General features: G+C 45.6%; 6 protein-coding genes across 23 annotated transcripts; 4 read left to right on the top strand and 2 right to left on the bottom strand.

Moving 5' to 3' along the window:
• Positions 1–2,340: 2,340 nt before the first annotated feature.
• On the bottom strand, positions 2,341–7,803 carry mibp (muscle-specific beta 1 integrin binding protein). 2 transcript variants are annotated; one of them, XM_088907827.1, is made up of 9 exons: positions 7,606–7,803; positions 6,083–6,173; positions 4,981–5,029; positions 4,615–4,789; positions 3,720–3,791; positions 3,441–3,547; positions 3,163–3,248; positions 3,044–3,079; positions 2,341–2,503 (listed from the first exon to the last, which is right to left on the bottom strand). In XM_088907827.1, the coding sequence occupies exons 1-7, from the start codon at positions 7,629–7,631 to the stop codon at positions 3,163–3,165; spliced, it is 606 nt and encodes a 201-aa protein (XP_088763953.1). In that variant the 5' UTR covers positions 7,632–7,803; the 3' UTR covers positions 2,341–2,503; positions 3,044–3,079. The 2 variants fall into 2 exon arrangements, with proteins under 2 accessions (XP_088763953.1, XP_088763954.1); XM_088907828.1 differs by lacking the exons at positions 2,341–2,503; positions 4,981–5,029; positions 7,606–7,803 and having other exon boundaries at positions 2,677–3,079; positions 6,083–6,174.
• A 7,293-nt stretch (positions 7,804–15,096) lies between these two features.
• atcaya (ATCAY kinesin light chain interacting caytaxin a) lies at positions 15,097–29,864 on the bottom strand. 4 transcript variants are annotated; one of them, XM_088907515.1, is made up of 13 exons: positions 29,194–29,864; positions 26,972–27,091; positions 22,911–22,969; positions 21,815–22,054; positions 21,175–21,354; positions 20,424–20,526; positions 19,449–19,580; positions 18,835–18,921; positions 18,231–18,329; positions 17,829–17,864; positions 17,286–17,354; positions 17,131–17,207; positions 15,097–16,562 (listed from the first exon to the last, which is right to left on the bottom strand). In XM_088907515.1, exons 2-12 carry the CDS (start codon positions 27,046–27,048, stop codon positions 17,171–17,173), a joined length of 1,119 nt encoding a protein of 372 aa, XP_088763641.1. In that variant the 5' UTR covers positions 27,049–27,091; positions 29,194–29,864; the 3' UTR covers positions 15,097–16,562; positions 17,131–17,170. The 4 variants fall into 4 exon arrangements, with proteins under 4 accessions (XP_088763641.1, XP_088763644.1, XP_088763643.1 ...); XM_088907516.1 differs by having other exon boundaries at positions 16,520–16,562; positions 17,142–17,207; positions 29,194–29,763; XM_088907518.1 differs by lacking the exons at positions 26,972–27,091; positions 29,194–29,864 and adding an exon at positions 24,018–24,109 and having other exon boundaries at positions 17,142–17,207.
• Positions 29,865–32,032: 2,168 nt separating this feature from the next.
• Positions 32,033–57,837, top strand: zfr2 (zinc finger RNA binding protein 2). 10 transcript variants are annotated; one of them, XM_088907829.1, is made up of 19 exons: positions 32,033–32,127; positions 35,872–36,124; positions 37,474–37,588; positions 37,932–38,153; positions 39,366–39,700; positions 40,431–40,613; positions 40,975–41,194; positions 42,019–42,218; positions 43,319–43,438; positions 45,183–45,316; positions 45,577–45,691; positions 46,315–46,520; positions 46,806–46,977; positions 50,109–50,283; positions 52,273–52,367; positions 53,299–53,394; positions 53,883–53,994; positions 54,429–54,526; positions 55,765–57,837. In XM_088907829.1, exons 1-19 carry the CDS (start codon positions 32,075–32,077, stop codon positions 55,948–55,950), a joined length of 3,090 nt encoding a protein of 1,029 aa, XP_088763955.1. In that variant the 5' UTR covers positions 32,033–32,074; the 3' UTR covers positions 55,951–57,837. The 10 variants fall into 10 exon arrangements, with proteins under 10 accessions (XP_088763955.1, XP_088763957.1, XP_088763964.1 ...); XM_088907831.1 differs by having other exon boundaries at positions 46,330–46,520; XM_088907838.1 differs by having other exon boundaries at positions 46,402–46,520.
• Positions 57,838–59,718: 1,881 nt separating this feature from the next.
• matk (megakaryocyte-associated tyrosine kinase) lies at positions 59,719–77,091 on the top strand. Of its 5 annotated transcripts, XM_088907722.1 has the most exons (14): positions 59,737–59,945; positions 60,102–60,193; positions 60,296–60,352; positions 62,387–62,500; positions 62,730–62,845; positions 64,064–64,283; positions 67,935–68,028; positions 68,978–69,043; positions 70,029–70,128; positions 70,474–70,558; positions 71,375–71,448; positions 72,894–73,089; positions 73,623–73,712; positions 75,889–77,091. In XM_088907722.1, exons 3-14 carry the CDS (start codon positions 60,344–60,346, stop codon positions 76,078–76,080), a joined length of 1,356 nt encoding a protein of 451 aa, XP_088763848.1. In that variant the 5' UTR covers positions 59,737–59,945; positions 60,102–60,193; positions 60,296–60,343; the 3' UTR covers positions 76,081–77,091. The 5 variants fall into 5 exon arrangements, with proteins under 5 accessions (XP_088763847.1, XP_088763850.1, XP_088763848.1 ...); XM_088907721.1 differs by lacking the exon at positions 60,102–60,193 and having other exon boundaries at positions 59,719–59,945; XM_088907724.1 differs by lacking the exon at positions 60,102–60,193 and having other exon boundaries at positions 59,719–59,945; positions 73,626–73,712.
• Positions 77,092–81,272: 4,181 nt separating this feature from the next.
• cplx4c (complexin 4c) lies at positions 81,273–85,209 on the top strand. The gene is made up of 3 exons (XM_088907751.1): positions 81,273–81,448; positions 84,362–84,449; positions 84,985–85,209. Exons 1-3 carry the CDS (start codon positions 81,273–81,275, stop codon positions 85,207–85,209), a joined length of 489 nt encoding a protein of 162 aa, XP_088763877.1.
• Positions 85,210–102,672: 17,463 nt separating this feature from the next.
• rx1 (retinal homeobox gene 1) lies at positions 102,673–109,005 on the top strand. Its single transcript, XM_088907712.1, has 3 exons — positions 102,673–102,964; positions 107,606–107,859; positions 108,482–109,005. The coding sequence occupies exons 1-3, from the start codon at positions 102,673–102,675 to the stop codon at positions 108,923–108,925; spliced, it is 990 nt and encodes a 329-aa protein (XP_088763838.1). The 3' UTR covers positions 108,926–109,005.
• Positions 109,006–122,238: the final 13,233 nt, after the last annotated feature.

A 122,238-nucleotide genomic window follows, 5' to 3' on the forward strand; every position in this document is an offset into this window, starting at 1 on the left:
TGGAGACAACAAAGCTGTTAAGGTCCGGGCATCCCAGATGAAAGGCAGGCTCACCGCTGACACTTATCGGGGGCGCGTCGCCCTCACAAGAAAGGAAAAGATCTCCGCAAAAGGGACGCAACATTTTGGATGTGGAGCCTTCTTCAGGTGTTCAATAGGAAATAGGAAAAACATGAGGGTGTCTCTAACGCCTATTTGTCCCTGTGTGAGCTGTGTCCTGTACTTCACCCGCTGGAGTTAAACATTTCTGCTGCACTGAATGATACTTATGCCCATGAAGGCAGAGAAGGGGATATTCTAGCAGCTAAGCAAGCCTTGCTCAGGTTTCAGCTATGGTGGCACAGCCCCCTGACCCCGTCTTGGCTCAGGTGCTCGTCTGTGGCCTGTGTTCCTGTGAAGGCATTTGCACCTCCCCGGCCTGAGCAGACGTTCACACGCGCCAAAGCGTGTGTGGAAATCACATCAGCGCTCTGGCTTTGCTGGTGTGCAATCCTGGCCCGTCAGAGATGCCAATTAATTTTCCATTCGATCAGCCCTTGGGGTTAGAAAATAAACCTCAAGGTGCACGAAGATCCCGAAGGAAATCGTAGGTGGGGATGGCATACAAAAGTGCACATAGAAGTATTGAGTGGTTTAATGCTGACTGGAAAACTCATGGAAGCAGATGTGAAACAAAACAACAGAATACATGGTCTTATTTTCAAGCAAACGCATCTTGTGTTATTTCAGTCCAGCTACACTGAGCATTTATGTTCTCTGTTGTTTTCACCTTTATGCATCTCATCCACATCGCCACTAAAGTGACAACTCTCTCTGCTCAAAGCACTTGTTTCCATTCAGGTGCGTGCACCTTAGCCAATTTAGACTAATTCTCTCCTATGCAGGTGGACAGGGTCTGGCGAGGAACTCTGGCCGGTGAGGTATAAGCTTTGCATTCAACATGAATTACAAAACAAGCGCAGATTGAAATAATGTGCAAGAAAGCTGGCAGGCACAATGCACCTCACTGCCTGCAACACCACACACACAAACCTTGGGTTGCTCTGAGCCCAGTAACACAGAGAACAGCTTCTTGCTCCAAATGCTACCCGAGTAAATATTTATACCCTGGAGTGAAATTAATCTGCACTGAAGAACACATTTGTGGAGGGGAATCCACAACTGTAGGTCAGGCTGCTTGATCTATTTGCAATACCAGCAGGGACCTCAGCCTTAAAACCAAAGCTGGAAAATGGACCAAGCCCAAGTATAATGCAGTTGTGTCATGGTATCCAAAAAATAAATTCAATCTGGCTTTTTTTTTTAATTTATGAGCTTTTAAAAACAGTAAATTGAACTCTTCCAATCCTCCCCCCTTAAACAAACAACCCCACCCTCAGATACACTGTCTGTGGGACTCATGGTCAGCGGACACCACAACATGTGCTTTGGGGGTGATTTCACCCAATCAGTAAGGGAGAGACTGGATCCCCATAGTCCAGCTTCTGGGAGAGAACACAGTGCTGACCTCCCAGTCTAATGGTGGTGGTGGGGTCATTAACCAGAGTGGACAAAAGGACAGTAACTATCTGGCTACTGGTTCTTTACCAGGAGGGACTTGGGAACAAATTCCCTTATCCTACACAACATGGAGGAAGATAAAACACTGCAGGCCTGAGTGATGAAGAGACCCCTGCAGGGGGGGGGGGGGGGGTCTCTGTGAGGGAGATATGGAAAGAACTGCAAGCCTCCATAAAAGACTGAAGACTTGTGACAACAAACCATCCTGCCTGGAACAGCTCCTGTGAACAATCGCACTTTAAGCAGCAAATAGGCACAACAGGGCGTAAAGGTCTCCCACTCTATGTACTGTTATGGAAATAATGAATGTAAATAGTGAAGGACTTGTGAGGGCAGAGAGGAGGGGTTTTACACCCTCACTGGCCAGAGGCTATTGCTAGAGAATCGAAACCATTGTACTGCCTGCAATGAACAGTGTATGAACTACAAAGCAATTTTAAAACAAAATTGCCAACCTACATTTCCTTTTACAGTACAGCAAGATTGAATTGCATTGTAACCTCAAAGACACCTGGAATAGGAGGCTTTTCCCCTCCATCTAGAAGGCAATTAGACTATTGTATACACCAGCTTGAACTGATAATGGTTAGTAGCCTCTCTTTAGAAGTTGGCATTTACTTTTCTTGGGATACAAGTTATATGCTCCAAAGACCAACTGTTTGAAATATGAGTATCCTTAGTCTCTTTGCCAACATAAGCATTTGGCTAAAGAACAGGACTCCAAGCCAACAGTCCTAGTATTATAGCAACAAACAAAGTGCCATTTAAAACACAAAAGGAACAAGTAACAGGTTTATTCTATGCTGAAAAGAGAAGAAAAAAAACAACGTTTCAGCTGTGGAGCCTTCTTCAGGTGAGAGTTGCCATTTAAGATTATCCAAGCTGACTTTGCAGTGTTAAGGTCACAATTTGGCAAGATGCCACTGCAAGACCCTTTCAGATCCTAAAGGAAAAAAAATAACCTATTATGGAAGATGGTTTTATTTGAGGGTGAAGCATCACTATTTTACTTTAAGGAGACCACTTATAAAAGGTGGTGTTAAGGTGCTTAACCACTCAGATGTGCATTTAGCTATTGGTGACCATGTGTATTAAAATTCAAGACCAGGACACAAATCTGGTTATGAAAGTTTTTAAATGTACTGACAAACCCGTTTAAACAGAGGATGGCTCACATCGCAGGACCTATAGATCAATACATTAGCCAGGTTCTGAAGAAAACATTTTGCACCTCAGCTGGGCTGCATGTTACCTTGGCACACATCTTATGGCAAGAAATGTAAGCAACAGGTTTTTAAAATGGATTCGATCACTACCTTATACAGAACAGTATAAAATACCAAAAATAAAATTGCCATCAACTTCTTAAAATAAGTTAAAGTTCCTTCATCCTATTTACAAAATCTTCCACAGGTAATCAAAAAAAAACTTAAAAAAGGATTAACAGCCTGAATACTATTCTAATGATGATGATTCTATTTACAATTCTGTACATGGGTCTTCAGAGCTGCAGTCTCCGCTGAAAAGAGAAAAGGAAAGCGTCAATGACTCAATCACATTTCACAGGATCTTAAAATAAGCTAAAAGGTTACAGCTCCTTACCTATAAACGATTTAGCAGCGTGTTCTGGATGTCTTCATACACCTGGTTATAGATCTCATCTTTGGACTTCAAACCATCAAGATATGCTGTAATAAAAAGATGACTGAATACCCGAAATGTTCCAAAAGTTTATCTGTACTAATTGCACAGTGAATGCATAAGGCCTAGGATTCATCATTTGGTCTATGCCAAGATTTGTAGGCAAGCAATTATGCTGAAAGTTCCTCAATTGGTTTTACTGCACACCCACCCAAGTCCAATGTAAAGTCGCCACCTACCAACATCCACGTTTTTAGCCTCCATTTCTTTCCTGTGCTTCAAGTACATGGGCCATACGTGGCCATCAAACAGACCAGGGGGGTCGGGAACAGTGTATTTCCGTGTGCTGAAAAATAAAGAGAAGCCCTTAATCCTCTTGCTAGCTCTTGAAACACTCAAAACGGTGTTCCTTTGACTCAAAGGAAACTAAAGATTCCACAGGGCAGAAATACAGTAGCCAGAAGGGCAAACAGCAGTTTATTTTAAGAGGTGAATATAGGCATAGAAGCACAGCCTACCTTCTCCTCCTCTTGCACTCTTCATATGGAATGGCAATGTAGTAACGCTTGTCATATACATCAAGCAAAGGCCTGCAGGGGAAAAAAAAAAAAGTCATTCCAAGACATCTACACAGAATCACAATATTGCAATATTTCAAAATTGCACATTCGGACTTGCCTAATTTAGGAAGAGGGATTAATGGAGTAATGTACAACCTTAAGCAGTTTTCTCTCAACTCAAAAAAAAAATCTCCACCTCTTTGGTTCCCCTGTTGAATACGTAGAGCTCAGAATATTACATCAGAGAAGCAGTGGGATCTTTCACCATCTGCCACGGTGACAAACAGAGCCCAGATAAGACAGCTGGAGAACATCATGGTAACCTTCTGTGACCCCAGTCAGGTCAAAGCAAACCAGCACAACCTCTAGTGGCAACACCCTGCTTATCTCAAGCCCTGTGCATCACTGCTCGGGGGTCCCCACACTTCAGTCTACTCACAGCTTAGACCTTGCTTACCTTAGCCATTCACTATTGGCATCTCTTGTGATTCCTTAAGTAACTACCTGCCAATGTAGAAGGATCACAATCTCATTTTAACTAGGATAAGACGATTCCCCTACAACATCAGTGTATCTCTATAGCTATACTTGGAGACAGAGGCTCTCCAAACCCCACACTTTGTGTAGGATGGGAACAAGCCACCCAGCCATACTGATGCCAATACCTTCAAGAAAGGGCAGTAGGAAAACCTTCGATCAATAAGATACTTATTGCCAAATGGGAGGACGCCATTCAGGCCTATCTAGCCTGTTGGCCACGTTTTGAGAAATGGGCCACTCTGACAGCACAACAAAGGAGCTCCAGCTTCCCCACAACGCAGATCCCGGTGGCATAACCTGTGCACGAGCTCACCTGTAGTTGTAGAGAAGGAAGCCTTCCACGATCAGGATGTGGACCTCCTTGTCAGGATCCGACTCCTCCGCCACAGGGGTCACACTCACCCCATGAGAGCGGGCGAACTTCACCGGGTTCTCGCTCCACGCCTTGACGGTGCTCGTCATGGCCTCCATGTCAAGGGCTGTGATCACTACGGACAAAGGGGACAGAGGGGGGGGGGGAATACAGAGAAGAATGTTACTCAAGGGAAACAAACCAATTTAAGAAATATGAAGATCAGATTCTACCATTAAAATGTACAATGTAATTTGGTTTACTTTAAAAAAGTTAAATTTCTATATAAAAGCTTTATTGGTTTCCTACAGCAAAAACCAATCTTACCATCCCACTGTCTAAAGCCGTCCTCCCCGACTTCTATCTGATCTTGTGGCTGAAATAACAGTGACCAATAAAACAATGCTGCAAACTCAGGGTGAGCCATCGGGCAGATCTGATTACATCCTGAACTCTAGAAGCCAGACGCACACAGAAGGCAACTATAGGGACTACGCAGTCACAGGAGTACAAGGGGGAGAGATTACTATGTAGGCACCCGGGGGTTCTGTATAGACAGTCCAAGAATCACACAGGATCTTTGCAAGATGGAAGCAGCAGCACTGCATTCACAGGCAATCATCCAACTGGAAGCAAAATTACCCCCCCCCCCCCCCCCCCCACTGAGGCACTTAAGACTGCAGGAAAAAAAGCTTGCATGAATACAACATGTACCCACTAAATTGTGCACAGGCAGGTTTATGGCTTAGCTGCTAAGCCTATACTCAAACCCCCAGGTGCTTCAGTCTGAAAATCTTCAGGTTCTACAGGAGCCTGAAACAGTTTTACGTGAAGTGGCACATTCACATGCAAGGAAGAGTTTAGTCCACAGAGCTTTTAATGTTATTGGCCGAGGTTAGAAATGCTATAGATTAGCAAGAGAAGTGCACATGTTCATTGATATGAATGCTTTTTAAAAAAAGGATTGGTTGTGGAAACGCTATACCATGACCACCAGTGCGATGGCTGAAAACTAATCCGCACTTCTTTTGCAATCGCTAGCTCACAATGCGTCATTCAGCCATAGAATACCGAGCTCATATCAGATGTACAAGCGATTCTGACCCAAGCATGCAAAAGAAATGCCAAGTTATTTGCTACAAGTGCATGATTTTTTTGCGTGACTTGTAAACATCTTCATTTAGAAGACAGTTAAACATGGTGGCAGTAACTTTGCTTCAGGATACTACCAAATTCACCTAGAAAAGCAACTGAATGTTCCCCCTTCCATTCCAGCAAACAGACCCCATACTCTTAAACAGCCTTTTAAAGTTACACAATTCACAAAAAAAACAGACGTTGCTGCATAAGTTAAAAAACATGACATTTGACAAATTTTCATATCGTCAACCTGAACACTTGTTTTTAAAATCTGTAACTGAATACTTACCTTGAAAAAGTCATCTTGATGTACCACGCAACAGTTTGGCAGTGCTTTGATAAGCTTATTCGTCAAAGTGGTTTTCCCACCATTGGTCACGCTAAATAGGAATTTTAAGCACATAGCAGAAGAGAATTAGTACAGGGTTGCACACAGCACAAAGAAAGCGACCCGTAGTTCTTACAAGCGGCTGGAAAAGCCGAGTTTATACCATCTGTAGCAAGAAGGCAATGGGGGAGGGGGCAGTTTTGGCGCAATTCCCTAGACAGCCTGTCGTTGGGGAAAGTGTTTTATCGCACCATTACAACTCAACATAAAACTGAACTTATATAGTATTTGTAGAATTAGTCATGATCATATATTGCATACGCATCGGTATTCTGTAGCGTATTACCATATTGAAACTTCATAACGGGACTATTCATTTTAAATCTCATGATTGCGTGGCGTATAGATTGTAACGTCTCGCATTAATTAATCCTCATCTTATTATAATACCGATTGTTATATTGCCTGATGCAACACAAAAAGTCGCAAAATCGTCGTAACATTTACTAAAGATGAACTTTCATTGGGAGGACATGGCGATATCGGCACAAAGAAATTCCATATTCAGGTTTCCCGCCCTGGACACTAATACTACTCTCGAAAAACATCAAAACGCCTTAAAATGGTGGGGAATAATCCTGCGCAATCTCTAGCCATGTAAAAAAAGAAAATCTTCGCCACATCCAAGTAAATTAGATTTTTTAGCTATACTACGTCATTTTTAATGAGACCACAACCCTATTATGCACAAGAGCAAAAAAGGACAACGTTCAAATGGGGAAAAAAAAATATATATCGTAATTGATTAAACGAACATACTCCTTAACGCTGAAACGGTTTATTTTTTAAATTCTTTTCGGTTGAGCCCGGCGACTGTCGGTCTCCCTCCACTTCAGGGCGGCGGAGCGCGCGCTGCAGTTTAAATCTCCCGCTCGAACCGCTCCTGGAAGCACGCGCAGAGCCGTGTCTACGTGCCACACAGGGAGGCCACGCGCCCCGCAGCACAGGAGAGCAGCTACCAGCGTTATTATTAATTATAATAATATTATTAGAATAAATCATTATAAGAAGTTTTTTTTTGCTTTATACTCCGAGAAGTAAGAAATATTTTACCAGACCCCCTGCTCCCCACCTCTTATCTCTGAAAACTGCAGATACAATAAGTTAACTACACCTCACAAAAACGTAAACCATTAAATCTTAATTTAACATTTACTTCTTAAAAGGGTGTTTAAATTAAGGCGCCATTCCCGTCTAGGAGTCAGAAAGCTTACCGGTGTATTTTATAGTATGTTACTAGGACCGCCTTCCTCGACAGATACTCCTGTACTATACAGAGGTTTATTTAAGAAGTAAAAAGTAGAATGTTTCGCCCTGCCCTGGACAAGCCAATTAGAAAAGCTGGCCTGATCCGTATTTTTTTTTGTTTAAGGTAGCTATGTTAATAACAGTTCTCTTTCAAATGAAGAAATGGTTGTACTTACCCGCCAATGCCTATAATGTATTTCATTTCGTCGATTAACTCGATCTTGGTCTTGTTAAACAGGTCAGTGAAAATGGAAGGAAAATGAACCTCAGGATTTACAAACAGAGAACTAAGTTTTGAAGTTGTTTGCTCCCTTTTTTTTTCCCACCCCTTTTTCTCGTCTTCCAGAGTACCCTCCTCTCTTTACTATTTCATTGATGAACTGGCCCGGCCTCTTCCCATTTAAACCTTCCCAGCCCCTACGTCATCACGCCACCTCCCCTCGTGCTCTGACGCGCCGCTCTTCTCCTCCGCGTGTCCTTTTTAACCGCAGCCAATCCCGGCCCTCCGAGCGGAAGGCCGGTCCAATCAGCGCAGGCGCCGCCGGCCCTAATTTGCATGCTGGCAAGAGGCCCACAGCGCGCACACCTGTTGTCCCCCGTCTGTCAAGAGCGCGCACAGACTCAGCCAGAGCCCCCACCTGATCGATCAGAAACCCCCAAAATAGCAGTAGGATTTGGATAATAGGAAAATTTACAGAAACGTAGAAACGTCACTTGAGGGGCCCATTTTTTGGGGAGTTTTTTTTTCCGTTCTCTGTTTGAAAAAATAGACTTTTTTAGAGCTTTGTTTTTTCAAGCACTGCTTTCTGTCACTGTGAAACCTTTATGATGTAGCAGACTGTAGTGTAGGTATTGGGATATATATTACATACACAAATTGTTTTCTCCACCTAAAAGTACCTGACACTTATTTGGAATTAGAAAAAAAAAGTAGAGAACATTTTACGCTCGATCAGAAAGTTTCAGTGACGTTTAGCGCTAGATATTAGCTGCAAAGGTGTCTCAATCAGTCTAGGTGTAGCAAAGACCGAAATACACTGCAACGCAACTGAGTCAAACTAAACGTGTCACTATCTAGCAATTATCACATTATGAAGTTTTGACAATTAAACACAATTCCAAATTTAAAGCAGAAAGAAGAAACGACGTTCAAGAACACTTAAGCAGAAAAAAATCATGTCGTGATATTCTCTCACAATCTCATGATACAAGGAACACACGGTGTACACGTAGGGCATATCACAAGTGTTTTACAATTGCACAGACGTCTCGGAGATGACAAAATGTCTTTTTTTAACATTTAGTAGCGGTGTGCTTACTTCTGTAAATTGTAATCATACATCCATTTTCTAACTGCTTCTTCCAATTCAGGGCTGCGGGAGAGCCGGAGCCTTTCCCAGCAAGTAAAGGGTGCAAGGCAGGGCTCACCCACTGCAGGGTTCATCCTCAACATTCACTGCAGTGTGAATCCTCAACAGCTCACCGCAGGGTTCATCCTCAACAGCTCACTGCAGGGTTCATCCTCAACAGCTCACTGCAGTGTGAATCCTCAACAGCTCACCACAGGGTTCATCCTCAACAGCTCACTGCAGTGTGAATCCTCAACAGCTCACCGCAGGGTTCATCCTCAACAGCTCACTGCAGTGTGAATCCTCAACAGCTCACCGCAGGGTTCACCCTCAACAGCTCACTGCAGTGTGAATCCTCAACAGCTCACCGCAGGGTTCATCCTCAACAGCTCACTGCAGTGTGAATCCTCAACAGCTCACCGCAGGGTTCACCCTCAACAGCTCACTGCAGTGTGAATCCTCAACAGCTCACCGCAGGGTTCATCCTCAACAGCTCACTGCAGTGTGAATCCTCAACAGCTCACCGCAGGGTTCATCCTCAACAGCTCACTGCAGTGTGAATCCTCAACAGCTCACTGCAGGGTTCATCCTCAACAGCTCACTGCAGTGTGAATCCTCAACAGCTCACTGCAGGGTTCATCCTCAACAGCTCACTGCAGTGTGAATCCTCAACAGCTCACCGCAGGGTTCACCCTCAACAGCTCACTGCAGTGTGAATCCTCAACAGCTCACCGCAGGGTTCATCCTCAACAGCTCACTGCAGTGTGAATCCTCAACAGCTCACCGCAGGGTTCACCCTCAACAGCTCACTGCAGTGTGAATCCTCAACAGCTCACCGCAGGGTTCATCCTCAACAGCTCACTGCAGTGTGAATCCTCAACAGCTCACCGCAGGGTTCATCCTCAACAGCTCACTGCAGTGTGAATCCTCAACAGCTCACTGCAGGGTTCATCCTCAACAGCTCACTGCAGTGTGAATCCTCAACAGCTCACCGCAGGGTTCATACTCAACAGCTCACCGCAGTGCCTCAGGACTCAATGCACCACTGCACTCTACACTTTCTGTATGGACTGCCAGGGGTTTTTTTCACTGCCACATATTTATTGTTCCCTACAATGTATTTATTGTTCTGGTTGTTATTATTGAATTTGTTTGTCATGTACTGTCTACATCGTGGGCTGTTGCCTGTCCTACTGTGTCGTCTGCTGTACTGTGTATATCCTGAGGCACTGGTGCGAACAAGAATTCCAGTGTACATGTACATATGGCAATAAACTCCTCTCCTCTGCTCTACCCTACCCTGGATTGGGATGCCAGTCCATCACAGGGCACACACAAACAAACTCATACCAGGGCCACTTTTCCCAGAAGTCAATGAACCCACCAGAGTGTCGCTGGACTGTGGGAGGAAACCGGAGCACCTGGAGGAAACCCATGGAACATGGGGGGAACATGCAAACTCCACCCCAGGAGTTGCACCCAGGGCCCCAACACTGTGAGGCAGCAATTCTAACCACTGTGCCTCTGTCCCACCAATGTTAGGCAAAGGTCCTTATTTTTCTCATGGAAAAACTGGGCACACAGTACCCACTGAGCAAATGAGTCGAATGACTTAACCCCCAGTTTGTCCAGAAGGGGAAAAAAGCCCCGTTATCCCATTACCTGTCTGCACGCAGGCAAATGAACTATATTAATAGAGTCTTGTTAAAGAGGTGACACGTTACTGGTCAGGGTTGCTATTCTGCCCTTCCTCTTTATCTCCCTGTCCACCGCACTGGGACGGCTCAACACCTGGCATGTGTCATGTTGAGTGTGAAGCACGATGACAAGTTAATTTCCCCCCCCTCTCGCTGGTATAGGAGGAGGAAGGTGATCTGTGGAAACGAAGGTAGCTCTGCCTGAGGCCCTCCTCCTTCCTGAAGCTGACTTGCTCAGAGAAGCGGCTCCGTCACGCAGGAGCCCTGCTGTAGAGCTCATGCTGTTGTATGACGTGTGCCGAGGACGAGCACAGTACGGCCGCCCCTCGTCTCACCAGGTTTCCTGAATCCTATTGGGGAGCACCGCAGGGCACCTCATGTTCATCGGTAACCCTGTTTCAGCTGCAGTACCTGTAAATGGGAAGGAAAGCCATAGACTCAGTTACTAATCTTCTAATCCTCTCATTTGTTTGTTTCAACTTCACACCTCTCCTCACCTCTCTCGACTTCGCACCACCTGAGTGGCCTCTCTGCCTCCCCATGCTCCCGCCTCCTCCACTCTCCCGGCTTTATTCTCCTGTGCTGTATACTCTTTGCCATTTGCCCTGTCTTTCTCACACCCGAAGAAGGCTCCACTGCCGAAACGTTGTGTTTCCTTTCTTCTCTGTTCAGCAGGGCATGAACCTTTACTTGTTCCGACTCAGTTACTGTGCTCACCTCTGTTTCTAGTCTGTGCACTAGTGTTGGGGTCCCCTGGCCAGATCCTGAGGACACCCACATCTCTCAGCTACATCGCCAAACCCTTAATTAACCTAATAATAGCTTTGATTGTGTTCCATTCCTAAACATGTTGGGGGGGAGTTGCCTTCTAATTAGAGCTTAGTTCTCCAGGTTCTTAGTAGAAAAGAGGTTCCGATCAAGCCAGCTGCTAGTTCAATTAAGGATTCCGTTAATTACAGAGCTCAGCTAGAATGAAAACCAGCAGGTGTGGGGGGCTCACAGGATTGCCCAGAAACTGGCCGCCTCTTTCAGCCTCTTGAAAGATAATGTTGTCTGAGCTGCTTCTGTCCAGACACACGTACGTTTTGACTGATGATCGGAGTGCAAAACTTTCCCCACTTGTTGCTTTGTGTGTCTGGCCCAGAATCCAGTGGGTTAATTCGTTGGAGGGAGCCTTAGAGAATAAAATGCTTTGCTCTGATCAGCTGGACCCATGGTCTCTCTCCTGTTTTTCCCCTCCACCATCACCACTCTGACGCAGTATGCCATGTGAATTAACACAGCAGCGGCAACGTTTAGCAGCTGGTAACACTATAAAGTTCAGAGCAGAGTGTACAGTATCACCAGCTTCTCAGCTGGCTTCCTGGATCAGAAATCTCGGGATGCAGTCCACATCACCGCTGGCTTAGAACGAGGTGTGTTACATTCCTGACTTTCAGACATGATGTAAAAGAGCTGTAATAATGCCCCATGAAATAAACAGGGGAAGAGTTTTGATATAATCAGAGCGTGGTATGTGTGGCTTGTGCATGGCAACACTTCAGCTCCTCAGAGTTACAGTGTGCTTAGTTAGCTTGTAAATCAGTCGTCTCCTAGAGTCCTGTGCTTGTATGGAGAGAGAGGGGTGAAGTATGTAACACAGCTGATGTAAGAGTCAGGAGGACACTGTACAGCATAGTATGGATAGCTCACCTGACTGTGATAATGCTGCCAATTTATCACAGTGCATATTTCTGTGTCTATGTCCTTTTGAGCTCCATTCCTCTGCTGGGAATGTGCTGGGCTGTCCAGATGCTCTTTCATGTGATCAGAGAATACATGGATCTAAATACTTCATCTTTACCCTGAACATGAGCAACTTCTCTTTCCTACTCTGGGGCGGTGTGGTGGCTCTGTGGCAAAGGATCTGCGCCTGTGGCTGGAAGGTTGCTGGTTCATATCCTGCGGCTGGCAGAGGAATCCTACTCCGTTGAGCCCCTGAGCAAGGCCCTTAACCCCAACTGCTCCAGGGGCGCTGTATAAATGGCTGAGCCTGCGCTCTGACCCCAAGCTTCTCTCCCTGTCTGTGTGTCTCATGGAGAGCAAGTTGGGGTATGCAGAAAGACAAATTTCTCATACAAGAAGTAGTATATGGCCAAAAAGTGATCTTATAAGGTGATCTTACTTTGGATATTAAATACAGGTATAGTGGGACCAGAATTATTGTGTATTATATTATACTGCATAAATGTTGTCATCAAAGATTAGAGAGCCTCGTGTTCCTTAAATGTGGCCATTTATCAATCCTTTATCTTGAAAGCAAACAAAAAAACCCACACACAGTCATTCTTAGCACGCTGCACAGTGTGATCCACATCAGACTTACAGAATCCAAGGTCACCCTATCAGAATCTATGAATAGAAATGCAGAGCAGAGGAGAAGAGGAAGTCAAGTGGCCCTACAGCAGCAGGCAAAAATGTGTCACATGAGCCCTCCAACATGCTTCCACACAAAAAGACACTGTGGCAACGGAGCCCTGAAACCAGGGACTTGGCACAAAATCGGCCAAAACAATAGATTACACAATATTTTCATTTTTGTTCATCTTTTCTCCTCGCCCATATTCTTCTACAGCCTTGCTGGAAAAGCAAACCTATGAATCCAGACAACAGGCAGAGAGAGAGTTGAAGGAATGTTTATTTAAACCCCATGGACAGCACAGGCTGGCCCTTTGCAAGCGCGCTGTGACTCCCTCACCTGATTGCACGGTCTCTCTGCTTTGCTTTGATTCTGGGGGGACAGCGCGCCCAGGGCACAGTGCTATTTGTGTATCCACTTACATACGACTTCCAGAGAGCCGTAATTCTTTCCCCACGTACTTATTTCTGAAGTTAGAAGATCATCTAAGTGATGAGTTCTGAAGAAAAAAGGGGCGGATTGAATTGCCGAATATGCGGGAGGAAGGTAAATGTTGTTACACACGCCTCTTGGTGGAACATGGTCAAATCAGGCCATCAACAATTGCAACAATCTATTCCTTCCCCTGAGATATGGTCTTTCAGTTTTTTGAGAAGCTGTATTTTCTTTTTAGAATGGCACAATTTTAATTTTGAACAACAACAATGAGGCAAAAAATATATATTTACAGCAAATGCAACACAGAAGGACTAAGGCAACAGGAATATCGAGATGACGTGAATTATTTAATGGTAAAAATAAATCACCTAAAAACTCTGGAAATCAGTAGGTTTGGAACCATGATTAAGCAGTGGGGTTATTAAGGTACAGTGCAAACAAATGCTTTCAGGCTTTTTCCAAGGTCGAGAGTGCAAATCTCATTATTGGGAGTTTTAAAATTAAATTAAAATCCATTCCGTATATACTTATTGCGCATGTTGCTTTTCCCGATACAGTTTAACGTACAGTTAATCCCTGTGCTTCTCACACAAGCCTCTAACTCGGGGGCCTCCCAGTCCAGACCCACGTGTGACCGCGACTTCTGGTTGTTTCAGCTCAGGTCTTCATTATTTAATAATACCCCATCTAATAATTGATCACTTTGTAAAATGGTTAATTTTTTTGGAGTGAAGACACTTTTAATTCTTTATCTTTTCAGGAATGGAGAACACATAAACGTGCATTATTATTATTATTATTATTATTATTATTATTATTATTATTAAGGTTGGAATTCGTTAAGTAAAACCGAACAGAGGTCGCCAGGACCTGCATTAAAAAGCCTTGAGAGTCGCTCTTCTCTTTCCGAGAAAAACTGTAGTGGGGGTTGTGACCGCAATGAATTACTTTTCATTTACTTTTCATTTACACCATTACTTTCAACCTAGAAGGCGTTGCTCAAACACATGCAAGAAATCAACGCGGTTTACTTTGCAATGTCAAGCAATCTGTCAGATTGGTCATTGGAAGACGGCGCCTGTGATTTACATTCGAAGATGTAAAATCAGATTTATTTCCTTTTCCGGAGTGGCAGTGTGGTGGATGAGAGCACACCTATTTCAGAATGCGTGTGGTGAGGTGCAAAGACCGGAGCCCGTGGAGCCATCTCGAAATAAAAGTGAGACAGTTTGTTTTTCGACTCGAGATTTCTGAAGGCATGAGAGGCGCAACTGTGCGGGCCGGGAGTCACAGTTCCGACACAGAGATGGAGTTTTTTCCTCTTTTAACTTTAATGTTGACGGCGTTTGATTTAACGACGCAGCGCCCCCCTGGTGTCGATGTCGTTGCGCAGTCTCGGAGGCGTCCTTGTGTTTCGGGTTTGAGAGGAGGCACAATCGAATCGGAATGAATCGTTTCTCGAGAGCGCACCCGTGTTGTCATACGCCAGTTGGCATTTTCTTTTCGCGCTGAATAAATAAGTTATTGATTCCAGTGCGGTGGACGAGGCAGGCAGACGTGAAGAACATCAGACAGAAGCGCGACTCTGTAATCTCCCTTAAACCTTCTGAGAAAAGGCGGTGATATGGTACACATCACCGCGGACCCAGAAAACACGGCTCGCCGTCTAAGCATGCAACGTTTGTTACAAGACTTCTTTAAAGCCCATATTGAGGAAAGAGGAACACATGGTAGAAATTATAGGGTGTATGTGCAGTATACAAGGACACGAGCAGTTTGAAACCATTCATTTACCCATCTTGTATCATTTATGGAAGAAGAAAAAACAAAAAAGAATCCATCCTTTTTTCATTTTTTTTTTTGCCGTCCACTTGTATGCTCATGAACACAAGTACACGAACTACGGGTTTGGACAATTTCTTACAGAGTGCAACTCACCAGATGTGTAATTTGTACAAGTGAGATGAACAAGACTCTCCCGCGAGGTGTCGCCTTATTCCCACGGCTGTCAAAGTATTTGCTTCTGATCAGTATTTACAGAATAAGAAGGCAGAAAACTAGGGGGACAACATTTCCCATCAACACATCTAGACACTAAGAACTCACATACTGTACAAGTGGAATCCGTCAGCCACATTATCTACAGGGTAATGATCAGGATTTATTTCAATACGAGTGCGTCATTCTCAATCGTATTGATTCATACATTAGACACTACAAAAACCCCTACAGAATTATAGGAGCTATAAATATAATAGCGGACTATAAATACTAGATCGATATATCACACCAAAAACGACTGTCACTACGAACCACTTCATTCTTCGTTAAAGAACACTATATGCCACTAAAAGTAAGGTGCTTTTCGTATGCACGGAAAATTTAATCAGGACGGGTTGTCTTTGTGTATAAGATGTTGTCATGTCAAACATTTCAGGTGCAAACCCAAGGCGTAAAATCTGATTCCAGTGAGCCGCCAGCCAGGACAGCGCCGACCCACGTTGTCTTGGCAGTGCTTGACCGGGAGGGGGCGCTGTGGCCCTGGGGGGCACCGTGCGGCCTGTTTCTCATGCCGGGCAGGTTAATCTACGGTCTGCGGGAATCAGTCGAGTCTTTTGAAGAGTTGGAGAAATGGGTCAGGTTCATGTCCTTCGAAACTCCTCAGCCACGCCTTGCAAAAGCGACATCGCCACATCTGAGGAGACTAACGTCCTGCAGTAGAATGAAAAAAGGCGTCCCCCCCCCCCCCCCCCCGCCTCCCCCGCGCTGAACAGGCCATAACCTGCATTGCATTTTTTTTAAAAAAAGGTCGAAGCATTTTGTGTCGCATTTTGTGAGGATACTGATGCGGGCTGCTAGTGTGAAGGTACGTGCACGCAGGCGGGAGAGATGTCAGTTTTCCAAAGCGCTTGCAAAACAGCGACTTTCCTGCTGCCTCGGGAGTGGGAAAAGTGGAAGATATCCGTGCAAGGGCTGGTCTTCAGGCAGACCCAGCAGCCCTGTCCGGGGGCACTCCGCGGCCGCTGGCGTCACTGGAATGGCAACGCGGGTGAGACTCCCACCCGAAACAGGTCCTGCGTGGCGTCGGGACGGACAGGCGCGGAGGGGGCGTGGGAATTGGGGGCTCGCAGGTCGTGTTTTACAAGTGAAATGAAAGAAAGGACGCGTCTTGCTTTTTTTGTAGCGCCGAACATCCACTCAGCCTGTAAGCACCACCCGATCTCCGCCTGCTTCCTTCTTCTGGATCCTTTCTGTCACACAAAAGACAAAAAACAACAGTTTATTCTTATTATGTCTCTCTTTTACAATACTTATATCACTGCATATCTGAACTGTAAATGCATTTCCCCTACACAAGTACTGTTGTGTTTTATCTCCGTATTATAAATGCTAAATGAACTAACCAGGCTTCATGTAACCCTTATCATATTCTCTCACATATCAATGTAGGTAACAGCTCTTTTGATGGAAGACTTTCCTAACAGCAAGAGAACAGAAGCAGGGGTCGTCGTCAGCAGTGTTTTAACAGCTACACCCGGGGCGTCAGCCTCCACAGACTGCCCGCACTTTCTCTGCCGCACAATAAAATTCACCCTCACGTGTCAGCGTTTTTGTGTCTTTCCCTAAAACAGCATTTAAGAGATGGTTTTTCAAAGAGCTGCGCAGGTGGAGGTTACACAACGTCAACAGTGGGGCTGTACAGGAGAAATTGCCCGTGTCTCTGCTTTACGGAAGAGCCTGCCAGCGGGTGACAAGTGGGAGGACTGCCACCTGCTGGTAATAAGATTCATAACATGTACAATAATACAGCGGACTTACCCAACTCTCACCTCTCAGGTGCACGGTCGTCTGATGTTTCTCACAGTCCTCCTGGCTCTTCAGCTGTCGACGTCGGCCTGTGAAGACGGTTATTCAGTTATTTCTTCGCGCTTGAAACGCATCTGCCTGGAGAGTTAGCATGCGCCGGTTTTTACCTTTCTTTCTCTCCCTGCTGCTGTGGCGGCGGCGGCGGCGGATCCCGCTGCTGCTGTTCCTGTTCCATCCTGCAGGGGGCGGAAGAGACTGTTACCGAGTGACCGAAACAAACCCGTTGGTCTGAGAGGCTGTTTCTCTACAAGCACCACAGCGAGAGCCAGCTAAGGCCTCCGTTTAATGTCCGTTGTTAATCTAGACAAGTAAAAACCACGTCTTTCCCTAGATATTGACTGCATCTGCTTTTCGTTTGTTTCCTGATTAGACCTTACACTAAATGCTGCCAACTAAAATGCTGGTCTTCTATCAGGATCACCGCAAGCCTGGGAGCTCACTTTAAATCTGACCCATTTCTGCCATTTGCTGACAGCAAAGCCGCAGTACAGTAGCAGTAGCCGTGCTCGATGCGTTGCGGTGGACTGAGACCCTGCCTGGCCTCTGTGGGCCTCGTGCGCGTGGCCGTGACAGCCCCCTGTGTTTCTGTGGCTTCCTGCGTGTTCAGTACGTGGTTGTGGAGCAGAAGTATAAAAAAAGATCTATTTCACCTCTCTTTCCGGACCTTAATTCTCTCCTCTTCATACCTGAAATTAAAATAGAAAACAAAACCACCATTACCAGGTTATCATTGCAATACGCTGTTACAATATGAAGGTGTTGTTTGAGATCAAGACGTTGTGATCCATGTTTGCAACCACTCAGTCCAACATTTTCACTTGTAGTGGATGTTTTCCTTTTTTTCAAATGTATGCATTTTTATTTTATTTCATTTCATACTAAATGCAGTTATTGTACCAAACCCTTTCTATACACCCCAGCTGGAACACCGAACAAGCTAAATGGACCCATTGGCTTCCTCTCGCTCCGACAGCCCTGCACGCCTGCTGGCTGAGCGCCGCTGCGAGTGTGACGTGCTTGAGTGCTGCCCTCTGGCGGCAGCGCGCACTTACTGCAGCAGGCACTCCGGGATCTGCACGTGCTCCATTGGAATGATCTGCTCGAGCTCCTCCAGGCTGTGCACGTAGCGGATCTTGTTCATGAACTTCACGCTGCACGAGACACGGGGACACTGCTGTGACGCGGGCCGCCGGCTCTCAGACACCAACAGCAAACTAAGTTCGCAAAGGTAAGTATTTGTTTTCAAACACGACCCAGTTCCATCTTGCAGTACTAACACACACTGCCCTAAGTGCACCTTGTGAAGACTTTTGTGAGCTTTCTAGTGAACAAGATTTGCATTGTGTATTAAATACAGCAAGACTTCTATACTGCAGGCATGATTCCAAATGTCTAATTTGGATGCTGTAAATTCTGTGGTCTAGTTTTCAACAGTGAATCACCTCCTAACTTAAAATTAGACTGGGATTAATGTGTCTAACGATGATGATGTGCGTGCATTTATTCACTCATTTATGTGAATGAGTCATCTTAATTAGATATGAGGCCACGAAGACGTGAAAACAAACGATTAGGCGCTGCCTGGAGAATGGCATGCTCTCTGGAGTCCTGCAGCCCGTATCCCCCCTCCCAGTCGAACCCAGGGCACCCCCTCACCTGATGAAGGGCCTGGAGATGGCCAGCACAGTGCGGATGAACCAGGAAGGGTGAGCGATGATCAGAGACTTCAGGTTCTTCCTCAGCCTTCGGAGTTGCAGACACAGACACACACAAATGAAACTCAGAACCGACCGGCCCTGCATTTCACCTGCAAAGACTCAACACTGGAAGAAACAAATACTACTTCTGGGCAATTGCTCAAAATGAACCTGCCGCAGATGGGTTTTTATATCCCTAGTGACGTTCGATATCCCCTGTGTGGGGCACCCGGGAAGCTTCCAAGAAAAGTGGCCTGATCTGAACTACAGCGGGAGAGAAATCTCGAGTGTGGGTAAGTGCCGAGACCGAGATGCATGGGAAAGAGGTGGTTCTTAAATCGCAACACTGTTTTTGATTCTAATCCAAACAAACATGCATGCAGCAGGGAAATGACATTCATGAACAGAGAAAGCCCAGAACGCACCACCCCCGTGCACGACTGTTCTGTGTAGCCATCTTTGCGCTGGTGACAACGGGTGTCCGATGTGCTCGATGATGGGACCCCATAAGGAAACGTCGTTCATTCTATCACCCCTCCCGTTGCGCACACAGATCCCCGTGAAAGCCCTCACCTTCTGTCGATCATCTGGTAGCACTTCTTGAGCCAGACAATTCCAGGCATCCTCCTCCGAGGGGTGGCTCCGTTCAGGTAGATGATCATGTAATCCTCCGCCACCAAGAGCTCCAGGCTGCTGATCACGTACCTGTTGTTGGGGCCACAGGGAAAAAAGAGAGAGTGGCTCTCAGCCCCCAGCTGTCACGAACCGCACGCGAGCACCTCTCACCATAGACATCCTCGCACTAATTAATCAATTATCATTCCACACGATCTTCCCTTTTTATACCCTCTCACTCCAATCAGTCTCCGCTCACTATTAAGGTTCCCTATCTCAAACTCAACCTGCGTCCTGCCTTTTTGGAAAGACACTTTAACCTAATCGACTTTTGGCTCTCGAAACCCCAGCTATATCCCTTGACTACGGCTTCGCTTTTACGTTTTTGGACTTGGATACTTTTGGTACTGGACAGAACCTTTCCGGGAAAGATCTACCACGGGTTCTAACCAGCCGCTGACCCTGGCAGAGCTACAGGAAGAGACCTAGCTGCTGAAAGACACTGAATGCGTTTGTATGGAGACGACGTATTGCAAGAGCCTGAGCACCTTGATGTAAAGATCTAGTACGAAGAGTTCTTCATACAGCTTGACATAAAGAACAACTGTCAGATGCCATTCCTTAAAAAAAACATTGGATCCTGCTTTTTAAGACATGGGTGAAGAAACCGTTATCCAGTCAAGCAAACTGAATGTTCTGATCAGAAACCTATACTGCTCTCAAGTGGAGAATTAAAAAGAAATGCTGTTGCGCTTGAAGGCATCTCTCACTGCCCAGGGCTCTGTTTTACAGTAAAAGGATGGAGAGGGTGGAATCCATACAAAGCGCTATTCAGAGTGTTCCATGGCTGCTGCCATGCTTCAGCATCTCTTCTGACGCAGGTACCGCCTAGGTGAGTAAAGCGCAGACTCTATCCTGCAGTGGGACGCTTACAGGAAGAGGTTCTCCATGATGTAGTGGTAATCGGCGCAGTTGCTGTCTGGGAGGTAGCAGGCTGCAAACACGATGATGGCATTCAGGCCTTCTCCGTAGTAACCTGCGGGGAGAGAGGGCGGAATCTCACGGGAACGCCGGGAAGCTCAGCAAATTGCCAGAGACGACGGGGAATTTCAGATTGCCTTCGAGCGCGTCCCAGAGACTTGCAGGTATAGGTATAACTACACTGTTGTGTCCAGTAATTCAGTGTCAGTCAATGCATTGATCGTTTTATAGAAACTGTCACAGAGCACACACATGGAAGGCACTGTGAAGACTGTGTCGAGTGTATTGCAAAAACAAAGATGAAATAATGTATAATATAAAAATCCATGCATGTGCAAAATGAACTATGAATAATGGATAGGTCGAGTTTGTTTCTTGTGGATAAGGTTTCATGGTTTGCAACCTCTTGTCATAGTTCTTTTGTACTGGGACACAGAAGCACTCAGTGGAGTGGAGCCAATGTGCACTGCAGGCTGAACAAGGTCATAACTGTGTTTTAGGTTTAATGTGCAATAAGATGATTAAATGTGCTCCTTTCTGACTTTCTCTGTCCGGCAACAACTGTCAGAGTTTAAATGGCCCCTCCGTTGGGGTCATGATAGGTCTTTCAGCTATTTTGTAAATAAATAATGATAAGAGAACTTGTCAGTGCCGTGCACTGTGAGGGGCGAGCTTGAGCGGCCGATATGGTGAACGCACTCACCCCCGTGGGTGATGACGCGTAGGTAGGGCCTGATGACTTGCATGTCGATACGGTGCTCCTGCTCCCCGATGATCACTGTCCTCCACAGCCGCCCATTAGACGCTGGCCCCTCCCCTTCCTCTCCGGACAGCCCCGCCCCCTCACTGGGCGGAGCCTTGGCAGAGGCGACCGGAGTGTCATCTGAAACACCATGGAAACTGTGTTCTTATGAACCTTTTAATGGTCGTTACACTAACATTTAATGAATACATGGCTTACACTGCAGACTTCAGGACAGTCACAAACAAGACCTTTAAATCATTTGTGAGGATTTCTCATAAGCCATTAACAGTCTGATAAGTTGGTAACCAAATGATATATATATATATTATAAAGGAGCTCCTGTAGCCTTTGTGTAACAGATAGCAGATAACTGGCTACTACTTTAGGACCAGTATGTCATCACACAGTACTAAACTGACAATTTTAATGTCATATTGAATTTTCTTACTGTTTTTTTTTAATCCCCAATACCAGCTGACAAACAAGGTCAGAAAGAGCTTTTTCTCTTCTCAATTCCAGCCTACAGAAAGACACCTAGACTTTCTGTACCACAGAACCCCCGCATCCCAGTGACCCTTGACCTCTGACCCATGCTGACCTTCCCACTCCAGCTCGTTGCCGTTGGTGATGAACTCCAGGGAGTCGGTCTCGTCGGGTGTCTCTATGTCATCCACGTTGATGTCCAGGTCGTCGGGGGTGTCCAGGAAGTCGTCGGAGAGCAGAGAGCCCTCGCTCTGGTCAAGGGACAGGTTCATCTCGGGGGCCACCAAGGTTCTCCGCTTCCGATGAGCCGAACTCCCCCCTCCACCCCCACCCACGTTCAGGGAGTTGGGAGGAGCTGTGCCGAGAACCCAGAGAGAAGAGTAAAATGGTGATTAATAGTAATAGTAACGCTATATAACTTTGCAGCTCACAACTGGCAGCCCCACTGAAGCTCAGCAGGTGTGAGCCTGGTCAGTACCTGGATGGGAGACCTCCTGGGAAAAACTAAGGTTGCTGCTGGAAGAGGTGTTAGTGGGGCCAGCAGGGAGTGCTCACCCTGCGGTGTGTGTGGGTCCTAATGCCCCAGTATATTGACAGGGACACAATACTGTAAAAAAAAGGACTTGTCCTTTGGATGAGACAAAAAACTGAGGTCCTGACTCTCAGCGGTGTCTCGAAAATTTCCCCCTGGTCTTTACCAGTCATGGCCTCCTAATAATCCCCATCTATGACTTGGCTTCATCACTCTGCTCTCCTTCCCACTGATGTGTGGACAGAGTACTGGCACATAATCCAGGTGGGGCTGCACACTAGTGGTAGTGGAGGGGAGCCCCCATTCCCTGTAAAGTGCTTTGAATGGGGTGTCCAGAAAAGCGCTGTATAAGTGTAAGGAATTATTAATTATTATTTTAAATTACTGGTGAATACCACGTTTAATTGCTTTACGGTGTCATATAAATAGAAAATACTCCAAATCTGTGTTGGAAAAGGAGGCTTACATAGCACTGTTTAGTAAGAGAAGATTATAAGTGAGAAACAGAACATCTTAAAGTTCTCAGTGGTATCTCTAATTCAAAATTTAAAAAAAACCCACATAGACCAGATTTGGCTTGAATCTGCTCAGACACATGATTTTACAGCGGTTCTGACGAGCTGGTTATCTGGATGTAACACTGGATGTGGTGCCTAGGCTGGGACACGGCGGCACTCACAGTTCCTGTTGTCCGTGAGGCTGCAGGAGGACTCCATGTCTCCGTCTTCGGGGAGGGGCCTGCAACAGAGGAGGACAACATCATCACTGCACCCCCCCACAGCCGCACAGACAGGACCAGATGCTCTCCACAGCAACCAGAACCAAGCCCAGCAGTAAACAGTAAAGGAAAAAAAAACCCTATCCAAAGAAACACTTGCTGCATCCTGACTTGTGGCAGCCCTCTTTGAGGCAGTGCAGATCAGAAAGTGGGCTGGCTCAGTGCTGAGCGATTGTGTAAGTACTCATTCAAAACACTGACTGGACAGCTTGCAGTGTGGCGGTACTTCTGCCATCTGCAAAAACAAAAAGCTTGCATTCGCACAACAAGATCTAGTTTCAATGTTCAGATAGTGTGACACAGAGGTTCCCGAAACTCTGAGATCGACAGACTTGAACAGTGCATATCCCAGCTCTTTAGAATATAACTACAGATCATGCTCAGCTGAAGTCTTGTCTGCTTGTTGCGTTGGTACAGGAGGGAATGAAAAACAAGCAAAATGTTTTTGCATCAGAACCCTGTTCTGTACAGCTTCCAGAATTCCAGGGGAGGCCTGACTGACACTTCCCTGCCCTCGCCATTCCTGTGGCGAGCAGGCTGTGATTCCCAAAGCCTCCTCTCTGTTCTCTTCTGCCAAAATAGCATCCCCTGACTTTGTGGAAGACGGTGGAGACGGAAGGGGGGGAGGGGGGGGGGGGCACGGCTGGAGCAGAAAAGAAGAGGGATAGATACCACACATCTGTCACTCAAGCCTGAGCCCCCGAGACAGGATGACGGGAAGCCCTGGCGTTTCCAAACCCCATCGACAGCTGTGTCTGCACACTGTGCAGTGCAGTCATACGCAGGCTGGGTATCCCTCTGGGCAGCCTGCTGCTTCATAACACACAGCTCCGCTGCAGTGCTCCACACAGACCTTATTTTTTTCCCTACTGCGTTAAGAAAGGAAAATGCCCTGCAGGCAGGCCCCCCCCCCCAATCCATCACCCCCGTGCAGAGGCCGTAAAAGCCTCTTGATTTCTTTCAGCCTCTGAAAGAAATCAAACCAGTGCAGCCATCTCTTTCTCTTACCTATTGGTGGTACGGAGGTCTCAGGCTTCCTCCTTTTCTCCTGCAGTCTCCTGTTTTAAATGCTCTGCTCTGCACACCGAAGCACAACACAGGAGCACACGCGCGCTGTGCACACCACAGGACTTGCAGTGAAGCTGCTGCTCCTTTTTCCCCCCCTGCCTAAGCCTGTCCTGCCTCCATTTTCCTGGAGATGATGCTGTGTTGTTGACAGCCCTCGACGTCACATGACGTCGGGTTTTACCATTTAAGGCTTGGGTGGCACCTGCTCCCTTTCGTGCTTGAATGAGAGGCGGCATTGTCTCTCCCCCCCCTCCTCTCCCCCCATCGCACAGTCTCTCTGCCTCCTCGTTCTGTTTCAGGGACTGAAGCATCTCGCAGGAGGAGCTGCCTGCTCCTCAGAGGTGCTCAATTATATAAGGATTGTTGAAACGCATCGGCGTCTGCTTTGCTCCTGGCCTGCGTTACATGACGGAAATTAACCTCGATATGAAATTCACATTAAACAAAATAAGAACTATCTTCTGCGATCGGCTGTGCAGAAACAGTGTGGAGCAGCTCGGCTGCTTTCCATGTGAGACAGAAAGATTGGGTGTTTGTTGTATCAGGGATTCTGCGTGGCAGAGAATTTCCCACTCTTGATTCTTTATTGCATTTCTGTTTTTCACACAGAAAACCACTGGGTCTCGCATGTACGAATTTAGGTTGACATGGATTTGAACTCTCAGAACATGCTGCAGGATAAGCTGATCAGAAACATCTCCATCAGCTTACAGGAGCTGGGTTCCACCAGTCCATTAACCTGCATGGACAATCCATAGTTCTGGATCAAGGTTCCAGGTACCTTTGCAATGAACTAATGATGATAATGTAAAGTAAGGCTAAAGAGAAAATGAAGCCAATTTTTATGTTGTGTCTCATGTATTAATTTATGGAAAGTGTCTGTCCAAAGAATGTCTGGTTGGGTTTTGCAATCATAGCAAACTTCACCAAATCAACCAACCAACCAAAATTTCTAACTCTCCATTTGCTTGACAGATGATTTTTTTCATATACTGTGATAAATGCGGTGACTGAATATTTGTGCATGGTTCTAATTTGGCCTGGTGGTGCTGTGTGCATTATGGGTTTTTTTTTCTCGCGCCTTCCTGAAGTGGACATTGGTGAATTCACTGGAGTGGATTTACTGGAAGAGGTTGGAAAATAATTTTCACAGCTGCTTCCCTGTCCCTTCCTCCCTCTGTCTCTCTCTTGGACTCTCCTCCCCTTCTGTTGTCATGGCAATACCATTATGCCAGCTCTGCGGCGGTTTAGACTTCACCCCCTCTCCTAAAAGCGCATTACAAAGGGTACGAGTGACAGGAGGATAGTTTCGCCTGGTAGCCCATTGGGTTGCTAGCAGCTAATTTTCAGAGCTCGCTTGCCTTGTCTTGCGTTTGTGTGTTTCTGCATGTGTGCATGTGCGCTCGGGTGTGTGGCAGACAAGATTCAGTAGGGGCACTCACTAAGTGCTGCCAAAAAAACAAAATCTACAGCCATTTTTTTTTGTTCACATCCCTGGCCAAAACCAACTCGCTCGGCAGAGCTGATACGGTCTTTTATGTAAAAAAAATACAGTGCCCTGCAGTCCTAAAAACTCTTTTTAAATTTAGAGTCAATAATTATTTTTGGTTTTCGATTTGGAATAGCCAGGTGTGTGTTTTATTAGGCTTGGCTCTCAAACCATGTAACCATGTAAGCGCACACAGGGGAGGGTGAGGACATATAGACTCCTCCAGCCTGCCCACCTTTGTGACACTCATCTCTGAGCATGTGCCAGGCAGCACTGTACTGTAGTACCCGAAGAACAGCATCCCTCACCTCAGGCTCAGCTCTAATTGGAGGAGAGGTTTATCCCTCACTGAGAGTCCCGCATGCCTGTGAGGGCTTGGAGAGAGCCCTGGATCACTAATCCCATCCTACGCTCTGTCACAATTACAGGCAGCTTGGCAGTATTTCCCAGCTCTGATCCTGGAGGAGCAGGGGTCTGCTGAGCTCTCAGTCTCGAGTGCTAATTGAACGATGACTTAAATGACTGGCTTGTTAAACTTTTATTTAACTTGTTTCTTTGGTCAGCCTTGACTGTCAAATATTTAGAAGCCTCAAGGGTACTGGAAAGACTGAACTTTATACATAAAGTTTGACAGGAAGCTGCGTCTAAATGCAAGCTGTCGAGCCTTTTTCAATTACCACATCTAAAAAAAACATCATGTTTCTTTTCCTTTCAGCATGTAATAAACCTTTATCTGCTATCTTATAACCTTTATACATCTTATCCTGACCAGGCATGACATTATTTCTTATTAAACAGCTCTTGCTAGTTGGTCAATTGATGAGTTTGTTTTCATTCTGCAGAGCTCCAATTACAGGCAACACAACTCAATGAGGCCAGTTTTGAAACTCAGAAATTGGTGCAGGGTTTCAAATAGCCTGTGATTAAGAAGTCAGATAGAACAAAAACTAGAAGACACAGTGTCCTTGCAGGACCAGGTTTGAGACCTGACTGGGCTACTGACATGACCTTCACAACCCTCTAAGACTTCGACAAAGTCAATGAACAGGAGGCACCTCTTTATACAAAGGGTAGTGGTAAAATGAAACTTCTACCACACAATACCACTAAAACACTGGCATTTTTCAAGAAACTGCTGGATAGGCTCTTTGGATCATATGGCTGATAATTAACTCATTGTCTAGATGGGCCAAATGGCCTCCCCCTCTTTCTTAAGTTCTTCTTATATATAAAAGTCCATATTGGGCAGATATTAGGTCAGTCAGCCAACGAAATAATATATGTCTGGCCAAAGTTGCTGATCTGTTAAGTTGCACTGGTTTAAGTGCTGTTGGTGGTTTAAAGAGAACTGGACAACCTGGCCTTCGGGAATCAGCTCTTTCATTCATGTCCTTGCTTGTCCTACCTGGGGAAGTCCTCGTCCTGCCACTCGTCCTTCACCTCCATGTGCTCCATCCGCAGGGTGGCCTCCGTGGTGCCCATTGCTCTGGGGCTGTAAGGGGCTGGCGTGGGGCAGGTGCCGCAGCTGCAAGAAACACAGGAATGACCCAGACTGGAGAGAATGCGGACTGGCGTGCTGCGCAGGGGATTCGGAATGGGAAGGGCAAACAGAGCAGGAAAGAGAAAACCAAACCCTTACATTGCAGCGCACTCAAGACGTGAAAACGGGATTGTTCTCCTGGGTGCCATGTGACGTGCGTGTGACCCAATATCCCCTTGACCCCCGCCCCAGACAAGTCAATCGCATCGCAGGAATTTCCCTCCCTGGTCCAGAAGTAAATTTCCTGAGCCCAGAAAAGATCCCGTTCATTATCCTCCTAATACGTTTCTGATCTGCCACTTTTTTTTTTGACATTTTCAGGCCTTCGCCCCTCATGTAAACGGAGGGTACCCCAGTTTCCAGTGGTCAGGTGACCTCTTCTGGTGCCCATGGTATGATGTTGTAGGAGTTTGGGTGTACTGTTTGTGCTATTGCAGTATTTATGGAAAGTCTGCACGTATAGTTTGTTTGGAGAAGTGGTGCATGTCTATTTTTTGCGTGAGCGGGCTTAATTTCCACAAAGAGTACTTGAGCATATGCACCCAGGCATGAGTTAATGTGGATTCCTCTGTACAGAGCCCACACACACACATCCCGTGGGCAGAGTCTGACGGAGTGTGGTGTGTGCTTAGTCCTTTAACAGCAGCAAGTGTAAAGACTGCATCCTTTTGTAACACGTGGCTTATGGCTGTGGTTATGGCCATGCTCAGTTTCTTTCATCGACAAACGCCTCGCTTTCTCTTCAGAACAGTGCACGCCCATGGGAACTAGCCAAAAAACAAGCCAGAGCTTGACAGACAGCAATCTAGTACAAGACACAGAGGTTGACTTGATGACAGGCATGCAGAAATGGTGTGGTTGAGTGTCACTGGGTCAAGAGAACAGTGCATTCGGTAGCAGGGTTCTCAAGGGAAACTCCCACATTTGGTGCAGGTGCATTGCCTGATGTTAGCCAGCACCATAATACAACATCTGTCCTAAATTAGCGAGGCTTTGATCTACATTATCTTAGGAAGAAAAAGACCAACAGATTGTAATGGTTTTCATAGCGCAGTGAGAGTAAATGCAATGGTGAGCAAGTAAGTCAGTGTTCATTTTGTCTAATTCATTTTTATTGCTGCTTTTTTGGCCGTTTGGGACTGTAGACTCATGTCGCACTTCGCTCCCACGCAAAACGGTAACAAAATCAGGTGTTACTCACTTGTAGCCATGATCTGTAAATAATCCGTACGTTGTGCCCTGCACAGTGCTGCTCTGCGATGTGGCTGTGCTGAGCAGCACTGACTACAGAACGCTTTGGCAGAACGGACACCTGTGTCAAGGGCACACATGTGTCACAGTAGCCATCTCTGTTGGCACAGCTACCCTGACTGGGTTTCGGTTCATCAGCGTCTATTTGAAACGTCTAATCAATGTGTTTCTGTCTCTTGTATGTGTTGATGTTTTCCTTATAACTGTGTTACATGTCAAAACCGTTGTAACTTAAAATGACTTTCGAGTAGCTGAAACCGTGGAAAGGTTTCAAAGAAGCAACTTGGGGCATGGCTCTATGGAGAACCAGAAGCTGTGGGGTCCCTTGGTTTGGAATCGGAAATCAGAGAAAAGGCAAAGAATTTCAGTCCGTGGTAAAACACATTTAAGCAAGCTCCCTTAGACTGTGGCAGAGTGGTTGTTTTAAGCGCGACAGTGCATGCGGAATACAAACCATCACAGAGCAGCCCCGTGTACACAATGCCCTCCAGGTACAGCCCACTGTGTTCGGAAAATACGGAATGAAAGGACCGTGCGCCATTCCAGTGCTGCTATTCCGCATGTGTATTCTCCTGTGGCGTTATATGGAAGAAAAAGCCCACCGGCCGTCTCGGAAGAAGAGCAGCAGATGGTGTGCGATCTGCCGTGAGGAGGCGTGTGTTCCAGATGTGTTACACAACGGAGAATATGTATGTCGCGGTCACCCACCAACCAACACTGTAATCCTACAGCTGTGTGAGAGGGGCGAGACACAAAAGCTTCTCCATGTTTATTTTTCGGTACTCAATGGCACTCTCCGCTCGCACCAGTCATTAAAAAAAGCATTAAATACTCACATCTGGGGAAGGATGCCCGTCTCCTGCTGCGTTATTGCCTGGTTTTCCTCTCTAGAGCCTTTTCTCCCCACCCCCTGTCCTCTGTTCCGGTCTCAGTGTGGGCCAGAGGCAGCTGCTGGTGCCCGGAGCCAGAGGCGGTGCATGCCGCCGCTGTCCAGGTGCCGCGGTCCGCGCTGGAGTGCGGGGCAGGCGCAGGGCGAGACGGCGGCTGATCGCTTCTGCAGACAGATACAGCAGGACCCGAGCCCCCCTGTCGTGTGGGTGGGAGCGCAAGAAAGACAGAGACACGGAGCCCTCTCTCGCAAGGCGGCGGGGGGCTCTTTTAAAATGACAGCCTTGCTGTCCTGCTCCCCGTAAAAATCAATTCCTCGCCGCAGCTACACCCAAAATGCCTGCTCAGTCCCTTGTCTTCAGCCACTCTCTTCAATCATTATTTCTCGTAGCCCTCCTTTCTCTCATTTGGTAACGAGGTCTCAGCTGCCCCTTCTTCTCTCTCTTTATATACAGTATATATTCCAGTACTGTTTTTGCAAGGTGATCAATGGTGGTCTTTGTGTATTAATTAATCCCTACATATAAAATTCCTTGTGGGTTTTTATCCATCTAAGGCGGTTTTAGAACGGACCTCCAGCACTTCTGTTCCCTGGCAACAGCATCCTCTTTAATTTCTCTCTATCGCTATCCGCCTGTCTGTCTTTACCTCACTGCACCGCCCCCCCCCAACATCTCCCTCACAATCTCCTCCTACCAACCCCCCCCCCCCACGGTGCTCAGTACGGTGTCAGTCAGCAGCAGGAACCATTCCCTGTTCTCCAAGCTGTGCCGCACTTACCTGCTATCTGGACTGGGTCAATCACACAGCCTGCACGAATCCGGTCTCCGGGAGCTGTAGAAACCTGGAAAGGGAGTGTTCTGCTTTATACCGCTCCGTCCTGTTCGTTAATTTCTTCCGTGCTTCCAGTCACAGCCCTTATTAATTATTATTTTTGTGTTCTCGGCACAGCAAAAAGGATGAAGCATTTCAAGGAAAGGGGAAATAAGTAAACGGGCAGTCTGCAGCATACCTGACAAGCCTGTAACAGGAGTGATTGAACACAACTGCAGCGTGTAAGAGCGTGATTACCAGGGTAAATGAGGGGGGCACTGTGGCGTTGTTGCTCTGCTGCCCCAGAATGCGTGGATCGTGGCAGCGAGTCCCAGAGTGGGTGGCCTCCTCTGTGCCCGCCTGCCCACCCCGTTGGTGGATTGAAAGAGTGGGATTTGTAACGCTGGTTTTCGCCCCACCAAAATGAGGGCCTTGGGGTAAAACTAATGTGGTTCTGTGCTCTCCATCCACTTGGTATGACCTGCGGTGCAGCAATAACAACAACAACAATAATAATAATAATTGCTTACATTTATATAGTGCTTTTCTGGACACCCCACATTATGCTTTACAGGTAATGGGGATCCCCTCCACCACCACCAGTGTGCAGCCCCACCTGGAAGATGTGACAGCAGCCATAGTGCACCAGAACGCTCCCCACACACCAGCTCTCAGTGGGGAGGAGAGCAGAGTGATGAAGCCAGTTCAGAGATGGGGGTTATTAGGAGGCCATGATAGGTAAGGGCCAATGGGACATTTGGCCAGGACGCCCGGGTTACACCCCTACTCTTTTTGAGAAACGCCCTGGGATTTTTAATGACCACTGAGAGTCAGGACCTCGGTTTTATGTCTCACACGAAGGATGGCGCCTTTTTACAATATAGTGTCCCTGTCACTATACTGGACTATTAGGACCCACACAGACTGCAGGGTGATCGCCCCCTGCTGGCCCCACTAACACCTCTTCCAGCAGCAACCTTAGTTTTTCCCAGGAGGTCTCCCATCCAGGTACTGAGCTGCTGAGCTTCAGTGGGGCTGCCAGTGGTGAGTTGCAGGGTGATATGGCTGCTGGCCCCTTCAAGAGCAAACACCTCACTTGGAGAATCATCGATCAGGTGAGTCTCCTTGTTTTGAACAGCTGGTCTGGGTTGAAAGTAGTAATCTGAAAATTGAGGTAAACGAAAAAGAATGGGACAAGTTGGAATATTTACCTAAGGCTGTTTGTACAGTTCCTGGGAAAGATAACACTGTGCTGGATGGTGGCTGTCAGATGAAAACGCAAAAGCTACAAAAAAAAATCGGAAAGCTTCGATTGATCGTTAGTTATCGTCTTCTGTTATATCGACAACTCTTGACATGGAAACGACTAAGAAATGAAGCACTCATGTGAGCAATAAAATGTGCAAGTAGAAGTGGCCTCCATGCAAACATTATAGTATCTTTAATTGCTTGCACTACTTTAACACTGCCAAAACATTCATTAATGTTCTACCCACAGGAAAAGATTTAAGTAGGTAACCCATTTATAAAACCTCTGGCAAGATTATTTTGACTTGATGACGGTTGATATAGCAGAATATCACTTATACTCTATAACGCTGCAACATTAAATTTGTCTCGTCACAGCAGTGACCAGATGTACAGTAGCATACAATTTATTTTTGGACGCTTCTACATCTGAAAACAGATATCGTGCGGTTTTTTTTTATAAATAGCGACAGAAATACCCGTTCTGAGAACTTTAAAAAAGCTAAAAAAAAGTCGAAGCTAAAAAAAAAGTTTTGTAGTTTCAGAATCTGAGACAGAGCAAAAAAAAAAAAGACAAATACAGAAACATTTTTTTAAAAAAAAAGATGATATATAGGAACGCAGGACCGTTATTTTCAGTTTCCCGTTGTTTCTCTGCCTCATCCGGCGCTCGAGGAGTTAACGGCCCCTCAGTGCGCGAGACTGGGCTATATGAGGGGCACGTGACGCCGGACGGACCCGGCTCGTTCCTTGTCTGAAGACGCCAAGATGGCGGCGAGCAACTATTACGGATTCACGCATGGTGCCGGCCCGCAGTACAGGTAATGTAGCCGCTGGCGAGGGGAGGGGGCAGCCCTACCGAAGCTACGCGGGACGAGTTATCGGCTGCTCCCGGAGGAAACAAGGGTCTGAGACATGTGGTTCGGGCAGGGGGAGGCAGATAGGGAAAAATAAGGCCATCAGCTGAGTGGAGCGGTTCGCTTGCACGCTTGATGAGAAATAACCCTGGTTATACTGTGTAGGTGGTTAAGCTGCGAACCTCGCCGGCCTTGCACCAGTCTGACAGCCGGCGAGCACATCGGTGTGAGCTGTCGGCTTTACCCCCGCTGCGCGCTGGATGCGGGTAGGAGGTGTTGTCATTTTTAAATGGGGGAAACTTCGTAAAGAACCGCCCTTCTTTCTCTCGCTGGAAAACGGCAAAATGGCGGTAGGAGGGTGCATGAATTGCACCCTGCGGCGGGGTGGGGGGGGGCATTCTTTTAGCTAACAGGCCTCTAATTAGAGTTTTGTTTTCCCTCAAGCTGCAAGGCGCGGGGGGGGACGCCTACAGAGCGTGGAATGCCTGCTGTGTTTTCGGAGTTGTTTTCTGCGGTTGTAGGTTGGTTGCGTCATGACACCTTACTGAATCTGGATTCTAGGTGACAACATAGCAGGTGCTGGCTGTGGTTCCACTTTTCTGTTACTTTTTGCCTGTGCTTGCGGAGGAGGGGGGTTAGTTCTGTTCGTCCCGATGCTCCCTGGGATGATGTCCACAGTTAAGTTGTTACGTCATGAGATGCGCTTGCAAACAGGAAGAAAAACGGCATCTTCACTGCTCTGGCTTCTGTCTCTTTCCACCTGTGAGCTGTAAAGCCGGGGGGGGGGGGGTTATATTAAGATAACGCGACTAGTTTGAAGGTTGACATTGCACGATACGGGTTGCCCCCCGTCCTGCGCTGCGGTCTCCAGGTTTGCCCCGGTTTCATGTGCTGAGCCGGCTGGCTTTGCCTGTAACAGAGACGGCATTTACATCCTCGCGTAAGCTCGGACCTTACGGGCTGCCCTGGCTTTCTACACTTATTTCACCTGCCTAGGTCTTGCTTAAATCGCATCGATAATGGCTGCTGCCGTCCAAAAACCACACCCGGCTGCTGTTTGCATTCTAGTGGAAAGGTTTGGAGTTGGAGTTGGACGCACAGCTTTGCACAAGGTGGGTGTCCATCCCTGGTGCTGGACGGCCAGCAGGTTTTCATTCCAGCTGAGCTCTCGACAGCCTGTGTCAGCTGCTTAATGCCGCCAGTGACAGTCGGACCAATTTAACAGCTTCTGCCAGGGGACACCCTGCAGGCGCTCTCCGGCGTCGGGCTTGGACACCCTGGCTGGTAGCACAGCCGAACTGGTTGGACACGGGGAAGCGCTGTTCCTGCCCTGGCAGGCACGAGTGAAGTTTCTGACACGCAGGTGACTCGTCTCTACGGCTCCGTTCACCTGCAGCCAACTGATGGGCTACCTGCTGCGTTCAGGGGTGTTATCTGACCCAGATGAGTAAAGCCATGCTGCCTTTCTCCTCTGTTCCCCTGCTCCTATAAGGGCACAAACTTGGCACTTGGCGTTCAGCTAGCTGTTGTGGGGATAGCTGCTTTAATGGTTTCGGTATAGCAAAGCAGCAACACCCTTTGATGTTAAAACCTTTGCTTAAGCAGCCTAAACCTTCCTTCAGCTTCCTGCAAAGCCTAATGGAAGAAGCCTCTAAAGAAGAGATCTAGCATTTGAATGCAAGATGGTCTCTGAATATCCAGTGTGCTCCTTTTTCCTTAGTTGAATTTTATTAAATGTGATTAGCTAATCAGTCGTGTATATATTGGAATAATTAATAATTGTTTGTAGATCCTTTGAGTGGTCGCACTATGGCAGTGACCTCTCATTAACCTCTTGGCAGTAAATTCCTCTGGCTCAGGAACAGCAGGGGTAATTCCCTTTTGTGCTGCTTAAATTAAGCCATTAATACATTTTTAATTCTGTGGTAGATCTCATGTTCCCATCGTCTTATGATTAATTGCTTGTTGCTTAGCCTTTATCTGCAGTGACATTTTTTCTAACCTCTTTTGTTCCTGCTGGACAGACTTGCAAGAGAGCATGCTGGCAGGAATACATGTATAAATCTATCCATGGCTGCTCTGTGATAGCTGTCCGTGTGTATGCCAATCAGGGGTGTAGGGCCCCAAAGTGGTTCTAGAAGGGAAGCATTTCTTTACCTAATAAAATCGAACGTCTTCCCGACCTTGCATAAAGAAAAGTCTGTTTGTAGTTACTAAAAAGTTTTTAGATGCAAAGATTAAATGGCATCACACGTCTAAGTGAGTTTGTTTAGTTCATGCTTATTTAGGTTCAAACGTCTTTGCTCCAAGGTCCTCGGTAGTTAGTAAAATGTACTTGGTCTATGTAGAAAACGGGAAAGATGCTGGCTTGATCAACCTGTCCTGACCTTGCCAGCTGACCATCGGCACTTTGGCTACATGCATGGGTATTGATTGATTGATTGATTGGTATTTGGCACCTATCAGTGGCTAGGCACAGAGCAGGGTCCATTATTCTGGCCCCCAGGTTTGGAAAGGTACAGTGGAGCTGCAGTTTGTGGTTGAAATTTTCCAGAAAAGAGAAGTTCTCCAGCAATGACAGATGTGTGTGCTGGCCAGTGTGCGTCTAGCAGTTTCCTTTCAGGTGTCCAACTGATAACTGAGCATCTTATAGCAAGAAGCCCTTTAGAGAATCTTCACTGCTAAAAGTCAGAGCTCTTCCAGCTTATTTTGCATATGACTGGGTGATTTGATAAAACATCTTGTATGTTTTGCTTCATTTCCCTTTTCATATGTGCATATTGTTTTTCCTCTGTTCTGGGGTGTTGAGTGTGGCTGCTAATGACATTTTGTAAGAGTGCAGTACTTAGTTATGTGAAAGCAGAGGTTATAGGCTTATGTTCAGTTCTGTGGATATTCATGAAACCTTTTGCACCGGTGTTATCATAGTGATGCTTTGGTTAAACTGTTTCATTAGAAACACGCACCTGTACTGTAAAGTCTATTTTAAGGCATGGAAAAACTGACCTCTCTACTGAGTTGTGCAAAGCATTTTCACCTTTGCTGCGTGTTATCTAGTTAAGGGCATTCAAATGAGAGGACTTAGTTTTCATGCAGAGTGCATCACTTAGCCACTCCTGTTGTGTAAAATGGTGAGTGAACTAAATTTTAAGTGCATGTGCGCTCTGCAGACTGCACATGGCCAGAAGCATCAGTCTAAATGCAGCAGCTAGTTTATAGATTGTTGGCGTGTTTTACTTGGAAGTGTTGTTCTAACTCTCAGTCATTGACACTTTTGGGGCTTTGCCAGGAAGGTGGCCAGAAAAGCTCAAATAGCAAAAGCCTTCCTGTTTTATTGCCTCCCCCAGCAGAGTTAATTGATTCCACAATTGAATGAACTTGCAAAGGGTTCATTCTGCCTGTCTTGTCAATCGCTTATTGTTGTGCTGCGTTGTAGGATTTGTTGAGAAGGAAACTCTAAAAGTTGTTTCATGTTATAGGTATCTAGTAACCCGCAGTTACTACCTGCCCTTGAGATGTCAGCTTTAGTTAATAAAAAGAACAGCTGTCATTTTGGTTTTTCAGTTAGATTTGATTAACTTCTAGTACGGCTCCATCATGGTTTCTTTCTTTGCTGGTCGATATGATTTTTGTGGCCTTGTCACCTTGTTTCTCGCCTTCATCACGCCTCTCCCCCCCCCCCCCCCCCCTCCTCCTTGCTTCCCGCAGTGCCCAGCCCGCTCCGGCCTATTCTCACCCGACGACCGCCAGCTACACGGCGCAGCCCGCCCCCGGCGTGGCCCACGCGGTCACCGCCTCGTACACGCCCGCCGCCGTCCCGTCGGCCGCCCCCGCGGTGTCCGGCGCCTACCAGGGCTACCAGCCCCACGCCGGGGCCGACTATGGCTACGGGGCCCGCCAGCAGGAGGCCGCGCCTCAGCCCACGGCTGCGCTGCCTGCCTACCAGGTATATCCTGAAATGGTCAGTCCCCGTCCTCTCTTCCCGATCTGCTTCCTCTCGGCCAGGGAGTCTTGCCTAGAAGGGCCCGCCACAGCGTGGAGCCGTTATTGAGGTTATTTCACAGGAACGTGGCTTGGCCTTCTGCAAAAGAAACATCTTGTGCTGGATGTGGTTGCTGGTTCTTTGGAAGAAGATTAAACGCATTAGGTCCTAAGTCATTGTTTGTCTTCGTTTCTCTAATGCCCTGTAGTGTGATGCAATGCAGAGATCTGGAATATGAGCTGGCAATAACTTTGTGGAAGTTCTGTTGAATTGACATAACCTTTATTGCCCCTAAGGGAATTTGTTTTGTGCATCAAGAGCTCATACGTATATAACATATGAAACAAGAATGCCATGCAACAAGCGTACAACACCATGATACACCATTCATTAGGGGTGGTGGCGGCTCTGTGGCTCAGGATCTGCGCCTGTGGCTGGAAGGTTGCCGGTTCGTATCCCGCGGCCGGCAGAGGAATCCTACTCCGTTGGGCTCCTGCGCAAGGCCCTGAACCCCAACTGCTCCAGGGGCGCTGTACAACAGCTGACCCTGTGCTCTGACCCCCAGCTTCTCTCCCTGTCTGTGTGTCTCATGGAGAGCAAGCTGGGATCTGCGAAAAGACAAATTCCTCATACAAGAAATTGTATAGGGCCAATAAAGTGATCTTATACAAAACATCTAACAACAACGCTCAGTCAGAACTCTTACCAGGACTGTAAAATAAAAAAAGCAATTAGCCTGAGAAGTGTCTTAAAACAACTACAGTAATAAGATCCCTGTCTGCATACAGTCTTTTCATTGTTCAACAATTTAATGCTTTTTGGTATAAAGGAAGTAAATGATCTCTTAATTTCATGTTGAAACTCTCCTACCCAGAGGATAGGAGGGTATATTTAAAAAGAGTGGATGAGAGGGGTCATCCGAGGTTTAATGTGCAAGATTGTGTCGCTCTGTTGGACGTGTTATTGAGTCCAAGGATGCGCTAGTAATCAGTCATGATCACTTTGTTCAACTTTTTTGTTCTACAAGGTACTTTGCACATGACTTTGTACATAGCTGTCAAGGTGGTTATGGCTGTGTTTGTTTTTGGATCTGCTATACTGGTTCTGAAATTATTTAGGCTTAAATGAAAATTAAATGTATTTTAATTCAGTTTGTGCGGTGTTAAGGTTTCCTTCTGTTCTTATTATGCTCATAGTTAAATTATCTAGTTGATTTATTACAGGGTAGCAGTTTTCCTTTTTTCCTTGCTATTGCACGTGTTTATTAAATTCCTTGTATGATTTACTTAGTGTTTGGTTACATTTTTATAATGAAATAAAAATTGCAGGACAACTACAGCTATGGACGGTCTACTCCTGCGGCAAGTTATGAGAATAAGCAGTACTATCAGACAAGCGCGGCTCCTGCTCCGCGCCCAGCCACAGAATCGTACTACCAGACAGGTGAGCTCCCCTCCAGGGAAGGTGGTCGTACACTGTGCATCGCGTTCTTTTCATTGACTCCGAGCTCCTTGCCTTGATTTCCAAAGTTGGCGTTCATTGCAAATGAGCTTAGAAACCATGCAGATGACTCTCGGCATGGTGCACTGTGCCTGTTCTGAACCACTGCTCTTCAGATGTGGGTTCAAGTCTTCTTACTGTTTGTAACCATAATTGTTATTTTAATCTTTCCTGAGAACTGGGGGGAGTTCTTTCTTCAGTCCTCCCTTTTATGAGCGGCCTCTTCTCTACGGAAGGTTTTGTATTTTTGGGGGGGATTTGTGTGATATTGGATATCTACTTCCAGGCACGAAGGGTGGTTACAGCCAGGCAAGCAGCGGATACAGCCAACCCCAGCCCCAGAGGCAGGTCACTGCCTTAAAGCCGATTGCTCCTGCCAGCTCTGTCTCAACCACCTACAACATCTACCCTGTGTCCACCAGCGTTCAGCAATCGGCCACCCCCACGTCCATCGCTTCCTACTCTCCAAGCCCCTCCTACAACTCCACCTCGGCCACTTCATACTCCGGTAAGAAGGCAGGTTCCCTGTAGGTGGCGCAGAGCCTTCCGAGCTTCTGAGGACTGGGTATCCGGAGCAGAGTTTTTAGGTGCATTTGCACTGCCGTTTCTGATCCGGATCAAATGTTCTGGGACATCCGGTCCTGCTCAGCAGTGTGGCATTTATATGCCACCCTGGCCAAGCCAGCTCTTTGAGTCGCGCTGAGGGCTTTGCGTGCGTATAATCGGAAATCTTCCTGTAGCAATGTACTGCATCGTACCTCTGGAAAAACGGAACACCGAGCGCGGTGTGAACACTCCCATCTCCTTGAAAGCAGATGGGGAAAAATTTATATTTCTTTGCAATAAGGAAAGAAGTATTTAAACTGCCTTTTGCCTCTGTTGATCGAATGTGAAACCAAACACCACTGTGTTACAAGGCAGGCTGGTAATTAGTCCTTCGTATGTTTGCACTGAATATGATCCTCATGAGTAATAGCAGTATACTACATATGCGTAGTCTGCAAACTGCCCTGTGGTCTTGAACAGCCTCAGATGTAGTTGTTTACTATATTTTCCAGTTGTAAATAAATAAGCCTCTTATTTTTTCTTCATACTAACCTTGCAGTCCAGCCAGGTTATTTACTGCTTGGTTAAACTTGTCTGTGTTTGTGGTTTGGTAGTGTAGTTGTCCATTGGGGTAGCTGCTGTATCTGGCCAACTGCAGTGGCTAATTAAGGTTTAGGCCTGTTGTCTACAGCCCTTGTCTTGTGTCTTCTGGTTCTCAGTCCAGCAAAACTATGCATGATGTTAAGTGGGTCAGTCAGCTGTTTAATTTGAAGGAGTTCATGTGCTCTTTAGCTTTCTGGTTGTTGGATATTAGAGTACCTGTGACTGTATGGGACTAGTCCCTTGTTCTGTGCCTGGTATTTTAGAGTCCGTGGCCAGGATTAAAACATGACTGGTCGTTGAACGTTTTTATTTTTAGTAAGGAGGACCAGAATATGTCTGATCCTAAAGTACTTGCTGACTAGTCCTACTTAGTATGTTTCTGTGACATGTCACGACAGCCCTTTTTAGTTAGCTTAACGACAGGACTCCAAAAAAACAAGAAGAATGGTTTGGAATTTGTTTCGGTCATCCGTGCAAGATGATCCTAAATGTGCCACAGAATGATGATGATGTCCACTCACCTGTCATGGCTTCTGCTTCCCCCCTCTGTCCTTTCCTACCTCTGCCTCAGGCTCGAGCTATTCCACGTATGACACCAGTGGCTACACCTCCACCCCTTCGTACTACCAGCCCCCCCAGCAGCCGCCGCCCCCCCAGCAGCCGCAGCCCCAGCCACCCCCCCAGCAGCACCCCCCGCAGCAGCAGCAGCACCCCCCGAAGCAGCTGACCAGCTCCTCCTGGAGCAACGCCGGGAGCAGCATGGTCACCAGCCCTGGCCCCCCGATGGGCAACGCCTACGCCAAGAAGCCCATGTTTCAGAGCAAGATGCAGAAGCCCAAAGGCCCCCCCAAACAGCCACAGCTCCACTACTGCGAAATCTGCAAAATCAGCTGTGCTGGCCCACAGGTGGGTTCACGATTCGCGTTCCGACGTCCAGAATCGCTGGGCGGTTTCGTTTCGTGTTACACAGTCGCTTGCTTTGGGGTTCGAAGACTTGAATACTTCAGCGGCAACTCCTGTAAGCTTGTCATCTTTCTGACGTGCCGCCAGCCCTGACCAGTGCGTCCGTGCTGGTGGGAGCTGCCTGCGGGTGTCTCTGCTTTGCCAAGAGGATGCCGGGCAACTAACGCCTATCGTACCCGAGTCATGTGCATCTCGTTGGCAGCTGGCCAGTGGAATGACCCAGTCATGTGAGGCTTAGGAGCCCTTTATAATCTGGTGTGAAGAAAAAATTATTCACTGGGTATTCCATGTGAAAACGAGCTTTGTTACTCCTTAGGGTTTTTGGTTTTTGTCCTTCTGAAAATGATGCAGAGATGAGTGCGATCTTCATTCGTTTCTCCCTGTGCGGAAGGTTTTCCTTCAGAAGGGAATATCGTTCAGAACCATTTACTTCTAGCCATCTTTTCCATCTTCTGTTTTCTGAATCCGGATTATTTAAGGGTTAAAAATCATATATTCCACGCTGAGCGTTGTGGGAGTAGCGCATTTTGTAATGAGCCATTTTCTATGGGTAATTGAGGGCCTGTTCTGCTCCGCTCAGCAGGAAAATTTTCTGGTGTTCAGGCGTTGTTCGTCTTGGTTAATTGGAATTCTCCGGGGGGGAGCTCGGCTGACTTCCCGCTTCGCCTTGTAGACCTACAGGGAGCATTTAGAGGGCCAGAAGCACAAGAAGAAGGAGGCCGCCCTCAAGTCGGGGAGCCAGGCGAACAGCGCCGCCCGTGGCGTGCAGACCCAGCTGCGCTGCGAGCTCTGCGACGTCTCCTGCACGGGCGCCGACGCCTACGCCGCGCACATCCGCGGCGCCAAGCACCAGAAGGTCTGTTCCTGTGCCACGTCCGCCGCCGTCACGCCGTGTCGTTTCTGTATGGTTGTAGATTTTACTCGGCGTTGTTGCCGACCTTGAGAAAATAAATTGTGGAGTGGGCGTGCTGTTGCCAAGTGACTTTAGCAATTACCTTATGCTCCATGTGACGATGGAGTTAAAAATTTGGCAAACCAAAATCTATATTTTAGTGCCATAGCGAAGAGCAGCTAGTTAGTATGTTTAGTAAAAGCTTTTCTTGAAATTTGTTGACTTTAAGTAGCTGATCAATGATTGTTTGGCACTGCCTGGAGTATGGTAAACGGGGGGGGTGAGAGCAGGGTTTTGTTAACCCCTGCTGGGTTTTTTTTTCCAGGTGGTGAAGTTACACACCAAGTTGGGAAAACCCATCCCCTCCACAGAACCTGTCGTGGTGAACTCTGCCCCCGTCGCCACGACGACAACGGCCAGTAAGCCGGCCCCTCCCACTACTACTCCAGCTACCCCGGCAACCCCCCCTAAACCTACCATCGCCAGTACTGGCAAGGCCTCGCCACTGGTCAAGAAGCCTGCCGCACCCAAGATTACTTTTGTAGGTAAGTGGTCACCAAACCCCTTGTGTGAATATTTGGTGCTGGATCCCTTAATTTACAATTTTAAAAGGGTTTTTTTGTTCTGCTGTGTTTGTTTTTTCTCCATCCTGTTTTTTTGAGCTTCATGCTCAAGAGCAGTAAGCGCAGAATAAAGTAACCGCATGCGATTTGAATGCTGGTTGAGAGGCGCTCCAGGAAAAAAGATGTGCTGTACACCAGTAACCTGGGAATCCGCACGCTCTCCAAAAGGATAGCACCCCCCCTGCTCAGTCAGTTGAATAAGTCTCCCGGTGGCAGGCAGTGTGCAGCTGGTTTGAGGATCAAGAAACAGACCTCTACTACCATTCCTGACTGGGACCGTCCCAACAGTTTAAATACTGTTGAAAACCAGTAGTACTGCAGGTCAATCCGACACACACACACTCCATTACCCTTGTTACAGCCTCAGTGGGGAAATGATCTTGTCTTAAGAACGGGGTTGGACTGAGTTACAGATATTTCTGAACCTTCAGGAGCATGTGCTGTGTCTTGTTCAAGGTGGTTTCTGCTGCTAGCAGAATGCTGGTGGGTGCCAGTTTTCTGTGTGGCGAGTGTAAGTACTTCGTGAAGCTGGACCATCCTCAGTGCACTCTCACGGGCTGGGCTCTATTCCCCCTTTTCCTTTTTGCTGCTGTGTTGAGCTTTAACGCAGAGCCCCCCGACAGAATAAAACTCGCACGCCCCCCCGATGCTCCTTAGTTCTCCATCTGCGACTGAACTGACTCTCGGGAGACTAAGGCGTGTTGGCGCTGTGTCTTTTTGTTGCTCGTCTTTCCCCCCCTGCTCAGCTAACAAACCGGCTGCGGCCCCTGTGGCGGTGAAGGAGGAGAAGGTGAAGTTGCCCGCTACCACGACGGCGGCCGTCACCGTGACCACGACGGTGGCGGCGATGAAACCGGAGCCGCAGAGCGAGCAGGAGGAGGACGAAGGAGATGGCTCCGGGGGTCCGGGCGACGTGCAGCCTGTTGGACACGACTACGTTGAAGAGGTGAGGGATTAGCACAGAGGGCTTGCTCATTCCTAGTCCCGGGTCTTTACAAATCCTCTGGCTTCCAGGTAGCAGCAGTGCTGTGAGCAGGACAACGACGGGACATGAGCTGGTTTGAAATTGTCTCCAGGCCAGGGGATGGAAAGTGTTGTTGCAAAATGACCTTAGCAGTTACCTTGTGCCTCATAACATTGAGACAGTGCCTACTTTACCTCTAAGTAGTCCAAACTAGTTGATACATTGGTAAACCTGGCTTGTTTTTTCACAGAGCTGTGGATGACAGTGCAGCACTGCTGGTCAGTCATTTAAATAGTTGATTGAATTTGCTCTGATTTGTTTGAAGTTCTGGCTGCAGGAACTGCTCTAACAATACTGTATATCCATAGATCAAGGCCTTGTCTTAGTGCAGGCCCACAAATAATTTAGAAAGGAGAATGTATAATTGGTCATATCAGTTTTGAACATATTCTCATTTGCATTGATGATCTGGAGAGTTTCCACAGCAGGGCAGTTACTGAATCGCCTTGCTCAGTGTAACAGCGGCATCCTAACAGGCCCATACTGCTGTCCAAATTGCCACCGTTACAGTGATTACGTAACAACAAGCCTTCTCCAGCAGCGGTGTCTGCTGAAGCCTCATGCTGTCTGTCGGCCTGTTGTTCATGTCTATATCTCTATTGAAATGAAGTTGTTTATTAAAAACAAGTTTAGATCATGCAGTTTAGCGAACCAGAGATGGAGTGGATATCGGTCTTTCCATTTGCTTTCTTCTGAGCGTCTGTAGTCTTGGCCTGCTGCCCAGTCCGTCCTGCGGCCCACTGGGTTTGCAAGGGCCTATCGGTGTGCTGCTTTAAAATGAGACGCGGTGGGCGAGTGATGTAGCCAACCTCTTCAACTCTGGAAGGCGTTGGATGGAGGCAGTGGCTTGTGCTCACAAGGCCCTCAAGACATCTCAGTGTCTTATTTGGATGTTGTATGTTCTCTGCATTTTGTAAGCGGCAGCATCAAACTGACAATGGGCAACTCCTTTACGGTGAGCTCTAAAACTGTCTGATCAACAGTCTGTAGCATTGCTGTACGTAGTCGATCCTTTCTTCCAGGTGCGTAACGATGACGGCAAGGTGATACGCTTTCACTGTAAACTGTGCGAGTGCAGCTTTAACGACCCCAATGCTAAAGATATGCACCTGAAGGGGCGCAGGCACAGACTGCAGTACAAGGTAAGAGAGCCTGGGTCTGAACCTTTTCTTTCTTACTGCTGAAGTGCACTGGAAAGTGCTGTGGACAGTCAAGGCAGTATATAGCTAAAGACTGAACCTCATTTGCAGTGAAATATTTTTTTTAGGTCTTCCAAACAAAGTTTAAGAATAATCTCTTCACAAGAACCACCTTGGTTTTGGTTTATAATTTGTAAACTATTTGGGGAATCGGGATACTTCAGTTTAATCTTGTTGATGAGAACGTTTTACCAACGTGTACATTTTTTTTTGGGGAAGGATTAGGCCTACATAGGGATCTCCTTGATCAGACATGAACCCATATATCCATGAATTCCTTCCTGTATAACTGCGATATGGAGATTGTGACGCCACTGATGTAATTTGCAAATCGCACAAGTCTGTTTTGGCCTGCTGTCCGTCGCTGCAGATTGCAGACCCACTGTGCCGCCTTTCACGTGATTATACCCTGCTGATATTTCCAGATGGATCCTATCGGAGTGTTCCATGTTTACTTGCCTTTTAAAGCCATAGCTGTGCCCTTTAACATGGCATATAAGGAACGATGCATTTCACGTGACTGAACAAGTTATGAAAGGAATGGAAAGTGTCATGTCTGTTAGAGCGAAATTAGAAATGGCTGCCTGGCTTACCTCGGGTGCAGACAATCGTGGGAGTTCAATCCACCATTAGGACAAAGCACTGTAACAAGGGCTAGTATTGCTGGGGGGTTGGAGGCATTATTATTATAAAACTGTATTACATATGTATCGTGTCTACAAAGGTTTTTTTGTTAGTTGTATTTATACTTTACACCTATGAATTTTCCTGCAGTAACATGAACTGTGGTTCTTCCTCGTGCTGTTTTCGGTAAGTTATATTTTCCAGCCTGGCAGGTTAGGGTTTGATGAGGGCTGCTTGTTATTTTCGCCAATTTTATTTCTAACCATTTAAATGGCAGTCTCAATCAAGTCCCATTCAGTGATTCAGAGCAGGCCTGTGTGACCCAGTTTCAAATGTGCACTTTCTTGTAACGCTCTTATGCTTGTGGAGAATTAAATGCACATGAAGACCAAGAGGCTTAAGGGAATGTCCTGCGCTAACAGGCTGAGGGAACTGAAACTTTTTAGTCGTGAACAGAGAAAACTCAAAGGGGACCTGATACACGTATTCAAAATCCTCAAAAGCACTGAATCTGAACCCAGCGGATTTCTTCAGTGTAACAGTGAAACACGAGCCAGAGAGCACAAGTGGAAGAGGGAGTGTGCGTAAGTGCCTACAAAACTGAGCACAGGAGGCACTTCTTTATCCAGTGTTGTAGAAGTATGGATCAAGCTACCCAGCAGTGCTGTCGAAGCCGATACCCTGCCTTCTTTGGCCGGATAACTCTTGACTACCAGATGGGCTGGATAGGCCAAGTGGCTGCTCTCGTTAGTGATTGGTCTTGTGTAAAGGCGCAGTGGACCCCATTATGCTGTGCTTGTGAATTTCATGTTTCTGAAAGCGGATTTCAAACATGGAAAAGTGGCTAAAGACCAGATTAAATTCTCAAGCATATTAAAATGTTGTTCAACTTTAACAGTCCAATTAATGTTATTTTTCCACGTGCCGTTTAACTGATGGGTTAGAAGATATAACATTTTTGCCGAAAATGTCCCCATTACTTCGGAGATGATCCTTTAGGGGTAATGGGTGGGCACGAGCCCGTGCTAACCTGCCGGGTGGGGTGTCTTTCTCGCGCCTGCAGAAGAAGGTCAACCCCGAGCTGCCGGTGGAGATCAAGCCCAGCAACCGAGCCCGCAAGCTCCAGGAGGGCAAGCTGAGGAAGCAGAAGCAGAAGAGGCGGCGGGATGAGGAGCAGCGCTGGCACATGGAGATGAGGTCAGCGCCCGGGCGGCGCAGGTTGATGAGGTCACTGCCTGGGGGAGGGTCAGGGGTGGGAGGAGGGATGCCAGCAGGGGAACAGGAGCACCCCACCAATCGCCTCTGCAATCCGGGGCTAAGCACAGCTTGGCCAAGAAATCCCGAATCATCGTTTTGTTTTCTCCAATATACCCCTGACGAATCCCCAGTTTGCATTCGTTTTGGTTTCCTGTGGTACAGGATGTTTATCTCACGTGACATGCGGCCCTTTCCTTTAGCAGGCGTTACGAGGAGGAGATGTACTGGAGGAGGGTTGAGGAGGAGCACCGGCGCAGGATGGCCCCCCCACCTCCGCTGATGGGTCGCCCTGGCATGCCTGTCCCCCCCCTGCTGGTAAGCTGCATAGCTCTTGCTGAGCTCAAAACTGATGTATATCAAGAGATGTCTGTGCTCACCGAGACAATACAGAAGCTCTAAGCATTTTTTTTTACCTGAGTAAGTCTTTGTAAGATAGGAATATAGGAGCAGACTCTTATTTTTTTCCAGTTTTTTCATTTGTTTAGAATCGCCAGTTATTTTCTTATTAATTTCCCACAAACTATGGAATCCCCATTTATTTTGGGGTGTGGCTCTCCAGCCTCAACCAAAATGCCACACAGTGGAGAGCAAGAGCATGGAAATGCCACCTGTCCCATCTGCAGAGTCCTTTGTTTTCTGTTGCACTGCGAGCTCTTGTCTTACCAATGTTACTGCGAGCTCCTGCACTCACTGACCTGGTAATGTCCCAGGCTCGAACACCCAATGTCTGGATCGTGGAATGTGATTTGCTCTCCAAAAGTGCTCTTTCTGGTTGGCTCACTCGATAGCGCTCTTACTTTAGTATTTTAATACATATTTAACCATCAGCAAAGTTTCCCCTAAATTCTTTGCAGTTACGGTGTGCGGACGCGTCTCTGCTTTAACCGGAGGGCAGCGTGGTGACGGTGAAGTGTGCTAAAGAGACCTGGTTTTATTAGCTCTTCTCCCCCAAGCCTCTCCGCCGCCCTGACTCTCCCGACGACCGACACATCATGGCCAAGCACTCCAACATCTACCCTGTGCAGGAGGAGCTGCAGGCTGTTCAGAGGATCGTGTCCCACTCGGAGCGAGCCCTCAAGCTCGTCTCCGACTCCCTGCTGGAAAAGGAAGAACCGAAAGAGGACGAGGACAGCAAGGACAAAGTGTAAGAGTCTGTGCGCCTTTTGGGAGTTCCCCCTCTGGACCTTAAAACCTTTTATCTGTGTGAGTGTGTGCGTCACCTGCTCGTTTTTGCCTTGCACTGCAGTCTGGGACCTTTCTGCTTCAAGCACGTTCGAGGGCCGTACTCCTGAGATGCTAGCTGGTTGCATGCGGTTTTGTTAACACGGGCAGGATGATCCCGTTTTCCCAAGCATCAGATTTGTCCCTTAAAGGGACCGTTGAGCGGCAGTAGCCTGATCGCAGTGTCGCGCGACCTTTCTGTCTGCAGGAAAGAGGATCCTCAGGCTCGGATGCTGAAAGGAGTGATGCGCGTGGGGATTCTGGCCAAGGGCCTGCTGTTGCACGGCGACAGGAGCGTGGAGCTGATCCTGCTGTCGGCCAAAAAACCCACCGTCTCCCTGCTCAGCAGAATAGCCGAGCAGCTGCCTAAGGAACTGGCGGTAAGGCTGCATGAACTTTTTTTCCCTCATTTTTCGTTCGGGTCTTTTGCCGGTTTTACCCGACTGCTTGTAAAAATGAGTAATAGCACTTTCCCATCAGCTTCCGCTACCCAGTCGTGGGGTTGAAGCCGATACTTTGGCTTCCTTGCAGAAATGGCTGGATGAAATCCTTGGATCGAGTAACTACTAACTACCAAACAGGTTAGGTGGGCCAAATGGCCTCCTCTCCTTCATAACCTTTGCGACAACCAATTTGGATGCACATCATCTCTGGCTTTTCTTGTGGATTTACACATGTGCTGGCTGTGGGGAAAAAAAAAACTAGACTTCACTTTTTTTTTTGGAGGCAAAATTCCCTGTGACCCTTGCAATCTGTCTTTTCATGCATGCATTCAGACAGCATCCACTCTAGAAGGAAATGAGCTCCACCTGCCTGTAGCTGTGGATGTTTAACCGTTGTAAAGCCTGGCTTTGACACAGAGGAGACGTGAGCTTTCATGTGGCCTTGGTGGTCAAGGGTTACGATTTCTCAATGGGAGGTGTTATCTTAAAACTCCTTACTTGGATAACTACATGGTAATCATGCATATTGCACTGTGAAAATCTATTAAACATTAGTCTTTAGGGCTCTTTCCTGCAGTGCAATTAGGAAACCTAGGTCTTTATAGCAAAGTTGGAAACGGTAAAGCTTCTGGAGTGAACTGCTCATAAACATTTGGTGTATTGGTTTTCAAAATCACAAACATTGTGCGTTTGCAGCGTTTTCAATTTCAGTCAAATATTGTGTTCGCAAACATGCAAGGATGCATGTTGTCTTTCTTCGGCAGTTTAGGTAAGTCATCATTTAGGGTTTTCATTCATAAAGGGGGTCAGGAATTGTTATTTAATAGCAAAGGCCGTCTTGGTGCAATAAATTACTTGGTGATGAAATAGTTTGGAAATCAAATAAAATTGATCAGTGATCCACCGTTTCATTGGCGAATTTGTTTGAACACATGTTGGTCAGAGGGTGAAAGCTGAAAGGTGACAGTTTTGCAGTGAACTGGGTGCTAAAGTGAGATTGAGACCAGTGTCTTCATGGATGTTGGACACAAGACTCAAAAAGAGTCTTCAGTATCTGAGGTTTTATTTTGTTAAGGGGTGGAGGGGTTGAAAATATCACACTTTTAACAAGTATTTGTTTACCCTGCTCTCTTCCCCCTTGAAAATAAACAAACTGGAGTCTCTTTTTAAAACGTCAGAAGCACAGCTTGTGGAGAAAGACCTGGGAAAACCTCTCCCTGTTGGCGCTGCTTTTATCACTGGAGCCATTCATGCTGAGTGATGAGTATGAATTAAAATCAAACCCATGACTCTGCACTTTTGAATACTATCTAAGGTCTTGGCTAAGAGCGCTCAACCTCAGTGCTTCTGATGGTAGTTTTTGGTTCTTTTGAACCAAAGCCTACTTAAGGTGCATGCTGAGGAGGATTGTTTTAGCATCTCAGTTATCTTGTGCTAGAACTGTCGCCTATTATTTTACAGATTTTAGAGCCCTTGTGGGTTTTTTTTTTAATATCCTGCGACGGAACAGACTTGGATCAGTAATTTTGCGGAAGTGTCTGTGAAAGATGTTTTTGCGCCTGTCCGTTAAGGCAAAGAAAATCCTTGAAATGGAACCTGTAGGCTGTTCAGTTGTATCCATGGTTAAAATTATGCCTTGGCTTGGCCTCTGTGCATCATCTTAGACCCATGCTGCTTGAAGTGAATTTCTGGTGGAGCTTCTTTGACACTGTATGGTTGTCTTCAGTGTGTAGTTGAGGGCATAAGCTGAACTGCTGTTTGGAATTTTTTTTCTTAGCTGTTGAAATGTGACTAAAAATCTCATCTGGAAAGGGGAAAGCCCTTTCTCTGCCCTGAAATAAAACGCAGTATTTACCATAAGCAAGCCAGGGCAAAAACGTAAAATAGCAGCAATTTAAAATTTTTGGTTCAGAAGCAACTGATTCAGTATTCTACTGAATACTACACGAGCAGTACTTTGGTAGTGGTTGACATTAATCTGCTGGCTGCTCTTCAGGTGCTTATGCCTCAAATCAACACTGTAGCGGTCCTACAAGAAGCTTGATCAGAAAGATGTTTATAATAGCAGTCTAAGACATCCTAATCTTTTGAACAAGTGTTATTAGTGGGGTGTTCATGCTCTAAGAAAGAGATACTTCTCTTTTGTGAGTTTGACAACATTCTACACTTGTAAAAGCAATTTTCTCATCCTGTGGGTGTTGTAGGAACTGTTAAAACTTGGGTGTGCTATGTGTCAGATAAGGTGGTAAATGAATGTGTTGTTGGCTTCACTGGATTGTTAAATACCCTTTCCCTTGCCAAGAAAATGTCAGACTCCTTGCTGTAAGGTATTATTTATATTCGCATTGTAAAAGAGCTTTCAAAGAAAATTAAAGAGCTCAACAACGGTCATGGTGTCTTTGTTAAATTAAATAAATGGTTGGATGTACAAGCGTTTTGAGTGTTGCCATTTGTTTCTTCCTTCCCTTTACCCCTCCCTTAACTGTGTGGTTTAGGAATAATTTAATACGTCTTTCTATTTATCTCAAGTCCCTTTCAACTGATCTTTAGCTCCGCTGCCTGGACATGACAAATGAAACCTACAGAGAGAGATTACAGTGCAAGGTCACTCTTCCCAAAAAACCCTGTTTTTTTCCTGGGGGACAAAAAGTAAAACCTGATGAAGAGCTTTCGAAGCTCTGTCCTGTGGCATCTTAGATTTTCATTACTCACTATCCAGAGGTCCCGGCATTTAGCGCTAACTTGATTGGATCTTTATTAAGCTCAATTTCTAGAGTATTTGTCCAAACAACCTTGCTTGTGTGCAGCCTTAAGCCGTGAGCTGTGAAACATGCAGTGGCTTGCTGACGAGTTCTAAATAGGATTTCAAGCAAGGCTAGACTGTGAGCTAGGAACAAAAACTGTGCATATTATTGCATAGTTTTATGTGATTGAGCTTAGGCATTGTGTTTAAGGTGAAAATATGCCTCGAGTGGGAGATGAGACCCTTGTTCAATTTCTTATGGCCCCACTCCTCCGCCCTCCCCTCCTCTGTAGTGAGTAATTTTAAGTGTCCTTTTAACCGGCAGACGTTTTCTGAAGATCAGTATGAGGTGCAGGCTCACCCTGAGGAAGCCAACATCCTGATTTGTTCAAGCAAGGAACCAAAAATGCAGGTCACCATCTCTCTCACGTCGCCACTGATGAGGGGGGACAGTGCCACTGAGAAGGAAGAAAAGGCAGGAGACAAAACGGCCGAGAAAGGTTAGAGAAGCCACACGCTTTCAGTCCACTGCGCTGTCTCTCTCTAGTGTGCATATAAAAAAAAAAAACGGACTTTAACATAGTCAAGACGTTTGACAAAGCAGTGTTTCTGGAATTGCCTCCCCCCCCCCCCCCCATGCTGTGAATTGGCTTTTAAATGGCATTTTCTTGCCCCTCCCCCCCTTTTTAATCCCATCACTTTATTTCATTTGTGTGCAATTAGAATTATTTAAAGCAGGGATCTCTGACCTTTCTGTGCCCCAGTGGCAGGTGTCTCTGCCAACGAAGACTATTAAGCAGGGGTTTGCGTTTCTAAACTTGCTGCGTTTTGGATGTAACGTGATGATACAGCCATAGTAGTGCCCAGGGATGAGAGTGCATGTGTTACTGGCCATTCAAATGCTTGTTGCTCTAGTGTATTGTTTTATCAGTACACTTTTTCTATCACTGTCGTACTTAAACATTTTGCGTTTATCTGCTGCAAGCAGGTGAGGCATTTTACAGAGTAACTAGGAGCATATTTTGGGAAGAATATTTTCTTTCTTCATCATATCATGACTCCTGCTCCTCTCTCTCTCTCATCCCTGAAGAACTAAGGCAAGCAAAGTCTTTCACCAAAGACTGCAAAACGTTTGGGTCCTTGTAAGCTGTCTCTGATCATTTTGAGGTTTTGATGCTTTTTTTTCCCCTGTCCCAACAAAATGAATTTTCTCCAAAAATGGGTTCTTTCAACAACACCTTGTTAGTTTTTTGCTAATGCATTCGAGGTACACATTTTTTTTGTAACATTGTTCCTAATTTAATCAAGACCAATGGAACCTTTGGAGAAAGGGGGGGGGGGAAGATTCAGAGGTCATTGTTTTTAAGTTAAATCTACAATGCCTTATCCATCATTGAGTTCAAAGCAATCAAAATCTCATTTTATTGAGAACTTGAGTTGGCAGACATATCATTTTTGCTCTCCGAGATCTGAGTATCTAATGGAGAAGCTGAATGTAATGTTTGCTGACTCTTAATTAGTTTTTGTCCTTCACAATTTGCCTTCTGTGGTGTTAGCAGACCGATGTACACTAGTAACATAGCTGTCACTAAATCACTTCTAGTGAGACAGTTATGGAAGAGGTGTATTGAACACTATCTTAAGAGCTAATACCCTAATAATTGTTAATTATCTTGGGAAGTATAGCAGGGATAAAATCCCATCTAATTATTCAGCAGGAGCTCACATTTATTTTGAATGATGCATGTCTCTGCCTTCATTTGTCTGCAGTTTGGGGGAGAGCGTTTGTTTCTTCTGGGATCCGAAGGGTCAGATCTAGATCAGTTTGCACAAATGGTTCTACACAAATGTTCAGATCTTCTTAAAATAAGGAAGTGCAGCATGCTGATTAAAGAGGTTTTTTACTTTTGGCTGTTAGTGGGTTATAACAGGAAGGGCTGTTCTAGCCGAACTGCATGTGAATCTCTGTTGAAGAATGACAAATGAAAGTGTGCACACACCACTGACAATGGTTAAGGCTGCTTGATAGGCGATAGCCTAGAGATTGAATTTCTCAGAGGATGCCTCATTTGTTCACCTAGCAAGAAGATGCTCTAATCCGACCCGGCCTTCTAGTGCGAGTGCTAAAGTCTTTGGTCCCATCAGTTCAGTTGAAAAACTGTTCCTAGGAACAGGTAAAGCTTTATTCTATGCTGAAAGAAAAAGAAAGGAGACGCAATATGCGACACCTTAAGAAGGTTCCACATCCGAAACATCGTCTGCTTTCTTTACCTTTCACCATGGAATAAACATTTACCTCTTCCTTTGCAGCCTGCGTATTCTGACGCAGCTCTGTTATCGAATTTCTCGTTCCTTTCCCTAGGTGCTCAGGGGAAGCTACAGGTAAATCTGGAAATGAGAGCTGAAAACGTGGTGTATGGAGCAGAGGGAATTTATTAAAGGCAGCTATGGGACCATGTGCAATAAGCTAGGTGCTGTTGTCTCTCCAGGAGTAGCCGAGTCTGAGCCAGACCCCCCAGATGTCCTGGACAGAAAGAAATGCCTGGAGCACCTGGCTGCCTTTCGTCATGCTAAGTGGTTCCAGGTGAGGGGCATGTAGCTTTCCAGAAAATCTGCTGTCGCCGTCGTGGCAGTTTTTACACCTGTGTATGCTATGGTTTTATGTAGCATAAATATAAAATGCCACAGTTTACACAGGACATTACAACCTGAAGACCATGGTTTTTTTGAGTTTGGGCTGGTGTGTCTTGAATCGGGATATGGAGCCCAAGTGTCTTTTGGTTTTTATTCCATCTGATCTCTGAACGACTAATCGGATCAATTAAGTTGCTTAATGAGGAGTTAACGTGTTTTCAAATCTCTGCTCGTTTACCATTTAAGGCCACCTACCAAACCTTCAGGATAAAGGTTGGAGACCTTGTGCAAGGATTCAGGGTGTAAGCTATAGAAAAAGTTGGGCTGTTATGTGGAATTGCAGTATAGGAATAGATATGTGTTTAAGGAATATGTTACCAGACCATTTTAATTTTTTTCAGCGTGTAAAAATTATAATAAATGTATTTTTTTTTAAATTAAACCTTTCCTTAGTTTTAGAAATTGCTCTGGTTGAATAGAATTGACTGCACATTTTGCATCGCATGCTCATTTATATAATGGTAGGAGTGTTTTACAGGTTTCAGATTACATATATTGTACGAGTTGTAACTTAACTATTACCCTTTTTTCCCCCGTTTTATCAGTACTGGTTTAGGGGAGGAGTGGGGAATGAGACTTGAGTTATTATTGTTATATTCTGGCATTACATCAGGCTTTCTGTTTAACATGTGGTTCTTCCGGTTTCCTCCTTTGCAGTTCTTTAACAAAACCTGCACTTCGAGCAGGGTCACAAGAACTGTTAAATGCCAGTGGAACAACAGAATTGTCCAGCAAACCTCTGCGTTCTTCGAGGAATTGAAAGTGGATGGGAATACTGTGTTGTCTTGCTTAACGGTGATGGGTTTTCTGTCTGATGGCAGGCTCGTGCCAATGGCCGGCAGTCCTGTGTGGTCATCATCCGGATACTGCGGGATCTCTGCCAGCGAGTGCCAACCTGGGGGAAGCTGCCAGGCTGGGTAGGACTCGTCACTAAGCATTGCATGTGAGATCTGCAGCATTAGAAGAAGCACGCCCACCTGTTTCATCTAGCCCAACTAAAACAAATTAACTTCCATTGCTCTTCGGATGGCGAAAGGTCAAATGCAGTTGTCAGGGTGACCTGCTTTTTTTTTTTTTTGGTCTGGGCTAATGACATGGTCATTGCATTGTGAAAGGAGCTGCTATGCAATCAATTGCGTATAAGCCACCAGTGCATGATTTTCCATTTTGCGTAGACGGGCGAGAGTGAGTAACGCAGGCAAAGGAGGGTTTTCAGGAAAAGTCGATTATGAAAGATCAGCATAAGTCATCCGGACTTGTCACTTCTGCATAAAGAGAAGTATAGACATTAGCTGAGAGATACTTATTTTGTCTGTTGGCAAACATTTTCCATCTCATGTTCTCCCTTAGTTTTTTTTATTTTTATGGGAGTATTAATAGCATTGTGTTGCCTCTGCATTGCTAGGCTATGGAGCTGCTGGTGGAGAAGGCAATCAGCACTGCGTCTGGCCCTCTCAGCCCTGGGGAAGCCATGCGCAGAGTTCTCGAGAGTGTAGCCTCCGGAATTCTGCTGCCAGGTTTGTGCTTCCGGTCCTCCAACAGCGTGGCTTTGCTGTCGGGATAGACTGTTCTGCGGGTGTGGGAAAAACTGCGCACACTTCTGTGTGCCAGCGAAGACCCGCCAGCAACTCGAACCACTCATTTAGCTTCCCTCTTTCCCCTTCCTCCTCTTATTTTCTGGCTGGATGTGATGGTTGAAGGCCCCTGCAATTTGTAAAGTACTTTGGGATCCTTCCGGGTGAAAAGGGCTCTTGAAACGGCAGGAATTATTTGTCTTGTGATCCCCACCTGACCTACGTACTTAATTTCCGCTCCAGACCTCTTTTTTTCCTCCTCGGGAGGCTGTGACGCTACACGCTGAGTGCACTGTACCGGATCGGTCATCGAACATGTAGGAACTGCAGAACTGCCAGAGATGGATTGCAACAATATTTCTGTCCTTCTTGCATAGATGGGCCAGGCCTGCTGGACCCCTGTGAAAAAGACCAAACCGATGCTCTTGAAACTATGACCAATCAAGAAAGAGAAGATATAACTGCAAGTGCCCAGGTATATGAAATCATATTTTATTTGAACTTTAGTTTAGCAAAACCCAAGGTGGAACATTTTAATTGTGTATACATTTCTGTGATTCCCAGCTCGCCTTCTGTGAGAACACCGTGCCTTTTGTCTTATAGACCAAGTTAGACCAACTCGAGTACAACAGGTCCCTCAATTATCAAAATTGGGGGTGCCGGACTCTGTCCCTGGGACCCTAGTGTCTTTGGTTTTTATTCTAACCTGACCTATCAATCAGTTAACCTTACTTACATGTGTTTCTTAAGGTTCTTTACAGATGATAACTCAATTCACTTCATTAAAGGTGCAGTGACCTGTAAAACAGTTTGGAGCCAGTTTCCAAATATTCCAGTTACAAATTACCATAAACATTTGCTAATTAGAAGCACTTTATAAAATCAGCCTTTTCTTGGCTTGATTGGACCTATGTGCTGCAATACTTGGACAAACCTCCCTCAGCTCTTCAGCTGCTGCTGTTTAGAGACCTAGAACCCCTGCAGACGCCTTGGCCCTCACACAACTGGAGTTCAACCCCCCTGTTTTAGGGCATGAATATTAGAAATCACTGCTAGTTTTTTTTTTGCGGGGGTGTTGCTCTAGTCTTTTCAGAGGATATGCATTTCAAGTTAGTATGTAGTACAGAAATATTCTCAGTAGATTTTTAAAACCAGAAAATTTGATACAGCAAGGCAGTGGAATTCTGACCCTGTCCCAGTCTCTTGCATGCCTATCCTTGCAGTCAGCCAGTTGGGTGCTGCCATTGGGGTATTCCTGTTCATGGCTATTACTGTGACCCAGGTTCGAACCCGCAACTCCAAGGAGCACCATACCAGTTGAGACCACTCAGAAGGATCAGTTCTCTTAGCAGCCATAATGCCGGCAAGCCTCATCTGTTTGTGCTGCAAATATAAACAAACGAAGCATCATCGTTCAGCAGGTGGATGAGCAGAGAGCAAAAACTGTACCCAGACTGGAACAGTCTTGCTCCCAAAATGTCACGCCACTATTCCCACACCAAACTAAAAAAAGGTCCAGTTGAAACCTGCACAAGGGGGTACCGGCAGGAACAATCTCCAAGGGGTGAAGTAGATTGTGTGGTTAAGGTGGGGAAAAACAATTTCAGACCCCTTTTAAGGAAAAACAAATTAAGTCCCTTTAGGGTAGTTTTGTAGGTGTTTGCATATAGCCTTGTGCTGATGCCTCCTTTCCAAATCCCCTTATCCCAACAGCACGCCCTGAGGTTACTGGCGTTCCGGCAGATCCATAAAGTCCTGGGGATGGAGCCGCTGCCGGTACCAAAAGCCCGTGCCAGCGCCCGGAACCGGAAGAGAAGACGGGATGCCACCGAATCCGGAGATGGAGAGGGAGAGGGCGAGGGAAAGAAGGACAAAAAGGAAGATACAGACGATGCCTAACCACTGTCAGAGCTGCAAACCGCTCGGAGCAAAGCAACTTTTTTTTTTTTACGTATACATGACTATATATACACTATATAAGTTACTGTTTAATATATGACATTTGGCAGTTTTTAGAGGGGAAGATGGGGGCAGGAGTGGCAGAAAGCCTTGACTGCCATTCTTTCCCTTAACGTACTGTAGTTTTTTTTAATCGTGCTTCAGACTGGTTTTGGCATCACGTAGGAAAAAAATAATTGCATCATTCCATTGTGCAAATCTTTGCCCCCCTGACTACTGTATCCCCATCTAATGTTCCAACCACTGTTAGGATTTCTTTTTTAAGCCTGAGCACTTTCGTACTTGACGTTCATTTCAGCTCCTTTGTGAGCAAGAGAACTGAAATCGTGTACAGAGGCCAGTTTATTTAACTCCTCGTTAGCCAGACTCCAGTGTTTATTTTTTAGGTTGCATGTTTAATTCTGTGCAGAAAGAAGGCTACGCAGGGACGGAGCACCTCGGCATAGAGCGCGTGGTCAGTGTTGCATGAACTTCGCAGAGGGGTTTGTGCTTTGTAGCATTCACCCGGCTCTGGAATACGACATTGTGGATTTTCAAAGAAATCCAAAAAAAGAATTTGGGTTTCTAGAGCTGTATTTTTGTACTTGGTTTACCGTACCCAAAATGCAACAAGGTATGTGGTATTTGGTGTGTGCACTGTGAGCTTTTCATGTCAGAAGGTGCAGTCTTTTAAATAACACTACTGGGGAAGCAAAAGGAAAGGGGACGGGCAGGAGTGGGGATGTCAAGGGGAGACCTTGGGGAAGGATTCCCAGATTTTAGATTTCTCATGGGGAAAGAGAAAAGGATTCTCCCCGGGCAGGGGTGGGGAAAACAAAAAAGCAGAACAGCCTCTGTTTGCTGCTTTGTAAAAAAAAAAACAATTTTCTGTCAAGTTGGTGTTCGCTTGTAAAAATGAACACGTGCCAGAGTGTGTGCACAAGCAGCCTGAGGGGTGCTGGGTGGTGGAGCAGAAGCACCCCGGTCCTGTGCCTGTGCCACGCCCCCTAGCTGCTGAAAGTCAGAGTCACAATAGATGCTGCCTGCACTAGGCCCTTTTCCCTTGGTGAGGGGGCACATCATGAAATTGTCGTTTGGTTTCAAAAATAAATTTAAAAGACTTGTTAAATCGCTCACCCCTCGAGTGCACGATCTGCTGACCTGAGGCTGAGGTTCGGTTGCAAGTTGTCTGTACTGGCGCCCACAGCAGAACAGAGGCTATTGGACTCCCAGGAAGTGCAGGAGTGCCAGTGCAGCTCCAGGCTCTCACTCCAGGAGAAGAGCTTAACCAGCTCAGTTGTGCAGCACTTGTGCAGAGAAACTGGATAAAAGCAAAAAAAAATTGGACTCTTTGCTATTAAAGTTGGGGATGTTCAGGTGTAACTTGGACCTGGGCTTTATCTTATCCACTTTCCTGTTGTGTTTACTGGCAAAGATGGGAAAACTTGTGAATAGTCCTGCCTTTTTTTTCCCAAGAGGTTGGCGATTCCTTTGGTGAACCATCTTGATATCCATTATGTGGGGGGTGGAAATACCTTATCTGTAAAGCCTCTCAGTGAAGCTAATTTTGGAGAACAGTGAAGTCCTTCAGCTTGATGAATAAATGCACTGTTCTGTGTGCATTTTTTAAATAAACTTGTGTATTATGGTCACTTTGATTTGTAAGAAAAAATAATTTGCAAGGTTCATAGTCCTGTTTACTTCTCAGCGATTTTTATTTTTGAGGATGTTACTTTTTGCCAGTTTTTATTTTGTATGTGTTATGAGGACAGTGTGTATGTGGCTTTAATATTTGAATGTCTTTGTAGTGCTGCCTCAAAAAAAAGACAATTAAAGAAGTTAAGCTTCTCATTTGCCTTTTCAATACATATAGTGTATACCTAAACAGGAATATTTTGCTAGTGTTAAATAGGTGCACCGATAAAAAGAAATGAATACTGTATTGACAAAGCACAGAAAAGGTATTGGATGTGAAGACTGCCCAGCCAAAACCCTTCTTTAATCTGAGATCCTTGGATCAGTTAGCTACTAGTAAACAAGTGAGCTAGATGGGGAGAAGGGCCTCTTGTTTTCAACCTTTGTTCTAGATCAGTGGTTCTCAGTCCTGGTCTCAAGAGACCTAGCCTGGTCTTTTTTTCTACGGTGTTGTTAGTTTCCTAACAAAATACCTTCCCCTTGTTTTAGATGCGAAACCAGTGGAAAATGGGTCGGGCAGCACAGTGGTGCAGTGGTTAGCAATGAAACTGGAGCCCTGGCTTCCATTCCAGACCTGGGGTGCTGTCTGTGGGGAGTTTGCATGTTCTCCCCGTGTTCTTGTGGGTTTCCTCCAGGCGCCCCAATTTCCTTCCACAGGCCCGAAGCCATACTGGTAGATTGTCTTATGGGGAAAAATTGGCCCTGGGCAGTTTGTGTCTGTCTGTGTCCGGTGATGGACTGCCATGTGCCCGTTGCTTGCTGGGATAGGCTCTGGCTCCCCTGTGTCACTGTACTGGATAAAGTGGGAAGAAGATGGATGGATGGATTAAAAGGACTAAGTGAGACAATTAGCTCAATTTAAGTAATCATTGAAACAAGTAGTGAAGGGGGAGAAAACAAGGTGGGAAAGCAGCAACCACAAAGCTTCACAATGGGTGGAGTGGGTGCCAGCATATAAGGAGGAGTTCTCTGCACCCAGCATCACAGCAGACGAAACAGAAACCTCTGTAGGGCAACTGAAGAGAACTAAAAACCATTCCTGTAACTTGCTTATTATGGCAAATGTCGGATCTGGAAACCAGCTGTTTTATCATGAGGCAGAAACATGAATCCGCGGGTCACAAGTGGAAACCATGTGCGTACAAAGTGGAAGTGTGTTTAAAAGCCGGGGCGTGACTCAACCCACAGGGTTGGGGGATTCTGGAACAAGTAACCGATCTCTGCTGTTGGGGGGGGGAAAACTGGTTTCTTTCAAGGAATGGCTGGAAGAGATTGTTGGATCAGTCAGCTCCTGACTCCCAATGAGGACACATGGTGTCCTCTTCCTCGTAACCTTGTGCAATCTCGCTCTGACTACAGGTGCGAGACGGTTTGCAATCCCTTCAGCACCAGGACAGTATACAGTGTACTAATATACATTTCGCTCTGTATAAATCCTGTGCAGATGCTCCACGGGGCTGTCCGAGCAGATCCACTCTGTAGGAATGTTATTTAGATGCACCATCAGTCTAGTGGTGAAAGGTTTCACTGTCTCTTTAAAGCCTTATGGCACATCCCCCCCCCCCCCCCCCCCTCCGTGTTCCCTAGACTGACCCCATGTTGTGGATACTATGCAGATATACTGTATATCCCCACTCAGTAGCCGGTACAACAGCCTGTCGCAATATCCTGACCCTTTACTGCCCCAAAAGTTTATAAGCGCTGACACCCCCTAGTCATTCTATTATGGCCTACTTTCTTTTTACAAAACAAAGCTGGAGAGATCCCACACACACCCACTCATTCAGCTTAGTGCATATATGAATTAATTAATGCGTTATTTTCATTCGAAGCTCAGTCGCTTTTTTTTATCAGCGTGTACCCAAGGTTTGCCGAATAGCACTGCGAGAGTCAGAGGCGATCTCTTGAGATAAAAATCAAACAAAACGGCCAAAACACCGGAATAACTGCGTGCCTAGGTACCCGCTTCGTGTGTGTGTGTGCGCCCTGGCGTCGAGAGCTGCCGGCACCCCCGCCGCCCCCCCTCGTTTCTCCGAGCCTGAAGAGAAAGCTTGTGCACTGCACAAACGAGGAAGTGAGCAGTGGCCGCCGGCCTCCTTCCCTCCGTGTCCGCCAGTCTCTCCTTGGCAAGGAGAGGATATAATGCAGCACTTGCCTTGGCTCCTGTGCGCTGGGCACCCCTCACCTCGGCGCTGGAAGCAGGGCGACTCCGGGAGACGGCACGGCAAACCGCGCAGAGCCCGGCGGAGAGAGAGGCGCAGGTAAGCGACATTGAGGATCAATACAAGGTTAAGTACATCAGCTGTTTTTCATTATTATTCATTCTGTACCGAACGTAAGAAGGTGCAGTACACCTCTCATTGGAAAGCGCCACCGTTTATTCGCTGACCGTCTTTTTGCCGTTTTTCGTCCGTTAGAAGAACCATACGAGGCGCCTGAGGATTGACGTCTTTGTAACAAGTGCACTTCTGCATAATTGAACGTGGTGGACTTTTCTACACTCATCTGTGTAAGGTTGCTTGCGATACGCTTGTGTCGTGTGAGTCTTGGTTCAAGGTAAGAGGGGATAAAAAAAACTGCTTTCTAACAGAGCTCTCCTTCTGTCGTTTAGGATTTGATTGAAATATCCATGAAATAACATACCAGCTGGCTCCCAGAGATGGCAACAGTAAGTTCTGGTTTTGTTGGAACGGTGGAAATGTTATATGAATTGACGATGCTTGATTTGAATAAGAGCTCACTGTCGTTAGGTCTAGACGTGGAGAGGGGACAGTAGATGTTCACTTGACTAGCGATTCATTCGGTTAAGCAGGTGCTATAAAGCTGCGTAATAGTTTTCTTTACGGTTCTTGTAGTAACAGACATGCCCACGTCCCCCCAAATAAAAGAAGAGAAAAGAAATTGGACTTTCTAAAAAAAAAATCTCCTCTCAAGCGAGACATTTCGTGTCCATTTTTTTTCCTGGTGTTCAGGCGGTTGTGCGGAAAACCAAAAGCTTCACCCCCGTGTCAGATGCAGCAGCCAGTGCAGTGGTCAGTGTTGTGAAACACTGGGTTACTCTGTGTTGAGAAACGAAAGTCCGTACACTGGAACTGTTTGTCATAATAAAACTGAAGCACCGCTGGGCGATGTGGATAAGCCAACAGAAAATACCACTGCTGTAGCTTTTACTAGATATCTAGATACTAGCTGCTGTGCTCATAACCTAATTTTTGTTTTTTTTATTTACCTCAGTGGTTGAGTCATTTCCTTGTCAGTTTTGGAAATTAAGCCTTAAAACAGTGGTAACTGCTGACAAAACACTTGTCAGATGGAGATCATACTTAAGTCTCTTATGCCTGCTATTAGTAGCTTTAAATCTTACAGTACTTTGGGAATGTTGTGAACTAATATTTAAAGACCACTGGATTAAAAATAAAGTTTGGATTTGGGCGGATTTACTAAAAGAATTCCACCACAAAGTGTTGGACACATTTCGTTCCAAGTCTGATGAGAATGTGGGTATTAAGAAGACCTCAGTTTCATTTTGTTGAAACGCTGAATTCATCTTCAATGCCACCCTTTTTCACCGGCGCTCAGTGTGATGTGACCGGTCAGACTGTACGGGTGACAGCCTGCTTCTTACTTCCCACATAGACAGGGTTTAGAACACCATCCTTTTATTTTCTAACCACTTCGTCCAATTTAGGGTCATGGGGGAGCCGGGGCATATCCCAGCAAACAGTGGGCACAAGGGTACACCCTGGACAGGACGCCAGTCCATCACAGGGAACACTCAGACATAAACACTCACACCAGAGCCAATTTTCCCAGAAGCCGATTAACCTCCCAGTGTGTCTTTGAACTATGGGAGGGAACTAGAGGAAACCCAAAAGAAACCTATGTGAACACGGGGAGAACATGCAAACTCCGCACAGACAGCGGCCCAGGTGCAGAATTGAACCCAGGGCCCCAGAGTGCTGCGTGAGGCAGCAAGTAAAACCCTGTGCCCCCCTTCCGCCCTCACAGTCCCATCTGTAAAGGGAAAAACTGGTGATTTAAGGAAGGGTGGTTTCCAGGTGTTACAACGTTCTGCCGTTGTCAGACACAAGCGTAGGGCCATGAATGAATCTGTGACCTTTATCCCTCTGCTGTGGGAGCTGGCTTCTGTCCAGCGGCTTTGTAATGGCATCGATACGGTAGAAATAGCTCCGAAACAGATGTTGTAGAGCTAGAGTGCAGCCCTGGTTTCAGTTACTGAATTTAAATAGCTGTCACTTCCTCTTGCTCATCTTCAGAGGGGAAGTTCTTAAGGGTCACTGGGGAAATAAAACAAATGCCAGCCAACAGCGGCACCTCGCCATAACTGAAGGACCTAAGAGAGGTATTTTGAGCCTGTCAGTGGTGACTCCTCTAGTCTTTCAAAGTTGCCTGGATTATTACAGCGGCTCACAGTTGCGGCAGAAATGCTAACCACTGCCGCACCACTGGGTGGGCCATGACGACATTTGATATTCTTTTGAAATCGGCAACACAAAAGCCACCACTGCACGACCTGGTTAACTCTGCTATCCCAGGGACCGGTGAAAAAGAAGAGTCAAGCTAGGCCGAACGATGACAGCCAGCGCCCTTAGCTTGAAGGCACAGCGACAGGGTCTTTGAAGAGACCCCAGTGCATGCTCTGTGCTCAGGCCTGTGTGTCCGTCTCCCCTTCTCTCCGCAGAAGAACTGGGTGCCCGGCACGCAGTGTGTGGCCAAGAGCGACCACACCAAGCCCAAAGCCGGTGAGCTGGCCTACCGTAAGGGAGACATCCTCACCATCGTGGAGATTGGAACAGTAAGTTCATTTCCCCCCCACAGAGCAGCACTGAGCTCAGCATAGCAAGCGGACCTCTTACCATCTCGTGTCCCTGCAGTGGCTGGTGGTTATTTTTTTTGAGGGGGGGGGGGGGGGCAGTTTTTTGAGGTGTGCCAGCTCAATGATAAACGCTTTTGTGTTCAAGGGCTGAGTTAGGGGGCAACAGTCCGCGCTTTTGCCCAAGCTGTCTGTGCCTGTTTTGACTCAGGGGAAGGGGCTGTACAGAGCTCGCCACAACAAGACCGGGGACGAGGGGCTCATCTCTGCAGGCAACGTGCGCGAGAGGGAGGCCATCCGTGTGGACCCCAGCCTCAGCCTCATGCCGTGAGTCGCCACGAACCCCCGGGCACGAATCCACATCTGCTTGCGAGCGACCTGCGGCGTGGTTTTCAACATCTTTTTTTTGTTTGTTTGTTTCTTCTTTTTGGTAACTCAAAATTCTAAATATAGACCCTTTCTGTTTATTTGCTCTTTTTAACCGCGTCCGGCCTCAACTGTTTCTCAAGTATAGTCCTCTGGCTAGGTTTGCAGTAGGTTCTGAGATCTGGTGTCTGCCACATCGGATGTACTTTTGATATAGATCTGAACCATTTAATAGGGTAATTGAAAAGCTTTTAAAAAAGGAGGGACATGCATGCAGTTTTTGGACAATATAAAAATGAATAGATATAATGGCCTAAAACATTAATTCTCATATGTCTGTGTATAATGTTTAGTATTTCTTATTTTATAAACAAACTTCTTTCCATTTCCAAGACAGCAAGTATTTAAGAATGTAATTTAAATTGTGAAAAGCAGAGGCTCCCCTCCAGAAAAAAAATTAAAATGATTTGATTGTGGATATTACATTATTTCTTTTAACTTCTGCATGCAAGTTTTTTAATTAAAAATCCAATTTTCAAGTCTCTTCAGGTGGTTTCGGTGATCTGCTCTCGCGCTCTGCGGGTTTCTGCTGTAATGTTGTAATGTGTGCTCTGGTGCTGAGAACTGGTCTTTATAAACTGGGCCCTAGTTCTGAAATCTGGGCACCCGTGCCTTCATCTGCCTCGTTTCCTCACTGGTGTCCTGGCTCTTGCCCCTCTCACTACACTACAAAGGGTTGTGGCAACGGCACGGAGGATTATAGGATGTGATTTCCCATCAGTCGGTGAGATCCACACCATCCGCTGTCGCAATAAAGCCCCTTCCATCATTCAGGACCATCCCAGCCACAGTCTGTTCTCCCCCCTGCGCTCTGGCAAGCAGTACTATTAAAGCAAGGACCACTAGACTCTAGAACAGCTTCTACCCCACTGCTGTACACATACTTGACAGCTAACTTTGCAATGCCTCAGACTCAATGCACCTTTCTGCCATGTTTTTTTTCACTACTACATATTTATTGTTCGGTTGTTATCATTTATTATGTTTGGTATATCCTGTCTACATTGTGTGCTGTCGTCTGCTGTACTGTGTATGTCCTGAGAGATCAGCGCGAATAAGAATTCCAGTGCAAATGTACAGTACATATGGCAATAAACTCCTCTCCCCCCTCTCTCCCAGCTGGTTCCATGGGAAGATCTCGGGGCCGGAGGCGGTGAACAAACTCCGCCCCATGGAAGACGGCCTGTTCCTGGTGCGCGAGTCCATCCGGCACCCTGGGGACTACGTGCTGTGTGTCAGTTTCCAAAAGGAGGTCATCCACTACCGGGTCATCTACAAGGACAACAAGTTGACCATCGACAACACGCAGTACTTTTACAACCTGATTGACATGATCGAGGTGCGTCTCCCTCTGCCCCATTCCAGACCAAGAATGTTTAGGGGATGCATGGCCAATTCCCTGTGAATCACAGTTTCTGGAATACCAGCAACACCATTGACTCAGCGGCCCAGTTTGAAAATGCTCGTGCCGGAGGTCTCTTGTTTGATTCTAATCACACTGATAGTGCTAGTTTTTAAATTAATCCAGAAGAGCTGTAGGAAGTTTGAGGGGCCAAGCTTGATTCAAGATTGTCTCTACTCTAGGGTGTGTGTGTGCTTTGTCTGGGGAGGAAGCTGACTTAAATATGGTGAATTGCTAGTCGGATTGCGTCACATATTTCAAGGAAGACTGTAGAAGTTGTTGTTAAAGACGTAGTTGCTTGGGTTCAGTGGTGCATTTAAACAGACATTTCTACCCCTGCTTTTTGGGTCATCTTGCATTCTCCCCTCTACTATCGGCATCCTTTTGTTTTTAAGCAGCTATTAACATGTTCCTGTTGTCCCCTTGCTCTTCCTGTGTGATCATCAGTTTCTGATCTGATCGAAGCAGACACGAGAGATTGTGATAGTAGCTTGGTTACCACATTTCCAGTAATCCTTCACAGAGGTGGGCAGAGGGAGGAAACATTGAAGCCCCAGTCTTACTGACATCTCAAAAATTTCAAAACAAGCGGATTTTGCAAGACCGAATTGCCTCACAGCTTTGAAAGCCAGGATTATTAATAGCTTGTATCGCCTTGGCTTTGAAAGATTGTCAAGCTCAAGGAAGAGAAGTTCTATCAGAGCTGTTCAGCCCTCAGTCCTCTTAGAGTTAGCTCACTTCAGAGCCTGACTCATTTCCCGGTGTTTTTCACATGATAAGCAATAAGCAAAAGCATACTGCTGCCCACATTTAGCATAAGTGGCCGGGTGTTGGCTGCTGGTGTCCCTGTTTTTAGCAGAATGGTCAAACTGGAACACACCTATACCAAATGATCTATCACTGGTGAACACGTAACCACAGTTTCACCTGTTAATGGCCCGAATAGCAACTTTCTGCTTGCTAGCTCTGGAACCCAGAGCGTTTATTTATATTTGTCTCTTTCCTGAACTAAAACCAACAATGTACAAGTGGTTTTGTCTATTGTTTTCCCCAAAGAAAAGTTATGATGACATCCTGGTTTCGAGTTGCTGTATAGTTACGTCACCTATAGATTGGATTCCTTTATTGAAGTGTTATTCTCATTAGGAGAGGATCCTCATGACAGCCTTGCCTTTTTGGTCCAATGGGGAATGTGAGATGAAAATTTGTGCCTGAGACAAAGGAATTAGCCTGCTACAGAGTGGTAATTAATACTAATGTCTTAAATGCCCACATTTTGTATGACACTCCCCTTGTTCAATTAAACAAATGCCATTTAAAGCAATAGATATTATTGGAATGTGGCGGTGATGTAATGTTAAATTCTGAGCATGTTAAGAAAGAAAGTATTTGCTGAGACGTGACCCCAGAGGACTAGACATGAGACTGCAACAGTGTGAAGTGTGAACTAGCAGAACGGCCGAATGACTGCAGAGTGGGCCTTGTGTTAGTAACCCCCCTCTCTCCACTTCAGCTTTTTCACACCCTGTGATATCTCGTGCTCCGTTATGAGAAGAAAAAAACTCTAGAGTTCCACTGGCCACCACACAGTGGAAACTTCCCATGTCGGGTTATCAGGAGACCTAAAAATAATCGCCCGAATTTAAACTGACAAGAGGAGTGGGGCATATTACGTCTCCTCTGCACTGCACAGACTTGTGGGCTTTTTTAATGGTGTTTTCTCAGTTCATTCTGTTTATTCGAAACAGAGAAACAGCTACTAAAAACGTGAAATGGGAGCTTGAGTATTATTAATTGGGGGCTCGTTAAAAAAAAAAGTTTTGAGGTACCAAAAAAGCAATCTCGCTCTGCAGTCCCTCTGCAAGGGAATCCTACTCTCCACCCCACCTTGTAGGACAGAATAATTTCCCAGCTGCAATTAGATCTGCCGCAGTGCTCTGAATCGGAGACTCCCAGGAAGGAAGCAGGCCTTCCTCGGACCAGATCGCAGACTGTTGTCATCAAAGTCCGAAAGCTTCTGGCCGATTAGGGTGGGTAGCTAATGCGCTGCGTTATTGACATAAGGGGACGTTATTCCAAACTGGCAAAATAGCTAATGGAATGTCAGTGAGCTGCCAAGAACATGGTGGATGGCTCCTTCAGATTTACAGTGAGTCTGCGATATCAGTGCGTGTCAGGGACAGTTCCCTTCTGGAAAAACAATAAGCGCTTTAGCTTCAATTTAAGCCCTGATCCAGGCCTCTACTGTCTATACTTCCAAGGTTATTACAGAATGTTTAAGGGGACACCATTCCAGGTGGAAACTGCCTCTGGAGCTCCGTGACTCCAGCTCCTACTCGGTACTGCTCCTAATCTGTGAGGAGGACTAAAAGATTAATAACGCTTCAAATTCAGGAAGAAAGGATTATTGCATATAGTCATTCAACATGTATCTCAGAATGAACCTTGGTCACCCCAGTAGTCACTCTGAGACAAGACAGCTGCCACAGCTTCGTCTTTACCACCTGATGAGCAGCTCCATTGCGGGGGTGGGGAAGTTGTGCATCGAGCAGTATTCAGAGGGGTTTTCCAGGGCGAAGCTTTGACTCGACTGACCAGATTTATGTTCTGCACACTTCCTTGTTATGAGTGTAATGTACACATTCTAGAATGTTGTGGTCTGGGACAGCGGATGTCTTCTGAGTGTTTTTGTCCTAATCGCTCTGTATCAAAGTGTGCAATCGAGGTTGCATCCAAAGTTTCACTGTAGGCAGGGCTTGATTCTCTGCAGTACATACTGACCCTGCTGTTTACACATTCCTGCTGAATACTCTCAGCTTCCAGGTTTTTCTGACATTTTGTGCACCAAAAGGAAGGGAGAATTCAGTCACCCCCCCTGATCCAACTCATCCGATTGAGGTGAAAATCTCTTTTCTAGTCTGTAACAGTAGCTCAGGCAGACCCGCTGGGCAGTGAGTTATTATTGTTTGGGGGGGGGGGGGGTTCTCTGAAAAGGGTGACTGCTGTGTGTGGTTGCTCTTGAGCAGGCATTAACACCATGGCCGTTGAATCATGTTAACTGTTCCTGGAAACTGCAGCAGAGGGCAGGGAGTTATCTTGACAAAGGGAAAGGGAAGACTGCATCGCGCTTGCTTTAAATAAATTCCCAAATTTGCTAGGCATTGAGGCGGTTATTTTAACTCATCACACAGCCAGGACAAATTAGCCGTACTTCATGTGACAAAAAGCTATTTACTGTATATGTATTTAACCAACAGTATCGTGAAACCTGCAACATAGAGGAATGGACTCGGTCGAGACAGAACCATTGCAGTACACAGTATTCACAACAGAACTGTTGATCAGGCAGGTAACCATTTTACAGTGTTTAGGAAGGTGTGCATTTACACTCTGGCTAGGGCAGTGGCTTGCTTATTTTCTCAAATCTTTTTAGTTTTCTTCAAGGACTACAATGTAATCTTTAAAGATTCCTAAATCCTAAGATTTCGTAACGCAGTGCGCCCTCTGAATAGCAGCCTGTCCCACCCCCAGCCCCCGCTCCGGCAGTCAGCGTTGCCCCATCGCCAAGATGACCTCTCTCTGTTTCAGTTCTACATGAAGAACAAGGGAGCCATCGCCACTACCTTGCAGAAACCCAAACAGAAAGAAGGAGCCAAATCCGCCAAGGAAGAGCTGTCTAAAGGTGGGGTTCAGCCAGAGCGAGGTTCAGCTCCCACCCCCCCCAAAGACAAACGTCACAGCACCCCTTCTGGAACAGCTGAGAGATCAGAACGTATTGTAGGAACAGTCACTAATGAGAGAAGCCATTCGGCATTTCTGGTCCGTTTGGCAGTCAGTAATTCATTGATCCCAGGACCTCAATTAACTGTTTCTGGATCGACATCAGGGTAACGGCTTTACCAATGTGGATGGGTGGCTTGTTGCACACTCCCACCGCCCTTTGGGTAAAGCGGTGCCTCCTGTTTTCAGTTTTAGAGGCACTTCTGCACAGTTCCCACTTGTGTCCTCTGTAGAAAGGCATGCTATGATTCCCCCCCCCTTCTCTTGCTTGAGAAACAGGAGTTTTAGGAAAACCTGTAGAGTTCTATAAAAATGTCCTTATTCTCAGCTGAAAATTCAGGGTCACTCTAGAGAATCTTCTAAGTAAAGACATTTCAGCAGAAACTTACATTTCTATCAGTTTTTCATGGCTCATAAAGCCCCGATTATCTGCTCAGGCCAACTCGAGCTTTCCCTTTACTGTTTATGGACCTGTAAAAAAAACAGTACACCTCTTGGGTGTGGGTCTAGATTCTTCTTATTTTCTGCTAAAAATTCAAAGAATTTGAACGTGATTTTTATTTCATTTGAAATAAAAAAGCTGACAGTGTTCATATATATATGATTTATATATTTTGCATTGTCTTTTTACTTGCAGCATCTTCGCTTGACTCTGCCACTTGTGTCTGCAGTTCTAGGTGATAAAATGGCTTGCTTTCCTCATATGCAGGATTTCTTGGGGATATTGTAACTTTAGCACAGAGAAACTTTTCTTATTTTATACTCAACACAGCCTGAGTGCTTTTAAAGAGCATATGAATCAACAGGACTCTGCCTGCCTCTTGCTCTAATGTCCTGTCCCTGTGTTTCAGCGGGGTGGCTGCTGGATATCGAGAAGCTGACCCAGGGACAGAGCATCGGAGAGGGCGAGTTCGGGGGTAAGTCTGAGCAGAAGCCCAGAGAAACTGAACAGGGTTTTCTCCTCTTTAAGGATGAGGAGGTCAGTTGTTCAGAAGTGGATGCAAAGCCAGTTTCCCCTCCAGATCAACACAAGGACAATCATTCAGCCTAGTTAAGGGCATGCACCAGACCGCAACAAAAACACTGTGCACAACATGGAGCACACACAAACACCTCCAATAGTATTTCGGCCTCATGAATCGCACAGAGCCTCACACAGGCATAGAGGTTGTTATATACAAAGGCACAATGTACTGTAGGGAATTCATCTGTTTGTTAAGACTTGGGGAGATTAAAAAATAAAAGCAATGAAGGTATTTGCATTTGGGAAATACGCTTTCTGGGGAAAAATCATTTTAAACAAATTTGTACTTATGGCACTGCGAGTGTCGATAGAATTGCTGTATTTTGACAAAAGCATAAAGAAAACACTGGATTTCTAGTAAAATATGATCCTAAACGTTGTTTTTATGATAAAACTCTTATTTTATGGAAGGAAGAAAGAAAAATTGTTTCAGTTTCTCCTGCTCTAGAAACTCGAGGAATACGAAGATGTGAAGTTTCAGTTCTTAACTCTTTTGACTCTCTAGTTAGCAGCGTATTGGATACGGGAAGCAGTTGCCACATATGTGAGGCTTAAAGTAGTTCAAAACTATCTGAACTCAAACCTACATCATTATATAGTCAACAGTTTAAAAACATTTTTCACAAAAGGTATGTTGGAGTGATTGAGCTTTAACGCTCTCTTTCGTATCTCGCTGTGTTTGCTTATATTTTTGTTTATATTATGCTTTAAAGCACACTGGTTTGAATACTCTCGGCCTCCAGGTGGGACTAGTTGCAATACTGGATAAAATAAGATGTTATAGGTGTGGCCGAGTTCACGAAACAAGAATCCGATTGTCGCGGAGTGATGTCGCCACAGCAGCGGCTGAGCAGACTGTGTTCTCTATCTCCCCCTAGCGGTGTATGAAGGGGAGTACATGGGCCAAAAAGTGGCGGTGAAGAACATCAAGTGTGATGTCACCGCACAGGCCTTCCTGGAGGAGACCACTGTCATGACGTAGGTGTCTTCCGTGCTCTGTCTGACTTTCTTTCCTGGGTTGTATCCTTCCTGTGCGTAAAGCCCTGCGTCAGCCCTATAAATTCATTGTTACCTGACATGATCTGATTTAGCAGTCCCTGTATCCCCCACTACCTACCCCGTTTCACCCAGCTTATTTCTGTCTCTGTTGTAGCCTGCTCCCTCCCCTCTTCCCCACCCAGGTGCTCTCCATTTTGGCATCTCCTTCTCATCCTCCATGTTGCTCTGTTGGCACTATGTTTCTCCACCTTCTCGTTCAAAACCCTGGTCGTTCATCCTTTCCCCCCTCGGATTCTGACTGCTGCCACTCTCTCCCTCACCCAGGAAGCTGCAGCACCCGAACCTGGTGCGCCTGCTGGGCGTGATCCTGCACAACGGCCTGCACATCGTCACCGAGTTCATGGCCAAGGTGAGCAATCTGAGGAAGGCGAGAGGTGTCCTCCGGCAGCGACTTCTGACGTGGGAGGGTTGGCAAAGCTCCTTGTGTTCTTGATTGATGCAAACAGCTGTGGGATTGCAGAATATGTTGCAGAATAAAATGGAAAGCTCGTTGCACGCAAAGCACAAGAACCATGGTGACGCTCTGCAAGTGTGCGGCGCAGTTTGTGCAAGAGAGGTTGATTTTATTTGCCCCCCACAATGCACTTGCCCGCAGGGTGACCATACGTGACTTGTTTCCTCTGACACAGCCACAGAAATGAAGTAAATGTGCTGTAGATTCCCGCAGTGAGGCTTTTGGTTCTGTAAGGAAGAAAAGAATATAAAGGTTACAATGGAGAGGAGGCCATGTGGCCATTCTGACTCATTAGGTTTCTAATAGCTAAGTGGTCTGAGGATCGCATCCAGCTGCTTCTCGAAGCAAGACAGCCTCAAAAATATCTGAGTAGCTTGATCCGAACCTCCAACCCTGTACAGGCGTGCCTCCTGTTCTTAGCCTTAATTGTACGTCCCAGAGCTGGTCTGTGAGATGACAGCATGTGTAGCACAGCTTCCTGACCTGATGTGTCCCTGTTCACTTCAGTTATGACATAGCTCTGGTATCACTGTAGGCTGTAGGTATCACAGTACTGGTGTATCATACTGTGGAACCCTCACTGGGGCGAGATCAGCTCAGTTTTAAAAGGCAATGTGATTGGCGTCATGTTACAAAGAAGTTGTACCATTTCTCATCTGACTGTCTGGTTATGGACTTACAAATGTGTCCGTCTGTGTGTCTGTGCTGCAGGGCAACCTGGTGAACTTCCTGCGCACCCGGGGACGCTCAGTGGTTGGAACCAGACAGCTTCTGCGCTTCTCCCTGTGAGCTCCTCTCCCTCCGTCTCTCCCATTGTCCTTGCAGGAGAGACCTCGATCGCGAGTTGTGCCTCTGCTACCAAAGCTAGCACAGTCCGCTTGGCTGAGCCAGCTCTTGTGATCACTCAGCAGAACAGTCAGACACGTTCTGAGCTCCTTCTGCAGTCTAGTGTGACTGTACTGATATGTGAATCAATGCCCACATTCCAAAGCTGCTCCTGCATTTCGCTTGGCTGGAAGACGGGAAATGCTGCAGTCTAAGCCCAACTAGAGCCATCCATCCATTTTCTAACTGCTTTATCCAACTGAGAGTCCCGGGACGAGCCGGAGCCTATCCTGGCAAGCAACGGGCACAAGGCAGGGTACACCCTGGATGGGGATGCCAATCCATCATAGGACACACACAGACACACACAGACTTCCTGACCAATTTTTCCCAGAAGCCTTTTAACCTAGCGGCATGTCTTTGGAGTGTGGGAGGCAACCGGAGCACCTGGAGGAAACCCACAGAGGCAGCAATGCTAACTAGTCTGCTACTGTGTCGCCCCCCATCTAAACACTGTAACATAAAGCAATAAGTCCACCTTCAGTTGTTTGCTAGGGTCTGTATTAACTTGATTCCTGTTGCTGCAAGTAATCTAAATGAAGAACCATGGGTTTTTGAAATAAAGTCTTCTGAGTCTTTAAGTGAGGAGTCTCTTAGTGTGCTGAAGCCAATGGGGTCTTCACTTTCAGTGGGTAAGATGAACAGGGAGGCTTCAATGCAAGTTCACTGATAGAACTACAGTAAACCCTCGCTATGAGTTTTTCGTTTATACAAGATGTAGTTATTCCCGCCTGTTTTTTCATTTAACGAGCAGGTTTTCACTCTAACGAGTTGGGCTCTCGTCAAGCACTGCTGAGATTCTTCTTTGCTCACGTCTTCACGGATGAGGAATTAACTTTTTATTACTTAGTACATTTAACTAGTTTTATAATAAAGGCTTTGTGTTAAGTGCAGGATATAGTGTGTGTTATTGTACAGGATAGTCCCTAATGTGCATGCATTTGCTGACAACTGTAATGGTGTAACTACTGTACTGTAAATGAGCAGGAGTGTTATTGTTTTGCTACTTATTGTTTAGGAATTGGCTAAGACTTTAAAGCATGTTACTCAAATAATTTATCAGTGTTATTACAGTTTTCATAGTTAGGAGCCATTCTGTGTTGTGTTAAGGTGACACTTTGGCGTTTGAGGGAATATTTTTGAGTTCTGTAAGTAATAGGAATATGAGTTTTCATCTTACGAGCAGTTTTCTGACGAGCAAATTAAACTCGTATAACCAGGGATGACTGTACAGTCTATTCCATCGTGACACTTGCATGAAAGACCCGTGTATGGACAACGGAAGCTCAAGGTCTCAGGAGTGGGCTGTACCCGGGGTCACAGGCGATCCGTGTGTGTCCCGCAGGGATGTGTGCGAGGGCATGGAATACCTAGAGTCCAAGAAGCTGGTGCACAGAGACCTGGCCGCCCGCAACATCCTCATCTCCAGCGACAGCGTGGCCAAGGTCAGCGACTTCGGCCTGGCCAAGGTGGACACCAAGACCTCAGACAACGCCAAGCTGCCCGTCAAGTGGACTGCTCCCGAGGCACTGAAGAAAGAGGTATGCTTCCCCAGAGGAGGGCGCCATACTCTCACTATGAGCATTAGATGAAAACAAGACAAGCATTATGTGCATGGCATATAGGCGGTCATTCCTAATTCCACTTGTTTCCAGGGAAACTCAATGTAAAAGGAAGTCTGATGAAAGAATTCAGAAATCAGGAGAGAACATAAATGCTAGTAAATCCTAACTGGAAATCAGTTTCCAAGATCTGTGCCCTGGTGTGACCCTGGAGTGGTGACCTTGTTGACATTACAAGCACGATTTCAGATTGTCACCTTTAGCCTGCTCGTAGGAGTCCAGAGTTTCTGCACTGTTGTGTTACAGCTCAAAGTATAGCCAAATTGTTTGGAAATGCATGCACAGGCTAACATCCAAAGATGGAAAATTAAGAAAAAACAGACTTTAAAATGAAGACAAATAGACTTTGCCCAACCATTGCACTAGTATTGATGATATCACATTAAAGCACAGTGAAATCCTCTGGGATTTGCCAGAGGGATATCTCATTTCATCATATGTTATCCCTGCAGCAGAAATTCTCTACGCGTTCAGATGTCTGGAGCTACGGGGTTCTTCTCTGGGAAACCTTCTCCTATGGCAGACAGCCCTATCCAAAAATGGTGAGTCCTCGCTGTTAATATGGAAAGAGTCTCCGACACTGGTCCTGGTACTATGTATTCTCAGCCTGGATGAGAGTCAGGTCTTAAATTAAGCTGAACTTTATTGATGACCTTGTATTTCAACTGAAAAAAATAAGTCTGCTTAAAAATGTATTTGGAAGACCATAAAGAAATTTAGCAGTCTGTGCTTTTGGAGTTGTTCTGTCAATAGTTCCTTTGTTTCTGCAAGGTGCATATCTAGGAGTCTTTTTGTTTTTTTTATACAGAATCTTTAAACAGGCATTAATTATTATTGTCCTTGTAACTCTTAGCTTTTTTTCTTTTTGCACTGCTGAGCAAAAAGTGTATTATATGGATAATTTCATACAGTGCCCACTGTATCTATTACAACTTTCAGCATTTTCTGACCGCAAAGAAAAAATCCCAGATCTGTGACTTGACCTAAACAAAGGTGAGCTCTCAAGTGGCTCTTCTCAGGCACTGAAGGAAATCAGGCCTGATTAGGACAGTGAAAGCTCTGCTGCAGATGAATGACGGCTGTGCTACGTCACCATGTCTGCTCTTCTGGAAACAGATCTGCTGCACGTCTTGGTCAGCCACTGAGTCTCCTGGAGAGCAGGCTGGGACAGGGCAGGACTGAGAGAATATCCTTTCCTGCTTTCTACGTGCCTGGATCGGGATTAATCACCTTAGGTTTCTTCTGGCAGTGTGCGTTTCACTTCTAGGGCGTGTTCCAAATACTTTATTCAGCTTGAACTGGGTCAGGGCTAAAAGGAAAGAATAAAAAGAGAGCAAGAGCACAGATTTGCCAGAAGATGGCAATCAGGGACAGCATTTGTATTGAAACTGTAACAGGCGACATAAAAACGCCTTTTTCGAATGCTAGAGTAATATTTAATCTGGTGTACTTTAATGTAACCTGACTCCAACAAGTCTTTTGCTTGTTTAATGATTTTGATGAACTCTGGCTGAAGTACAACCTTTACAGGGTGAGATCACGATACTGCTGTCATTAAAAATGACAAAAATAAAAATCAGTTTTAGGTTCATTGAAATAAATCCCATCCTGATTTACATAAGTGAAGACAATTACAGAGGTTGGTATTCTGTTTAGAAAAGCATCTCCTCGCAGGCTACCACGCTGTACCTGTGTGAGCTGACATTGTTGAGTGGTGTATTTTACAGGAAAGCGTAAAGTAGGGTAAGGGTTTGTAGGCCCCATTTCTATGGTAATGGCACCTATCAACATTGACCAGGGAAGGAGAATGTTAGAATAGTTAGGCTTTCATGGCTTGATAGTCTGGCCCTGTTTTTTTTCTTTTTTTATTCATATTTTATTAGTTTTCTTAGATTTACTCATACTTATATGACTTGATATTTTTTAGAGAACTGGCAACTCTTCAGTTCCTCCAACTATAGCTCTCTCACCCTGAATATGCAAGGAACAGTCCTACCCTGTTCCCAGAATGGCTGTTGTGCTTTGCTGTATAGATCTCTTTTTTTAATATAATATTATTTTTGTTTTACTCAACTGTTTAAGAATAGCCAGTTGTCGGTTTTCTCCATCTTGGCCTGCGGCTATGAACCATGCAACAGCACACAGGGGAGAAAGAGGAAGTGCGGGCAGGCTCCTCCAACCTGACCCGCCCACCTTTGAGCCAATTGACTTTTAACACGTCACAGGCTGCCCAGCCCCCTGTTGAGGGCTCAGTGCTGATTGGAGGCAAGGCTTGTCCCTCACTGACAGTTCTCGGGGGCCTCAGTTCTGCTGTGGGGCTGAAGGAGCCCTGGCCAACAGGTCCCTACCCTGACATGAGCCAGGCCTGACAGCTCTCTTTGAGTCCTCCATACCCTGGGAGGTGGGAAGAGCTGTTAAACTGGTCTAAGTAAGGCAGTAGTAAATTAAATCGGGCCAAGCTGAAATTAAAACCAGGAGACGTGCCCCCCTTGGAGCTACGGCTGGAAAAAAGGTGCTCTCTCTGCTCAGTCTCCACACAGACATACATTACTGTATCTTATTAGCGTAAAACAGTCTTGGTCGCTAACAACAAAAGAGCGATAAGCTTAGCACAGTGACTAGCTGGAGACAGAGACTGAACTGCGGGGGCCGGTGTGGGGACTTTGTAAGCGATGTGAACGAATGATCGTCCCTGTGTCTCTGCGCTCTGCCCCTCAGTCCCTGAAGGAGGTGAAAGAGAAGGTCGAGCACGGATACCGTATGGAGGCCCCCGACGACTGCCCCCCCAGCGTGTACGCCCTGATGCGGAGCTGCTGGGAGAGCGACCCGGGGAAGAGGCCGTCCTTCCGCAAGCTCCGGGACAAGCTGGAGAAGGAGCTGCGGGCCTGCGGCGCCGGGGCTGCGTCCTGAGCCGGGGGGCTCTGGGAAGGGCTAGCGGCAGAGCTCGGGAAGCTGGCCTGGCCGGGAGCTCTGTTCGCTCGGCACCGGGGCCCGTTCTGCCCGCCGCCTGGGGGTGCTTGCGTGTGTCTGCCCTGTAGCAGGGCTCCCGTAAAGGACGTGGGGTATTAGTCAGGTGGGTCTGTGGCTGCTGAGAATCCCACATTCCCTGCCAGAGCTCGGATCCACCGCTCATGTCAGCCACTCTCTTGGGCACTGGTCCTGTGCAGAATGCAGAAACCAGTTTTTTTTTCTTTAGTTTTGGTGTTTCGTGACCTGCGTCGACGCCTTGCTCATCTGTCACCCCGAATTTGAATCACCCGGGCCCTTTTCTTCGCCCCACACTTTGCCGAGGGCTGAAGCTTGGGGTGGGGCGTCCTCAGAGCCTTCTGTCTGTCTCACTCCCTGTTGGGACCCCCTCACCTGAGGGTGCCAGACTGCCGGTGCCCAAGAGCAGAGAACCGGCTCTTTGCCAGGACGTAGCAGTGAGGCAGGGAGGGGGAATTAGAAACACAACCTCCGTGCCAAAGTCATTGGATGCCAAAGAAAACCTGCTTCTGTAGCTGAGACGTTGACCGTTATACCCAGACCTTCAGAGGCGAAGCGCCGGTAAGCACTTACAAAACAATGGATCTTTTCTAAGCATTCAGAAAGAATCCCAGGTGACAAGACGGAAAGCATTTCTTCTCTGGTTCCACTCCAAACCAACAAAAATGAGGAGCAAATCCAGAAGGAAGCCTATAAAGGAAATGGTTGCATGTGGTCAGATATGTTTACACTAGGACTCTTTTTTTTCCCCCCGGTAACAGGAGTTGAAAAAGGACCCTCCTCTCCCTCTCATACAGAGCAGTGATTTCCTTACCTTTCCCATCTCTTCACATGGGGTGACCGCTGTACACACTATATAATAAGTACCTATAACAATAAAAGCTCCTTAAAGGCTGTACATCTTGGAAACCACAATAAAGAATGTTATTTAAAATTGTGTTTTGCATTGCAGATGCATTATGTTGTGGTGGACAGGGGCAGGATTACTGTAACACCGAGGGGAATGCTGGTGCAGTTACAGTGACCCAGCTCAGTGCCATGCGGTCTCCATCTTTGCTCTTGCAGAACCTGGGCTGTTCTGAAGAAATTAATCCCTGGGCTGAGTGCCCTCTGTGGAGTCCTGACACAAATACTGAGAGAAAGAAACACAGCTGATCCTGGATTACAGCTCTCTTCATTCAGTCACGTAATTGTCTACAATATGCCCTGGGACTTGGGGCTTAATATGCAAAATCTTGAATGTTATTGCTGATATAAGTAAGGAATTACAGGACAGAAGGGCAGGGGCTTTACTGCTACAAGCTTTTAAAGAGTTATAGATCAAGATGTTTTTCTGTTTCAAACAAAGAATCCATTATGAGACTCGAGACTCAAGACTGTTTTTGCCTGCTTACAGGTTGATGAGCACAAATTTTCTACATTCCAGCTTCATCCCTGTCATGTTCCTGCAGGTCTGACTGTCGTGAAGGTGCTCTTTGTGGGAGTGCTGTAAATTGACAGACACGCAGGCAGGCAGCGGGATCAGAGCTGAGGCAGTGGGGTAGAGAGGCAGCTTGGAGGAGTGAGATTAGAGTTGATTACATCTGAAGGAGAAAGGCAATTATTTGTCTGAAAAAAAGTCAGCAAAAATTTGGTCTGATAATCGTCTAAAAATGTACGTATGTATTGCAATAGAAAGCTTGAAACATTCCTGTATGGGATAAAATCTGTCTAAAGCAGAAATCCTGATTGTCCTTTCTGATTGACCCCACCCAGATGACTTGTTGCTTTTGAATTGTAGTTCTGGGCCTTTTCCGAAGCAGCTGTCAAACGGTTTATAACGTCTTAAGCCCGGTTTTTAGCTTTTCCCCATGGGAGCAGGCACAGATGGAATCCTCAGCCCTGTGCTGTGGTGTGGCAGGACAGGACCCAGGAGAACCAGCCTAGGATTTGTCCCGTGTTTCTAAAGCGCCTAACTGAACAGACTGCAATATTAAAAAAAAAATTAAACAAACTAAAAACAAGAAGTGTCCAACATATTAAAAGGATTTAAGACAAACATTTGTTTTCTTCAGGGTAAAAGATGTTATGTGTTATTGCACAGGGAGCAGGCTGATTGCTAAGGGTAGGAAAAGGTCAAAAATTCTCTCTGCATTTCCTCCTTGGCCAGGGCAGCCAGTGGTCTCACGCTGCAGATCTGTTATTTCATTGGGTAATGCCTTGTCCCGTTCTGAATTGGTAAAAAGGTACTTTTTTGTTATCCCATGTTTAAAATAGAGCTTTTGACTCTTTTAATTTTTTTTTTTAATTTTCCCATGTTAAGCTGAGCACCACAATTTTTTAATGAATTTTCTTTTCAATCAATCACGTTCCTTGTATTTATACCTGGCATCTACGACCTAGTGCTTAAATAATGGTATCGCGATACTAGATGAAGTCTGAAGTTCATTTGAGGATCTAGATTTGAAATTCTCATCTATAACACTGGAAAGTGAGTCATGACAGTTTTTATGTTTGCTAGTTCGCGGTCACGAACAAGATGTGGCTAGCGTGCACATCTACAAGCTATGTGAAAAACACAAGAACACCATCCAGCCATTCCTAAGCTTCCTAAGAGCTTCATCCAACACGGGGTCATGGGGGCGATGGGAAGAAATGAGCACAAGGTGGGATACAACCTGCATGGGACACCTGTCCACCACAGGACATCACTCTCACACCAGGGCCAATTCTTCCCAGAAACCAATTGAACTACCGCCATATCTTTAGACTATGGGACGAAACTGGAACGCCCTGAAAAAGCCCGTGCAAACATGCAGAAACGCACTCCACGCACACAGCACCCCAGGTCTGGAATTGAACCCAGTAGGTTTTGTCATTCCACAGCACGTAGCTGAGAGAAGTGTGCATTGACTGTAGTTAACTTCTGCTCACAGCGCTGAAGGGAATAGCATCATAATCAAATAAGGACACGGGCAGTGTCTGCGGTTTTCTAACTGCTTTCTACTGTAAGTGCCGAATGAAAGTATCGGTGTTCTTGTCCCTTTGCATGAACTTGGCTGCTTGATTTAATCATAGGCTTAAGATTCACTCACAGCTGCTGAAGACTCCTTCCCTTTCCGTTCGAGGAGTCAGGTGGGTCTCGGCACCGCAGAAATCTGCATGTAGGACCTGCTGAATTGTGATTGGGGGTCCTGGTGTGAACTTCATTTCTAAGGAGAAAAGAGTGACTGGGGGGGAAAAAAAAGTGAAACAACGGCAGAGCTTTCTTTCAACCAAAAGATTAGTAAGCAGGTAGAGCAGGGAAACCAGCAGCCTGTAGCGTGTGGAGCTGCTGAAACCTGCGCTTAAGCTTTTGTGACCCAGATGTCTGACTAACCCTGCTTCACATTGCTCTCCCACAATCTCCTTACTGCACAGCAACTTAATGCCCAGGCTGGCGGCAGGTGATTGTGGGATACAGGAGGAGTGGAAGAGGTCTGCAAGCCTCCAGGTTATTTATGGAAAAGGTGGAACAGTGGTCCATCATGCCAAAATACAGAGGCACTCACGCAGAAGCATGCTATCAGAGACTGCTTTGTTGCCAGGTCCTCTCCATGTATTGTAACTTCAGCATGAAAATAATGGCAGGTTTCTCGTCTGTGGATGTTGTATATCATGTATTCTATCAAGGACAGAGGTGATTTCCAGCTGAAGCTCTAATTCTGCTGGCCTTCCAGGAACTCCGCCTGCTCCGGATTCCCGACTCATGGATCGCTGAGTGTTGAAAGTAAGTGAGCCAGCTGTGTCAGGGAAGTTGCCTGGAAGGAGCAGGCGGGGACACTTGGCCAGTTCCTACGTCTAACTCCATGTTTAACTCCATTCCAGCACCGACCCCTCTGCCAAGTCTGTATTACACCCATTATTGGCCGCTAATTAAACGAGAGCAGTTATCTGACTTATATAATCCAGGCTTATACAATTAAAACGCAGGCTGTTCTTTTGACACCCGCTAATCTGCTCTGCTTTTTTTCTTTTGATCCGCTTCTACCTGGTTTTACAGCGAGTCTGAGAGCAAGGAGCGCAGGCTGGCATTGAAGTATCCTAGACTGCAGAGTGATGCTCGCGCCCTTCCTTTGGAATTTATCCCAGAGTCTTTCCTGTCTCGATGATCCCCTGTCTCCAGCGATTTGTCCTGGAGAGAAGTGATCCCAGTTTAAATACACTTAGCACGCTGCTTTAAATTAACAGCAGATGTTCAAATCTCTCCTGGAATTTGTAAAACTCATGCAAAATTCAGAACAGCTGACAGAACTAAATTTTGGACACTCACAGACGAGGTTCACATTTCTAATTGCCCACCTTTACAAAAGGCAAAAAGACTCATTCCAACAATTTCGGTGGTGAGATATGAGGACAGGCAAAAAGATCTTGATCACCTCGATAGCCTTACAAGACATCTGACTGAGGTCTTCAAAACTGTGAAGGAAACCAGTAAGGTAGATCCCAGTTATTATTTCAAGTTCAGTGAACAGAATGCAGGCATGTAGCTGATGCCTGGGTGAAAGCCAGTTCCTCACTGATACTTGCTCGTTCTGAGTTATTAATGCAAAGCAGTACACAGTGGAGACTGTAAGTTCAAGTCTAGGCTTGGTGCTGCGATCAATTCACTCGCTGTGTTGGAAAACGGCGATCAAAGAGATTGTGGAGTGGCCTGCTCTCCTCATCATCTTTTGAAGAAACTTTTCTGGTTCACATCGGCCATCGGCCCCACTCCTGCCTTGCTGGGACCTTGGGCCAAGGTGAATCCAGCCCAGCTGACGAGGGCTGCTTCTAATGAGTTAAGCTCTTTAGCTCCTCTGCTCCCAGCGATATGCACTGACACCCGGATCCATGAACACTGGGACAGAGCGCAGTGCAGCAGACTGAGTAACCGACTCTACTGCTCCTTCCAGACCCACACGCACGCGCACACTTACGTACCAACAGGGAGTCTGAGTCCGTTCTTTCACCAGTTTCACTATCCGCCAACCCGTCCAGTCTCCAGCCCTCCTCCTCTTCCTCCTCCTTCATCTCCTTCTCCGTGCAACAGCATCTTCGCCCCCCCACGCCGGGACCCCCTTCCTCAGCCCCAGCCCCTCGGCGCGCGGTCGGGCGCCATGTCGTTCCTGCTGAAGACGATGGTGGGGAGCCCGATGAAGAACCTGAGTGGAGGAGGAGGAGGAGGGGGGGAGGAGGAGAAGAAGGCGGAGGGAGACGGGAAGGAGACGGCCGAGTCCAAGGGGATGACCCGGGAGGAGTTCGAGGAGTACCAGAGGCAGCTGGTGGAGGAGAAGTGAGTCTCTTGGCGTTTCTACTCTTCTCGGTCTGTGCAAACCTGAGCTGCAGCCCTGGGAGAATCGGGGTGTGTGTGTGTGATTCTCCTGGAATCGGGAGGTGATCAGACACTTTGACTCGACCAAAACACACGTTTCCAAAAATCAGACCTCTTCCCCCTTGCTTGATTTCAATCTGTTTTTGATAGTTTGATAGCGAAATTGCAATTGCCCTGTTTTTTGCATCACGCATTTAAAGCATTCTCCAAAATGCTTTTTTTTATGATGCTATCTTCTTTCCATTTTTTTCCGAAGCTGGGAATAATACAGTGCAAACTAAATTTGGGGGGGTTAGAGTAGGGTGATTATTAGACCTCAAAACCTTCATGTTCTTCAAGCCAGGAGGTGAGTAGAAAAGGGGTCTGCAGTGTGTTTTTTGTTGGTTTTCATTCTGTTCAGGAATGTGAGAAGCAGAAAATGTTTGATCTGAGCCATGTCTTTCACAAAAAATGAACTTTTCCTTTTTTGTTTGAAAAATGGAAGTTTAATGGATCCTGGAACAGAAGTCATAGATTTTGGAAACAAATTGCAGATGAAATGTGCTGTTCTTACTGGTTTAGAATCTAACATGAAGCAAGGATACATGGCAGACTGATTCGCTGTGCTAGCACGATTAATAAGCTTCTCATTTCACATCACATTTCTTAGACAGAACTATTAAAAAGGCAAATTCTAACAACTGATTTTAGTAAAAACACTAGAAACACGTTAATAGTCCTTCTTCACATAGATACATGCTGTACTATCTGCAGTTTCTATTTTTCATAGAGTTTTGTACGGAAATAATTTAAATAGTAATATTAATATTTTATTTAGCTGCAGGAATATAAATCAGCAAGCTGGAGTAAATATCTTAATACTGAATCTACACACCCATAACCCTGTAATTCAGTCAGAAATTTAGAACTCTTTAGAAACTTAAAGCCCTGCAGCATGTACAGCAACAAGATATACCAGGAAGGAAGTAACTTGAGAATTACCCAAATCCTGCTGGTTTTTGCTTTTCCTGTTTCTAATGCATTGCTTATGTAGCATTCAGTGCCATCTGCTGGCCACCTGCTGCAAAAGCAAATTTAACAGTCCCGAGTCATTGCGAAAAAAAGAATTGGTGTTGTTAACTCACAGTTTTAGTGCTTAGTGCTGAGAGAATTCTGCCCTTTTCCATGCAAACTGGGAGTTTGTCATCTTGGGAGTTTGTGATCTTTGCTTCTTGCATGAGAATCAGAAAAAAAGAAACAGCACGTTGTCTCACCGATGTTTTATCACTCACTGTGTAGGTATTAATAAAGAACCTATTCTTATCACATAACATCATGTGTTCTGTTCAGAGTCCGGACTGCTGAGCAATAGACCTCTGGTGCTTTGTCTGTTGCTTAGCAGTGCTGGGGTCCTGGGTTCAATTCTAGACACAGGGTGCTGTCTGCATGGAGTTTGTATGTTCTCCCCGTGTTTGTGGGGGTTTCCTCCAGGTGCTCCAGTATCCTCCCATAATCCAGAAACATGCTGGTAGGACAATTGGCCCTGGGGTGAGTGTGTGTTTGTCTCCACTGGCCCTGCGATGGACTGATGGCCCATCCAAGATGAACCCTGCCTTGCACCCACTGCTTGCTGGGATAGGTTCTGGTCTCCCAGCTCCTCCTGAACCTGAATTGGATTAAGCATTTAGAAAACAGATGGATGGATGGGTATTTTGTCCGATTCTATTGATTCGGCGTTGCTTTTGCCCTGCGGCATGTTTTGTCGCACAGCTGTTTGATAACGGTTCTTTAAAGCATTCCAAAAAGTCGAGGAGACCCTCATAGATGTGAAAATACCAGTGGCGCTGCTTAAAACAATGCTTTTGAGTATTTTTCTGCAGGACGTTTCAACAGCTGCCAGTAGCGGTCTGCAGGAGTAGTGGTGCTGTGTATGGGAGACGTCAAGTGTTCAAAATTTCCGTTCTGTGTCCTCAGTTTTCCTGTGTCCCTTCTGTAGCCCCACCATCTCTGAATCGTGAGACGAGTAGGATGAATGTCAGGGGGAGGCAGGCTTACTGTGGAAGTCAGAGGTTTATTTCACCACAGCCCAAATTAGCCTGCTTTACGGGATTAGTGTCTGGGGTGGCTGCTGGATCAGAGAGTGCTGATCCAGAAAGTCTCTTACTCTAAAACTCACCTCTGCACCAGGGTCACTGGTAGTGTTTTTGATGTATTTACTCTTTTGTTAATTAGGACCCGTGCCACGGTTAAAGAGTGAAACCAACCAAAGCTCCTTCCAGTTAGTGATTGGCATCGCTTGCACGCTGGGCATAATCCGGCAGGAATTAGCCATGGGAAATAACGTGCCACCTCCACTGCGAACATACAGATGATCTCAGTCAAGGTCGTTTGAGAGCTTTCTTTGGAAAATTCTGATCTCAGGGTATTTGATTATTTGGACTTGAATTTCTGAATGTTATTTTTGACCCAATTATCTCCAAGTCTAGCGGGCAGTGTAGAGCTGTAGGTAAGTCTCTGCATTCATTAAAGGTGGGCTGTGGGTTCGAGTCCCCACTATGGATGCTGCTGCTGCAGCTAGAGGGAGGTGCTTAACCCCAGTGGCTCCTGTCCACCCAGCTGTAGGAATGGGGACCAGTGTTTGCTGGGGTAGGGGTCTGTGACGAACTGGGCCACTGGGCCCAATGGATCACATTCTTCAGCTTCAATTACAAATAATTGTGTGTTTTCTTTTGATCTAATTAAGCTCTTCCAGGGCAGAAGTTGATATTGTAGGCACCCTTTTTAGCAAAAAAATGTAACATACATTCTGCACTCCTGAAGGCAAAGTCTTTCCATGGTGTGTGCAGGTTGTCATGGGAGACAAATGGTGACACAGCCTGGATTCTATCCCTGCAGGATTGAGAGAGACAAGCAGTTTGCCCAGAAGAAGGCAGAGAGAGCCAGCCTCAGAATGCACATGAGAGGGAAGTACAGGCTGCCTCAGGTAAGAGCCTCACCAGCCTGCTGCCTAGTGACTGTCCAGAAATGTGCATTGGTGCTGTGTCTGGGAGACGTCAAGTGTTCAAAATGTCAATTTTATGTCCTCAGTTTTCCTGTGTTCCTTCTGTAGCCTCACCATCTTTTTTGATTGGGCTGTTCTGCCCATCTAGCGCATTTGTGAATTAGTTACTCATTGATCCAAGGATCCCATCCCGTCCGTAGCCTCAATAACATGGTCATGTTCCATACTCCCACAACGCTTGGTGTAAAGATGTTCCTCGTCCAGTTGTTTCTTGAAAGAAGCCAGGGTATCAGCATCACCATCATGGCTGGATGACTTGTTCCATACTCCCACAGCCCTCAACGTCCACAACCTTTCTTTCTTTCTCCATCTCCCTACCTTCTCTTTCTCTTTCCGCTGTCTCGTTAAGTGCTTGCCCCGTGTCTCTCTTGGCGACTGTGCTGTCCTCCTGCCTGTTCGTCCGGTACATGGGCCCCTCCGCACCTCCCTGCTCAGACTCTCTCCCTGTCACCCCCAGAGCGAGAAGGACGACGCTCAGGTCCAGATAGTTGGGGGGGACGTGGATCTCCCCGAGGACCTGGCCAAGATGGTGGAGCAGGATGAAGAGGAAGAGGAGGCCAGCGACTCGCTGCTGGGCAAGATCCAGAACATGGAGCTGGACTTTGACGTCATCAAAACCAAAGCCCAGGCCACGATGACGGAGATGAAGCAGGTGGCCGAGGAGAAGTGTGCTGTCATGTGATCACAGGGTGCCCCCACCCCTTCGACCCCCCCCACCCCCCCTTCCCTAACTCTCCCCCCACGCAGCAGCAGGAATATTCCCAGCCTCCTGCTGGGCAGGCTCCATCTCAGCCTTTCCCTGTGCTGATGTTGCTCGTGTTTCACAAGGCTCCATGGGACATCGTGGGGATTTCCATCTCTTATTCAGAAACGGTCCGGAGAAGAGGGGTTTAAATATTGGCAGGCACCATTTACAGCAGGAGATGTAACATACTGTAACGAACGGCCGACACACAGGTGGTACGAGCCGGTTGCAGTGCGCCCCCTACTCCCCTGCGCCTAACAGCTCAGCCGGCAATACCCTTGTAGAGCAACGCCGGAGACCTGGGTTCGATCCTGAGGCGAGGGACGAACTGCAGGGGCAGAAACTCCCAAGAACCCGAACACATTCTGCACTCCTGAATGCAAAGGCTTTCAATGGTGCGTGCAGGTTGTCATGTCAGCCAAACGGTGTTCCCTGTTCAATGCTTAAAAACCCCAGTTACCACAGCTCTTTTTCCAGTCACTCCTGCACACCCGAGCACCCTCCTTGATTCACTGCCTCCCGCGTTCTGAGTTCAAGGCGCAGTGAATAAACCGACAGGACTGTTCATTTGTAAGTCCTTGTTGCTTTCTCAGCTTTTGGCAGATGTGGCTCACCTCCGTGAGGACGTTTTTTGCTTGAATGCAGACAGCAGACCCTGTCAGTCCTGAGAATGAGGAAGAAAACCTTGAGGACAAAGAACCTGGTTTTACTGGTGTTCATGCCAGGGCAGGGGGGCACCAGGAGGCTTCCCAGAATGCAAAGTGGAGGTCATCTGACAGGAAGAATATTTTTAAAAGATAGATATAGCGATTGCATTTTTATGACGCCTCTTGCATGGTACCATTTGTCAGGGCCTTTGTGCTCTAACCAGGCATTTAGCACCTTTTATACGTCTGAAACACATTTATCTGTTGCTTTACTGTAAAAGATGTTTTAAATGGGAAATATCTGTTATTGTGAACGATGAAAAAAATATTCATGGCCTTTTTTTAGTTTTATGAAGCCTTAGGCTTTGAGCATTTTGTTAACCTGTATTTTACTGGTCAGAAATAATTCAGATGGTGTCTTTTCATCTTTTTTTGAGGGAATGATCTTTTTGTTTCATTAGAATTATTTTTCTACTTATTGGAAGGAGTAAAGTCATCAGTGCTTACTTGGGGGAGAGTAGATTAGGTTGTGCATGATGAGAATCAACAGCTGTATAAACACTGAGACATCTCTGTAAATTATAAAGTTATAAATATATATATTTTTGTTGAAACTGGTGTTTTTGAACAGAGAGAGAAAATGGACTATTGAAAAGTCTTACCTCGTTATTCTGTTTATTAATGCAGAACGATTCCATTTCTCACACAAGGGATGTAGTCTTGCCGAGACCTTCAGTGGGAGATTAACTGAATCTACTTTGAAACGTGTGTGGATAGATAGCATACACCAAATACAATGTGAAATGATTAGTCATCCATCTGTTTTCTAACCGATTCATCCAATTCAGGGTCACAGGGGAGCCGGAGCCTATCCTGGAAAGCAACAGTCTCAGGACACCCACAATACCCCATGGCAATGCTGGGAGAACATGCAAACTCCTCACAGATCCCACCCCAGTTCCAGAACTGAGCGCATGGTCAGAGCTGTGAAGCTGCAATGCTAGCCACTGTGCCAACGTGGCACCTGCAGTTAGTCATTCTCCACAAAATTCTAATATTATGGGTTGGTGTTATTCACTGCAAATGGATATCTCGTATTCATAAATCTCTTTTTCATGTGGTGCACCGCGGCTGGGTGTGGATGAATTGTACACACATTCATACAGTAAAATGCTGGTTCGTGTTCTTGTGTATTTTCAATTGGATATGTGCTTCATGATAAGACCTTGATTCATCTGACTGCATAAATGGTGAATCAAAATAATCAATTTTTGACAGTACCTTGTTTTGCATGAGACTTTATTCTACTTTAGTGTAGCGGTACACCACCACTGTCAGCAGGGGGCAGCAGAAGAAGCCAGTGACCTCACACAGACTTGACAAGAACACTGTGGTTGATGTTGGATAAAGCTTTTACCACCCCAGTCCTGAATCCTCCCAGCACTTGGTATAGGCTTTTTTTTTTGTCTGGACAGACTTGGTGAAGGAGTTTAGTGGGAGAAACTCATTTGCTAGTTACTTTCTCTATCTTTTTCACTCTTGTAATTGCATAATCAAACTTTCTTGTACAAGGTACAGCTAATCCTTATAGCCAGTGCAACAAACTGCAAGCTTGCTTGTTATTGTACTGGCACAAGGACATTAACTTGAATAAATAATATCGTAGACTGCAGACGTGGCTTTAAAATGCAGTGCTAAAATAGCAATAAAAGCCCAGGGGACAAATACATAACTTTTAGGGAGGATGATATCCCACATTGCATCTGTGCAGTGCGTACACAAACAGAGACTCGGCTCAGTGCTTTGCAGAGTGGGTAGCAAACCCCCAAAAAAACAAACCAAGTTCAAAAGGCAAGCTCTCTTCCTTCTTCCACTGAGAGCCTCATCGTGTAAGGATTCCCTGACCTAGAGACGTGCCTGGCGGAGCATACGGCACCTCCTGCTCCCACTGAGGCTGTTTCTGAGCTGGGAGAGAGATTAAAGCAGGGCCTCCTGGAATTATGATTTCGTTTCTTGCGTGTTTTCTTCTGATTTCCCACTCAGTAATCCCCCCCCCCCTCAGGACCGCAGTAATCCAGCGACATAAGGAGAGGGCAGAAGGAAGCGATCAGACAATGAAGACGAAAATGAAACACATACAGTCTGTTGCCATGCCCCCCCCACACTCCATGATTACTTGCTCAGGGAAGATTTCTGATGGCTGAACCTTCTGGATCTCCTGGGTCTGGGTTGGGGGTGAGTGTGGCCCCTGTGACCTGTGTGAACCCCTAACCCGGGCTGTTTGTAACCATCCAGCCGAAACTACAGCAGGTCATGTGTGAAAAGTAAGTCAGACTGATGGGGTTTTCGATGCTACAAGGCTGACAAAAAATTAAATTCCATTCAGAACAATGCATAACTCAAAGGCACATTGTTTTTATTTCAGTAATGCTATAAATAAATTGCCTACAATAGTTATGGCACTTTCTGTTATTATATTCTGACTTTGTTTTCAATTTCAATAGTGAATAGATCCAATGTAACGACAGGTGTACAATGGCCTAGAGAGCCCAGAACTGTGGCCATGCTGGGCTAATTGCTTGTAATGTGAGCTCTGTTAACAGTGCACAGAAACATACCGACCCTGAGTTTGTGTGTCTTTAAAATACGGGATTTCTGGATACTATGATGTAAAATCACACCATAAACATGCTTGTTGGATAATATTACATTCCAATGGGTCTGCCCATCCCTGAAAAAAGGAATAGATTATACAAAAATATAAGAATAATTATATTCGCTACAGAAAAAAAAACTCCTTAACACCTCAATCTGTAAATCCTGATATTTTCCCTGTCAACGTCAGAAGTGGTTTTTCATTTTGCAAATAATGCAACGTGACTCCTTATGATGTGAGACAGAAAGGTGTCTGTCATGGGAAAGCACAGGAAAAGCATGACAGTTGACATCAGGGGATGGCTCACAGCACTGCACACAGCTTTTAGACCCGAAGTGGACTGGCTGATGCTTTTCTCCAGCTCCTAAACCATTGATTCAGTAAAACAGGGTTCCCAGTGCAGGTCTTGGGGTACCCACAAACCTGCTGGCTGCTGGCCTCCTGCTTCCACCCGAACACTTAATTAAATAATTAAACCCTTTATAGATCTCAAAATAGGTTTAATTTGAACTCTTTATTCATTTGCAGTTTCTAAACATGTAGGAGGCAGCATTTTAACTTCCTTCCCATTTTAACTTAAGTAACATAAAATCTCAAACCTTTTTAGTAAATAAATAGAACTTGCTCAAGTCCTAACTGAGTAATTTTGCTGGTTCAGTTAAGGATTATTTTTAGTAAAGAGCTCAGCTGTAATGAAAACCAGCACGCATGGGGGTTCCCAAGAAGCAGAGCTGGGAACCCCTCATTGAAAGACAGTCATGTACGTCCACTGGGTTGTACATGAGAGTGGGCACCTCTGTCTTCATGAGTCTTTTTCTCTCATCAGGCCCAAGACTGTGAGGAAGGTGTTCCCCTGTCCTGTCATAGAATATTTGGTGAGAAAATCAGACATTACTTAAGAACAAGACACTGACACACAGGGGCATCAGAGGACAGGAAGAGAGGCAGGAGATGGAAGGGGAGGTCAGGGGTGGGGGCGGGGTTAATCTGCAGGAAATGCGGCTCAGAGGAAGTGAGGAAGCGGGAAGAGGTGGGGGAGGTGAGAGGGGAGGGTGTTTGATTGACAGTCGTGGCGACTAATCAGGCGGATTAAGTGCCAAAGTACGTCAGCGTTTCCTAGGGATTCATCTTCCCTAATGAAGTTAAGAGTATCGGATTAAGTGATAAGGAAAGAGACTTTTTCCAATTACTCTCTGGCCCAAGCAAGCAAGGAAAGAAGGCAATCAGGGGGAACCTTCAGAATGATTTGTAGCCCAGTAACATTGTACTTGTAAATGCAAAATCTCATTTGGCATTTGTGCTGAGGGTGCCATGTGCCAGATGAGAAGCTACAACACATTCGAACACATACAACATACAACAGGAAACCCCCCTCCTCTCGTTCGGAACCTCTCTCATTGTCTCAAGGTATTCACTGCTGTGAGGAATCCAGACCCAGGAACACTTGTAAGCGCTACTCACTTATTTATTTGATTAAGTGCATTTGTAATTCTCCCGGAGTTGCCTAATTGAATTTGCAGGATGACAAGATTACAATAAGAATCTGTTTTATCTCCCACCCTGATCGAGGTGACAAAGTAACCAGCACCAGCCATTAAAAGTAAGAAGCAGAAGGTAAGAAAGTAAGAATTAGAAAGTAAAAAGACAGACAGGAGCCCAGCATTGATACTCATTCTACAAAAATGGAATGACATTGTCAACCACAGATACACAATACTTAGAGCTATGTTTCCTATTATTGAGAAATATTGATAAATTCTGCTGTGCTCCTGGGATTGTATTGGGATAGTTTTGTGAAACACATCGTCACATTGTGCAGCAGGTGCAGACTTTACAGATCTTTTGTTATTTTTTGTTTAGAAGAATCTTTAAAAGGCCTTTCAGTCCCAGCATATTACTATATGTCCTGCACTTATATTTGTTCTCATTTTATTTTACATTTAGTTACTTAATAATGTTTATGATAGAGCCAGGAAGTGCAGAACCCAGTCATTATGATTCGGAGACTGGTGAAATAGATCAATGCAATTCCACAGAATGTCTTCCATAATGGAGCCCAACCACTAAACAGACCAGCGCTCTCTCACTGAGCTACTGAGCACACTGCAGTCCAGCACACCGACACTGAGCTACTGAACACACTGCAGCCCAGCACACCGACACTGAGCTACTGAGCACACTGCAGCCCAGCACACCGACACTGAGCTACTGAGCACACTGCAGCCCAGCACACCGACACTAAGCTACTGAACACACTGCAGCCCAGCACACCGACACTGAGCTACTGAGCACACTGCAGCCCAGCACACCGACACTGAGCTACTGAGCACACTGCAGCCCAGCACACCGACACTGAGCTACTGAACACACTGCAGCCCAGCACACTGACACTGAGCTACTGAGCACACTGCAGCCCAGCAGACTGACACTGAGCTACCAAACACATCGCAGCACAGCATACCGACACTGAGCTACTGAACACACTTCAACCCCAATCTCTCACATTGTTCCACTGAGCACACTGCAGCCCAGCACACTAAGCACTGAGCATAAAAACACTGGCCCATTAAAAGCATTTCCAGTATCGCCAGAACTGTCAGACATGTCTTGTATTTGACGAATGGCTGTTTGACACATCCTGAACTGGGGTCAGAGGTAGCATGTGATTAACGGGCTGCTTGGAAAGATGACTTCACTTCACACACCACATTGATAAAAGCTGCTGGGGGAGTGCAATGATGAAGAGAAAAACAATGCCTATGTATTAAATAGTACAATGGTGCCTATTTCTACAATATCAAAACAAAGGGAAAAATAACATTAACTAAGAGGCCAGACCTTATGATTAAGAGTTCCTTATGATCATTAAAACAAACCGTTTAATTATCCTGCTTAATACCCCAAACATCATTAACATGTTTCGGGCAGGGTGTGGGGGCTGGGGGGGGGTTATGAGGTCCTTGCTGCTTCTTAATCTCCCCGCTGTTCACTTATTACAGCAGCTGTGAGGAACGGCTCTCCTGCGCGCTCCGCAATGGGTCACGGTGCATCGCTGAGCTCACTGTCAGTCTTCTCCTTTCCTCCTTTAGAAATTAAAAGGGTGAATCAGCTAAAATTTGTGGCAAGTTCCCAAGATCCTCTCGGAATTCACTAATCTGCTCAGCTATTTAAGCCATTCTGCAGTTCGCCCGGCCAAACTGCATATTATTCCAATTGCTACTACTGTTACACTTTTACAGGGATTAGCTTGTTTTGTTCCTGAATTAGGAGGTATTATTTGGTAATGGTAATACAGACAGTAAGATGGGGATTTAACGCAGTGGCAGTCAAATAATGAATGTTTGATTTCTTTTCATTGCACTCTGTAACATCCATTGTCAATTAAGCAATTGATGAACTGATAATGAATGGAATGGCTAGTTATACCATAGAGCAATAGTAGATTGGAAGCCCCTCTGCTGTTGGGTCAGTTGCTTGGGAGTGCTGGAGTGGGAGGGGCTGTGGGGCTGGATGGGGCGTGGCCTTGTGCTTGTGGGCGTGGTTAACTTGGGGGTAAGGGCTGTCTGGGGAGAGTGCAAGGAGTTCCGATGGGAGACCTGGAGACTCTTCTGGCCCACTCACCAAGAACGATGAGTTTAGGCAAAGCAAGAGGGTGAGATGGTAAAACAGCAGTGAACATCCATGATAAGCAAACTAACAAAGTGTCCTTATCTAGGAGTGAGGCAGGGCCCCACCCCCACTTCTTCCTCCCTCTGCTTCTCTCCCTCCAACCCCCTCTTCTCAGTAAGCTGACACAGCGCCTTCAAACGTTAGCCTCTTTGTCCCTAATAGGATCAGAGGGGCTTAAGTTGTCATCTGATAAATCTAAGCAGCTTGATAGCTACGCTGCACCTACTTAACCAATTTGCTCTCAATTAGGATAATGAGGAAACAAGCAAAGAAGTACAGCCTTAATATATTAACGTGATGAAATGATTATAAACCCCAACCAGCTTGTTTGCTTGCTGAAGGCAAAATCAATTTGCCATCAGCTTGTGCTCCCGAAAGGCAATTATATTCCTTCATTAAGTGGCTGCTTGAGTTAAGGAGGTTAGGGTTATGATTTGCTGAATGTTTACATGCAGAGCTGTCTAACTCTGGTTCACTCTCTTTCTGAGTCTGCTGTTCCTACCCTGACACTGTGGGCCTGTTGCAAGGTCTTTCCACAGGGATTAAACGTCCTGAAGTACTTTCTAAAAGTTTCCTCCTGCATACTAATACACACTAGTGCTTAAGCTCAGCAGAGGTAGCTAATTCCAGGAAAGCCATGTTCTGGAGACAATTAGCCCCCAGTGCTAGACCTGGAGGGTTGCTGTGCCTGTAGGTTTTCAGTCCAATTGCACCCTTAACGACCCAAGTCAGCTCATCATTGCTTTAAATGGTCAGGTTTAACAGCATCTCCCAGGACTCTGACTGACTGACCCTGCTAGACCAGAATCAGTGATGCCTGCTGTAGATACACAATTAGCATCATTATTATTTCACCTCAGTCCAAATATTGCTTCTGCAATATTTAATTCAATTCAATGTATTTTTATATAGCGCCTTTCACAACAAGGTTGCCCCAAGGCGCTCAAGCTGTTGTTTGGAGCATTTTTATGTAGATTTGAATGTAAATCTACATAATGATAAAATTGTAATTACCTGTTCTTTTCAACAAATTCACAAACTTGGACGTACGGTTTCCGTTCTCTGTGTTTTATCACAGGAAGGCTGATTTGGGGAACTGCAGTTCCAGTGGCGGCCAGGAGAGTCCTCTCTGTCTGGAGTTTTATAAATACCTTTCCTGTCAGCAGAGTCTGACGAAACCGTGTTTGGGGAAAAGTCCTGGTAAGTCACCTTCTGCCTCTGAGAAATCCCACTCGGATCCACACCCCGAGACATTTGGGATTTGAAGCACCCTGTTCAAAATATCTCTGGTGGTAATTAGTAATTAAGTGGTAATTACATTTTTGTGAGACTGGATACTGTAGGTACTGCCTAGTGACTTAATGATGCCTGGTTAGAGGAGTCACTTCACTAAGACAATTACCAATTAACAATCACAATTAAACAAGCCATGTCCATAGCATCCCCAAGAGTGGAAGGAGACCTGTGGTCTCAGCATCACTGTAAGGGCTGTAGTTTGAGAAGACTCTTTTCTATTAAGAAAGCCCCGAATTCAAATTGCATACATTGCATTTTTGTAATAAAGAGGTTAAAGGGATTTTAAAGGCTGCTCACTGTTCATCAATCGACAAGAAATTATTTACCCACGCCTTAGACAATCCCCCATCTGGCCTTTTTGTATTGGAAAATACAAACGGGGTGGAGTAGTGATTAACATTGCTGCCTCACAGCACTGGGGCCCTGAGTTCAATTCTGGAGCTGGGGTACCATCTGTGTGGAGTTTGCATGTTCTCCCCATATTCACTAGGGTTCCCACTCACAGTCCAAAGACATGCTGGCAGGTTAATTGGTTTCTGGCAAAACTGACCCTGATGTGAGTGTGTGTGTGTGCCCTGTGATGGACTACAGTGATGCCCATGCTGTATCCCGCCTCTTGCCCGTTGCTTGCTGAGAGAGGCTCTGGCTCAACCATGGCCCTGAATTGGATAAAGGGGTTAGAAAATGGATCGATGGCCAGAATACTTTAACGTACATTTTAATAAATCTACACTTCAGATAACTAGCCCTTTATGGACGGCCATGCATATTCACAGTGTGCAGCTCTTAAAATCCCTTGACCTTCTTTCTCCTGATGAACTCCATTGACTCATCTGATGTGAAATTCATAGAAAATATGGTCCTGTTTAGGAGGGAGAGCTGCCAGCTCACACTGCTCCATCCTTCAGCCTCTGGAATCGGCCACACGAATTAGCTCTTGGGCGGACAGACTCGAGCCTGCCTTCTGATTGCTGTGTGGTGGCTGGACCGAAAGTGAGGTCCACTGTCACCTTGGAGGGGGGTGGGCAGGGTCAGGGTCAGCTGGGATGTAACCTCTCCCCTTTCACCCCTGGCCTGGGTTCACTGGTGCATTCAGTGTAGAGGCCACAGCAGGAGCCCAGACGTCAGTGTCAGGTCATATCTTTCCATGGAACAATAAACTGAAACAAAAACACCTGAAAACAGGTTTCCAAATGTGAGGAGGCCATTCAGCCCAGTTGCCTATCTAGCTGTTAGTAGCTTATTGATACCTACAGAAGATTTCATGTTGTATTACGGCTCTAAGGGTTGCCCTCTATAGAGTGGTAACAATTTTATAACAGATCTGACGGGCTGTAAAAAGAGGTTGTTAAATCTCTTCAATGTAGAAAGAAACCAATAGCAAGTTTATTTGGACATTACATTTTGCATTTTGTGTTGCAATACTTGATAATAGATACCAGTAATGATTAGCACTGAAGGTGCTCTTTGTAAATTTCACGTGGAATTAATTTGGGATCATTGTAGGAGGTTATGCGAGTACACCGTTACCTGGAATCGCAGAGGTTTACGTCATTATACTTGCAAAAGTCTGGAAGAGCTTGAACTCCAAACCCACTAAAGACTGGATCCAGCGTTCATGTCACAGACTGTACACTGTACACCCATCCCATGGGAAGACTGATTCACCTACGTGTATATCTCCTCCTCCGTCACAGGGTAAGAGCTGCCCTGCGGGGCACACTCTTCCATGCCTGTGTTATTGACCTTTCCTTTTTTTACGTTTCTCCATTGCGGGGATTCGGGTAGGAGCCGTCAGAGCTTCTTAAACTTATCTTTAGATTTCATTGAGGTCAGAGGAAATCTCCCGAGAACTCCTTAGCCTCTTTAAGGGTAGAGTTGATCTCTGTGACAGTTAGCTCTCTCAGCTCAGCCAAGATTTCAGGGCGTCCCACTGGGCTGTGCAGGCAGAATCTTAAAGGCGCAGCTCTCTGAAGCACGGGGAAAGGAAGAGACGGGGTGGAGATGGAGGACTGCAGGTCCTACTTTTTAAACATCTTGCAAGTCACCAGTCTTGCACATGACTTCCTTCATTGTGTGTAGCAAATTAAATGTCAGTTAACTTTTTCAGGAGAGTACTTTAACCAGTAGTGGTGGCAAGAGTAGGAGCATCACCCAAGTGTTCTGGCTAAATTCCACCCTCCCCTCCCCAGATTCCCCCTTAATTCAGTTCAGCGGGTTGGTTCGATCCCAATGAATGTGATAGAGGCTCAAATGTATTAGAGCTCATGTGGCGTCACTCTCTCCTAACTGAGAGGTATCCTGATTGTAAGGTTGAGGCTGACTTTCAAGAGGAATGAGCCAGGGAGCTGCTGCAAGGGTGTGGAATTGGTCATGGAGGGGTGTGCGACAAATGTACAAAGGGAAGTCCGGGAGGCGAGATTATAAATACGTAGGAGAGGGGAAGTGGAAGAGATTAGCATCTAACCTTCCTCCAGAACTTCTGTTATAACCCGCCTTATAAATTATAACTGTCATTTCTTACTTCTCCACCTCATCTTCTGTGTAGTGAGGGATGTAGTGGGGATGCAACTGCACAATATCTGCTCTTCATGGTATATATGGGATGCAACGCAAAATCCATCCAACCACAAATGCTCAGCCCAGTGCAAGTACTAAGACTACAAGTACTGATAATAAAATACAAAGAATGCTACTTCTACAACTAATAATAATACAATACAAGGAATGCTACTTCTAAGATTACAACTTCTTAGTTAATATATTAAGAACATTTAGTAGTTTATTATAGCATTATTAAACAAAACTTGCATTTAATTGCAGACAATTTTCTTTCAATTTTCAGACTTCCCAGGGGGAATCCGGCTTTGTGGATTTGCAGCTGACATTTTTGAGAACTGGTCCAGACTAGCAGACCATCGCCTACATCGTTTAGTGCCATGTGGGCAGGGGTCGAAGGGTTTCTTTTCTTCTAAGACATTGTGTTTATCTTGGCACCAGCAGGATTTGCCGTCTTCCGTTTTCAAATGTGCATGGAAGAAGGAGGCCCAGCGAACAGCGCAAAGACTGTCTTGTCTGTTGCGTGTGCTGTAATCTGTCACAACCAGGTCCATAATATCTGGTAATTCCATTCTTAAAGTGGCCTTGCAATTTAAAAATATATCAGTGTGTTACAGGAGCACAACATCTGCTGGTTTAACCCTGAGCAAAGGGCACTACACTGCTGATACAATACTGTGGTTTAAATGTATCATGACGCTTTCCATTGTAATGCAGTGGATCATGGGAGTATTTAAAAGTGATGTCATGTACAGGAATTACATGCACACTCGTCAGAGCTCATGTCATTGTTTCCTCCTGGGTTTTGTTTCTGACGGTCTCTTACGAAGCGAGTTGTTAGAGAGGACAGGAGAGGTGTAACACGGGGAAGCTAATCCGTGTAACACCCAAACACAGAACAGCTGACAGGAACATTGACGTTTGTAATGCTTTGTGGTCAGCAGAACATTCTCCCGTTTTTCTTTTTTGGCCTAGACTCGTAAGGAGCAGAAACTGACTCCATTGCGTGTATTTGTACTACATGTAGTTCTTGTCGCATCAACAAAATTAAAACGAGATCAGCTAAATTAATAACTGGATTAAGAACACTCCTTACACTTAAGTGAAGTATTGCTATGCAACATGCAGGTTCAATAGGGTTAATTAGAAATGGTGCGCTTTGTGGCAAGTACTGTGCATTAATGGTAAAACTATGAATTGTGCACAAACTACTGAGGCACATTGCTGCACCTTTTCAATACTGATAAGCAATATCTTATGAGAAGCATTAAAGCTTAAAACTACCTATTGTATGCTAAGCAACAATATGTAGCCTCTACTACAAAGACAGACATAAGGTTCATAATAATTCAGAAGCTGTTATGACTGACATGACTAATCTAAGTAACAATAACCAAATATTTCTCACAGGAATACATTTATTTTTGGGTTGAATACCTGGGTTTTAAGCTTCGTAATAAATAACACGAGAGTGCAGCGAGTCTGTTTTTAAAGCTCAGAAATCAGACTCTGCCCATTAACGACACGCGCGAAAGAACGTTATTTCTCCCGAAAGTTTTTTTTTTAATGTGCTCTTTCATTGGAATAATGAGGGGATTAGCGAAAACTTTCCGCAGAACTCCTTTGTCCTTAAAACAATAGATTTCGTGAAAGAAACTCTTGTCTTGGATTCATTAGTGCGGCCCTCCTCCTGTGGGGGTGAATACGAACTACATTTAGAGCAATTACTTGTCGAGAAAACAACTGTCAGTCATTCTTAAAGGGGAAGGATTGCAATTAATAAACCTCTTTAATCCTTTGGTTTTATTTCCATTCTTCAGCGTACCTCTGTAGTCTGCGCGGCTTAGAAAAGATTCTACAAAGGAGGAAAAAAAAACCTTTCAAGGGGCTTTTTTTAAAAAAAAATCATCATTATTATTTTTGTTTAGTCATTTGTTTGTACAGGACGCCTAGAGAAAACGTGGAACTTGACTCCAGCGCAGCTTCTCAATTGAAAGGGACTTGTACCCCCCTCAATAGCTGTTGTCCCGTGTTTGGGCAAAACAGGTGGACTATTACTGTTCACACGCAGAGACGCGCACACGCAGCCAGACCTTAGGGGAAGGTATGTTATTTTTTTTATTATCATTCGTCCTGATTTGGGAGTTCTTAAAACAAAAGGGAAAAGCTGAAATTCCGAGTTTTTTCCCCTCCCCCCGAATCACTTCGATGTCTACAAAGAAACCTGGTAGTTGAGGGGACAACAGGAAAATCGCTGCTTAGGGTTCAAAAGGTATGCTTTTTTAAAAAAAAAAATAACTCTACGTATGATGGATAACCGAACGTGCATGGTAGGACCTGCTTTGCGTTCTTTCCTAATATTAGGTGATGGTAAATAACAATAATTGTAGCGAGTTAACGGAGTGTCGTCAGTACTTAAAAAAAAATGATTTTCTTCAAATAATTATTATTTTTCCGAACTGAACAAAGGTTTGACCTGCAAGACATTACCAAAAAAAAAAGCTACAAAAGCAATGTGAGGTCATCTGTATAATTATTATTATTACAATAAGTGTGTGTAAGATTGATTTTGACTAGTTCATGATAGCTTTTAGCATTAATACAGTAGCTATTTTCTTCTTCGGATGGAGGCCTAGAAATACTGTCCGTGCGCTTCAACTTTACGGCTCCGGGCACCTGTAACACCGCACATATTTCAGTGATGGAGGCCAAGGCTATCACATGATCTCTACATGTTTAACAGCATGTGCTACACTGACTGTATTTATGCTGAAGGCGTGCAGAGGACTGTCTTCAACAGTAAGAGCTCCAGGTAACTTGACAGACCGAGTTGACTACACAAGGCGCATGATGTTTGTTTTTTAAAACGTGCGCATTGGGATATTTTCTCCCGGATCAATCTAAACTTTTTGACTTACAGTAGTTTTTGTTGTTGTAGTAATAGCAGTGATTGGGTTCTGAAGATATGGTACTGAGGTATTTAATTCAAAATTTAAAGAAGCACTTTTATAAATGATTCGGTTTGGCGAAATAAACGTATCCCTTTTGTATGTCCTGTATTTTTAAATGAAAAACTTTGATTTACAGTAAAAAAAAACACGTGAGGGGTGGTACAGTTTTATTAAAGTATAAGTAAGTACTGTATGTACATCAGGTGACCACAGAGAAATAATGTTACCGTATAATAAATTCTAACATTTACATTTACTGTACTGTATGTATTCGTTCACTTTCTTTCCATTCCTTGTAGCCAATTAGAACAGTGTTTTCTATTTGAAATTTATGTTTTTACAAAAACAATTAACATTCATGAACAGCGTTTATACTCGATTAACAAAATGGTAAACATATTTAACGAAGAATACAGTATGTAGGCTACACGGTGCTACAAGACCTTCAACGTGATTTTGTTGAAGGTGGAAAACAGTGAATTATATACAGTGAAGATACAAAACCTTAGGGTTTGGGTTCGATATCCATATATCAGTATCATTCAATTGAGTGATATTTAGGGTGTTAATGAAACTTAATTTGGAACCTGCGTTTTCGTCTTACTTTAGTGATAGTAGTAACAGCATGCATAGAATCGTCGCTTTACTACAAATACAATATAGTAACATTTAATATATCGTACTGAGTGAAAGGCTCGGAAACCGAGATTACATAACTGTCTCCTGAAAAATGTCTGACGCGTAAATATATTAGATGTCCAAGGACGAATCTGCGGTTTTTAATACTCAACTAAACCCATTTCCAGTTGTCCGAAAAGTTTCAGTTCAAGTCAGGTTATTTACAGAGCGCTGCGTTTCTAATAAAATTCAGGGCGCGTTTGTGCTTTGTTGAGACACGAAAATAATACAAAAAAATGTACAACGATTGCGGATTATTAAAACAAAGCGTGTTTACCACTCCATCATTATATAACGATTTTGCGCTTTTCAGTTTTATCACTTTTAAGCGTTACTTCGCTGAGTGTTTCCGAAAAAATAAAGTCCACCCTTTAGCCAAAAGCCAACATTATCAGCCGTATAGGAAGTAATTCCCGTTTTATTTGACTTCTTTGAAGGCGAATATATAAAAACACGACGGGTGCCGAAAAAAACTCAAATTATTTTAATGGAGATTTTGGAAATTAGCTCCACAAACGGAAATATTATTAGTGATGTCTTTTGTTTTGAGTAGTACATTTGAGAGGAATTCGGCTTTAAAATTCGTTAAAGTTCTCCACGGTTTACTAAAGCTAATTGAATGTTACTAATGCTAAATGTATTTTTGGCAACCATCTGCGTTTATGCGGCAGAAGTATCGGAAGAGTAGTCCAACTGTCTATAATAACAAAGAACATTATCCATCCAGCTTGGCATTTTGTGTTTTGCCCGAAGTCCCCTGGAAACAAGTATTGATATTCGTATAGAATTACTAAATAAAATCACGTTTAAGTCTGCTTTCCTAATGCGTTTAAGCCTGCTTTCCAAATCCTACACAGTAGTAGTCATTTAAAATCTGAAACAATGAACACGCTGAAAATCAGAAAAAAAGAAAAAAACATATTTTCTGCTCCCCGCCCTCAACAGTTATTACCTTCATCGAGAAAAAGTTAAACCGAGATTGAATGAAAACAGAATTTATAATTGAACTGTTCACGAACTACTTACAGCTACAGAATAACCAGTTAATCAAAAAAGGTTTGCATGAGCAAATAATTTAATGTAACTGCAGTACACGGTATTAATTCGGGACAGTATCAGATAGCTTTAGAAGAAAGTCACAGCTAATACTTGCGTCACGGTCTATACATACTTAGGGTCACTCCTAAGAAACTTTTCTGACCTGTTTTCCGGTCGTCACTTGAGTCCTGAAAACAGCGCTCTATCACAGTTGTCAGATTTGCTTATACACGTGTTGGGAGTCCATACGATATTAAGTCGCTCCCATAAATAATTTCCCGATATTTTAAGATTTTCACCCGTCGAGACCTAAGTTGGATGTCTCTTGGAGAGAAGAGATTTGATGTTTATTAATCGAGTGCGCAGGGCAATGTTGTGACACAATAACTCGTGAAAAGTTTTTCCAATAAACTTCATGCAGTCCGGCTCAGGTCAGACCGGCTCATGTTCAATACCTAAAATGGGGCTATTTACTCACGAGAAGCAGGCGTAAAAGCTATGTGGAGGAAAACGTCAAAAACAGAGAGGTGTTAACGTTTATTATTTAAGACAATTGAACAAAAACGGGCCTGAAGATTCTCTGCTATTCGTTTTGCATTGTCATCGGCAGCGTCTTCATTTTTCTGATAACTGAAGGTAGCAGAAATGATCGCAGACGGGCAAAGACTGTATTTCGAACAAAACAGATCTCCCATATTTTCAAAGAGGTTTCGGGACCGCAAAAGTCAAATGCTTTCAAATGGTATTTTCATCTCAGGATGTTTTGGAAATCCTTGTCAAAAGCAGGAAAAGTCCCATATCACACGTATATACTGTAGTATACAGAAAATAATGACTCAATTCTGTATTGGAGTACTGGTGTCAGGATTGTAGGGGTTAGGATCTGTAGTACTGAAGTACTGAAGGAGTGGAAAAGACTGGGCAGATAGCACCAAGCAGAGAAATAAAGATTCCAAAGCATAGAGCTTGTATCAGTTATAGAGCTCTGAGCTTTGCATCAGTGGACTGTTACATAAGAACAGTCCCAAACGGGCAGAGGCCATTTGGCCCAATCCAGCCCACTTGGTAGTCAGTTGCTAACTAATCTATGGATCACAGCTGGTAACTAATCCAGGGATCTCATCCTGGTGTTTCTTGAAAGAATCGGCTTCAACAACGCGACTGCGTAGCTTGTCCCATTTACGATGAATCGTACCCTCAAGTCAAGTACGCGTCCCATTTCTGGCTGATGCTTTGTGCTCTGCTTCCTTCTCATCCTGTTATGCATGAAATGAAGTACAGGCTAGGAATCTGAATGCTCTGCAGGTTCTCAGTACAATGGCCATGGAGGGGTATTCAGCATATAGACCATGGGAAAGAGCAGTCACCGGAAGTAACTGCTCATGCGGTAGGACGTGCTACACATGCATCACCCCCCAAGTAGGAAAGTTGATTATAGTGGCAGAGATTTTTAAAAGGGGTGGGGACTGTGGTATTGCTGCAAGGCCAGGTCGCCTCTGTTCCTGCAAGCATGGGATAGCTGGGTTTGTAATCTAGGGCAGAGTCTCAGGGGGGAAAAACAAACAACAGATTGATAGAGGTAGTAATCTTCATGAATCATTCCGCAATGCTGTTTTTTTTTAAAGACAGATTTATCTCACTGCTAAAATTCTAATCAAGTCTGTTATCTTTGTGCCGCAGGTTCAAAACCAGCTGGAGGTCCCAAGAGGCAGACGAAGGGCACGGATCTCAAGTTTGTTGGGAAAAGAAGAAGATTTACCTTCCTGTTCTGGGGGGGGGGTCTTCCCTGTTTCCTCCTTAGTCTAGTTTTTCATTGCATGTAAAGAGGCGTCTGTAGGTCTCTCTCTGCACGTGCTCGTCTCGCCTTTTTTCCCTGCTGGCGGAGAGGGGGACCCCGAACGTTCGAATGCATTTGTCACTAGATACCATGAGCATGGTGGACGACAGCTGCCTCTCGCCTGGGAACTTCCACGAGATGGTGAAGGCAGGGGGGGCCTCGGCGGGGGGCCGCGTGCACAGCATCGACGTCATCCTGGGCTTCAGCAAGGACCAGGACCCTCTGCTCAACCCTACAGGGGCCCCCGGAGCCCAGAAGGGTGGCGTGGAGAGTCTGGGGGACCCGGGCAAGCCAGATGCATCTCACCCCTATGGGCACCTGCCCCCTCTGAGAGATGGCCCCGACCAGGCCAGCTTTCATGGTAAGGCCCACAAGACCCACACAGACACTAGTAACTTGAGTAGCTTTTAATATTGTGTTTTCCTGCAAGATATCCTGCTGAGACTAGTGGCCATCAAAGCACTAGGGTCCCTCCCACTGTAGAGAGCAGCAGAACCATAGAGATACAACTGGGGCTTCAAAGTGTTGTCCAGCTCTGCAGACACATAGATGGTCATAGGAACAAGTAAAGGTTGATTCCACACTGAAAAGAGAAGAAGGCTCCACAGCCGAAACGTGGTTTCTCTCTTCTCTTTTCAGCAGGGAACAAACCTTTACTTGTTCCTTTGCAGCCTACACATACTGACGTAGCTCCCCACCCGAACTACTAGATGGTCATAGACTGAGATATGGTCACTGCATGGGTGGACCACAGTAGGCTGACCATGGATGAGTACACCAGTGAGCCAACAGGTTTACTGGCTTTTATTTCCACCTCACTCTCCAATAATTCGTTGAATCAGATGGCAAGAGGCATAGGAAACCTTGGCAGTAAGGCTCTCCAGGGCCAGGGTCTCACAGGAACTGCCGAAAGCCCTGCGCAGAATAAAATGCTCCTGTAAAAAATTCATTGTCCTAATTATGTACAAGATCCAAATTTTTTATCCAGGTCTACCATGTCATTTCCTTTGAATGCAGGGGATAGGCAACTCCATCACAGTGCTTAGATCCCCTTCTCTTTGACTCTGGCCATGTTCATGAAGTAGCCTTGGTTAGTCAGGCCAGTTGTATTATAAATGCATATGCTAAGCGCAGTTTTTCAAACAAGGCTTTTGCCTTGTGTTCAGATAGCGGCCGAATGATTTAGTCATGTGTTTGTTATACGGAAAAAGAAAACCGCGGTGTCAAAATGCTTTAAACATAATTTACTGCCCGCCACCTGCCAGGGTTTAAAGATGCCGGCTGAGAGCATTTGAGCATGTATTCCAGAGCAAATTATCCTATCAAATCAAGTGTACGGCAGCAGCACTCGGGTCACATGGGTTTTCATTTGATCTGAGCACGTAGTTCGTTAGACGTCTGACTTGTATTAATTAGACCGAATAAGAACAAACTAAATTCCAGGATTTTAGGTAATGATGCAGTCTTGTTCCCTGTTGAGGACTTTGGGACCAGCCCAGTAAATCACTTTCGTGAACAATGTGCTGTACAGTGACAAATTCTGAATCCATTCTTACCCTTGTGTAATGTAACAGGCACAACAGCACCTTCTGTTTCCCCATCTTTAAGTTTTTGCTATTTCTGGGGCTTCAGTTTGGCTTTTTAGGATATATTGTTATCTTTCGTAGTTGAAATTGGACCGTGTTAGAGTGTACCTGGATTCATATGGTACTCATGAACCAGGTAGACTATTTTTCTAAGTCGTGATTGGTTTTGGGACTTTGATCTGTTCAGACTGAAGAAACCTACAGTATATGGGGCTAAACCTCTAGGCTCAGGGGTCTGATTTGGTGATTCAGATGTGGTTCTGGAAAATAAGGAGGGTCAGGCTTGGCTCTGTACCGTTTTCTCATACTGTAGAAAACTGTGGATCAGTGATGATGACCTTTTTATCATTTGCATGTCTTTCTCATCCTTATCCTTGTGGAGCACTATGTGTGCACAGTATTGAAGAAGGGTCAATCATGGTCAACACGTAGAGAGAAACGTAGAAGGACTAAAGAGTACTGTACATGTTACAAGTATAACATGAGAGAAGATTGAATATTTTGACTGCACATGGATGGGCAGAAACAAGACTTTAAAGAATGCCCCTTACGTTCACAAAAGAACGTGTTCCTCGTTTTTTTTTTCAGACCCCTTTCATCACTGGATCAGAATGTTCTTTTAGACAAAGAGACATTCTTTCACTGTAAACACGCTGCCCTGCTCCGCGGAGTCCTGGAGAGTTCCGACAGAATGACAGGCAGTGAGGCGGACTGTAACCCCTGCCCGACCTCCGCCTTTGTCCTGGTGTCACACCCTGACGGAGCGCCGAGCGATCTCCAGACTTCCAGGGGCTTTGCCAGCGTCTGTTAATGAGAGGAGGATCAGCAGGCCTAAAAAGCCTGTCCTCATTAGTTAATTGAGGCCCCCTTTGTGTGGGAGAGCAGGGGCGGGCATATTGAGTTTCAGAAAGGCACCTAGGTGTGGGAGGCCGCCAGGGCCACACAAACACAGACTCACAATGAGTCTAGCCCCAGGTAACATTCTTCTGAAGGTGGCCTGCAATCCAGACATCAATTAAAGCCCAGATGAGAGGGGTTTAGTACTGTACTTAACCAGCTGGGTCCGTAGGACAAAAGATGAGGAAAGTGAGACATTACTCCAGCTGCCCTAAAGCTTTTACCCTCCTGTAAGTGGAATCGAGTGGCACAAACGTCAGCAGTGGCACAAACGTCTTTTTCAGATTTTCGAGAGATACGAAATAAGGAGTGTGTAATGCACAACCTCTTCTGCTGTTTGGCTTTATATACAAGCGCTGCTGCCAGTCTGAAGAAAATCATGTCTTGGGGGCTGGGGAATGGAACAACGTGTCCAATTTCAAACCCAAACCCAAGGTGTCAACACTTTTGAACCCCAGACCTGAAAATGATTCATATGAACAATTCCTGCACCAGATTCAAGATGGCTCTTGAGGCTAGTCTAACACAGCCTCGGCATCCCACTACAGTGCATGCTTTTATGTCAGTTCATTCTTCATCATTGCAGTGGTCTTCGGCAGCAGGATCAATTAAGTAATTAAATGCCAAATGAGTGAATGAATAATGTACCAATGGGATCAAAGTCCAGCCACAGAATAGAAGTGTCAAATCTGATAGCAAATGATAGCAAAGCTGTAAATACAGATGAAGTCTGCTGTTATGCATTTTTATTACAGTATCAGTCTTAAAGATGTGTGTTGATGTTAAGATAGTTTATGCCTCTGTTCTGACAGTTATCAGTGGACAGCAGCTACAGTCTCTCATTGCATGTCTGCAAATTAGACATGTAGGTTGGGTTATTATTTCAATGAAGTGATGCCTGTCCATTTTTGCTGCACTTCTGCTGAATCAATGCTAATCAATCCTTAGTTAGATTAAGGCTGGGAGCACATGGAAACTATCAGCAGGATTAACAGACTACATCTGTTTGCAGGAGGATTAGGGTTAAGACTGCAGTGAAAGCGCTGGTAATGTGTCACTAACAAGTGGCTTGCCTGTTTTTAGTTCTTGCAACAAAATGGGAAGAACTTTAACCTGTGAAAGTATCAGCTTTTTGTATGAATATGATGGTGGGCTATCTTTTGCTATTTATTGAGTGCAATTAAATTATAAAGTGCTACAGCTGCTAGGAAATAAGAGACTAAATCTGGTTAGTGGTGCATTTGGGAGTGCTGTCTGTTGAGAGCAGTGCCTTTGGGTGTTGTAGTCACTTTCAGGTTGGCAAAGAAACAGCTACTTCCTCCACCTGCTTGTAGCCAGGCAGGATTCTGTGAAATTCAAGGAAATACAATTCTGTGAGATAAAATAACTCGTCTGGTGACTGACCTGAAAGAGAAAAGAACGAGACTTCCACTGTTGCACAAACAAATGCTGAACAGGCATGCACAAGGCAAAGGGAGCTGGGCATCACAGAGTGGGAGGAAACAAATGAGACAAGTGCTCTTTTCTCAGGATGTAGAAGCAGCATGGGTACAGAGTTGCTGTCCCATCTGACATGCCTGTGTAGAGAGCATGGGCTGAGGGGCCTTCTGTGGTTCCTTGTCCATCTACATGGTAGCTTTTAATCACGAGATCAGAGACCGGTTCTGAGAATTCTGAACATCTGGTTTTCTGCTGACGAACTAGTTTGATCCCCAAAAATTTAAATTAATTTGATCTTCAGTGTTAATGTACTATACTCTACAACTCAAAGTAGGAGCATTGAGTTGAATCTTTTGCAATGCATGTATGTTTGGTACAACTTCCTTGATTGTATAGCTTATTTATCATTCTATCCATTTAGCTGTATCGAAATGCATATTCAAAAGTAGCTGAATTGATCTGAAGGAAGATTTTTAACCACTGGTCATTGCTGGTGCCTGGGAATGCTGTCCAAGGTGCTGAATTCTATCTGTGCTGGCAGGTTAGGTTGCTCAGGAGTGCTGGAAAACATGCAGTTTGTCCAGTTGTCCAGGCGCAAGCATGCTGCTGTTTCTGGGGGTGGAGTTGATGGTGGTGGGGCGTTGAGGTCATCCCTGGGCAGAAAACGCATCCAGCAGTCTGGTCCTGAAACCATCAGGTGAACCAAGTCCAAAGGCCTGTGTGTTTGTATCACAAGAGCTAAGAGCGGTCTGTAAAAAAACAAGGAAAAAAATCGCAGCTTAATGGGATTTCCAAAAAGATTACCAAAAGGTATTTGCAGAGTTTTGAAACCAGCTACTTCAATAGGATATTCCTGATAAAACAGGACAGTGAGGAACATTCCGAGTTTGAAGCAGGGATTCAGTTCACCCAGTGCAGAATGATTACACTGGTCACAGTAAAGAAACAGGCATTTTGAAATGACTGCCCGCACAGTGAGAAAGCAGGTCTATCTGTCTGAGTGCTGCTGCTCCCCTGTCCTGTACTGCGGGCGCCTCACCTGCCCTCTGCTCTGAGCCTGGCTCTCCTGCTCTGTCCAGACTCCGGCCTCTTCTCCAACAAGTGCGAGGGGGAGCTGAGCGAGCTGCACAAGACCATGGAGCGAGACGGCCCGTCCCCCGAGCCCCTGGAGGAGGAGCAGCAGCCCAAGAAGAAGCACCGGCGCAACCGCACCACCTTCACCACCTACCAGCTGCACGAGCTGGAGCGCGCCTTCGAGAAGTCCCACTACCCGGACGTGTACAGCCGCGAGGAGCTGGCCATGAAGGTCAACCTGCCTGAAGTCCGCGTGCAAGTAAGCAGAAGCGCCGACCCTCTCTTACAACCACCAGAGCAGCTGGCCTTGCTTTGGACGTCCCCTGCTAGCAAGGCTGTTAGTGCTTTTGCTTCACAGCTCCAGGCTCCTAAGTCCAGTTCCAGCTGCAGGCGTCTGTAGAGTTGCACTGCATCTTCTCCCTGTGTTTTAGTGGGGTTTTGTTGAGTGTTTAGTGTTTTCTCCCAGCCCAGAGACACGCCGGAGTGGCTCGACAGATTATTCTGAACTGTCCCTTTCTCTGTGGCTCTGTGACAGCTTGGCGTGCTGTCCGGGGACAGAGACGTCCTGTGTGCTTTAAGGCCCTGCATTTCTGGGACAGGATCTGTCTTCCTGTGACCCCCTCCGAGCTGCAATAGCAAATTTAGACTCCAAGGATGAGTGCTCATGGTTATCCCCTATTGAGCTTTTGTAATGAAATGGCCACTTTACTCGGTGGCTCGGGTGAAATGTGCTAACGTCTGTTTCATGTCCCCTCATAGTGTTTTTTCTCTTAAGAAACAGGGAGTGTAAATGAATTTCATTAAAGCAAGAAGAGAAAGGAAAATGCCACAAGCCCGGTGCCCCACCATTAAATCTGGTTGATGTCTTTCCCACTCTCCAGGTGTGGTTCCAGAACCGGAGAGCCAAGTGGCGACGTCAGGAGAAGATGGACGCCAGCACCATGAAGCTGCACGACTCGCCCATGTTGTCCTTCAACCGGCCCCCCATGCCCAGCAATGTGGGGCCGATGGCCAACTCCCTCCCCCTGGACCCCTGGCTCACGTCTCCCCTCTCCAGTGCCACGCCTGTGCACAGCATCCCGGGGTTCATGGGCCCCACGCAGGGCCTGCAGCCCGGGTACCCCAGCCACAGCTTCCTCAACACCCCCCCTCCCATGGGCCAGGGCATGCAGCCCATGGCACCCCCACCCTACCAGTGTCCCGCCACCTTCACTGACAAATACCCCCTGGAGGATGTGGACCAGAGGAGCTCCAGTATCGCCTCCTTAAGGATGAAAGCCAAGGAGCACATTCAGTCTATGGACAAAACATGGCAACCCATCTGACGAACTGGAGAAAGTCTCCTCCGGGGAAGAAGCATAGGAGAAAAAAAGACAGCTCTTGAATTTTTCTTTTCTACAGTGTCAACAGTTATTTTGTGAAGCTCGGTGACGAAGTACACTGGCTCCTCCCGACACAAAACCGGTGAAGAAAAAAAATCGGTGGCTTTTTTTTCAGGGTCCCTACATCTCACCTCCACGCACTCTCTGTCTGTGGCTCAGCCTGCGAGCGAAGGGGCTTGGCACCCCGATTTGTTTGTGATGATGATTGTTGGTGAAGTTGTCCTTGGTACCACGTCATTCCCATAGGACATCTGCGCTACACAATCGACAGCCTGACAAGGTAAGGGATTTGAACTGTGCAAACACTCGAGAGGAGGTGCCTGTTAATTCTGGGAGAGAACTGGACTTTGCTCATGAAAAGGGCTGCTTTAGATTAAAGGCTTTTCACCTTACCACTCTCATAGTACATGGCCTGGGAGCTACGCAAACCTGCTTCTGCAAACTAAATGCATTTTTCTGATGCAACACGGCTCTCGCAGACGATCTCAGCAGCAATCTGGAAATGGGGATATTCTATCCTGGTCATGATATGGGACTGGTTGATGTCAGTTAGCCTTGTTTAAATGCATCACCATTTGAAAAAGAATGTCCAAAGATTGATGGGGTCTCATGTTCATAAAAAGGGCATGGTGAAGGGTGTGTGTCATATATGGTTAGATAACTATTACAGGCAGACAAGAAGTTAATTTTTTATTGTCTCATGTGCATGGTTGTTTTGTTTCATTGTGTTTTATGAATGTGGGAATTAGATTATAAATCCATTCACCATTTACTGTACAGGAGGCACGTCTTTCAGCAAAAGCTTGTGGGAGAATAGAACAGGCTATCCACTGGCATCTTTCAAGAAATGACCAGATGCAATCACTATATCGATTACCTGCCCAACAGGCTAGATGATCCGATTGGGCCAAACAGAATCACGGTCCACAAGGTGGGATAAACCTAGAGGAATCGATTCACTCAAAGTTACCCATCCTGTGACGGAAGTACATTTTCTGATGCTGAATCTTGCCGAACCCTGTCTGTTATGGAGTTTGTGTTTAGGTGGGATGCATTGCTATGATCTTTTTTGGTGTCATTTTCCCAATTTGTAAAATAAGGTCAGAGTTTAGTGTCCACCCTTTTTCGGGATGATGTGCTCATTCTCTTCTGCGAGATGAAGTGTCAGATGGCCGAGGCAGAGGATGAGAACGCAAGGAAGGCAGAGATCTAAATACGACCGCCACGTCTTTTCGAGACAGGAGATGACATCCCAGAGGAAGCTTGCTTTGCTGTCCGCTTTAACAAAATGCAGGACCTACATTCTGTTGGGACATCCACTGTCTGGAACTTGGCAAGAGAATCCCAAAAGGAGAAGCAGTCTCGGATAATCAGATGTACGTGGGTCCTAGAGAAAATGCTCTGGGAATCTAATTAAGGAAGAGGCAAAACGGATTTTAACACCTCATTCATTACATCTTTAATCTAACACCGTCACTGTCCATGCTGGTAAATCCCATATGCCCTAGGCTCTTCGCACAACTCAGATCGTCTTTGCCGGAGGCAGGATGTGGAGGGAGCCTGTCAGACTCGCTAATTTGGGCAGACATGAGCTCCTCTTAACACCTAATTAACTGATTTGAATGCGATTAACTTCTGCTCCTAATTGACTTGATTGGCATCTGCCCTAAGACAACCTTCCCGGGGCAACTGCAGCCCTGACATCCCTCAACAAACTGCCCTGCTACCCCCGCAGGAGAGGGACATCTCCAGTCTCTGCGCCAGGGCAGCACGGGGAGAGCCAGCTAGGGCAGGCAGGGATGATTGTGATCAAAAGCAGCACCACGATCCCTGAAACGGACCTCCTTGCTTCTAGAAAAAGAATCCCTCTGCGACATTTAAAGCCTTCAGCCAGCAGGCATATGATGCAGCAGAAGGAGAATTGCTGGGTGATTCATCTCACATGGTCTGTCTTTGTTCAGTATGATTGATCCAGCTCAGTCTTCTTTGTCTAAGGTTCATGGCTGAAAAACAGTGACAGATTGAACTAAATCCAGTAAACAGCTCTGTGAAACGTCCTGTCTTTCTTTAAGAGGTGTTGCAAGCTATTTAGTTTCCCTTATACCAGTTCCAAAGGCTTGTTTCATTAAAGTTATTACACAATTATTACAACATTAAAAAATGCATGACTATTACAGTAATTACATTTCTGAGCTCTTCAGAATTCATACTTTCAGAGAGTATGAATTGTTATTATAACTATTCCCACATCATCTAAATCGATCATCTGTCTCTGCATATTTTTTAGGAAACATCACTGCAACGTTAACATGCGAGTCGTTGAGAAGAGTCCCAGTTTTCTGCATCTCATTAAATTGATAGATCGTAAAGCAATTCATCTCCCATTGTCAAAACAGAACCTTGAAAGTACATGTACAGTACATGCCCCTGTTCTTCAGTCAGTCTTGATCTCAGCAAATGCCAATTCAAAGCTAGGAGCACGTCCTAGGAAATATAGCATAGAAGAGGCCTGTAACACATTTTGGATGAAAACCTGCTCTGTCAGGAAATATCTAATACCTAAGACTCCAATCAGTACTGAACCAGAGTATCCTGTCAGTGTTTTTGATTGACTGAAGAAAAATGGCAAAGACAATACAGCTGGACTCAAAGACTAAAACAGGCACTTGGCAGCTTAGGTCAGATTAAATTACATTAATCAATATAAAGTATACATATCATGGTGCAGTAATTCTTAGATTTAATAAAGGCCTTAATTAAATAATTGGCTCAGAATAATCAGTGACAACAAGAGAGAGAAATATACAGTATGTGCACTGACATTGCATTGAGCATTTAATATACTGTACTCTTCTTATATCTTGTATATCATTGCAGTAGGCTCTTGCTTAGCTAGACCAGGTCTACCTTGTAATTGTGTGATTGATTCATTTATTTTCATCATAGTCCTCAGAGCAGGTATCCTAAACCTCCAATTAGAGTGATTGTCTTTCTGTTTTTATTTGATTGCAGTACACAAACAAGCTGGAAAAGGATTGCAAAGATCTGAGAAAGCATCATCCCATTCTCTGAACTGAATGATCCTTTCCTAACAAAAAAAATAAAGAGAATTTTCCTGTTGCTGGTCATCCAGCACTACAGTTTTCCAATAGTGGGATTCATTGGTTACTGGCTAAAAGAAAAAAAAACCAAAGGATTTAGCATTTTGATTTTTTTTTTAAAAAAGAAACAAAAAATGTAGTAGAGACCTGGGAAACTGATTTATGACTTTACCTTTGATTTCTGTACGGGTGACGTTTAATTTTGTACAGACGCTATTGCTGTGTTTGGTGTCGGACGTAGAGATTTCACCTGTTGTTATTTTTTTGTTTCTATCGGAAGACACCGACTTCCTTGCTCTGCACGAGACTGAAGGACTTCAAATAAACAGATCTAGTTGAACAGAGTTTGGTCTCAGTGCTCCTGCTTTTTGTTATCAGGGCCCTGGCAGCATCACACATCGTGACATCGCAAACACCACACCATGTGCCCGGCTTGCAAGAGTTCATTCAGCCCTTCCGTGCTCAGTCGGTCCCTGCTGGTACCTCGCATTTCTTTTTCTGTGTCGGGTTGAAGCTTTGCTAGCTCTACCAGTGGACAGGTAACACCGCGTTTTTAAGGAATGGACGAGCAGGCAGCTCACGGCTCAAGATGCAGAAATGGACGCACAGATAGAGCCACTCCCTCCAGGCCCAGAGCTCTGAGTGTGGTGGCGCCCAGCCAACCTGTTAGAAAGATGAGGCTCCACTCAATCAGTGCCCCCCAGGGGGGCTCTAGCCCGGGGGCTGGCTGTCCTCTAATTGCCCCCAGGCCTTGCCGCTGAAACACATGTTCCCTGCAGGCCCAGTCCGCAGTAATTACAGCAGCCGCATGTGAACTGTGCTCCCGGACAGATGGGACGCTGGGGAAATCCCGCTAGCCCAACTCAGAGACCTGTCCCCCCGCATTGCAATTATCTGTCCCAGGCATTCACGCCAGCTTCGACAGCACGAGGACAAGGGGGCCCTCCGAGTGGCGGGCAAGCGCCCCAAGGAAACGTAAAGAGGCAGAGCGGTGGCTCTGTGGCTCAGGATCTGCGCCTGTGGCTGGGAGGTTGCCGGTTCAAATCCCGCGGCCGGCAGAGGAATCCTACTCCGCTGGGCCCCTGAGCAAGGCCCCTGAGCAAGGACCCCACCTGCTCCAGGGGTGCCGTATAAATGGCTGACCCTGCGCTCTGACCCCCAGCTTCTCTCCCTGTCTATGTGTCTCATGGAGAGCAAGCTGGGGTCTGCGAAAAGACAAATTTCTAACACAAGAAATTGTATAGGGCCAATAAAGTGATCTGATCTTAGTGATTTAACACAGCTCACACAGTAATGCTGACATCAGCTGTTTGCTTGTCAGGTGAGGTGCTCAAACGTGTGTCAGCCCGTGTGTCTTCATGCTACTTGGACAGGATGGACCCTAAGAAAATGCGCAGCAAAATGAAATAATCCAGGCATTGAAGGGTTGCATCCGAGCTAAATCCATGGAGCTTGAGCCTTATTTCCCTGTTTTTTTCTGGGCCACTATTACAGCTGACCAGGCTCTCTTTGCCCCATGTTTTTAATCATCTGAATAGAGCACAAATGCCTGTCTAATTGGGGAGAACATATGTAAATACTGATTACATTCCTTACAAAAGGGACAGGAAACTCAGAGGATCTTAATCAATAGATGTTTTTTTTTTCTTTTTTCGCAGCCAACAAGTGGAAATTAGATCTGATGCTCGGGAAGCTTTCGAACACTTAAAAAGGGACAAGAATCTGTCGGCTCTCTTTTGTACGCTGAGCTCAGTCAGTATTTTGTGACCGCCCCACCCAACGGGTAGACACTACCAAACAACACCCAGACCAAGCGGGCCAAATTACTGCCTCTCCGCTGTGTCTTACAGACGTTGTTTCACAATGTCCGCCGGTTCAGGAGGAAGCAAGTAACAATGGTGGCGTGGAGGGAATTTTGCTGCTCGTCGGGGTTAATGATGTGGAAAATCCCCCAATTAGAGCCTTTTCCTGAGGGCTGGGATGAGTTCAGTACAGGACCCTCTGACAGCTCAGGGATTAGTGGCTTGGCCATTAGGGAGAGACACTGACTGCTGTACCTCTCAGTGCTGTAAGATCAGGGCCTGGGCAGGCATGCGTGGCTCTGAGGCACTGCTTAATGGCCAGCATGAGGAAAGCATGGGAAAATCAGAAAGAGACATAACCATCTCCTAGTACTGAGCTGCATTACCATCAGGGCCAAAAACGACACTGGTAGAGTGCAGTAAAAAGGTCTATACATATTTTGTGCATGCATTCTTTTTATTTTAAAATTCTGATGCGCCTCCAAAAGCAGAATACTGTATATTTTTAAAGCTGGCAGTGGAGTCAGTAGTGTATGTTAACCCTGGAGAAACGATTTGAAACACCTGTACCCTGCCAGCTGTGCTATATTTACCTGAATGTGGCATGATATCGACCTGTATATAACGATCTGCTTATTTCTCAAAGACAGGGCTACAGGTGGCATGCCGAGACCTTCTCCCCGTTACCAAACATTGCTACCCTCCATGCTGAGGTCACTGATAAGCACATAATGAGAAATAATTCACCAAACATCTTAAGCCCAAACATCTGGCCAGGTCGCAGCGAGTTTCAACCAACCTTCGTTCGTCATGTTGAACAGAAATTTGAGCGGGGCTTCGGGTGACACAGTGTTTCACTTCATCACAGGTAGACTCGAGTTCCAATCCAATGCCTTAGCTATGGAAATCCAGAGAGTGATTCGGGGAACTTCGAAAGTGAAACGGCAGCTCTGGAAAAGAATAAAGAAATCTTCAAATGCTTGGAGGTATTTTAAACGAATTGGAGCCGTCTTCAAAGGGTGTTCTAGGATGACGATATCATTTCAAGAGAGCGGAAATCCGAGCTTTCGTAAAAAAAAAGCTTACAGACGTTGCCTTGACATGCCTCTAAAATAACAATTTGGCCTACTGTAGTTTCAGGGAGTGTACTGTAGCCTGTGTATCTTTTATTCAAAAACTGACATGCCTGTCTCTCGGTGCAGCGCCACCGGAATAATCAAGAGAGGCCAGACATCGCAGAGCAGTTAGAACAGAACCTTCCTATGTGCCTGCACATTCACTCTCGAAGGCGGCGCGGGGGATCAGCGAGAGAAACCTCCGGGTTTGCCTTAGCTCTGTTTTTATCTCGGGCCTCTTAAGACAAAGAGGGGTTTTGTCACAAAGATTCCCCCCTCCCCAGGGAGAAAAACAACATAACAAAACCCAGGAGGTGACCGCTGCACTGTTTAATTAGGAGATGAGTGCGAAACGAAAATGGTTTCCTTTATACGTCTCCCAGCTCACCCACAGACACTTCGGGACTCGCCGACTCATTAAGAACAATTAAGTCTTTAACGACTAATTAATTGCATAATCTAGATTATTTTGCTCCTCCCCTGGAAGGGCCTCAAATGGGGCCTAGGCTGGAATTAACAGGCCGGCTCTGAAGACGCGTTCCTCAGTGGGGATAATAAGAGAAGAGAGCGGAATTAATTGGGTTTGATTAAGAAAGCCTTTCAATGGGACACAGCTTTTTCGCATGACATAATTGGAGGTCAGGGAGTAGGGAGGGAAGGGGGTTGATGGCTGGCGCCAGGTTTTTGGTCCTTTTTTTTTTAAAGTATCCTAAGCACAGCCTCCGTGTTAGTGAAAATAAAAAAAGACTGTGATGTCCGTCTGGTGAGGCAAACATTCTCTGACTTACACCCAGTTTGAGTCCTACCCTCGCTTGTGTTTGAGATGATAATTGTTTCGCACCAGACCCGTAATTCAGGACGTCACCGGCTTCGCTACACATGGACGTTGGCTTGGGAAGGATTTCCCAGCGCTCTTTCTTGGCCTGAGACGGCCGGTGCTTTTACATCCAGTTTTTCGACTGAGAAGAACTTTATTTTTCCACAGGGAACTTCTTTGGTGTTTGCTGGGTCAATTTAAAAAAACATCCTCCAAACAAACATCCAAACATTCCTCATAAAAACAACATAAAAACAGATCACACAATATAAAAAACAAGGTCAGCAGTCCAGTGTATTGTATATATTTTGATGTTACCCTCTAATATTATTATATATTATTATGTTATTAATTAATATAATATTATTAATACTTGGTGTCCTGGCCAAATTTCCCCCTGGCCTTTACCACTCATGGCCTCCTAATAATCCCCATCTCTGAACTGGCTTCATCACTCTGCTCTGCTCACCACTGAGAGCTGGTGTGTGGGGAGCGGACTGGTGCATCATCTAGGTGGGGCTGCACACTGGGGGTGGTGGAGGGGATCCCCATGACCTGTTAAGCGCTTTGAGTGGAGTGTCCAGAAAAGCGCAATAAACAGTAAGTGTAAGGGATTCATTCATTATTAATTATTATTAATATATTATATAAAACCAACGGGAGAATGAATTAGAAGGAATCTGGTTAAAGGGGAAGGTGGTGAGGAGATCTGTCCATAAATCTAAGCAGCTCCTTTTGTATGGTGGAGGATGGGACACAGGCAAACACTTAGAAGCCTAACGGATGCAGGCAGGACGCTGGAAGGACCTCACATCTTCACAGGCAGGACTGTATCCCAATCCAGATGGTAACTGGATCACTGGCTACAGAGTAGGTGAGTAGGACCAATATCATTACCCTTATGATTATTATATGATTATTATATGATGATTATTATATGATCTCAGATAGTATACTGCAGGTGTTTAAAACTACGCTGTCTAGTGCCCACTATCTTGCTGCTGAGAGATTCCACTCGCTCCTACCTGTTCTGGCTGGAGAGGGGAAACCAGGATGTGGTGCTAAAGGTAAGGACTTATTTTTTCACCGGAAATAGCTGCAAGCTCTAAACACAAAAGCTTAGCTTCCCCGAATGTTCGCTGTAATGCTTGCTGTATTTATAAGCATGTAGCATACTAACCCAGATCCAGCAGATTCCAGCAGACTATCTAATAAAAATTACACACCTGACCTCACCGACCTCCAACTCGTTTTATAATCTGGTTATCGAGACTCAGAGACGCGGAGAGGTTTGGGACAATGAAGTGGGTGGTGAGAGTTTTAAGATAATCTAATCACTGGATATATAATTTAAAAAAAAACAGTAAAAGAGGAGGAGGTTACAGCTCAATTCTGTACAGTATATATAGTAGCTGGTTTAGGGCTCTACGGTGATGCATAGCGGAGAACATCTAGCATTACAAAAAAAATTAAATACACTCATCCCTCCCTATACGAGCGCACGGATGGATCCAACATTTCTGCTCATAAGCGAAAACTCGTAAAAGTGACAATAAATTTCCATTAAAATACATGTAAAAATCTCCCATTCTTTTCAATGTTCGTAACTGGACGTAAACCAGTTAAATGTAGGTAGTTTTTTTGTGTATTTAAATCGTTTATCATAAATTGCTAAGTATAATAGACTTGACTAAAAATTGATTTTTATACCGTTACAAGCAGTTATTTGGATAAATACTATTTGCGTGATCTCTTTAGTACACATATGACATAAACTAATCGAAATGTCTAACTAAACATAAACGTATTGTACTGTGTCTGTTTACAAATCTAGTGTAGTCAAAGAACAAAACCCATAACTGTGATATTGAGCATCAAACTGTCGATACTGTGCATTCAAGTGCCCATAATCAAAATAAAACTAAAAACAAAATATTTATATTTTAGTGTACAAAATTGTTAAAACTCGAGACTCGATATTACGTTAACATATTATACATTCAAAATATCATTCTACACCATAGCTGGTATAATACCCATATAAGGTCTGTTAAAACAACAGCTGTGACGACTAAAAAATAAAAATTTAAGAACGAGCTACACGGTTAGCGAGGGAAACTCTCTTGTCTAACATTAGGCATATATAGATAGAGTATATCGTTCTCGTAAGTGCTTATTGAACGAGGGATGTGCCTATGAACACGCAGTTGTGCAATTTGCCTCAACAGAGACCGAATAAACTCAAAAACGTGGCACTCATTGTACAAATCAGTGAATTAACGAACAACCAGACCTGCAATGTTGAAACTGCTTTTGGCCGCTAGAGGGCGGCGTGGAGACACTACACGACGCGCATTTTGCACGAGGTTTGTAGTGACGTCGGTTTCAGCCACCTGCCAGCTGCGTTCTCTCTATAGAAGAGTTTAATGGGGAACGTAGCTTGGCTATTCGGGTTAGGATAGACCAGCTAGTCTCGGGTTGGGACGGCGCCGAAAGCCAACGTTTTAGTCTCCTCGTGAGTAATTGTAAGCCGGAGCCGACTGCTGCTGTTTCAGGGGCGCTAGCATCGCTTGATCGGGAAGCGTCCTTTGAGTCTCAGGGGACACAGAACGCATGGAGAATTTAATCTACGAAAGATTTACATCAGGATGTGTCCTCCACGCTTTTCGGCCTGGGTAGGAGGATCTGCTGGACTGTCCGCTCTTGTTTGGCGATGTTACGTATTCTATCAACAGTAGCCACATTAAAAATAAAAAAAAATGCAGAAAGAGCCACCCTACCGTATCAATAATTGCTTACACTTATCTAGCACTTTTCTGGACACTCCACTCAAAGGAGTTTGAGTGGAGGTAATGGGGATCCCCCTCCACCACCACCAATGTGCAGCCCCACCTGGATGATGTGATGGCAGCCAGAGTGTACCAGTACACTCCTAACCACACCAGCTCTCAGTGGGGAGGACAGCAGAGTGATGAAGCCAGTTCAGAGATGGGGATTATTAGGAGGCCATGATTGGTAAGGGCCAATGGGACATTTGGCCAGGACACTGGGGTTACACCCCTACTCTTTTTGAGAAACGTCCTGGGATTTTTAATGACCACAGGACCTCGGTTTTATGTCTAATCCGAAGGACGGCGCCTGTTTACAGTACAGAGTCCCCGTCACTATACTGGGGCATTAGGACCCACATAGACCGCAGGGTGAGCGCCCCCTGCTGGCCCCACTAACACCTCTTCCAGCAGCAACCTTAGTTTTTCCCAGGAGGTCTCCCATCCAGGTACTGGCCAGGCTCACAGCTGCTGAGCTTCAGTGGGGCTGCCAGTGGTGAGTTGCAAAGTGATATGGCTGCTGGCATATAAAAGCTGATGTATCTCTGAGTGCTTACAAAATAACTTTTAATTTTTTAAAAAAACAAATATGGTTTGAGAATTTGGTTTTATTTTTAAATTAAAGCGAATGCATGTTAAGAAAAAACGAAGAACTTCAGGTGTGGAAGGGGAGTTATTTTAATGCACGTCAGCATTTAAACAGGCAGCTGATCCAAGGGTTTTATCCATCTGTTTCTTGAAACAAGGGAGGTTATCAACTTGAACAGCTTGGCTGGCTACTGTTCCATACTCCCGCAGCCCTTAGGGTAAAGAAATGTCTTCTGCTCTTGGTTTCAAAAGCATTCCGACATTGTTTCCAGTGGCGTCCTCTGGTTCATGTTTCCCAGTTTATTCTGAAGACGTCCCCTGGATTGAGTTTGTCCACGCCTTTAAGTGTCTCTATTCAAGGCTAAAAAGGTTCAATTCTTTCAGCCTGTCGGTGTAGGGCACTCGTTCGAGTCCCAGAATACATCTAGTTCCTCTTCTCTTCTTCCTTAGCTGCAATATCTTTTTATTGTGTGGTGATCACAGTTAAATTAAGGAATAAATTAACTCGTGTTTCCCGCTGTACTTCCTGTGGCCGGGGTGTCAGTGTTCGCCAGCAGCTTCCTCTTACAGCTGCAGTCCACTGCTCATCGCTGCCGGCTCTCTGCAGGGCTCAGGATCACATGCACGAGGGTCTGTGTCTAGGGGAGAGGGGAGAAAGGAAGAGAAAAGAGGTTAAGATCTGCCCTGCTGCGATCCAGGAGTTCAAAAGCCTTTATCATCCCGAAACACAAGATCTCACTGCTTCTGAACTTTAAGTGTACAAAGTATTTTTCTTCGCGGCGAGAGTCATATTGATAGCTCAGATGTTGACGGGACAAGTGTGTTTTGTTTTTTTTTTTCCTCTGCACAATGGACCACATGTTTTGCAAATCTGTCCTAGGCTTAAAAAAAAAAGGGAAAGGAAGAGAGAGAAACAGAGCACTTCCTTTGTGTCAGTATCATGAAAAACAGAGCAAAGCCGCCTCCTGCTTCTGCTTTTTTCTGCAGAATCTGGTGCACCGAAAAAAGGATTCAGGCAGGAAGATTGTGGTTGGCTATGAAAGTACAGTCTCGGCAGCGAAAGAAATAATGGAAGTTTAGTTCAGAGTTCGAAAACATTTCAAAATAATATGAATAGGACAAGCAGTCAATGCAGAACTGGACTACAAGCACTAATTAAGATCCATTCTTTTTCCCTGATTGCCAGACTTGGGGATAGTCTAATGCCAGCTAACACTGTTTTAATAGTTTGCCCATTGGTTTAAGATTGTGCTCATGGCATACTTTGATTACTATGCTTGCCTATCTATCTTCGGTACCTGTGCCTGCTGATGGATTTCACAGGTTCTGGAGACTCGAGTTTCTTCTTAGTCTCCCAGCCCCTTACCTGTGTGTGGGTAGGCTGTGCAGGTGGGCGCAGCCTGGTGGGTTTGCAGGAGGTGTCCGCAGACTGTAGGACAAACTTAGGAGTCTGGCCAAACCTGGGGTCTTGACTGCAGGTGTGCCAGGCAGGAACCTCGGCTCCTCAGCGGGCAAGGGATAGAGACCCCCAGTTGGTGAAGATCTTGGAGTTTCGAAGGTGCTCTTCTTCCCCAGGAAATGTCCTGCAGGACAAGAAGCAGAGGCCACTGGTCAGCATGGGGAAACGGCTACTTGTGTGGGATGCAAACAGTCAGGCACTGCTGTTTCTGTCCACAACAAGCCTGAAGCGAAGGAATAGGAAAAACTAAACCTGACGCACTTATGTTGCGACTTACCATGGACATAGGTACAGACATTACCCTGTAAGCAGTCACATCAGTAATGCTAACAATATTAAGAAGGTGAATGCGACAGTAAAGAAAGGAGAATCTTGCACGTGCATCTTCTGAGCATCCTAGAGACAAAAAAGGTGCAGAGTTCCAGCCCTCACCAGCTGCAGAATTCTCTAACCTTCGCTTGATCTCTTACTTATTCAATTAAACTACCTTTTTTTTTTTTAATGAGCCATTTTAAACCTTTGGGTATGAGTGATTCAAAGAGACCTAAAAATCCGGACCGTGGTCACCCAGGATCAGAGCTGTACATCCCTGCAACAGGACTTCAAATAGGGAAAAAAAAGCTGAAGATCGCCCTTACCTACAGCCCACTGGTGCCCTCGAGGTGAGGTGTGCACAGCTGCGTGCTCACAGACTCTGCTGGGTGGCCTCGCGGAGCCCAGGGGTGGTGCAGTCAGGAGCAGCAGGAGAATGTGTGTCAGCAGGAGCCCCCTGTGCCTCATGGTGATGTCTTAGAAATCGCTGCGTCTTTCTCACCCTGGACACATCCATCGCCTTTTAACACCACTCCCTCCGCCCAGAGCGTATCCACAAATAGCCCCATATCACAGCAGCCCTCATGCACTCTGCTTGCTCAGTTAAACTAATTTCCTCTCTCTGAAATTTCAACTCCAGCTAAATCAGCAATTACAGTATCTAAAAAGCAATACATGTCTTAATAATGATTACTTGTACTGGTATAAAAATCCCATCTAATCTTATTTAAACGCCAGTGTCTTTCTGTTATGATTGGCAAGATTCCACCTGAAAAAATGAAATGTTTTACTAAAGAACTTTTATTAAAGGCCAAACACTAGATGGTATTAAAGGTATCTATGACCTGGAATGCAAAATAAAATCCCAGATAGCACAGAAGTCTTAAGTGTCTGAAGTTCAATGCAGACTGACATAATGGAAAGACTTCTCTGCACTGAGGGTGATTTTCAGTTATGTCGCTCAATCAGATTAGGTAAAAGGAAATTCACATTTGCATTCCCAGCACTGCTAATGGATGTCTTCGATAAGGCAATGAAGGGACTGTGGCTATACTGCTAATCTTCAGATCATTTACTTGATCTACACATAAAATCTTGGAAATGTTAATGTTTAGTGGGAAACCATTCCTAACATGATCTCCTCAGCTCATTATGGTGTTCCTGGCAATTAGGCGTATATAGCAGTGGCAAAAGGAAATGGTCTCTGGGTTATGACATTTGAGAGCTGGGTTCC

This window comes from Atractosteus spatula, chromosome 28, assembly GCF_055471065.1.
Source record: "Atractosteus spatula isolate fAtrSpa1 chromosome 28, fAtrSpa1.hap1, whole genome shotgun sequence".
Taxonomy (NCBI): Eukaryota; Metazoa; Chordata; class Actinopteri; order Semionotiformes; family Lepisosteidae; genus Atractosteus; species Atractosteus spatula.

What these genes read in the sequence shown, in the direction of transcription:
- cplx4c (XM_088907751.1), top strand. Translation starts at nt 81,273, where the DNA reads ATGTCGTTCCTGCTGAAGACGATGGTGGGGAGCCCGATGAAGAACCTG. An exon ending in AGGCAGCTGGTGGAGGAGAA is followed by an intron (nt 81,449 to 84,361) that starts GTGAGTCTCTTG and finishes CTATCCCTGCAG; the next exon opens with GATTGAGAGAGACAAGCAGT. An exon ending in GGAAGTACAGGCTGCCTCAG is followed by an intron (nt 84,450 to 84,984) that starts GTAAGAGCCTCA and finishes TGTCACCCCCAG; the next exon opens with AGCGAGAAGGACGACGCTCA.
- atcaya (XM_088907515.1), bottom strand. Translation starts at nt 27,048, where the DNA reads ATGGGCACCACGGAGGCCACCCTGCGGATGGAGCACATGGAGGTGAAG. An exon ending in CAACGAGCTGGAGTGGGAAG is followed by an intron (nt 21,355 to 21,814) that starts GTCAGCATGGGT and finishes ATGGTGTTTCAG; the next exon opens with ATGACACTCCGGTCGCCTCT. An exon ending in ATCTCCAGGCCCTTCATCAG is followed by an intron (nt 18,330 to 18,834) that starts GTGAGGGGGTGC and finishes TGTCTCGTGCAG; the next exon opens with CGTGAAGTTCATGAACAAGA.
- matk (XM_088907721.1), top strand. An exon ending in CAAGGAAGAGCTGTCTAAAG is followed by an intron (nt 68,029 to 68,977) that starts GTGGGGTTCAGC and finishes CCTGTGTTTCAG; the next exon opens with CGGGGTGGCTGCTGGATATC. An exon ending in CGGAGAGGGCGAGTTCGGGG is followed by an intron (nt 69,044 to 70,028) that starts GTAAGTCTGAGC and finishes ATCTCCCCCTAG; the next exon opens with CGGTGTATGAAGGGGAGTAC.
- rx1 (XM_088907712.1), top strand. Translation starts at nt 102,673, where the DNA reads ATGCATTTGTCACTAGATACCATGAGCATGGTGGACGACAGCTGCCTC. An exon ending in CGACCAGGCCAGCTTTCATG is followed by an intron (nt 102,965 to 107,605) that starts GTAAGGCCCACA and finishes TGCTCTGTCCAG; the next exon opens with ACTCCGGCCTCTTCTCCAAC. An exon ending in TGCCTGAAGTCCGCGTGCAA is followed by an intron (nt 107,860 to 108,481) that starts GTAAGCAGAAGC and finishes CCCACTCTCCAG; the next exon opens with GTGTGGTTCCAGAACCGGAG.
- mibp (XM_088907827.1), bottom strand. Translation starts at nt 7,631, where the DNA reads ATGAAATACATTATAGGCATTGGCGG. An exon ending in ATCAAGATGACTTTTTCAAG is followed by an intron (nt 5,030 to 6,082) that starts GTAAGTATTCAG and finishes CTGTTATTTCAG; the next exon opens with CCACAAGATCAGATAGAAGT. An exon ending in GAGTGCAAGAGGAGGAGAAG is followed by an intron (nt 3,548 to 3,719) that starts GTAGGCTGTGCT and finishes TTTATTTTTCAG; the next exon opens with CACACGGAAATACACTGTTC.
- zfr2 (XM_088907829.1), top strand. Translation starts at nt 32,075, where the DNA reads ATGGCGGCGAGCAACTATTACGGATTCACGCATGGTGCCGGCCCGCAG. An exon ending in GGTGCCGGCCCGCAGTACAG is followed by an intron (nt 32,128 to 35,871) that starts GTAATGTAGCCG and finishes TGCTTCCCGCAG; the next exon opens with TGCCCAGCCCGCTCCGGCCT. An exon ending in AGCTGCCTAAGGAACTGGCG is followed by an intron (nt 46,978 to 50,108) that starts GTAAGGCTGCAT and finishes TTTAACCGGCAG; the next exon opens with ACGTTTTCTGAAGATCAGTA.